Raw genomic sequence first — 140,015 nt, forward strand, 5'->3', positions numbered from 1 at the left:
TTTGTATTATTAATAACATTAATATCTAAATAGTATATAAGTTAAAAATGAAGGATTGTTTTAAACTTTTTTTCAAATGAAAAAAGTACAATTTAATGCTTTTGGGTAGAAATGAAACATAAAAACTCAAAATTGGGTACAAATGGTGTTTTTACAAGGTCAGGGTATAAACGAAAAAAAATGCAAGGTGGGAGTGTTTTAAAGAATTAGGCCTATAATTAACTTGATAACTAATCTTAATTAATTAATGGCTAAGCATAATCATACAAATTAGTGAGTATTGTGTAAGCTAAGCACACACATACACAAGCATATTATCTAATTGTCTTACATTAACACACCGGAGTATTCTGCTAAGGTTGTGCCTTTAATTTTTTACACAAGCGCTAAAAAAATTCCACTCTCAATGATAAAAGAATTTATCAAGATATTTAGACTTTTTGAAAAATAAATTAGTCGTTCAATTTCATAATAAAATACAAAAAAAAAAAATTGATTCTAATTTATGTTTGGCAAAATGAATTGATATATAAATATGCTGAAATTGATAAATATATTGAATAATTTATTTTTTTACAATTTAGGCCAACAATTATGTTATTTTAGTCAGTTATATCCAACAAATAAATAAAAAAATGTAATTATAATTAATAAAATTAAGATACAATTTAATATTTTAAATTATATTTATTATAAATTAATCCATATTTTAGAAAACTTGTAAAACTTTCTATAATAACAAAAAAAAATTCATTAACAAACAAAGTTTTCATAATGTTAGATAGATAATTTTGTAAATTTTTGTTATTTTTTTTTAATAATTATAGACTAATTTAAAATAAAAAATATGTTAACAAATTAAAATATAATTTCTATCATTAAAATTATTTATTATTTAAATATAACTGACACAAATTATAAAATTACTGAACTACACTGTTGACTTCTTATATTCAATATATATTTTACAAATTCACTATAATTTTAGATATATAAATTCATTTAGGCTGAATTAAGAGGACATAATAGACATCAACCAATCACCAATTATTTTTTATTGTCTTTTTAAATATTTCATATGGACGTTTTTTTTCCTTCTATTTTTCATTTCTTTTTTGTCCTCGCCTTCATTTGTGGTTCCTTTTTTTTCCCGCCCTTGTTGGTAATAAGAAACATATTAGCATATCGTAATATTCGGATGTTTATTGTTTGGTAGGTTGTGCATGGGTCGGTTCAATTTGGAATCGGCCGGACCGACCAATTGAACTATATAAAAATTTTAAGTCGAATCAGACCAAACTATATATTTGAATTTTACTAAACGAACCAAAAATTTCTTTTTGGTTCGATTGAAAAATCGTTTTTTTTTACTTTTTTCTTTTAAAACTAATTTATATATTAATTAATTAGTGTATAATATATTTTCATACATATTTATTAGTATATTTATATGTTGCATGAAATTCATTAACTTATGTATCAATTATTTTTTTAATTTTATTTATTCGGTTGTTTGGTTTTCAAATCGCCCAAATCTAATCAAAAACTACGCACCAAATTTTCATCTAATTTCAAACTGAACCAGACTATATTCACCAAATAATCAACCCAAACAATGAATTTTGGTTCAGTTCAATTTTTTAGTCTGATTTGGTTTTTGCTCAACCCTACTGTTTGGAGAGATTATGGCATGAAACGGCAGTAGAACCAGTAACTAACGGCCACAGTCCATATGGATACGGGTGCAAAAATCAAACTGAACCGAAAAATCCGAAATTATAATTATGATTTATAGTTTGGTTTGATTTTTAATTATGATCATCTAGCGGACATTAGTGGCGAAGACCGGATTGGGTACACTTCTCATGAGTATCCCCCTCATAGTCTTCTGCAGTGGATTCAACATGATTTAGCTAGTACTTCCTATGATAGGAATGTTAGGATGATGAATTAATCAGGCTTTAGCCTCTTCTCTTGTACCAAAAAAAAAAATATAAAAAGTTATTGTTCGGTTTTCAGTTTAATTTGGACATTTTAAAAATGGAAAAAACCAGAAAACTAAACAATAATAAAATATATATTTCGTATCACTATATATCATTTGTACATTTTGATCTTTATTCCTTAATTATAGTGGACACATAAGTTAATAATTTAATACAATATATAAATACACTAGTAAATATATTTAAAAATGATTAAATATTCATTTTTTAACAGTTAAATTATTTGTTAGATAAAAATTAAAAATATTTTTAACCGAACCGGATTTTTCAGTATGATTTGCTGTAATCTGAATTTAAGTCAGTTTCGGCCGGTTGCAAATATAACCGAACCAACTGACGCACAGTCCTATATATGGCTGACAGAACAAGGAATACATACATCAAAATAGAATAATAACCTAAAAAAATTATTGTCAATTTATACACAGAAAAAGCTGCAATAGACCATATCATATCTCTAACACAAAGAACTAAGTTAGCTAGTTCTATCTGTGAAAAGAAATAAAAAGAAAATATATGTACAAAAGTTTCGGAGACCAAATAATTAGACAACAGCTGAAACAATGACCGTAAAATAGACGTCCTTTTTACAATTATTGTACTGCCTGCCTGCTCCCACAAAGAAAATGCTTATGGCAGGCATGTGAGTGATGATGACACCATCGGTTAGGGTTTGAGATTGACTTTTTTTGAGTTCACATCTTAATCGTTGAATTCGAGAGATAATTTACAATTTTTAATTACACAACTGATTTTTCTTTTTTATATAATGATCAAGCATTGAGATTTAAAATGTTTCATATTTAACTTCAATTTTTCTATATACTTTAATTAAATTAGTTTTAGTATTATTCTAGCTAAATGAATTGCGCATATTCTTATTCACATATAACGTGAGGGATGATATAGAAATAATCTATACAAGGTGCTACTCATCTTTTCTCTCTACCACAATAATAACATTACAGCATTTAAATTTTACAACTGATTCAAAAACAAAAAATTCTATTATTATATAAGAAAAGTTTACAAGAAAGGCAAAAATAAACAAAAAAGAAGAATATGTACATTACCCACCTAAACAATTCGTCCCATCTTAAAAATACCTTTGTCTTTTTTTTTGTATCACTAAAAAAAATCACTGTCATTGTACCTTTTAACATATTTTTCTCTTTTTATCCTTTTTTTTATCTTAATAGTTAAATATATTTTATACGACAATTAGTAATATGTATAATTCTAAGTTGATGTGAATGAGCAAAAAAATTAATGATAAACAAATCATAGATCCAAATAAAAAAAAACAATTATATCAAAATAAAAAATATTACTCCATCCCTATCAATTATTGCATTGGAAATAGTGTCACCATAATTCCAAAACACAATTAATAAAGGCAAAATAAAAAAAAAGCCATGTCACAATATGTGTGTAAATTAATAAAAGGACTTCTAGATAAAAAGTATAAATTTAAAAAAGACTCATGTTATATTTTTAAGAAATACTCTCCAACAGTATAGCTGAGTACTATTTTTATTTTTTTTACTCAATACAACCATATACTCCCTCCGTCCCATTCTAATTGAACATATTTTCTATTTTGAGTGTCTCATTCTAATTGACAATAACTATTTATAGAGTACTTTTCACACTACCTTTCTCTTTTTACCATCTTCAATTAATGCATTTAGAAAGCATATTTTTAAAAAGTTGTGTATGCATTTAATGTAATATGAGGATATAAAAGTATTGTTATTAAAATTTCTTAAATAATGTGCAATTGAAATTTTCTCAATTAGAATGAGACGGAGGGAATAGCATATTAGCTATTGATGTTTTTATAGAAGAATCTTTCCCTAACAAATAGAAAGTTTTCATTGACATGTGTGCCTATCATTATCAGTTGCTTGCTTTCCAAATCATGATGATAGTACCATATCTTTACTAATCATGTACCGCCTGATATCTGAAGTCACTGTCCAGATTAATTCGGACTGAACCTGATAGAACCCGTTAAGGCTATAAAGCTCTTTTTTTGTAAGTTGCTCCATATTCAGGGCTCGAAACTAAGAACTCTTGCCACTCCATCCCAACCGTGTTTGTAGGGTATATCTATTTTAGATTTAACATGAACAAGCAGCAAAAAATGTAGGTTAATATCTATTACAGTCATGCTTCTGTTCTGTCCCAGCAAAACTAGCACAAACATGAAAATGATAGCTTCTGCGGTCTGAAGTGTACAGGCTTGAATAAGGAAATCTTATCTGATATAATTCAAAAGTCAAGAGTTGAAATGCTTATTCTTATCCATGTGAACTGAAAAATAGGCTAAATTAAGTTGGTTATTTCCATCTTCTGAATAACAGTTAGTAGATAAGATTTTATACTTTTAGGCTAATAATAGAAGGTTTAGCTAAATACTCAATTTTCTGACGGGGATCACTAAGAGCACAATTGCAAAATCCCTTCCAGTTATGCTAGAATAAAAACATGTAAAGCAATGTTTTAAAAAAGTCAAAATGGACCAACCGGTTAAGCTTGTCTGGATGAAAAATTGACATAATATCTCGGGTCTTAAACCAAGGAAAAACTATGTTTTCTACTAAAAAAATTAAAACATCTTTCTTACAAATCAATCAGACCAGCCAAAACGAACCAATCCGATTGGTCAAACTGCGAACCATGGGCAGAGTCCAATTCGGCCACCAGTTCCGCTTCTGAAACACTGATGTAAAGAGATCCAATTGCTAAGCGCATTCGGACAGTCGGTCCACACAACCATCCAATATAGAATCTTACTCCAATTCATTATGTTACTGGGTCAAAATTTACATATTAGACGTCCCTGAATTTGTGAATCAGGATGAATTAACTCACAGTTTACCACTTTTATCAATTAGGGACAATATTCTCTAATTTTAAGTCGATTAACCCCCCCAAATTAGGTCATCATGGTCTGTGAACGCGTTCATTTTACAGAATTTAGAGTTAATTGACCTAGAGAGTAACAGTTCCAATTGTTAAATATGAATTAATTGACCTGACACACAAGTTTAGGGACCGCAATGAACCTTTACTCATACTACATCTATAGACTAAGTAAGATTTTAATGTTTTCATTAGAGCTGTATTCACATGGAAAGAAACTACCGAGTCAAAAACTATTAGATTAATGTAACATCAACTTATCATAAGTAATTTCATCCCTGGTAAGGTCCTCAACCGTCTGACAGCAAAATCAACCCTCATTATCTAATCTTTCTTAAACTAACATAATTTGCTGACTGAGAAATTTCCACTGATAAATTTTTATTCCCTTGGTACCAATCAACATCCAATAGTTAGAATGCAATCTTTTTCCCCACAAAAGCAACCAACGTTATTGGGGGAGTCTCCAACTAATTATGTACCAATTAATTTGAGTATATAATCCACTCAAGAAAAAAAAATGTTGATCAAGAGATACGTGGCTGCTCCCTCACTACAAAGTCTAGCATTCTTTTGTTCTAAGATATAAAATAAATCAACTTTATTAAAAGTGTACCTTGATCAAATATAGAAACAACCCCACTAGGTAGTTTACTGCTTTTGCAGAAGCTGCTGGATGGGAAAATATAGAGATTCTAATTGGCACTGAAACAAAAACAACAATATGACAGACAATATATATAGAAAATCGACCAACGAAAATCAACGAAACAGGATGGAATTACCAACTGCATAAAGGCGAGTCGCTTTTGCAGCTGGTTGAATCTCTGGAGTCTTGAAACATCCCTACTAAAATAATCAAAGTGGGATTCTTTGTTAATATCATTTAATATTGCAAATTGCAATGCTACACCAACAAATAAAAATGAATATGTTGTGCTTTAAAAAAAAATTCTCACAGATTTACTTTGCAAAGATTTGTTTCCTCTAGTAGAAAGACGTCGCGTGTGGATTTGTCAGCTTTATCCAGCACTCCATTCCAATAAGAGAAAGTGGTGGACCTGAGGTAGAAAAAGATAACATCCTTGAATTTGACCTCCACTGCTTTTCAAAAAATAAAATAAAAAATACAACACAATAATACATCTTTACAAAACCTTCATCACCATGTTACCAGCTTAGGCTATTAAAGAAGTTAGAGATTGCTAGAATAATTCTGCTGCGGCCTATAAACTCCAATAGCAGTTACAGTGAGCCATCTTATATACAACAGCCACACATCACAAATTATAGTAACAGACAGCAACACAAAAATGTGATAAACTAAAAAGAACTAACCAACATACAAAAATGACCAAATATTTCAAATCTGAAACTTGTATCTCGTATAACAAAATCAAATATTCAACCAAACATACAGTCAAATGGATACAGCTACCTCATTGCTGTAAGTATGAGGATTGCTAAAACGAATGTGTTTGAGCGAAATTTATGAGGTACCAACAAATGTCTTTTAATTTACCAAATGCTAGATGAGAAATTAAAAAATAAGAGAGAGTTACCTGCTAAAACTGGAATCCACTGGAATCTCTAATGAGTGTCATTAACAGCAGATATGGATCTGAACCGAGCTTCAAATTTACAGACACCTTATTGTTAAAAGTTGGAATTTCCACTTTTGGTGAAGAATTTCAAAATAACTGGATATTTTAATGATTACTAAGAAAGCTACCAACTATCCTCTGTCACCCTGAGCAAATACGTGAGATGAAACAACGGCTCAAAAAAATAAAATAAAATATAAAAGAAGCTCATATAGAAACATAAATAAGCATGGGATTGACAAGATGTCAAATGTTGACTACTGTGCAGCTAGGATCTTTTGGTAAAAACAGATTCATTCAACATGTTGATTCCAGGAAATAGGGCTTTAGCTTAGAAGATTTATTTAGTGGTTTATGAGAAAGGATTCCCATAATGGACTGCCAGTACTCATGCGGCAATACTCAAGAAGCACAGAAACACAAATGTAACCAAGAAATGTATGCCGTAAAAGACAAGTTAAAAATAGATTCAGGATCTTATCTGCTAAAGGCACATGATAACAAATAGGGATCTTAGAGAACATTAAAGATTGTTTGTCTGAGGTGATCTTCTAACAGGCAAATCAAACATTAATTTACATGTGCAAGATATGTAGCAGCAGAAGGCACTACATTAATAGAGCAGCAATAGAACACCTTAAGAAAATTAGATACCTACATTCCCATGGTAATCAGTAAATAATCCTGCAGAAAATATCAAATTACAGTATAATATCTGTTTTGTGCTTTCAATGTTTAGATTAATTCCGTGTATAGCTCCCATACTAAATGAGAGAACTCGAGAGTAACAAAAGAGGATTCCATCTCTCTTTCTCTCTCTCTCTCTTATGGAAAGAGCTGTACAAAATGTAACCCTAGCCAAGTGATTAAATAAAGGAGGGGCTCCGGTATATAGAAAAGACCTCACCGTTTAAGAAGTAACCATACGACATAGTAGAAAATGAGCCAAGTAAACGCTAATTCCGATAATTCCACTCATCAATCTAACAATCAAATGGTAAACAAAAAAACAGATACAGGTTACATGGCCATCTCCAGCCAACCAAAATCAAATCAATGCTTTCCCATAATTTTTTCATAGGGAAGCACTGTTTGATTAAATACCTAGCAGAACAAATGAAAAAATAACAAAGGAGGCCATAAAGGATTGCAACATATGCTAATACATCAAATTTTCCCAAGAATAATTTATAGCTAACATAGAAATTATGAACAAAAAAATTCAAAAAACAATGTGGATTGAATACCACATGATAAGTCAATGGACTACATATCTTCCTGTTTGGAATAAAAATAATCTATCTATATGTGAAGGTCCAGGAAAGCAATGACTTATTTACTTTAGGGCTTATCAATTAGCAGAAGTAACGTTGGGTCTCGCAAATCTCACACAAGCAACAACTCCAACTGCAAGGACTGTGCATAAAAAAATAGGAGATCCAAATGTACTTTTCATCTTATTCTTCATGGAAACCTACAATACAAAATTAGAAAAAAAGAGATAAAAAATTAAAATAAAGTTACTAATGAAAAGTGAAGACTAAAAATGCAATAGCATGGTAAACGATCATATCACCTCGTGGTTGAGATTTAGTTAACAGTGGCCCACCTCTAACCAATATTTACGCTTATTTATGTATAAGAGAATTAACTTTTGAATTGCAAGCATACTGTGGGATGGATGTACATATTCAGACTTCGAGGCTAAAGACTTCAAGTTTGTTTTAAACTTTGCACAAATTAATTACGATGACAATATTTTATGTCAATCTGGCCATGCAACATCATCCTCAATCATTTAGTACACTATGTTTTGGGGCCAAATAACATATTTGTCAGTTGTCACAAACTAGAAAGAACATATTCCAGCTGTTAGCTGTATGAACTGTTTTATAGTAGAAATATGGTATGCAATAGTCAATAATTTTAAATGCAAAGCTGCCCATACATATGCCATATTATAAGATATATAGAGCACACCTCTGTCTTTGAAGGTGCAAGAGCGTCTCCAGCGCCTCCTGCTCCACCCATATCTCCTTGCTGTGCAGGAGGGTCTCCAGCACCTCCTGTTCCACCCATATCTCCTTGCTGAGCACGAGGGTCTCCAGCATCCCCTGTTCCACCCATATATCCTTGCTTATATGTTTCTTGGCTCGGATTATGTATCATATCGTGGAGCTTTGGCGCCTGATAACATATGGCCAACATATTAATTTCTATCAATGAATAACTTAACATACCAACAACAAAATCGAAATGCTAACTAAATTATTTAAATGTTGTTATTTCATATACCCTTAAGCTGGCATCCAAGGATTTGCGGTAGAGCTCGTTGTTCGGGTCCTACATTGACAAAAAATTGAACTCATAAGAATCTAAAAGTTGAACCAAAACACACAGATTCGAGTTCAAAACTCTATATAGAAAAGATCCATTAGAATCATTACCTCATCTACAGCTTGCTGAAAATATTCAGTTGCCTTATCAAAATAAGGCTTTGCTTTAACAATGTCGTCAGTTAAAAATCCAAAAGAGGCGTTTGCGCTCCCAAAGCACCATAATGTCTCAGCGTTTCTAGGATTTATAGCCAAAGCCTCTTCAAATTTTGAGACAGCCTCTATATGTTTTATCAAACAAATTAAACAAACATAAGAGATAGGGATGTAATTGAGTCAAAACACTGTCAAACCCGAGCTCGACTCAGACTCTAAAATCTAAAGCTCGAAACTCAACTCGAACTCGATCAAGTTTTAATACAAAAGCTCGAACTCAAACTCGAAATAATAGTTGAGACTGGAGCTCGGCTCAACTCAATTATCTATATAAATCTATATCTATATCTATAACATATATAAAAGTGTATTCGTGGGGGGCACTTCCAATTACGGACAAAAATACCCTCTCTCAATTTATAAACTTTAATTGTTAAAAATCTTTCATATAAAGTTTATAAATTGAGAGAGGGTATTTTTGTCTGTAATTGGAAGTGTTATATATGTTATAGACTAGTATTTAAAAAATTAAATTCTACTACAAAAATAAAGATATTGTTGTAAAAATATATAAGTATAGAAGGTAAAAAAGTTAATTAACTAAAGCTCAATTAGGCTCAAGAGCCAAGTATTTTGGGGCTCAAATTCGATCATTAACTCGAGTAATTCAAACTCGAACTCGATATGTCTGTTTCGAGTTTTTTCAAGTCATCCGGGTTACCTCGCAAGTTGGCTCGACTCAATTACACCCCTAGATACACATTAAATCAAAGCTAAAAGAAAGAAAAAAGCAATTTTAATTCCTATAATTTATTTTAAAAGATCAAAAGAAAATTCAAAAATAAGTTACCGTTTAACATCTTTTGTGCATCGTTAAGAGGCTGAAATTGCGACAATTCTATCAAAGCTCCACCCCACTTAATCAGATTCTGCATAAAATTAAATACGTAAGAAATTTGAACAAAACTTGTAATTAGCTACTTTTTTCATATATTGAGATACGCTTACGCACATCCACGTCGAGAGGATTAATGGCGTAAGCAGTTTCAGCCATACTTCGACCGTACTCTGCGTTAATCATGCAATCGGCGTCTTCTTGAGTGAATTCCATTGCCGATTTTCTGATACAGTTTTAGTTTTAGCTATAGGGTTTTGTTGATGGAGAGGGTTTAAGAAAAAAGTGGGAACTTTTGGTTTGCTTTGTGTATTTTTGATTTGAAGCTGACTTATAGGTTACGCAAGTTTTTTCTATGAGCAAAAATAGACTTGACATTTATTGTAACTTATAATTCTAGTAGTTTTTAAATGGCCTAATGTCTTAAAAAACTCCGACCTTTTAATCCATTTTCAATCATATCCTGACGTTGAAAATTTAGTCAATTTTACCCTATTTTGCATTTTTGTGTTTCAATTGTACCCTGAAAAATTAAATTAAAGTCTTTTGCGTTTGAAAATTTGTTTAAAACATTCTCCATATATCGCATATATTAATTGTATATTTTTAAAATTTATTTAAATTTAGTTAAATTAATTAAGAATTTAAATTAGTGTTAATTTGATTATGGTTTTTAGTTAGTTTTTAAAAATAAAGGACTTATTTGTATTTTTTTGAATAAAAAATAATTTAATTTCATGTTTATACTTAATTAATTGAATGATTTCATCATTTAAGTAAAAAAATTAACAAAAACTAAAATATTGGGGTACAATTGAAAACGGAAAATTCAAAAGTGGGTAAAATTGACAAATTTTCAACGTCGGGGTGGAATTGAAAAAAAGTTTAAAGGTGAGGGTTTTTGAGTGATTAGGCCTTTTTAAATTTGAAATCAAACAAATCCAATATTTTTATTTCTGTGAATTTAATTAAAATAATTAAAATTTAATTTAATTTTTAATATAAGTATGAATAGAGATTATATTTTTATGATATTTAATGATTTGATAAATTTTATCTATTTATCAATATTTTAATTTTTACGTTTAAAAATAAGAGAAATAAAAGAATTTAAAATAATATAACTTTTATTAGATATCGATTTTTATGTTGGTTTTACCAAGCTACTAGATCTCATAAAAATATGTCATTTATCTATACTAATTTAATATACATGTTACACGTGGTTTATAATTTTATTATTTATCATGATTTATATTTGAGATATTGAGTTTTTTTTTTAATTATATATGTATTGAAACTTTATATTTTGATTGTTACACGTGATTTTTTTTTATATTTATCGTCATTTGAATTTATACTATTTAAATATAGCATTTTAAAATTAAATTAAGAATATAAGTAAGCTAATAAATATAATCATAAAAATAAGACAAAACATAAAATTTATTAGTTGCGAAATATTTTTTAGATTTATTTCTTGCAACTCTCAAAATTTTACATAGATATATTCGTAAACCTGCCTGATATTATTTATTTAAAATTATATTCTTAACTTATCTAATTTTGTTTTAGATACGATATACGTGGTTAATTATCCAATTTATTATTTATAATAATAAATATAAATTTAATATGATAAATCATATATATATTATTAGGATACACACACATATTTATATTTGAAATTGTTAAACGTAATTTTATAATTTTTATATTTAAATTTGTATAAATAAGATAATACATGTAGAAAGGTTCGATATCATTCATAGATTACAATGTTGTGTATTTGATTAGGATTATGAAAGATTTTTAAGTGCTAGTTTAAGATTAGGGAAACTATTTAATAGTTAATGTAAAGAAGATGTGTAGAGAATTTTATCTCCATGTAAGTGTTAGTGATTGATTAGGATTATAAAATATTGAGAAAAAAACGAAAATATTCCAAAATAGACCAAATATTACTCAAATAGCCCAAATCTAAAATCTTTACATTCATAACCAAATCAGCTAAAAGTTTATATTTACTAGCCAACCACTAAATAATAGACACATGTCACACTTAAAGTGAAAAAAAGGTAAAAAAACGTGTTAACAGCTGTAAAAACGCGTGACAATGTGACAGTAACGCATCTGACACGCGTGTTAGAAAAGCGTGCCAGTCACGCATCAACGCGTGTCAGCGTGTCAGAATTATTTAAACAGGTATCATTTATGTATCGTTTATGTATAATTAATGTATCAAAACATATTTGCAACTCAATTCAGTTTTTATGATTTTATTTGGTTAATTAATCAACCAATTTCACTAATTAGGCAATCGTACTAAATTTTTATTATTGGCTGAATCTGTTTCAAGTTTTCAAGAACCCAGAAACTTGGATTAGTTAATAATGTAATTTTGTCGTAACGAGTTCTTTAAATAGGGATATTCGAATTACTTTTGTTCATTGAAAATAATGTATCGACGATGTATCTACAACGTATCAATCTCTCCAAACTTTATTCGTTGAAAATAATTATAATGAGTTGTAGACTGTCTAGAAGTTATGATAAATGATATGTCTATAATGTATTAGCGATGTATCAATGTTGTATATATAATATATCGTTGATGTATCTAATATATATACATAATAACATATACTTAAAAACTGAACCTACTTAAATTTTTGTTAGAAATAGCTAAAAGTTTATGGCAGATCAAGTAATATGTTGTTAATAAGAGCATATAATATTAAATTTTATAATCTATGGTGTATCTATAAAATTTATTTCGTTAAAATAATACAAAAAATAAAAATATGGATCTACGATGTATCAGCTGTGTATCTATAATGTATCGGCAATTTATCTACAATGTATCATTTATGTATCTTTTATGTATCCTTAATGTATCAAAACATATATGTAATTCAAGTCAGTTCTTATAGTTTTATTTGGTTAATTAATCAACCAATTTCACTAATTAAGCAATTGTACTAAATTTTTTAATATTGGATGAATTTGTTTCAGGTCTCTAAGAACCCAAAAACTTGAATTAGTTAAGGATGTAGTTTCGTCGTAATGTGTTCTTTAAATAGGGATATTTGAATTACTTTTGTTTATAGAAAATAATGCATCGGCGATGTATCTACAATGTATCATTTTTTCCAAAATTTTTTCGTTGAAAATAATTATTATGAATTGGAGACTGATTCTAGAAGATATACTAAATGATGTATTTATGATGTATCAACGATGTACCAATATTGTATGTATAGTGTATCGTTTCTGTATCTAATATGTATATATAATAACATGTACATAAAAACTGAAACAACTTTAGTTTTAGTTAGAGACAAATCAAACAATATGTTGTTAATAAGAGCATATGATTGTAAAAATTATAATCGATGGTGTATCTACAAAATTTATTTCGTTAAAATAATTAAAATATGATGTATCAGTAATTTATCTACAATGTATCAGTGATGTATATACGATGTATCATTGATATATCCAATATGTATATACATAATAAACTAGACAAATAACTATATAATGCCTTCATTAAATTTATCACCAGTTGAAGTTAATCAGGTCTATGTTCTTCCGCAAACATTCTAGGAACAAATTCTAACGCCACTTGAGTTAAACCATTTTGTGCATACTTAGAGATAGTAGTATTCTAACAAATCAAATCTCTCTGAGGCATTTTATCACACAACTTATATGCATCACCAATTACTCTACATTTAGAATATACATCTTCAACCTCACTCATAAAAAACAAATTCCAAGCAAACTCACTAATGATCAACTGTGAATCAATTATTATTCAATTCAACATGAAAATAAAAATAAAAAAATGAAATAATAAAATAATAAATTGAAAGAATGAAATCTATCTTCCAAATCAATAATAAATCAAAATTTATAAAAAAATTAAATCAAATAAATACATAAAATTATTCAATCCACATTAATCACGAGTTTGAGAACTGTCGTCATCATTTTCAAGAAATCCATCCTCTTGATCTTCATCTTGCAAAGCATAAACACATATTGATTTTATATTGTTGGCTTGATTCTTAACAATAGGACTGGAACGAGTGATAGCCATTGGAAGTGATTTATAAAAAAAATTAAAGGTTGAGAGAACAGTTAACATAGTGAGATTACGGCTAGATTTTCAAAGAAAATAGAAGAAGTTAACGAGTTGTGCTATTTGATTGAAAGGACGAAGAAGAAATTTAAAATTAACTGAGAGAAGAAGCCATTAATGTTGGGGGAGAAGAGAAGGTTGACTGTTTAAGAAACATGCCATTAACACCTATTTAATTAATCATCCTTTTAACCTAACACGTGTCCACCTAAACAACATTGGCTAGAAAAAGTAATAATTTGAAATAGTGAGTCATAAAGAGTAAAATTAAAATGGTTACAAAATGTAATAAAAATCGAGAATGGCTATTTGAGTAAAGAAGTCCCGTATAAATAATATTTCTGTAATTTTCTCTAAAATATTTTCAATAGTTAAATTTTTTAATTATAAAGAGGGTATTTTTGTCCATAAATGAAAATGTTTTTTTCGCTAATACACTTTTATATATGTTATAAATTTAAATTAAAAACCAAAATTTAATTAAAAATTTTCAAATTGGTTGACCGAAAAAACAAACAAAATGATCAAAATTTTGATTAAAAAAATTAAAAACCATATTGTTTAACTCTCAAATAAAACAAATGAAATTGTAATTTGTTTCATATGTAAGAGATGTTAAAATAATTTGTCCTTTTTTATATCATGACATGTTTAGAATTACTTTTGACTTTCAAATATAAATTATTATTTGTAGTCTTTGACAAAAAAAAATTATAGATTATTTTTAAAATTAGTTTAAACTAATTAAGAGATTATTTTTAAAATACCTCATTTTGAAACATATTTGTAATAAATTTGTCTATTTTTTCATAATTTCTCACTCGACACTAAAAACAAAGATAATTAAAAAAATACCTACTATATATAGAAGTCTAATCTCATTTTATATGAAAATTTTACACAGCCGCACTTTTTTTTTTCTCCTTTTCTCTTTTTTTTCTTTTTTTTTTAATTTTTCATTTGTCTCTGCCGGTTGCTTTTCCGCTCGTTCTTCCGTTCACTTTTCCATTCGCGCTCCCGTTCGTCTACTTCCGATGTATTTCTCGTCTCTTTCGGTTGCTTTTCCGTTTGTTTCTTCTGTTAGCGTTATGGATTTTCCGATATTGTTTTTATATTTTTTATAATTTATTAGATTTTTTGTGATGATTTAAATATTTTACAAATAAATAATTATAGATTTATGATTTTTTTGTTTATAAAATTGTTCTATTATTCATAAAATTATTTTTGTCTTTCTCTTAATCATAAATTTGTTTATTTATAATAATGTTATTGATTTTATAATAAACGAATTGATTTATGGTGTATTTGTAGTGTATTTGTAGTGTTCTTATAATGTATTTACGTTATGGTGTATTTGTAGCGTATTTCTTGTATTTTTCGGTGTATTTATGTTTTTTTTGGTGTATATCTGCCATTTTTTAGTATATCCGGGGCAGTGTTTATGGTATACACCATAAAAATACTATAAAAACACCATAAATACACTATTGTTAAACTATAAAAACAACACTCTTACACTATAAAAATACAGTATATGCACTATAATACACAATAGTTACACTAAAAACTAATAATAAAAAAACACTAGGAAAAATATATATATAAAAAAAAGAGAATAAATTATTAAAAGGTTAAAAAATGTATTTGTAAAATTAAAAAGAAAAATAAGATATTGTTCGTAAAAAAAAGGTGAAAAAAGTAAAGACAAAAAAAATAATATAAAGTTATAAATAAAATAGAAAATAGTATAGTGTAGACAATTTCTTCACTAATTAATTAATTTTAAATTTTATTTATTTATTGCTTTAGAGAATTGTATATTTATTCATTTATGTTTAAATAATATTTTTAAAACTTAATAAAATAATTCGTAAATTGTTTTCTTCAACCCTGATTGTTTGATTTGTTAAACCCTTATTTTTCTAATTTTCCAATTGTTGTTAGAACCGGCTCGGCCGAACGGTGCAATCGAAAACCCGAAAACTAATGTCTTATCCGGATTGGAATACCTGTTCGACCCAGCCGAAACATGCTTAATCCGAAAATCCCATTTTGAGTTAATGGATTCTACGAATTTTTCATTATTTGATTTAACTTAACTTCATTTTAAATCAAAATATTTTCTTATTTTAAATTTAATTACCAAATAACAAAATTTAAAAGACATATATGTCATATTTTTCAATCGAATTACTCAATTAGTTAAGATACATATTGTTTTATAAAGATTGTTTGAACTTTAAAGTATTGAACTGAATTCTTTTGATACAATTATACTTTTCAATAATTTTATTATATAAAACATTTATTTGTCATAAAATCACATACTTAACTATTAAAAATATTTTTATTTTAAATTTTCGGTTAAACTTCGATTCAACCCCGGTCATTTATTTAATCCTTTATTTCCCGTGTTTACCGGTTCAAATGACGGGATTGAGTTTGTCAACGTTGATTTTTTTTTTTCCGGAAAATTTTAATCTAGATCCGATTTATGAATTTTCCATACACCTACCCAAATGTAGGCTAGATAAATGCCACCTCTTAGGCGCGAAAACAACATGAACAAAATTTACCAGTCTCCAATTTCCCGCCTCCAAAGAAAAACCCTCACATATCAAAGTTTCGCGTTCTTGGCGTACATTCAATTCAAATCATAACAATGGCAGAAGAAGATAACACAGGAGCAACAGTCCGGCCCGAGTTCCCAACGGGTCGGATCAAGAAAATCATGAAACTCGACAAAGATATAAACAAAATCACATCAGATGCTCTGTTCATCGTAACGCAATCAACCGAATTATTTCTCCGATTTCTCGCCGAGAAATCGTCAGAAGTTGCGACGGAGAAGAAGCGCAAGAGTATAAAACCCGATCACATCCGGATCGCCGTGAAGAGGCATCAGCCGACCAGCGATTTTCTACTTGACTCACTTCCTCCGCCGACCGAGTCATCCGACAAATTGATGTCTGAGAAGAATCATCCTCGACACGTGGCTGATAAGCCTGCCCCGCCCGGTACTCGCCGGATCGATCAATTCTTTACTAAATCGACAAATGAAGCTCCGATTCAGATAAATGATAGCTAGATGTTAGTTATATTCTCTTGTTTTGTTGTTTAAATTTGATCGATAATGTTGTACTGGAAGATTTTTTTTTTAATATAACAAAGAATTAGTTATTTTGAGTTATTAGACTTTGAAATCGTTTAACCTGTTTCCAATAATATGCGAGTTTGATAAATGTTAATTTTGATGAAATGAAACCTAGTGAGTAATCAAGTGGAAATCATTGCTGAAATTTTCATAGGGTCAACCTGTTCTTAGTGAGCAAATTTTAGGGTTTGAATAGGTTTCCGATAAGTTCATATTTTGATGAATGTCTGTAATTAGTTAATAAAAGTAGAACACATAGATAATCTGTGGATATAAATTTATTATCGAACTATAACTTTTTACAACAGGAAGAAGAACAACAGTCTTAAATACACAAAAAATATTTTCACAAACTAAACTATTTTTATGATTCTTATGTGAATTCTATGATATTCTTTTGAAACTAATCTCGATGCTTGGGGGTTTTCCTTATGAATGCGAAGATAAATTAGCTGACTTGATATTTAGGGAGATATAGGGCCAGAAAATGTTGAGACCACCGAAGCTGTTTCATCTCGAAGATGAGAAGCAAGGCCCGGTGGTCGACCAAATGTTTTTTGTCCTTGCATTTTCCTTGCTTCTTTTATAAATGCTATGCCTTGAGTTGCAGAGTTGATGCTGTTGTTTCCAAATTGTTGGATGCCTAAAGAAATCCTTCTGTTTAAAGGTGTTGCGTTGTTTAAGCCGCCATTTATGCTTCTGTTTGAAACTCGTCGACTACTGGTGCCTGGCCTTGATCCGAATGCATTATCTGGCTCAACTACTACTTGGATTTGCACCTTCTTCATTTCCTGCAAGGCGACGGGCATGATGTCATTAAGAGGTAATAATTTAAATGTTATCTCTAAATGTGGATTGTTTCTGTTTTTTTTTTGTTAAGCTAACAAGCTGGTTATCTAAGAGATTAACATAACATAGAAGGAAACAAATGACATTGTTTCTGCATTCTTATGGTAAATAATAAATTTTTGCCAGCACAGTTTCAGATAATACGTACCCTTTGTCTTTGCTTCTCCTCCTCTATCTCCTGCCTTGACATGTTATATTCTTCCAACATTGCCATCAGGGGTACCTAGATAACCATTTAGGTAATTAGTAATTTAAATTGCAAAGAAATTTACAACACAGAGAGAAATATACTGTAAAATAATGCTTCTTTTTTGGAGTTTTCCTTTCTGGTCAGTGCAGTTTAGCATATACATGCAAAACAATTTAAATATTCTACTAATAAAAGCCCCAGCTAGAAAATAACTTACATCATCAAACAAGAACACTTGGTTTCTTTCCTCTTCCCAACTCTTAGTCTTAGCTATAAGTGAAGCCACCAAAGCTGCATCATTGATTGGTACATTATGTGTAAATATTTGGCCTGAATTTATGAGATTTACAATTTCGTATGTTATATAGCTGCAAGTTGGAATATTAAATTTAGAGGCCTTTACAAGTTCGCTTCTTCAATCCAGCTGCCTGATTTAGCGCAGTATGGTTAATTCTTCCACTCAATAATCTACTTGTTCAGTATCATATATACAGCTGCCTTAACTTTTGATATGATTAGCAGATTTCCTCTTTTTTTAAAACCTAATTCTTGTTCGAGAATCTCCCATTATTGGGGTGAAAAGTTTTATTTATTCTCTTCTTTTCTCTTTGATATGATAGGTGAGTGCAATTGGCTCTTATAGGGTATGTTTCTAACTTATCCACCTTACTTGGGATTTTGTTGACCATTATTCTGGCGCGTTCAGCACGTCTCAGGTTTCTGTGAGCACCTCGGCTTACTGTATAGCGATTCTCATCCTGAAGTAGTTTTACACAAGACATCATGTAGTTGAAGTCAATGTGATAAAAGCCAGTAAATCATGTAAATCAGTAAGAAACTTTACCATGCTATATTCTTCTAACCAGCGCTCCTCATCCCGTGCTAACATCCACTTCTCCACCTTTTCCATTATTTCCTTCCTGCTAGAGGCTTCTTCTTTTGCTTTTGTTATCTGTTCATCCAAGCTCATGAGGAGATCGGCATGGTCAATCTCCCCTTTTTCATGTGTCAGAGTGGGGATAACCATTGTTTTAAGTACGAATAACATAGAATAATGCTAATAACAAAATTAGCTTGCTGCTACCAGAATTTATGAGGTTGACTATATTATCCATCTCTGATCGTGAATGGATTTCCATGTGCGATTTATTGCATATGTCCTCTAGTTCATTCTGCTTCTTGAAGAAAAGCTCTTTCATCTTGCTTGCTTTCAACTGATCCAGTCTCTTAACTTCTGCTTCAGCCTTGCAACAGTTTTATACCACTATTATACAATAGTTATTGCCTTACAATTTTGTGTGGTTTCTTATATGCTTACCTTCTGGATTATATTTAAGGTAAGACTTCCAGCACTTGTTACTTCAGATGGGGAAAGGGACACCAAGCAAGCGATCTGAGAAAACTGCCGGCGATCTCCATATGGTGTACCCATTAGATTCCACAGGTTTGCTAATGACTTCCCTAGATTTTGAAGCTGCCACATTGACAACAATGTATCACTTTAACATGCGTGCAAAACATTTTCTTAACTAAATGGAAGGAAATACGGGCTTGTATTTTCTTTAACATGTAGGCTTGCATTTTAACAAATTTCATCGCCCAAACCATCGAAACCATGTGTTTCTATAGCTATTTTAATTACACTTTTTTACATGTGTCAAGTTACATATTAAAATTGCCACTTCTCTACACTAAGCGCCAATCACAGTATCTGTTTTCTAGTGCCATAGTTCAAGTACAAAATTCTCCCAAGAAGTCTACAAAATTGATAGCTAGCACAGAAGTAAGTTTCACCTTTTCAAGCCGCTCTTGTTTTTCTTCTTTGAGAGATTCCACAGTGCTGTTGAGTTTGGCCAAAATACCGTCACTTATGTTTTTGGATATTCCACATAATTCATTTAAAGTTGGATGAACTTTTGTTATGATCATGGATGATTCCATCCCTAATGTGGCAGACAATTTGTGGATTGTGTCTATATATGTCTCCACTTGCTGGAGTCTGTCACCCTATCAAGTCAGCAGAATAAAAACAGTAAGTTATCACACCTAATAGATTATTTCCTTAAAGCAATTTTTAATTACTTCTTTTACCTTCTCTTTGTGGAATCTTTGTAGCTCAATCTGGTATTCCTCTAGTTTCTTTAAGGATAGATCATTCTCATTTATTGTGACATTTGTTATTGAATCATCATACACTGATTGACCAGCAATCTCTGCAGTAATTTTTTGAATTTGCCCTTGCACAACACGAAACTGGTTCACTCTTTCTTCTTTTCTTAACCGCATCTCCCTCAAAGCTGGGGTGATTGCATCTAGCTGCTCCTTCAGTGTTCCGGACATCTTCTCTGGCTGTACAGGGAATTTGAATCAAAAGAAGTAGTTCAGGAAGAAATTGTTGTAGTAAGATGAATATATATTCAAACTTTTCTATCATACTAGCATTCATATGGTGTGACTTCTTAAAATATCTTAGAAGTGCAATGGTAAAAGTCACAAAGATGGATTTTTTTTAGCATTCATTTCATACTATATGGTTTTTAAATATGACTGCTGATAAGGTGCCTACTAGACAGTTATTCTTTCAAACCTGTTCAACATTATTACTAAGTTTGCTAACTGCTTGTGATACGCTTATCATCCTAGATTACATTTGAACTTTACCTTATAAATCCTGATTATTAAAGGCTTAAAGCTGCTAACAGGGGATGGTGAAATAAGATACCCGTCCAGGGAGAGATCGTTCGCCAAGTGACAGAAGGAGATGAGTAAATTCTGCTTCAGATTCTGCTAACTCTTGATGCAGACGAGCTCTTGAAATGTTTGCACTGTCGACTTTTTTCCTATATACTTCTAAACACTCCTGTTCTAAATCCAGGAGAACCTTCTCTCTGTCAAACTGATACTCGCCAACTTCATCCCAGATTATCTGTTTCACATTACGAAGAACAGAAATTTATAACATAAACACATATTTTACACACAACTTAAGATCATTACTTTGTAGTAAGCCTTGCCTGCAATTCCTGAAGTAGGTATCCACATGATGTTTCTAACAATGCAGAGCTTCGCAATCCCACAGGCGACTGGAGCGAACCCATCTGGTAAGTATAACTGCTTCAGTTTTGTCTGAATGTGTGAACTATATCAGATGCTTTATTTTCTGACAGCTTGTGGCATTGGATTGAGTTCTTTGCTAAGCAACTAAGTACTGACAGAGAGGAACAGAAAAAGGTGAAAGAGAGAATGATGGAGAACTTTGGTGTGAGTATTTGCTTAAAAGAAAAGGCTATAGAGTTTGGTAATGGTGAAGCTTTGGGTTCAAGGATCAGCTATTCCTACAAAGTATATCGACCCGCAGGTACAATTTTTCACTCTCCTATAACTTAAATTCTGAGACGTTAAACCTTTTCTTTTTATTTATTTTTTTGATTTAAAGTTAGGGTATCTTAGTCAGAGATGTATTGTTTATTTGGTAGCATAATAGTTTTCATTTATTTGTTTATCTATTACTTTTGCTAGTATTTGAGTGAAACTGAAACTTCAATTTTAAGCAATGCATGAACATATAGGGAAGTTTACTCATAAAATGGTAACATAAAGAGTTCTTACAATTAGGATATTTCTAGCTTTATACCTAGAATTCAAATCCTTTCTGATATTTGTTCACATGTGAAATAATTTATTATAGATAGAAATGACATCAGCTTTAAGTTGATTATAAAAAAGAATGACATGTATACATTCTTTTTAATATGCCCATTTTGATTTCTAAGTAAATCACCCTTTGTGGAGCTGTCGTAAGTTTTGTATGGTTAATAATCTTTGCTTTATTGGGTAGCATGAACTTAGTTATTTATCAGCCTTTCTGAGCCCTGCTTGTCTTAATTTTCTTTTGTTTATTTGATTGATTGGCTAATTATTTCCTTTCATTATTATTGTTTATGTTTTGAATTCTTGATTTCACCACATAAAAATTTACAGTACCTTTGTAGTTTTTGCCCCATTTTGACAGTCTGCGAGTAAATTCTGTTTTTCTTTGTCAAATAAGAAAATAAAAATAAAAGAAAAAGAAAATCTTAGTTATCAACACTTACATAATTTAATGTTCAGATTCATAGGTGTTTTTTTTTTCACTTTGATGGATTTACTTCTTTCATAATCAAGAAAGACTGGATTAGGATCTGCTTTATTACTATATGGGTTACTTTATTGCCTTTCTTAGTCCTTTTTGGATTAGAGACCTTCAAATTCATATACACCCTTCATATAAAATGAAGGGTGTAAATTAATATAGTTTAATCTATACACTTTTGATTTACACCATTCGTTTTTTCTATAAAGAGTGTAGATTAAATGAACCTTTCATGTTCATTAGAACTCGATATCTTTTAAGTGTACTCCTAATTATTATTATTTTCAAATATTACTATTTGTACCTTTTTTAAATTATTGGTATATTTTATATATGATGATGGGATGATTTACCAGGAACATACGTCTGCATTCACTGATCTAGACCCAAAACAAAATGGTTTATTTTGTTAATTTTCTTATATGCTAAACTTCAATGGAACTTTTATATCAAATCAAGTAATATGAGGATATTGAGTATGGTGATGAATCGTTGTCTATAGAACGCCCTCTCTACCTTGTTACCTTTTTCCAACACCATTTTCATAAAGAAATAGGAAAATAATAATAATAAGCAAATGTTTACAAGTGGTAAACAGTCCTTTTCTAGGCACATGGATGGAATGATAAATTAAGAAAAGGCTCAACAGTCTTTAGGTAAGAAGAGATGGAATGTAATAGAAGATAAGATACCTAGAGTGTGTCCAAGACCAAATCCATAGCATAACCTATCAATCAAGGAAGCCTGTATATTTTTTTAATAATAATAAGGGATAGAGAGAGCAGTGTCTTAAGAACCGGATTGATTCGTCTGGTTTGACCTCGAATGAAGATCTGTCCGGTTCACAAATTTTCTTAAAAATTAAAAATATGGCTCAATTTTTTTGAATGGAAATAACAGTATGAATAAGTAAACTGTTGAACCATAAAAACTGACTGATTTTCATAATTTTAATTATAATTTATCTATTTTTTCTTTTTTAAAACTACAAGACTCAATTTTTTATAGTTCTAAGAGAATTATATATATTACATATATAAATTTTAAAATTTTACAGATATATATTTATGAAATTATAAATATATATATCTTATTCAAGTGATTTAATTGGTTCGACTAGTTCGGTTTTTAACACATAGAGAGAGTACTTTTTCTGTAGAAATTAGACTTGTAAGATTGAGACATGTGGTCTTGAGTTCATTCAGCTACTTGGTATAGATTTCGGGCCTAAAAATAAATAATGGGCTACAAGTAAAAGATAGCCCACATTGGAGAAGCCTAATCTGAAATGGCAGTTTGAGCTAGACATAAAATCCCACATCGTTAGATTAAACGCTTTTGTAAGAGTTAATATACAGATGTGTCAACAGCTCTGTTCGTCCCTTCGGGGACATCCGATAAAATTGGAACGATACAGAGAAGATTAGCATGGCCCCTGCGCAAGGATGACACGCATAAATCGAGAAATGGTCCAAATTTTTTTATGAAAAAAATCTGTGTTTATTTCAGTTCATCTCAGCTGTTCCAAGTTCCTGATCTTTTGTCCTGTAATCTTTATTCAATTGAACTCTGCTGCTCCATGTTCTTGATTTTTTTCCCTTCAATCTTTGTTAAATTCAATTGATCTCTGCTGCTCCATATTCCTGGTCTGATACTTAGTTTATATCTATTTTCATGATATTTGATTTCTTGATCCATCTTTCATATATATTGAATCTTTTTTTTTTCTAGTTATACATCCAAAAGTCAGAGACATGATTTTAATTTCATATGTTAGATTAACACATAGGTGATTATTATTGCTTGAAATTTTGATGGTCTAAAATCATATGGAGACTGATACCATAAGTTAACTTATATATCTGATATAGTTACATTATTAGCATCACTAAAACAATGAAAAGCACACTTAAAAAATCACTGCTCAGTTTCGGAGTTGAATCAGTCGGCGAAGAGATATAGCTAAGAATAATATTGTCAATTACTGGGCCACATAAGACTCCATCACTTCTTTGTCCTTGATTCAGGCTAGTGAAGCTGATGAAACTTAAATTTGCATCTGCTTTAAAACTTAAGGATTGATTTTGAGCTGAACCAGTACCATTGCTTTGTAGGGTAAAATTCTGATTAGTTTTCCCTACCTGAGCTTGCAGTATGAGATCTCCGATACACGAGTCACCAGCGTCCCCCATTGTGAATTCTAAGCTGTAGTCGGTGCCCTTCGAGAGTTTTAGGATGGTTATTATACCGGAGGGTTCATTTGAGACTATCTCAATTGCTGCATTACCTTCTGGCACATAGTAGTTTTCTGAGTCTATGTACTTTACCGTACCTATGATTGACCATTGCTGTAGAGGAGATTCAGATTGATCTGGCTCTTCATCCAGTAAAACTCCCTCTTCGGAATTTTTGAGAAATGCTGGTCCCACCTCCAACCCGCCATTCACTAGCATGTTGCCTGCAATTTAATTATAAGTGAAATCTAATGCTTAATTTTGACATAAGAGGTGATTTAATAGTTCGGAACTAAGTCTGTTTTTGCATGATTAGGAAGAGGAGAGTGTTAGCTGATCCAAAGACCGGACCCAGAATTGACAGGCACGATAACTAAGGTTGATCGCCAATGCAATTTCTTAGATTTCATCATAGAACAAGCATTTTGAATAATTTCGTTTGAGTTTTTGATATTTGGGAGTTCTAGTATTATGATGGTGGAATGAATAAAAAATATGAGATGATTCTTACAGATGATGTGCACATGTATGAAATTAATTCATTGCAATTTCTACGTAGCACTGAGATGTTGAAATGGAAAACACCGAAATAATTTATTGTATAAGAGTAGGTTACAATTATAGAATTTCGGAGTTTCAGAATTATTTCCAGAAATGGAAATGAAACCTCAAAGCATAGGACTTCTTAAGTTTTCGTGCAACTTTATGTTACTTTTCTATAGTTTAGCAGTTAAGCACTGTTTGTATTCATTCATTACTTTTCTGACTTAAGTCTTAACACTATGTTAGGTAAGCTTACCTTTTTATCTTAAGACATTGTGTGATTGCTTGCCTATAAGGTCTCGTGCAATATATCATTTTTTTTAGAGAGTTAGAGATTTCTTACCACCATATACAATACTTGATCCAATTTTTTTGATGATAAAAGTGTCCACCACAGGTCTGCAAATGATATTCATCTCAGTCTGCAATGATACTCCTTGAATAACAAGGTTAATGAACCCATTCCCATCATCCCAGCTTTCAAAGTAAAAGGCGTGGCTCTCCCACATCTCATTTCCATAATGCCTTTCGAGGGTGAAGACCTTAGATCTTGCAGATGTCGATACATTTACAGCAACTGTATTATTAGAACATTCCTTGCTTTCTGGAGCAAGGGTGAATGTAAGCATATTGACGTAGTCGTTGTCGTCGACTTTAAACGTCTGGTTAATCTTTCCGTCTTGACCTAACTGAACTCCATGGCCGTTGCCTGGTAACGATATGTTGGGACCATCTGTTACATACCAAACCATACCACTGAATGACCATCCTGGGATTTTATTGATTCCGTTTTGGAGCAAGAGCGGATTGCTGTTGTTCGACGTTATATTGGTAGGGGGAGATTCAAAATCCGGATTCTGCAGTATAACTGTGATGCAATTTCTTTAGTGACAGATCGAAAATGTTACTGGAGTTGAAAAGGTTTGTTTTAGACATGCTTACCTGCAGTTGACATTGCCATGAAGAGGAATAAAAGGAGCATAAGCATTGATTTTGCCATGAGAGAATGGAGATGGAAATGAAGGGTTGACTTGTGAAGATTTTTAAGGTACTTTCTCAACTTTGACTTTTTAAATGGATAATGCATTGTGTTTGTGTGCAAGAAAAATAGCAATTTGCCATTATCCATTAATATTTAAGTGTAAGAATTCAACCTTTCCCCATGTTTATTACAACATGAAGAGGATTTGAGCATTATTAATCTTATGCTCTCCAAATGGATTGTTTCAATATTAGTTTTATCAGTTTGACTGATGAAAACCTTTAATAGGTCAACAAGAGATTGCTTCTAACTCTGGAAGGAGACATCAGCTTTTACTCTGCTACGCTACCAGATTTGTTATCACCACTTCAACCAAGGTTATGGCAACTATTTATTATTATTATTTGGCTCTTTTTTTTGAGAAAATTATTATTTGGCTTAATCACTTAAAATATCCAACTTTTTCAACATTTTTATTTATGGCATAACTTCTCAAAAATGTTAATTTTGGCCAGTACATTTTAGCCGATTAGACATATTAACAAAAGAAGAACAAGCCAAACTTTTGTTTATTTATGATCAGTTTTTTTATCAATTAAAAGATACTTATTAAAATTAGACTACAGTTGACGAAATATAAAGGTTAATCATAAATGAAAAAGGTTTAGCCCTTTTCAGAAAAATCTGAGTAATTAGTTACAATTGAAATTTACTTTCGAAATTAGAAAAAAAAAAGTTGAGTTTTGAAAGGTTGATATTTTTGAGTGATAAATCTTTATTATTATTATTATTATTAATGCTGTTGCTTAACTCATTCATATGATTTTTTGTTAAGAAATATGAATAACTCATTTTTTTGTTAATGTTGAGCTATTCATTTGGCTTGATTTACTTGTTGCCACCTTTTCTGTAGGAGTTAAACTTGTAAATTAAGGTCTAGACGGGTGGTTTTGGGTTCATTCAGCTACTAGGTATATATTTTGGGCCTAAAGGTAAATAATGAGCAACAAGTAAAAGATGGTCCGCATTGGAAAAGCCATCTAAGTTACACATAAAATCCCACATCGTCCAAATAAATGCTTTCATAAGACTTAATAAACAAATGAACCAACAGCTACATTCGTCCCTTCGGGGACATCCGATAAAATTGGAACGATACAGAGAAGATTAGCATGGCCCCTGCGCAAGGATGACACGCATAAATCGAGAAATGGTCCAAATTTTTTTATGAAAAAAATCTATGTTTATTTCAGTTCGTCTCTGCTGTTCCATGTTCCTGATCTATCTTTAAACTTTATACATTCAATTGAACTCTGCTGCTCTATGTTCTTGATTTTTTGCCCTTAATCTTTGTTAAATTCAATTGATCTCTGCCGCTTATGTTCTTGATTTTTTGTTTATGATGTGCATTAACGGCTTCTTTATAGCTTTTGTTAGTTCATATGTTCTTTCTTCTTAGATGTCAGCTTCAAGAAAGAGATATTTAGTTTATATTATTAATTTCTTGATCTATTTTTCAGATATATTGGATCAGTTTTTTGCCAATTATAAATCAAAAGTGAACAAAAATCTCTGCATAATTCAGTTCATTTCTACTGCTCCATCTTCCTGCTATGGTTTCTAAAAATCAGTGTCATATTCAGCTTTAACAGCTTCTTTATAGCTTTTGTTAGTTCATGATTTCTATTTTTTTAGGTGTCAGCTTCAAGAAAGAGATAGTTTTTATCTATAATTAATTTCTTGATCCATCTTTCAGACATATTGGATCAGTTCTTTCCCAAATTATAAATCCAAAAGTGAACTTCAGTACCTATTTGGATATTAGCCAGAGAAAGGATTGTAACTTCATATGTTAAATTAAAACATAGGTGATTATTATTGCTTGAAATTTAATGTGGAGCCTGGTAGCATAAGTTATATCTGATGCAGTTACATTATTAGCATCATTAAAACAATGAAAAACACACTTAAAAAATCACTGCTCAGTTTCGGATTTGAGTCAGTTGGCGAAGAGTTGGAGCTAAGAACGACATTGTCAATTACCGGGCCACATAAGACTCCGTCACTTCTTTGTCCTTGATTGAGGCCAGTGAAGCTGATGGAAATTAAATTTGCATCTGCTTTAAAATTTAAGGATTGATTTTGAGCTGAGCCAGTGCCTTTGTTTTGTAGGGTAAAATTCTGGTTAGTTTTCCCTACTTGAGCTTGCAGTATGAGATCCCCGATACAGAGTCATTAGCATCCCCCGTTATGAATTCTAAACTGTAGTCGGCCCCTTATGTCCTTAAATAGTTTTTATGTTCAATTTTGTTTTTTGGTTATCCCATCCGGTTTTCAGGGCTTCGCTCTGATTAATCCAGATACGGCATGTCGCGCACCTGACATGGTGGGTGAATCTACGAGTGGGGATTTTCTACATTCACAAGACTCGAACCTGAGACCTTGTTCATTTAAAAAAAAACATTATTATATAGTATATGAAAAGAATTAGGAAATAAATATTTTCTAGATTGAATTAGGAAAACGAGTTATACTAATAATATTAAGGGGCGTTAGTATATATACTCACCCGAACACTAATTAAAAGAAAAACGAAAACAACACAACACAACGACTGAGCTCTATAACTATGGGCAAAAGGAAGTCGGCGACGTACGGTTGTGACGATCGTGATTGCCGTCGCCGCCGCGGTCGAAGAGACCGGATTATTTCTCAAGAAGAAATTGACGAGTACGTGGCTGATAAAGCTCAACGGAAGGCACTGAGAGTCGCTAAAAAATTGAAGCTGGATTCTTCTGCTGTGTACTCCAGTAATTCAAATCTGTTTGGAGATTCGAATCTCAATGAAAAATTTGTATGGAGAAAAAAGATTGTACGCGATGTTGCTAATGGCGTCCCGCTTGAAAACTTGTCGATTAAAGACGAGAAGCTGAATCAGATTGAAAAAATGGCGGAGATTGAAAAGGTTAAAAAGAGAAGAGAAGAGAGAGCACTTGAGAAGGCACAACATGAGGAAGAAATGGCATTGCTTGCGAGAGAGCGTGCAAGAGCTGAGTTCCATGACTGGGAGAAAAAAGAAGACGAGTTCCATTTTGATCAAAGCAAAACAAGATCACAAATCAGATTGCACGAAGGCCGAACCAAGCCCATAGATATCCTATCAAACCACCTTAATGCATCAGATGATATGGACGTTGAGATAAATGAGCCCTTTGTAATTTTCAAGGGCTTGGCCGGAACGGAAATTGAAGAGCTTCGTGATGACATCAAAATGCATCTCGATATGGATAGGCAAACTCAAATGCATATTGAGTATTGGGAGGCGCTTCTAGTGGTCTGCAATCGGGAGCTGGCTGAAACCCAGAAGAAGGATGCACTGGATCGTGCTAGGGTGCGTGGGGAGGAGCCTCCTGCTGAGTTGCTTGTGGATGAGAGGGGTCTGCATTGTAGTATTGAATCAGATATTAGGAATCTCTTGGAAGATAAAACTTGTAGTGAACTTGAGAACATGCAGTCCCAGGTTGAATCACAAATGAGTTCTAGCACAGCCAAGGTAGTTGAGTACTGGGAGGCTATTTTCAAACGACTTCAGATATACAAAGCAAAGGCTTGCTTGAAGGAAATTCACTCTAAGATATTGCGCAAATATTTACGCAGTCTTGAGCCACATTTTGACATCCCCGGGAGTTCGAAACAAGATCATAGTTTAACGCATAGTCAGGAGGTGGAGGAGGATGAACATGGGAATAAGGATGCTGAAACATTCTTTCCAGAACCTGTGATGAACCATGATAATCAAGAGGCAGAAGAAGAAGAAGAAGGGTCCTTTTCACCTGAATTGCTACATGGTGATGAAAATGAAGAAGCCGTTGATCCTGAAGAAGACAGGGCTATATTAGAAAGAAAACGAATGGCTGTTTTAGAGGAACAGCAAAGAAGAATGCAAGAGGCCATGGCATCAAAGCCACCCCTACCAGAAGATAATCTTGAGATCAAAGCCATGAAAGCTATGGGAGCTATGGAGGAAGGTGATGCATCATTTGGATCTGGTGCGGAAGTGAATTTGGATTCGCAGGTTTACTGGTGGCATGATAAGTATCGACCAAGAAAACCCAAATATTTCAACCGTGTTTACACAGGATATGAGTGGAACAAGTATAATCAGACGCACTATGATCATGACAACCCACCCCCAAAGATCGTGCAAGGATATAAGTTCAATATCTTCTACCCAGACCTCGTTGACAAGATAAAGGCCCCGACTTATACCATTGAGAAAGAGGGGAACAGCGATGAGACTTGCATTATACGGTTTCATGTCGGACCACCTTACGAAGATATCGCATTCCGAATTGTCAACGAAGAATGGGAATACTCTCACAAGAAGGGTTTCAAGTGCACATTTGAACGAGGAATTTTACACGTTTACTTCAACTTCAAGCGCTACAGATACCGCAGATGATTCCTTTTAAAGTATCGGGCCATGGTATCGACTTAAAATTTTAATGCATTATACTATGTCGACATGCAGCCTGATCTTGTCGCGAAGATCACTGGAATGCTTCTGGAGATGGGCATGGACAATGCAGAACTGTTCCTATTATTGGAATCACCGGATTCATTAGCTGCAAAGGTGGAGGAAGCTGTGTAGGTGCTCAAGATTTCTAATAAACCCACGACCTATGTTTATTTCAGTTCATCTCTGCTGTTCCATGTTCCTGATCTTTTGTCCTATAAACTCATAAACTTTATTACATTCAATTGAATCTGCTGCTCCATGTTCTTGATTTTTTCCCCTTTAATTTTTGTTAAATTCAATTGATCTCTGGTGCTTCATGTTCTTGATTTTTTGTTTATGATGTGCATTGACAGCTTCTTTATAGCTTTTGTAAGTTCATGATGTTCTTTTTTCTTGGATGTCAGCTTCAAGAAAAAGATACTAAGTTTATATCTACAATTAATTTCTTGATCCATCTTTCATACATATTGGATCAGTTCTTTCCCAAATTATAAATCCAAAAGTGAACTTCATTACCAATTTGGATATTAGTCAGAGAAAGGATTATAACTTCATATGTTAAATTAAAACATAGGTGATTATTATTCTTTGAAATATTGATGATCTAAAATCATGTGGAGACTGATAGCATAAGTTGTATCTGATGTAGATACATTATTAGCATAGTAGCATCATTAAAACAATGAAAAACACACTTAAAAAATCACTGCTCAGTTTCGGATTTGAGTCAGTTGGCGAAGAGTTGGAGCTAAGAACGACATTGTCAATTACCGGGCCACATAAGACTCCATCACTTCTTTGTCCTTGATTGATGCTAGTGAAGCTGATGGAAATTAAATTTGCATCTGCTTTAAAATTTAAGGATTGATTTTGAGCTGAGCCAGTGCCTTTGCTTTGTAGGGTAAAATTCTGGTTAGTTTTCCCTACTTGAGCTTGCAGTATGAGATCCCCGACACACGAGTCATTAGCATCCCCCATTATGAATTCTAAAGTATAATCCGTGCCCTTTGAGAGTTTTCGAAGGGTTATAATGCCGGAGGGTTCATTTGAAACTATCTCAATTGCTGCATTACCTTCTGGCACATAGTAGTGTACCGAGTGTATGTACTTCACTGTGCCTATGATTGACCATTGCTGGAGTGGGGATTCAATTTGTTCTGGCTCTTCATCCAGTAAAATTCCCTCTTTGGAACTTTTGAGAAATGCCGGTCCCACCTCAAACCCGCCATTCACTAGCAAGTTGCCTGCAGTTTAAAAGCAATATCTATTGCTTAATTTTGAATTCAGAGCCAATTCAAAGATTGGACCCAGACTTAAACAGGCACAATAACTAAGGTTGATCGCCAAGTGCAATTTCTTTGCTTTTATCATAGAACAAGTATTTTGAAGAATTTCGTCGAGCTTTTGATACATACAAGTTTTAGTATTATGATTGTGGAATGTACATATGAAACGATTCTTAGTTTCTTACAGATGTTGTTCACATATATATATGATATTTATTCATTGCTATTTTTGTGTAGCACGGAAATGTTGAAATGAAAAAAATGGAATACGAAGAATTTTTTAAAAAAAGAATAGGTTACAATTATAGAGTTTCAGAGTTTAAAAATGTTTCCAGAAACGGAAACGAAACTCTGAAACCTAGGACTCGAGAAGTTTCGTGCAACATTATCTTACTTTTCTATAGATTCATTATTTTTCTGTCTTAATACTATGTTAGGTAGGCTTACCTTTTATCTAAGAACATAGTGCAATTGCCTGCTTATAAGATCTCATGCAATATCAGAATTTTGTAGGGAGTTAGAGATTCCTTACCACTATATAGTCTACTTGGTCCAATTTCCTTGATGATAAAAGTGTCCACCACGGGTCTGCAAATGATATTCGTCTCATTCTGCAGTGACACTCCTTGAATCTCAAGGTTAATGAACCCCTTCCCGTCATCCCAGCTTTCGAAGTAAAAGGCGTGACTCTCCCACATCTCCTTTCCATAATGCCTCTCCAAGGAGAAGACCTTAGATCTCGCAGATGTCGATACATTTACAGAAACTGTATTATTAGAGCATTCCTTGCTTTCTGAAGCAAGGGTGAAACTAAGCACATAGACGTAGTCATTGTCCCCGACTTTAAATGTCTGGTTGATCTTTCCGTCTTGACCTAACTGAACTCCATGACCGTTGCCTGGTAATGATATGTTGGGACCAGCGGTTATGTACCAAACCGTACCACTGAATGACCATCCTGGGATTTTATTGATTCCGTTTTGGAGCAGGAGTCGATTGGTGGTGTTCAACGTTATATTGGTCGGAGGAGATTCAAAATCCGGATTCTGCAGTATAACTGTGATGCATTCTTTAGTGACAAATCGAAAATGTTAGTTGAGTTGAAAAAGTTCGTTTTTATTTTTTAGACATGCTTACCTGCAGTTGACATTGCCATGAAGAGGAATAAGAGGAGCATAAGCATTGATATTGCCATTGAGAGAATGGAGATGGAAATGAAGGGGTGACTTGTAAAGATTTTTAAGGTACTTTCTCAATTTTGACTTTTTAAATATATAATATACATTGTGTTTGTGTGCAAGAAATGTAGTAATTTGCCATTATCCATTAATATTTAAGTATAAAAATTCAATTCTTCCCCATGTTTATTACAGCATGAAGAGGATTTAAGCATTATTTATCTTATGCTTTCCAAATGGATTCTTTTCAAAATTTAATTTTTGAGATTATATCAATTTGACTTATGAAAAATGTTTAATAGGTCAACAAGAGATTGCTTCTAACTCTGGAAGGCAACGTCGGCTTTTACTCCGTTACGCTACCAGATTTGCCGTCACCACTTCATCCAAGGTTATGGCAACTATTGTTTTTCATCATCGTCGTCGTCATTTTTCAGTAGGTCTCTAGTTTTATATACAAGTTTGCTTTGAATGAAAGTGGTCAGTCATTTGAAAATAGGAATCCATGAATTCACATCAATTAAAAATTGAAAAGTCCAAACCAGCATGGCTAAGCATCCAAAATATTGTATTCACCTAAAAAGAAAGATTGGTTGTACAAAATTTCAAGGTTACAGTAAATATCAGATAGTCAATTGATCCAAACTAAATTTATGGGGTATGTTTGGTTTACTTGCTTATTTGTCCCTTTGGCAATTGTAAAAAATATAGCAAAAGACAAAAATCAGCAACCTAACCAAACAAAACTTAAGCTTTTTAATTTCTAGAAAAGAAGGTTATAAGAAGGCATATCTTCAATCCTAAGTACATCATCCATCAGAAGTTCTCTTTCCACCTGAGCTCTTGTGCATTTCATAACATCCTGCATTGCATATTTCTCAGTTTATTACAACACATTTACATCAAATCCGGTTTTAAAAACTCGTAAGAAAATTATTATATAGGTGATTTTATGGTTACTTTTTTCTTACGAAGTAAACTTTACTTTATCCATTTATCACAATTGGATGAATGATCATCACTTTCATCTAATGATTAAATGAACAAAGTACATTAAAAATAAAGTAACGGTAAAATTCCGCTTATGTATAAACTGTTGTATAAAGGACCCTTACATTAAACTCCATGTATGTTGCATTCTTATCTAGCCATTGCTTGTCCATGATCACAAACGCCATGCAGTAGAGCAAATCAAATGCCCATTCGTTCTCTGAAAGCACAAGGCAGCCATGGAAATCAGTGCACATATATCTTTTCTATGTAGCACGGAAATAAACGACTAATAGAAAACACGAAAAATGGCAAACTGTACTTTTCACAAATATGGAGTTTTTGAGTTCAGAATTGTTTTTTGTAAAGAAACGAAAAACTGCAGAAGTTTCAGTGCACATACTATTGCAATTTACGGAGAGATGCTTATTGAATATTTCTTACCTGATAGCATCTGTAAGAAAACTGATCTTACAAATGTCCTATGTTTTGCTGCATACAAATGAGTCTGCTACATTAGCAAAGACAAGCATAGTTTAATTGATGGAAATCCTAAGCATGAGATAAGAGGAAATGCTCACATGATACTTACAGGCATCAAGATCGAGCATTTGCATGATCATGAAAGTAATATTTACTCCGGCAACCGCAAACGGATACTCCCAAGCCGATCTTTTTCCTCCTTGCTTCTTTAACAAAACTTGAAAAGATGTCTGCAACAAACAACATAGATGGAACAAAGCTAAGAACTAAATCCTTAATATTTATACGTTTTTCCAAACAATGTGTACGGAGAAATAGTAGAACTTTACCGAAAATGTTTTGGCAAAGAATAAAAGATTCTCCAAAGAAATGAAACCTGCTCCTCTGTTTATCAGGGCAAAGAACAAGTCCAACAGCATAAGTTGAAAATATCCGAATAAACTACGAGAAAAAAGATGAGCTTACGGAAACCGGACAATTTCAAAGTTATAATACTAAGTTTGGGAGTCTCGGGAGTATTTTTGGAACGAGAATGAAACGTGGAAACGTAAGATTCGAGATGAGAGGCAGTGCTATAACAAAACCTGAAATCAGTAGATGGATCTCTTCCTTGCCATCCCATTTCTTTCCACTGATCAGATACCAACCCATGAAGCTGCTGATCCGGAAATGTGGCTGACCATAGTGCTTTTAAAGCTTCCTGTAATGAAATTTATACAGTTATTTCAAGTATGCAAATTATATTAGCTATTTTTCAGATTATGGCCATTTTATTGAAAATTGAAGCTTACAAAAAAAAAAGATTCATATCAAACCACACACCTGGTGATCTAGCCTGGAAGCATCAAAACAAATCTTCATTCGGTGTCGCAATCTTTTCAATCTTTCTTCCTGCAAATGTAGATAATCTGTTTCATAATTTGTGTTCATTTGTACTTGCAAATGTAGGTGTGAATTATTCTACGTTTCGCTATTTATTTTTTTTCCATTTCCGCTTTTCAAACTCTGAAATTTTATATTATGACACAACCTTTACCAAAAAAAAAACACAATTTCGACGTTTTCTGTTTCAGCCTTGTCTATTTTAACATTTTTCCAGTGCAACATAGATTCAATATACCGTAACGTTGTCAATGAATCAATCATCGGTTGTATTCGCTTGAATTAATGACTAATATAATTCACAATTGACAATAAAGCTTAATTATCAAATTCCAGTGTACTTATTTTTATTACTTTGATATAAAAAATTGTTTTTATGATAAATGTACTTGCCTGATGAGGTGTTAAATTAATGCAAATCCGCTCATAAGCTCCCTTTCTCTTAAAGCAAACACAAGTCAGACCCTTCCCAATCCAAGTAGGCGTCCCACATGTTGCATCATCTGCATTTAAATGTTCTTATGCTCAATTGCAGAATTTCCAAAACATGAGGGTGAAAAATATAAAATAAAAGAACTTGAAGTTAAAAAAGAAAACTAAAAGGCTAATCTTTTTTAGCTACCTGGGTTGATTACCAAACTAAAGCATTTCTTATTGGCAAATAAGAAACGTTTCAAAATACTGTTAATTCTAAAATTCCCCATTAACAAGAGTAAAGAAATTCAAGTGGTCCTCAGTCTACTGAAGGTCTAGGTAGCATGGACACGGGCATAGAAAAATAGGACACTCGGACACGACGAAACGGTGTATTTTAAGATTTTCTGTGTAAAAAATGAAGTTCTGTATTTGAAAAGTGAAATATACTAAATGTTTTCGAAACGAGACACGCTGATTGAATGGATGAAGTATTCGCGCTACCTAACTAAGGTCAATCTAGTCCTTGGCCACTAGCTAGTACTAAAGGGGCATATATGTCATTCAATTGGTGGAGGTGGCCGGTAGAAGGAGGTGGCGGGAGTAGAGGGCCACCAGACAAAGCGGCTAGATATAAAGGTTACGTGCCTCACGAGGGAGGTTTCTTGTCGGAAGCTAAAAAAGATACAAATAACATAATTTTATAGTTGTACCCGACCCGACATAATTGAGAGTTAGGTATTTTGGCGTCTAGTGAAATATGATGTGGTGGTGTTTTTGTTATTCCAGACAATGATAAAGATAGGAGATTGAGGACACGCGCTTAGCTGGAAATTTGGGGACCACAATCCGACCACATGGGAGAACATTTGGCATCCATATCACCATGTGAGCACTGGATCCAATGTGGTCGGAAATCGTCTTACACGCTCTTATTAGGAGCGTCAGACTAGACATTGACGGTGGTGGCAGCGACTAACTTGAGAATCTCCGGTCAGTTCACTGTCGTTTTGCTTTCTTTGTCGCAAAAGATTAAAATAATCAACCGAAAGTTATTTTAATTCGGTTTGAGCGGAGCGAAGAATCAACCCGGTATCTGAACTTGTAATCTGAACTAAATGTATTAATTAATATTTTATTTTTGGATCAATTAAAACTAAAATTATATAACAGGAGCAAGTTTATGGAACATAATAACCCAATTTTATCTTTTATTTACCTTAAAAATAAGAAATAGTGTCTTTAGTTGATTTAAAATTTGCGAATATTGTGCTTCATTGCTCAAATGACATAAAGTGAGTTATTTGATCTCGAATAACAAATCTAGAAATCGAGTTGGCCCTTTTCTCGTTAGATATTCATAATTTTTTTTCTCAGTTTAATTCAATTGTAAAAAGAAATATTAGCAGTCAAAATTTTGATAAAAATCGAATAAAAATCAATAAAACACCTAGTTCAGTTAGATTTAATTTAAATTTTTATAGATTAAATTCGATTAAAATTTAAATAAACAAATTTTTTAATTTGATTTCATTTCGAACTAAATGCACATTTTTTTACTTGATGTTGAAAATGTAAACATAACAATTTACAAAACAGACATACAAATTTAGAATTAAACTGAAGTCAAATTAGAAACACAAATGGAAAGTCATTCAAATTGAGAATGTAAATTGATGGGATTATTGACTCAAATCCGACTATGCATGAATTAGAGGTGCTAATTTAGAAATAACGTACTATATTAGCTAATCTTGATTTGGTGCAGTTGGACCACCAGACCCTATCAAGGACACGCGACAGCGAACTATAGTAAAATAAAATTATGAAGGGACCCACTGGAAATGGACGGACGGTGATCGAGCAGAAGGATCTAGCGCACTTTGGTACTAAATAAATAAAAATCAATATTGATGAATTAGTGAATTAGCTTCAAATTAGTAAAAAAATTATTTATTATTATTAATAAAATATATTTGTAAAATTTGCATGATTGTGTTTTTCTAATCTTAAAATACAAAATGTATGAAGATAAATAAACGCTATAACTATGAAAAATTAATAGTAGTTTTAATTATGTATCCTAAAATATTTAAAAATATAATGTTGAAATTGAGAATATACAATTGTTTGTGAATATTAATGACTTCGACTTAGACTGAATATTTTGTGAAAAGGGAAATAATATCATCATAAATATAAGATATTTTAAATGCCAGACAATTAAAAATATTACTAATATTTTATATTTCATATTGCATAATTAACATGTAAATATTTTATATTGCATAATCAACATATACAAATTACTACTGGTAATTAACAATCTTTCTGTGTTAATATTAATGATCTTTCTATGTTTAAGACCCTAAAATATGTCACTCTTTAGGAACTAAAAATATTTTTTTCTCCATTTAAAAGACAAGTATTAAAAACAAATTAAAAAACCAAATATTCGGTTCATGTTCCTAAAAGGCAATTAAGTATTTTTATAATGCTAACAACATAATTATTATTAATTATAAGCAGCAATAATGAAATCTTTATCACAAACATTACTTTTATTTTCTTGTTGATTTGCTATTTACGGATTCAAGTCAAGTTTCTGAAGAAAACACGAGTGATTCTGATTATACTAAGAAAATAAAAAAGTAAATTAAAATTTTTATGATGATCAGTAGCAGAATTGAAAGCAAATTAAATCACATAAATGCATAATTAATTTACCTGAAGCAGAGGCGTGAGGGCATTTAGAAGAACTGAGAGCTGAAGTAGAAGAAATTGTACGGATGGTTATGCAATTCCGTTGAGTTCTAACTAAACTCATTTCTATTGAATTTACGGATTTAATTTTGCAGATTTATATTTATAGGCAAAAGGCAAAAGAAGATGAGAAAATAAACATAGAGAGAAGAACAGAGAGTGTGGAGTGATGAACAGATAGTTTAATTTTATTTTCTTGAAATAAGATAGTTTAATGACCAATATATCCCCCGAATATTTTGCCACGTTTGACTTTTTATAGGACATAGCATTATTTGTTTATTTTTGGCAAAAACCATTCCAGGTCCTTATACTTTATTATTTTTATTCAAAAAGTTCTTAACTTTCTCTTTTGGTTTCTACGATCCCTCTATTTACTACTAATATTTTATTTTAATATACAATATAAAATTTTTATTTTTATTGTCTAATTATGGTAAATAATTCTTGCCTTATTTTTCAGTTTTTTTCAGTTAATTCCATTGATTTTGCAGAAATTAATGGTGATTTAAAAATTCAGTCCTTCCGATATATAAATAATGATTGAAAGTATAAGATAAAAATAGAAAAATAGAAGTAGGAAACATATATTTTGAAAACAAACTACATTTTAATTCATGAATAGAATTTACAATTGCTCCATCAAAAATGAAATGCTTTTGAGGAAAGAAGGAAGGGTCCGGAATGGGCGACTCCTCCAAACATTTTATAATTATTTTTAGTTTTATATTAATAATAATTAAACATCTTTAACCAGAAAATTGATCTCCCAAGTCTTAATTCTTTTTCTTTTCAAAGATCTCCTAATTCTTTTGATAATTTTTTTATTTTGCTCATGAGCTTTTTTGTTACTATTTTTTATTTTTTTTCGTTTATGGCTATAACTTTTAAAATCTTCAATTTAGCCAATTTTTTATTTTTCAGTTTCAGTTATAACTATTTGTTTAAATTTGAATGAAAAAAATTCAATATGCGCTTCATATTACTTCATATTTGAAATTTTTTAGGGTAAAAAGATAAATTAGAATAATATAAAGCAATATTAAGAGTATATTTTAAACTTTTTTCTACTTTAATTTAAACAAAGCCTAATAGTAAAAAAAACCCAAACCTTTACGACTTGTTGCAATTATATGCAAACCTTTTAATTTTTGAAATAATATCCAAATTGTATTTTTTTGTTGCAATAATATCCAATTTGCATTTTTTGTAGCGATAATAGTCAAATTGATGGCTAAACTTGTTGTTTTCAATTAAGATATTAGGCTATTATTATGTTTTGATGTATAATAATATAGTGAAACTCCCAAAAATGGCAAAAAAACTCAAAAAAATTCTCATAAAAAGTGCAATTTGGATATTATTACAACAAAATAATGCAATTTGGATATTATTGCAAAAATTAAAAGGTTTGAATATAATTGCAACAAGTCGTAAAGGTTTGGATTTTTTTTTGCCATCAAGCCTTTAAACAAATGGTTATAATTGTAATTTAAAAAATAAAAAATTAAAAGAATTTTTCAGCATATTGATTAAGAGGCTAATGAGGTTATTTTTAGAGGATTCATTTCAATGGGTTTCTATTATAAATGTAATTACCCTTATTTTGTTTATTCGGGTTTAGATTTATATAGAAATCCGAATTGTATTTTACTTTCTTAGCTTGTATCCTCTTTTTTTCGGAGCCGTAATCTTGGCGTAAGTCCTTTGAGTAGTGGAGTTTTTTGCCACCTCTTGTAGCTTTTAATGAAAGTTTTTATTCATAAAAAATAGCTATTATTGAAAATTTTGATAGCTGTGGATGCAAAAAAATTAAAAAAATAAAGTATTTTTCAATGATTAAATTTTTAAATTTCTGTCCTTTATTTTACGGTTTCATATATGAAATAAATAGGAAATGGTTATATTAGGAAAATGGGAAAGAAACATGGGTAAAAATAGTGTTTGTTTGTAGTTTAGCCAGAGAAGCAGATATATCATATATATGTGATGGTTATTAGTGACAGGAAGTCAAACACAACAATAAGATTCCACATGGCAGGCCTTCTTCACTAATGTCCAAGAGAGTTCCTGATAATTTCACTCATCCGGACGTTTCACCTATTTTATACTGGATTAATTGCAAAATAAATTTTTAATTTTAGCATCTTTATTAATTACGACACGAACTTAAAATTTGGTAAGCCAATAATTAACTTTCACTTTTTAAAAAATCAAAACACCAATTTGTTTTCTGTCGAAAAAGTATTGATGTAACTATTAAAACAGTGTATATTACGATATACACGTTGGCGTTTTCTCACCAAAAATAGCCCGATGATCTTATTTACCAAAATATAAAAATTGATGATTGTTTTTGCCGATTTTTAAAATTTGTATTGTAACTATAAATCATATTAACATTCGTGATTTAATTTGGTCTTAACTCTTTTATAATTAGAAAATAAATAAAGGGTCAATTTACTCTCTTTACTTGACACCCAATATCAAAAACGTCATTTTAATAATAAAATTTTAAAAAATCATATTTTTGTCATTTCGATTTAAATTCCCCTCTTTCATATTTACTTTATATGTGCGATTGAAAACAAGTCGTAAGTTTATGTGCTTAACACGTGAATGATTGTACCCTTTTAAACTCCATTTATTTTATTTTTCTATATCTAAATTCGAAAAATGACACGTGCCATGTGGATAAAATTGTAAATTTGACAAAAAGAAATCGCTAAACTTATTTTGGTAACCTAATTCGTCACATAAAATTGTTACATATTCTTTTCTAATTTATTTAGATCAAATAATTAATTTTTGAAGTCAGTTGAAACTAAAATTTATGTTACTTATGGCCGGACCATGAAAAGAACATCAAACTTGAACTGCATGGTATATCTAAGGGCTTTTTATATAAAATACAGAAGGGTTTTTTACACAAATCCCCCAAAAGGTCTATAGTGTTGTATTTTTCCCTCAAGATTTTAATTTTGGCAGTAATCACTCAAAAAAGAAGAAATTTATTCACTAATCTCCCATAACCCAATGCAAGCTGATTTTATACGAAAATAAGACAATTATAACCCTACAAAGCAAAATCACTCACGACAGCTTACTTTTATCATAAAATATGACGATTTTAATCTTTTCACAGCTCCACTTTTCTATTCAGTCATCCGGCAACAGTCCGGAGAAGGTACGATGGCAGTTGGTCGGAGTTCCGGTGGCGTTACGGCAGAGGTCCGTTGGCATTACGGCTGAGGTCCGTTGGCATTACGGCGGAGGTTTGTTGGCGTTATAACGAAGGTCCGGTGGCGTTACGGTGGAGGTCAAGAGGAGGTATGGCTGAAAAATCAGAATCTGAACCAAAACGGGATAGATCTAGATCTAAATACTCTATCGATTGCTTCACGGAAGAGAAAGCCGTACAACTTAAAAAGGATCTCAGCAGCTCAAATTCATCGCGTCTCGCCTCTGATATTTTGGACTGATCTGCTTTGTAAATCGACGTGCAGTAAGTCTAAAAACGATTTGTTAAAATTTCATATGGTTACAGCGGTTGTGGTTTCTTTTGAAATAATTGGGTTTGCGTGCTGTTAAGAATATCTATTCTTAATGTATTATTCTTAACAGTGGACTATTAGATTTTTTATCAACATTTTTGTTTGATTTCTTAGTTTCTTTGTGAAAGTTCCATTGTTTGTGTTGATTTGTAATTAATCCACGTGTTCAGTTATGTGGTAGACAATTGTGTTTCTCTTTTAATTTTAATTAACTGTTAGTTTATTTTATATTGAATTTTAACTAAATTTAGTTGTTTAAATAGCAAATTCAATTAAAATATGTCAATTGTTAATTTCATATGGTTACAGCGGTTGTGGTTTTTTTGAGTTAGTTCAGTTGATATTTTAGAAAGATAAATTTTATATAAAAAAAATTAAGTTAGTTTAGTTGATATAGGTTCATATCAGGTTCACATCAGGTCAATTTTTAGTTGTATAGACTATCAAATACATTTTATTTAAAAAGAGATATTTTATTTGTATATTACATTAGATCTCAAAATTTTATCTATATAAAATGTCAGGTAAGATTGTAAAGAGTAATAAGACAAATTTTATAAATAAATAAATTAAAATAGTTCAGTTGAAATAGGTCCACATAAGGTTCACATCGGGTTGATTTTTGGTTTTATTAACTATCAAATACAGAATACTTAAAACAGATATTTAATTTGTATAAAATGTCAGTTAAGATTTTAAAGAGCAGTAAGACAAATTTTATTAAAAATTAAATTAAGTTAGTTCAGTTAAAATAGTTTCACATCAGGTTCACATAAGATTCACATCAGGTTGATTTTCGGTTTTATAATCTATCAAATACATTTCACTTAAAAGAGATGTTCAATTTGTATATTACACTAAATCTCAAAATTCTCTCAATATAAAATGTCAGTTAAAATTATAAAGAGAATTAAGAGAAATTTTATTAAAATTTAAATTAAGATAGTTCAGTTGATATAGGTTCACATCAGGTTGATTTTCGATTTTATAGTTTGTCAAGTACATTTCACTTAAAAAATAATATTCAAGTAGTATATTACACTAAATATTAAAATTAACTATATAAAATGTTATTTAAGATTTAAAAAAGCAGCAAGACAAATTTAATTAAAATTTGAATTAAAGCAGTTCAGTTAATATAGGTTCACATTAGGTTGATTTTCGGTTTTATAGTCTGTCAAACACATTTCACTTAAAAAAGATATTCAATTAATATATTACACTGAATATTAAAATTTTCTCTATATAAAATGTCACTTAAAATAGTAAAAAGCAATAAAATAAATTTGATTAAAAATTTAATTAAAGTAGTTAAGTTGATATAGGTTCACATCAGGTTCACATCAGGTTGATTTTTAGTTTTATAGACTGTCAAATATATTTCACTTGAAAGAAATATTAAATTACGCTAGATCTAAAAATTCTCTCAATATAAAATGTCAGTTAAAATTATAAAGAGCAAAAAAATTAATTTTATTAAAAACTGAATTAAGGTAGTTTAGTTTATATAAGTTCACATCAGATTCACATTAGGTTAATTTTCGATTTTATAAACTGTCCATTTCACTTAAAATATATATTCAAATTATACTTTATGCTAAATCTCAAAATAGAATCAAAATACAAATGAATAGAATAATATTGATGCATCATTCATTGTTTTAATATTTTAAAAATAGAACTAATAATCCATCACCAATTATTCCCAGGTCATGATGGTCAAGTAAGGTGACAGCTGGCAGTCATTATCATCTCTAATTAGAAGATGAATTTTATAGGAAAAAAAATTATTTAAAATGTTTTTCACACAGTAACGTTCATTTGTTGGAGTTTTATATCCTTCATATGCCCACCACAAGCTGTACATGTGATTTCCTTTTTCCCCATCTAGATCCGCCTTAATTCATTGTTGTGCCATTAAATCAAACAAAGTATTTACACACAGTAGATTAAAATTAACATTACACTTTAAAATTGACGTCATCAGAAAACTCCGGCAAGCTTTAGATGAAGATCCGGTCAAAACCAATTCCAAATTAAAAGGAATTTACTGCAGTAGAAAATTATCCGGTGGTCCGACCGCCGACGATTTCACCACCAACAATCCCGCCATTGAATCACGATCAAGACAAGCTTGCCAGAAAACATGTCATATGGTTTCAGACTTCATGACAATGAAGATGGAAGTGAAAAAGCAAAAGATGGGGAAAAACGATTGAGCGTGATACACAGACAATAATAAATGAGCGAGTGTAATCAGTTCAGGGTTAAAAATGGAATGCAAATATAATTTAGGTACACATGAAAACAACTTTTAAAAAAAGAGAGATTATTGCAAAAAATAAAATCTTGAGTCATTAACATAAAGTTTTCAATAATTGAGTGAAATGGTGTAATTTTCTCAATACAGAATTTGGGTAGACTTTACTTTTATACGGCCCAATCCATATCTTTACTTTTCACACCATCAATTTTATGAAACCTAATTTTTTGTTTGATTTCTTTTTTTTTTTACCGTCTTCTTATTTTCCTTCTCAATTTGCGGTTTCTTCATTCTTCTCCGCCATTTTCGCTTCTCTTCTCCACGATTTTGCTGTACGTTATCTCTATTACTGCACGACTCCTCTTACTTCACTCATTTTCATCTCTATTTCATCATTATCTCAACCGTTCTTACTTATATAACAGTAAATTATTTTGAGCTGTGAAAAAAAAAATCACGATTTCTACTCCTTTGCTTCCGCCGTTTCGCCTCCGCTGTCGCGCCTCCGCCGTTTCGCCTCCATCGTTCCGCCTTTATCTCGCCGCGCCATCTTTCTTTTATCTTTTTAATTTTAGATCTGAAATTTTTTGTTCTTTTTTTTATTTTCAGATCTGTAATTTGTTTATCTTTTACTGTTAATTCACCATTAAACATGTATAAAGAGTATCTTTAAAGAATTTAATACTTATTTCTTGTTATATAGAATAATTTTGTGATTTTATATAATAAAATTCTGTTATTTCTGCTTTTTTTTGTGTTTTGTTGTATTTCTGCGTTTTTTTATTCTGCAGAACGATTTATTGATGATGATTGATTGCTTAATTATTATAATGTTACAGTGTTGTTGATTTTATGTTGACTTTATGTTGATATTATGTTGATATCTACTGATTCTTTTTATTTTAACATTGACAAATAAGATAATATTGTCTGTGAAATAAACTTTCGTTAGATGAAATGAAACTGTATCATAACCGTCTTTGTCGAAATTTAGTTAGGTATGAGAGGTGGAACGCAAAACAATTATACAAGTGATTTTGAAGAAACCGTGCAGCTGCAAAGAGAATTGAGGAAAAAAAATATTTTCAAATAGATTTCTTTAATTTGTGAACTGTTGTGTTGGTGTATATTTAATATATTTTTATTTTTAAATGTAAAAATAATTTTATTTTTCATTTGAATTATTGTCGTTGTTATCAACATAATGTCAACATGATATCAACAATTAATGCTAATTTAGTCAAGATGTTTGTAAAATGAGAACATCGATTAATTTAAGTAAAAAACAATCAACATATCAAAAACATGCCAACAGCTCATCAATACAGCAATTTAACCCTAACTTTACTTTTCTTTTAATGATTGAAAAATCAACATGTTATCAACAATATATCAACAACATGTCAACATAAAATTGAAAATAAAAAAAGTTAAAATACTTATCAACATAATGTCAACAATAAATCAACAACGAATCAACAATTAATGCTAATTTAGTCAAAATGTTTGTAAAATGAGAACATTGATTGATTTAAGTCAGAAACAATCAACATATTATCAAAAACATATCAATAATTCATTAATACATTAATTTAAGACTAACTTTATTTTTCTTTCTATGGTTGAAAAATCAACATGTTATCAACAGTATATCAACAACATGTCAACATAAAATTGAAAATCAAAAAAAGTTGAAATACATATCAACATAATGTCAACAATAAATCAACAACGAATCAACATAAGGAATAAAATAGAACATAATTTTTTGAAAAATTGTGACAAACGATAAAATATCAACAAGAAATCAACAATATGTCAACATAATAATGCAAACATATAATTATCTAGTCTCGGTTAAATTTTATTTTATTTAGTTTATTTCGCTGACAAAGTTATCTAATTTGCCAATTAAAAAAAACAAATTTTTCCAATGTTAAAATCAAGAAAATACCAACTGATTATCAACACAAAATCAACAACAAATCAACAACATTGTAACATTATAATAATTCAACAATCAACCATAATCAAAAAATCGAGCTGCAGAATAAATGAACACAAAAATACAACCAAACACAAAAATAAAATGCAGAAATAACAAAAAATTATTTCATATAACCATAATTTTATATTACATAACATGAAATTAACATTATATTCTTGAAATATAATCTATATACATGTTTAATGGTGAAAAAACAGTAAAACAATTGTAGATCTGAAAATAAAAAAGAAGAAAAAGAAGAAGAATGAATAAATTATAGATTTGAAATCAAATAGATGACACGACGAGCAGAGGAGATGATGGCGTTGGCGAAGATGATAACGGAGACGGAGGAGCGGAGGAATAGAGGACGGCGAAGCGGAAGACGACAGAGAGGAAGAGAGAAGAAGATGAGCTGAGAGGAAGGGAGAGAAATATGAGTTGGGAGGAAGAGAGAATTAAATGATGAGGAGAGAGAAAATAAATAAAATTACGATGATTGTGCTATTAGGGTTGAATATATAAGATCCGTATAAAAGTTATAATCAGCTCCGTGTATGGTAGTTTAGTAAGTGAAAAATATGACATGTATAAAAGTAAACAATTAGCCAATATAGATTGTTTGTGTAAAAAGTCCTATATCTAAGTTAAAAAAAGCCCGGCCCACTAATGGGACAAAGCCCGTTGTTTGGTGTGCCTCACAATTCGGAGCCAAACCCAATGAATTAATTAAATCAAATTACAATTAATTAAGGCTTAATTCATCTATAAGTCCCTGTATTTTATACTTTTTCTCCGTAAGTCTTTATACTTTATTTTTATATTATCCAGTCTTTCTACTTACCTATTTTTGATTTTTAGGTTCTTTTTAGCTTTTTTCAGTTCCTGTATTTAGAATTTTTTTTTCTCCAATCCCTATACTTACAGTTTTTTTTTCCTTCAGTCACACAAAAGGACTGAAAAAAACTTAAAAAGGACCTGAAAATAAAAAAAATAGGTAAACAGAGAGACCAAATAATACAAAAATAAAATATAAGGACCTACGGAGAAAAATGTAAAATATAAGGACCTGTAAATGAGTTTGTCATTAATTAATTAATAATTGAGTCAATAAACAAAAGAAAATACTAAAATAAGATAAATTCAAATTATAAAGGAATTAATAAAAACTTATAATATAATATTTTTCCCCCAAAATATAGTAAAATTTTATAATTATAACTATAGATAGTTTATAATTAGATAATAGTTTGAATGTGTATCTAAAAGCCCAAGGTAGGTCTAATCATGCATAAAAGTCCAACGTAATTATCCACTCTTCTAGTTCTAGAAATAACAGTCAATAGACTCACAAAATTTCAAAGCCCACGCACGCATCAAATTAGTAGTCAAACCAGTGCAGCTCACTGAACTTCTACACTCTCCGTGTGGTAGTTTCTTCACAAAATTCAGCATCATCATCATTCTTCAATTCAATTTCTGCATTCTATTTCTTCAACAATAATAAAATATTAACTGAAAATGGCGTTTAAGCTCACCTCCGGCGATATTTCCGGATTCAAATTGCTCACATGTTTAGCGTTGATGTACGGTGTAATGTCGGCGATTGTTTACTGTACTATTCACATGAAATTTATCAAACCGCTCGGTATTGACGCTTCTGTCGATCGATTCTCCGAGGCTAGAGCTGTCGAACACGTTCGTGTTTTAGCAGAAGACGGTCGCCAGGTGCTCGATCTTTAATTCTTTATTTTTTTGTTGTTTTTCTGTGATTTTATTATTTTTTTAATGGTCGATTGTAGGAAGGGCGACAAGGATTAAAAGACGCTGCTGTTTATATTAAAACACAGTTGGAATTGATTAAGGATAGAGCTGGATCGGAATTCAGGTGTGTTTGATAATCGATTTTGATTTATTAATTTAATTAAGTTTAATTTATAATTTAATTATTTGTTTTTTTTGTTGCAGAATTGAGATTGAAGAGCAGGCTGTTCATGGTTCATTTAATATGATATTTTTAGGATACAGTATATCTTTGGCGTATAGAAATCATACTAATATAGTTATGAGGTACGTAAGCATTTCTAAATTTGTTAGTATTTCTTCTGATTTAAATGCTGCTGTTTGCAATTATGATTATTGTTGAGCATGTGGTATGCGTAAATCGGGACCACTTTTCGTTTTTAGCTTGTGGGATGGATTAAAGTACATGAATTTTTATTTGAAAATGGAAATTTAAGGAAGATAGTGACTAGGTCATACTCATAGTTGTGACTTTTTCAAGATATTTTGAATTTGACTTTGTTTAAGAGAAATTCTATTTATTGGCAGGATATCATCTGTAGATTCAAAAGATACTGATCCATCGGTTTTAATTAATGGACATTTTGATAGTCCACTTGGTTCACCGGGAGCTGGTGATTGTGCTTCATGTGTTGGTGAGAGCTTTAAATGTCTTAATTTACTTGATGAATGATGATGTGGCTTTGTTGCTTTTTTTAGTTGATCATTTATGTCTTTTGTTCTGCAGCCTCATTGCTGGAACTAGCAAGAGTTACCGTAGACTCCGGTTGGGTCCCCCCTCGGCCCCTCATTTTTCTCTTTAATGGTGCAGAAGAATTATTTATGTTGGTATGAAATCATAGCATTATTTGAATTCAAAACTGTTCAGTTATTTGTATTTGAATCTTCTACAAGATTTCAATTTTTTTTTTTTTGACAACAAATTGACAGAATAACCACTTGTGTACTATGAACTTTTCTTTTCTTTCCTTTTCATGATTGATCGTATACTGATCATTTAGAACAATTTACTTGCATGATTATCAAATTCGTGCTACTCACAATCTTTTGATTTTTTTTTTTCTTCTTTTTATGCTCTTTTGAACTTGCCCTTTGTTTAAGCTTGTTATTTGCAATGACGTGTCAGGGTGCACATGGCTTCATGAAGACATATAAATGGCGTGATTCAATAGGAGCTGCCATCAATGTAGAAGCATCTGGGACTGGAGGTCCTGGTATGGAATCATTTAACCCTTGAGTTTTCTCTTTGATGTTTTTAAAATTTTCTGTAAATAGTAACCCCATAATTTGAGAATATAGAACTGTATTTTGGGGCAGAAGTAGGTAGTATTATTCTATGCCAGTGATCTACAGATCTTACAACATTCTTGGGATTGGAAAAAAACTGTACTGCAAAATATTACATAGAATGTGATCTATCCTAAATTCCTAATGGTGTGACAATTTTTTTTTGCGAGGTCGATGAAACTAAAAGTGCTAGGAAGAGTAGTGGTTTTTTCTTTTTGTAATGGATGTTGTTTCATATTTTAAATTGCTTGTTGATTTAAATTGCACTTTATGCTGGTTCAGCTCTCTCTTTTTTTTTTTACAGATTTGGTATGCCAATCTGGGCCCAGTGCTTGGCCCTCTCTAGTTTATGCTCAATCTTCAATTTATCCAATGGCACATAGTGCTGCTCAGGTTGTTATTTTATATTCATTCTTTCCTGTAAGTGTATGTGTGTGTATGATATTCAATTTGAAATCAATATGGTGAGTGCTTATTTATAGGGTTATAATGAGAGAGGGGGGGAGTTTAGTTGACCCCTTCAATGTCATGACAAAACAGATTTTTTCGTCTTTATTGAATGGACATTCTCCATGGATTTTTGTTATCTGCCGACCTGTTATTCTGACTAGTATGGCCATTCTATCATACTTTATGCCTTTGCGCTTATGTTTGTTTGGCCCTTCTTGCCTTGCCCCGCTCGTTCTCCCAAGTTCCACCATACAGTTGTTTATGTTCCGGCATTTCAACTTTTATCAAGAAATAGCATTTTGATCAATGATTTTTCTATGTGTAGGATGTTTTCCCCGTTATTCCTGGAGACACGGATTACAGAATGTTTGCCCAAGATTTTGGGAACATTCCTGGCCTGGATATTATCTTTCTTCTTCGTGGTTATTACTACCATACCTCTTATGATACATTGGACAAATTATTGTATGCATTACATCTGCTATTTGGTATAGATATTCTTCAGTGGATTTTTCATATAGTTTCATTCTTCACCACCTTTCTGATGCATCAAATGTTCAAAAACTAGACCTGGAAGCATGCAAGCACGTGGAGACAATCTACTAAGTATACTTAAAGCCTTTACAAATTCTTCTAAACTGCAAACTGCACAGGAAAGAGAAACTCTTGGAGCTGCTTCCATTGACTACAAGGATGAACGGGCTATTTTCTTTGATTACTTACAATGGTTCATGGTATGCTGAAATATTCAATTACCTGCTCTTGTTATGATTACTTGTTCTGTCACTAAAATTTATCACAATACTGTTATAAGTGTAGCATACTGATAAAATTCTTGTTTTTCAATAATTAAAATATCTCAGATATTCTATTCAAGAAGGGTAGCTTTGGTACTTCATAGCATTCCTGTAGCAATCTTTCTTGTTATGCCATTCTTTTTGCGTTTTCTGGATTCAGGATTAAATTCTGCACTTGCCACCTTCTATGATTTTGTGAAAGGTGGAGTCTCTACTGTTTCATTTCTCATACTTTTCATTCTTGAAACACCTCTTTTTCAACAGATGCGCCTTCTCCCATGACCTCATATCATATATGTTGAATATTTTGATGACATTCTACGATTTTTTGTCCAGGAATACTGTTACATGCTGCTGGGATTCTGCTGGCAATTGCTTTGCCAGTTATATTTTCAGTTGTGAGATTGTTCTTCTCCAGTCATTCAATGAACTGGTGGGCTTATTCTCTGGTTGCTCTGCTGTATTATCCATAGGATTTTTTTTTTTCATATAATTTCAATGAGAGTGGGATCTTGTGAAATACAAATTATTGAATGATGATTCAGTAAAGAAATTCTATAAGTAATTGGTGACCTTGTACTGTTAAATTTCTGCCAATATTAACAGATCTATTGCTGAATTTCAACCTAATAAAGAGTATAAAGAAAAAGTTCATAAGGTTAATAGTGACATACTATATTCAAATGCAGGTTTGCTAATCCATATTTGGCTTTCGTGATGTTCATTCCCTGCTCACTTATTGGCTTGTTAGTTCCAAACACTCTTTGTATTTGCTTTCCTCTCTCCCAAGATGTTTCACTTCTCAAAAAATCAAAGGAGGTATGGTTTTAAGTATGTTTTTATCTTCTTAGTAACTGCCAACAAAGGCAAATTATGTTCTTTTAGTGTCATTAGTATGCTCATTATCCATAGCTCGTAGAAGCTTACTTTATTGTACTTGATATCAAATACTAGTCGCATAGCACATTTTTTTTTTTGGGGGGGGGATACAGTAGCACATCGGTTAAATGGCTGTGCAGGTTACGTTTACTTCACTGATTTTTCAATGTGTTAGAACGTAGAAGAAAGTATAAAATCAGCGCTTTCCAAGCAAATTCTATAATAGTATAAGAAGTCAAGATAAACCCAGCATTTTGGAATGTAATTCAACCATAGATTTGAATTTCCAGAGAATTTCTTGTTTTGTAGATGAAGTAATGTGTCCTCTATTTTCTGATAGGAGTAATCCTTCCGGAGTATATTTTTCAGTAGCAAACCATTGGCCAGTATGTATTCACTTTCACTTATTATACTGTTAGATGTGAATAGTACTAGATTAGGCCTCACAGGAACAGAAAAATTAGTGACTATTCACTATTGGAGTGGGACTAGGATGAGTGCATAACATGTTTTTTTTTTCTAAAAAATAAAGATATGGATGAAAATTGTTTCCTCACTTCCCCAAATGTTATTTGCAAGATACATTTTCTAAAGAGTATCCAGACCACTATGAAGATTCATTGATCTCTAGGACCCTAGTTAGTTGGTCAGAAGCACGTGATAAATGCTATTTCAAAAAGATGGTGTTTAGATGATTTTGTGTGCTAATCTTATAAGCTTGGCTGTACCATTGTCATTCCTAGAATATAGCAGATTATTGATGTAGCTTGGATATTGCAGGCATTATCTGATGAGGCTTGGTTTTGGGGAGCATTTGGATTTTATGCATGCTCAACTTTGGTACGTGCTCTAGTTAATTGTCAGAATTACTGCTTTTATGATAAAAAAAATTTATCTTTGCATTTGTATGTTTCATTAATTTCTCATGGCTAACTTTAGTAAAGTAGGCTTATCTTGTAGCTGGGCTAAATGGAGGATTCCTGACCTTTTTGGTGTCGGCTTCTATGCTTCCTGCATGGATCTGCTTTAACCTTTGTGTGAAATCTTATGGTCGTCTATCATTCAGGTCTGACTTCAAATGGTTTCGTTATCAATTCTTTTCCTGTGAGGATGTTGTTTTTTCTTATTATTTTCACTTTTCACCTGATTCTTTCTACTGTATTCTTTATTATCTTATAGCTGGTTGTGTGATTCATATGTCAAACTTCTAAAATTTTATTAATGAGAGATCATCTTGTGTGCTGTCCTTGTAAGAATTAGCAGAAAAATGCTTTAAAATTTCGTTAAATGGTGATTGATATCTGTTTATAAAATATCGTGGGCTTCATCTCTTCAGTTCTACACACATTGTTTCCACCTTCACCTATCTCTCCCCTTTTCTAATTGAAAAATAAATTAATGTTGCATTGTACTGATACTTTGCTTTCAGGTCTGCAATTATCTACATTATACCTATGATTCCATGTCTCTTGTATTCGGCGTATTTTGGTGGATTTCTTGCCCAGTTTTTGATTGAGAAGATGGGTATGATGGGTTCTGTTCCTCCACCATATGGTTAGTTTTCCTAAACATTTAGTTGCAATGATGAGATATTTCTAATTAGCCCATCCAGCATCAATTATGCATGGCCATTTTTCTCAAAGTTGAGTTATCCTTAGACGTGTTGTGAGAGAATCCATGTGTAAAAGATAATTATAAAACTTCTGCTCTGATAGTGATTGCAAATTAAATTTTGTCACCCGAAAATTATTGTTTCTTACTAAATATTTAAGTGGTGAAATCTTTGTCTCCAGTAAATAAAAATTGACCAAAACTGTTGTTTTCTTATTTTTTTTCTTGATAGGAGTTCAATCTTATTCTTTAAACTTTATAGCCCATTAAATCATTTCTTTGAATTACAATCATTAGTTCTTTGCTTGCAGGATATTATGTTACTGACATGATAGTGGCAGCAATAATCGGGGCTGTAACCGGTTGGTGCGTGGGCCCTCTAGTACCGATTTGCAGCCATTGGTTGGCCAGGTCCTCTATCATGCAGTTCTTGCTGCATATTAGCGTGCTTGCATTAGCGCTCTCATCACAGTTTTTTCCTTACAGCAACACTGCGCCTAAGAGGACTCTTTTACAGCATACATTTGTTACTGCAGGTATGAAGGAAAGACACAATGTGCTGTTTGCCACTGATTTTGTTATACTTGAAAACTTTTTGGTGCTATCGTGGTATTAGCATTTTACCTTGTCTGAATTTTCTACTAATGTCCTTAAACTTTTATTCCTGTGGATGTACAGATGCAAACAAGGTCTTGGACTGCAGTTATGATTTCTCTGTTGTGGATTCCAATTCTTTACTTTTTCTTTTTAAATATGCACCTGATGTAGCAGAGGATTTGCATATTAGTTCAAATTTTTCTTCTGAAACTGCAACATTATCTCACCCAGGGACTTGGCTGGTATGTCATTCTAACTTTACTATTACAGTTTAAGGCAAAATAAGTGCAACTTAGATTTTTATTACCAGTGGCATGAGATTCTTAGTTGCTTTCCCACAAATTTTGGTTACTCATAATAGCTTTTGAATCTCGAGATATGCATTAGTCCTCGGCCTGTCTCTTTTTCCACACACGGAAATGTAACGTTCTTGCTTCTGTTTCTATATGTTCTCGTCTATCTTTTACTTCATTATTATTGAAATTCACGTGCTGTATATATGTCTCTATATTAGTCGTTCCTACGCCTTACAACGAAGTATTTGTCACTAGAAATGATTACCGAGAAACAAATAAATAAAGAAATACGTGTATCAGGAAGCAGTATTATTTTATCACACTCACCAAAAATTCATTACAACTTACATCTCATTTGATATTTTTGTTCAATATTGATGTTTATATTATGATTATCATGTACTGAATAACATTCTTATCTATAAAATGTTTCTCAATTTTTTTGCTAGGCACTGTTTCCAGTATCTCTTTTGCTATCAAATAGGTTGAAGTTCCCCGCAAGGAGCAATGATATTTTGACGCATTATAGATCTTTTCCCTACTTGTCTAATTACAAACCTCATACTATCTCAAACGATGGATCTCGGAGAATTTACTTGGAACTTTCCTTAGGGTGAGTAGGTTGGGATGATCCGTATGGGGATTTCATTTTTGTTTTACTTCAAATTCGCAACACCCTTGCCAGTTTTATAAATCTCTAATCTGGTTAGTATCAGGTTGCACTTTGCACAGATGGCAATATTTCAATATTGGCGTCTTGTGAGAATTCATCGAATGATGTTTTTAATAAAATTCCACCAAATTTCTTCATGTGAGGATTTACTGAATGATGTATTGTTAACCAATACATTGCCTCATACACAGCTTCCATATTGTATAACACAATACACGATCGTTTTTTTAACCCCTTTTCTTTTTCTTTATTTAGTGTGCATTCTGTTTTTCTCTAAGCTTTATGCATATTATCCTTTCAGAGACTTAGAAGAGGTTTGGGTTGCTGTCCTTAACATTACTGGCCCCTTGTCGAGTTGGTCGCTTGCAGACAATAAACTTCCAGGTTTAGATCTTTGTCTGCTGTAGTTTGATTGCAACTGTATTTCTTAATGCATATTTAATGTTGTTGAACTTGTTTCAGCTCCTGAAGTGGTTGATGGTGGTCCACCATCATATATCTGTAGACTTAGCGGACCCAGTGATGCTAACTGGACATTCTGGTTAGAGGTAACCCTCTGTCCCTTGTAGAAATATATGCCTTCAAGTTGGAGCGTGCAAAAATCGTATCAAATCGAATAACTGAACCAAACCGACAAATTCAGTTCAGTTCAGTGTGACATTATTTAAAAAAAGGTTATTTGCACCTTTCACATTCTTAGCGATTGAAACACGACATTTGAAAGTTGGCACCCCACAGCTTCACCTTTTGGGGGCTTTCATTTTTTAGTATTTTACATTCCAACGCTGTTACCCGATGTAGTTTCATTCATTAAAAACTGCCAAAAGCGGCATCGTTTAGTGAAGAAAAAATGTTTTTGGGCCATAAATGCCGAAAAAATGAAAAATGAGGTTGTGGGTCGCCAACTTTTAGATGGTGTGCTTAGAGAGGTTGGGATTTTATTTACAAAATATCCCTAAAAAATTAGTTTTATGATTAGGTTTGGTTTTGAAAGTAAAATAATTTCAATTGACTTTTGATACAATCAAACCAAAAATGTCAACACGAACCAAAAAAAATTAGCAAGCCGGCTAGTTCGGTTCGAACCAAATGCACACTCTTAAGCTCAAGTTTTACTACCCAATTGCTGTTCTTGCATAACCTTCTACCATATGTCTTACTTTGATCTGCGTAAACTACATAATCATATGCCTGTTCGCTCTTAAAAAGCACTCGGGTCATCGATTTGCTCTTTAACCTTATATTAGTGACTCGTGAATTTGCTTGATCAACAGCGATAAAATTTCAGACTATTTCATTGTTATATAATCACTCATTCAACTGTTATGGGCTGTACAGGCAAGCAATTCTAACAATATAAGGGTGGAAGTTGCTGTGCTAGACCAAGTTTTGTCGGATGGAACTAAAAATTTGAAGGGACATTTCCCTGACTGGGTTGATGTCACTGCATATTCTAGTTTTTTGTCCAGTTATAGCTTTTAATCTTTATTATATCTATTAAAACATTCACTGCTGTGACAATGATTTAAATTCTAAGATAATCAATAAAGGGCGGCTTTATTTCCGGAGCAAAAAGAGCAAAAATTGTTGGGAACAGTGCTGGAAATAATTCAATATTGTATCATTATATATTTTATTAGTTTCATTTTATTAGTTTTAGTGGAATAATTATAAAGTTAGTACATAGGATTAAATGTCTAGCAGTAGCTGAGATTTTTAAGTTTCAATTTTATTATAAACATGTTGAAATGTTACCGTTCTAAAATGTTGAAAGGATATTCTTTTATTATAACAACTAGTTTGTTGTGCATGTGTGTTGTCCGTGGTTTATAATTTTTATATTTCTGATTTTATATTGAGATTGTTGAATGTGATTTTTTTAATTATATATGTATCGTGATTTATATTTGAAATTGTTGTATGGAATTTCTCTTTTATTTTAATTGTCATTTATATTTGAGATTGTTGCATGAGATTCATATTACTGGGTGAAGAATTTAATAACAAAAGCTTAGTTGGAAAGCTTCTAATAAACTTGCCTCGACAGATTAATTAATGCTCTTTATGCCGTGGAACAAAGAGATAGAAATCCGATAAAAAATTGAGAAACACATTAAAAGTTTTTATCCAGTCCAAAAAATGTTAATCTTGTCCCTAAACCCTAACAAAAAAATATTAATGCGTGATTAATAAAAAGATGATCATGAAGCGGAAAATTGTTAGCATAAATGAAAGCATCACTTCTTCTAGTGAAAAGAGTCTGAGCATATTCTAGAAAAAATTGCATAATGGACAATGAAGAACATGTTGATGCAGAAAACTAACTCGCTTTTTGAGTTTCGAGAAGCCAAATATTCCGATAAGTAACGAGTTTATGAGAAATGCATATTGTGTATTCAATGGAAATGCTTCAAAGATTTGTTAAACGTGTTGGAGATATGTGCTCCGAATTAAAAGAAATGTTAACATAATAATTTTATTTCTTAAACTTTTACGAGTTTAATTAAGAATTTTTTTGTCGATTGTTTTGGTTCTTTTTGAGTTTATTCTCTATGTTTTAGCTTTTTTTGCTTTGTCAATTTGCAATTGTTGTGGTAGCCAAAAGTCATGGTGGAAAATAAATTGGAATTTTTTTAGCAGTTTTTCGATTCATTAGAAATCCCGGTATTGTTTTTTTTTCTTTCTTAAAAGTAAGAAACTTCACTAATGAATTGATTAGCCAATGCATAAATTGTGATATTTGGATGGACATGGCTCATTCATCTAAGTACTATTTCTTCTTTCTAAAACCAAAAAAAAAACTTTATCTTTTTAAAGGGGAGAGAAAGTGAATTTTTTGGTTAATCGGAAAATCCTTTTTTTTCCGATGATAGTACTATTAATTGTAAATCTACTTTTCTTGGCTCCATAAGTCTTTTCTTAAGATGTTTGTTTGGATTTTATTTTGATTGAATAAACTTTTAAGATCTCTTCGCACCTCTTTTTGGATCGCTCAAAAGTCTTCAGTGTCCATTCAAGTTTTAGATCCATATTCGTATAGACTAAGGATTGAAAGATAAGCGGTTTCAAGATTGTAGTTTCAATTTGAACCATTTATGTATTTGGGTAACCTTTTAATGGTTGAAAAAAATCCTAATCGATAACTATATTAACACCTCTCATCATTATTTTAGAATATTTCTTTCAATTCGTTAAAAAATCATTCATCTATATAGTTGTCATTCTTATCAATGGAAGTTTTAGCCGTTGACCAAAAAAATAAAGAATTATATAAAATTATTAACTCTAAGAGAAGTTATAAATTGGGCTATCTCTAACCGCTAGCAAAAAGTGTTTCTGATGAAGAGTCGAGTATCCATATTGTTTTGCAATGCCGCTTCGCTTGGAATTTTTGGAACTCAATTCTGCATTTTTGCAACATTCAATGGGCTGCTCCGACCTCAATTCATCATTTTTTTGACTTTTGGGTTCTCTTTCAAGCAAGCGATATCGTTGTATCTGGCAATCTATATGGTTTTTCTGTATTTGGGAATTATATATGGAAAGCAAGAAACAGGAGGACGTTCAGACATGAAATTGTGGACATCAACTCTTTAGTGTACTCGTCGATTTGCAATGCAGTTATCTACTACAAGGATAACAATAGGGATTTTGATTATTCGGCTAATGATATTTTTAGAAACTTAAACTTTTTCTGTAATTTTTTGTAGTCTGTCTTTTTTCGAAAAGACGTTTGCCTTCCACTACTTTGTGGACGTGCTAATTCAATAATCATTTATCCAAAATAAAAAGTGTTACTGAAGGCGACACGCTCCGGGTATACAACATTATAAGTTTCTATTGCTACAATATTGCATTTTATCAGGATATTTGTGAAAGATATTTAGCATTCAAAAAACTCCATCTTTAACCTTGTTTTCCAATATATTCGAAGATCATAGAATTTGAAAGCTCATAGTTTGGTTCCTTTTTCTCTCAGATTTTGACCTTGCGTTAACGTTAAGGGTGTAAATGGGTCGAGTCGAGCCCGATTTAGGTCACACTCGAGTTCGAGCTCGAGTGTTTTATACAAGCACGAGCTCGAACACGCTTAATTTTTTAAGTTCAAGCTCGAGCTCGAAGAATATCCAAACTACTCGAGTTTGAGCTCAAACTCAACTCAAATTCAATATAAAATAAAAGTAATTATTAAACAATTATAATATTTGATGTATTTTAATTTTTTTGCTATAAAAGTATAATATTAACTAATGAAAATGATATACATTTAATTTTTAAGATATAAAAGCCAAAATAATAAAAAATATTATTTTATGTTATATACGAAACTCGTTTAGACTCGCGACCCAAACAAATCCTCTTAATTGATATTTGAGCTCGGCTCGAAAAATCGAGCCGATCTTCAATTTTTTTAATTCGATATCGAATAACTCATGAGTAGCACATCCCTAATGGACGTTTTGTATCTAATATAATCTATCTCTGTTAACAAAAAAAATAGTAATAAAAAGCGTATCTTCAGTTTATTGACAACAAGAAAAAAACAAATAACATTAATAATAATAATGTGGTTCTTATTCTCATTAGGGCTCTACACGAGAAACAGCTAAAGCCCAACAAGCCCTACCCACATTTTGCAACATTTTCACAAAGCCCAGCTCGTTTATGAAAGACGCATTGAAAGTACCCAACCAAGAATTAGGGTTTCTAAAACCTTTATAAGCCGAACACCTCACGCCTCCTCTTCTTCTCTCGTTAATACAAAGGGATACACAAGCTTCTAGTGAAGCTTAACCACCAATCAGCCGCCATGGTTCGTTCATTTCTCATACAATTTTTCATCTTCTTCATCACTTAATCCAACATTTTTACATTGTCTCACTAATTTTTCCCATTTAATTTGCGTTTTTTCAGGTGAAGTACTCGCGTGAGCCTGACAATCCGACTAAGTGTAAGCAGTTACCTTAAAAAACGTTTTCTAATGTATTTTTGACCTAATTTTGTTTATGTTAGCTGATTTTGTTTTGTTTTTGTTTTTAATTTTTGCAGCTTGCAAGGCTAGGGGGGCTGACCTAAGGGTTCACTTTAAGGTATTACTGAGATCTGATCTATAATTATGTTATTTGATTTGTAAGATATTTTGAGCTGTCTGTTTTTGTTAATTGATTTGTGAAAGTGTAACCTGATGATAAAAAGCAGGGGTCTGTTGTTGACTTATGTGAACTGGTCCCTCGTTAACGTCAGGGAAATTAGTAATTTCATTGTTATTGGGTGAACCTCTGTTTTTTTTCCTATGTGGATTAGTGGCTTAAGGTTCAGTAAATGATGGAACATTCTTTAGTAACTTGATTTGAATTCCTTGTTTTTATATTTGCTGTAAGATTGTTGTTTTGTATTAGATTGGTTTTCTAGGTTGCATCTTCATATGATTGTTCTGTATTACGGTTAGATTGTTTTGAAAATGGCTAGTTTTTTTGTTTATTGGTGTTAAAAATTATAGGAGAGTTTGTGCTGTACTGTGAATTAACTGAACCTAATAAGAAAGTTAGAACACTGGATTAATGTATTGTAATTGTAAACCCTGATGAAAAAAGTAGCGTCATGTTGTCTTAGTTAAACCGGGTTCTCATTAACTTCAGGGAAATGTTTTTTCATTGTTATTGGGTCTACCTATGTAGTTTCTACATGTTATATTAAGTGGTGCTGTCTTATGTAGTATGTCTTAGAATGTATGTTTTGCAGATGTAGTATGTCTTGGAATGTGTTTCGTTTTTGACTGGAATAGCATAACCTGATGTAAAAAAGCAGGGGTATGTTGTTGACTAATGTGAACTTGCCCCTCGTTAACGTCAGGGAAATTATTTATTTCATTGTTTTTGGGTGAGCCTCTGATTTTATTCCTTGGTGGTTTAGTAACTGAAGGTTCAGTAAATAATGACACATTAATGCCAAGTTCTGAACTTGCTTCTCCGTCCTTCACTAGGATTATGTTTTTAATCATTGTCTTCTGATCCTGAAGTAATATTGATGTTTGCTTTGATTTATTTTTGGGGTTCATTGACCTTATAAATTTGATACATTTTTAGGCATATATTTTGTGTTTGCATTCCACAAATTTTATTAGAAGCTCTGAGCCTCCATTCTATTGCTTTCAATGAATTTATCTATTTTGCCTGATAAAATGTAGTATCCTTGCTCCTATGTATATTTTTCTTTCTATTATATGATTAACATTATTTTATTCTGTATCTTCTGTAGAACACCCGAGAGACAGCGTTTTCATTGAAGAAGTTGCCTTTGGCAAAGGCTAAAAGGTACTTGGAAGATGTTATGGTACACAAGCAAGCTATACCTTTCAGACGTTTCTGCAGAGGTGTAGGACGTACTGCACAGGCTAAAAATAGGCATTCCAATGGTCAAGGAAGATGGCCTGTTAAATCTGCCAAGTTCATTCTTGATTTGTTAAAGAATGCTGAGAGTAATGCTGAGGTAAATTTATTTCACAATTTGATTCATAACTTGCATGTTATATTTCATTCTATGTACGCTATTCTTTATTTTGAAAGTTTAATTTCTTATTTTCTCCTTGTTCAGGTAAAGGGCTTGGATGTCGATTCCCTCTACATTTCTCACATTCAGGTGAATCAGGCACAGAGGCAGAGGCGTCGTACTTACCGTGCTCATGGAAGAATTAATCGTATGTTGTGATCTTGTTTTCGATGAGTTGTTTTACTAGAATATCTGTTTCTGTATTGATTAACATGAAACTGTTTTCTTTTTCAGCTTACATGTCCAGCCCTTGCCACATTGAGTTGGTTTTGTCTGAGAAAGAAGAAGCAGTGAAGAAGGAGGTGAGTCTTGTTTTACCTGGTTAATTATTTCAAGCGTTGTAGTGTGCAACGACCTATAAGTTTAACTGAGAAAATTCATTCTTGTTCAGCTTAATAAGATACATGAGTTTTTGTTTTCCAGTTTTGATTGATTTGGTCTTTTGAAATTAACAATTTCATGCAGCTTTATTTCAAACTTTACCAATCCAAATCCAGAAAACTAATAAAACTGATTATTTAGGATATGATTGCAAACCAACTTCTTATGTTTGTGGTGGTTTGACAAAGTTATATTTGTTATTTAGTTTTTGTTGTTTAAGCTGTATGCATTCTGTATTCGAGAGCATATGTTATGTAGTCATTTGTCCTTATATTACTGCTCTTTTTTTATTGCAGCCCGAGACACAGCTCACAACTAGCAAATCAAAGAAGTCTCAAGCTCTTCGATCTGGTGCTTCTTCATAAGTGGCTATACCAGTAGATGGAGCACTTTAGCTTTCTGTTTTTGTTATTCTCAAAGAATTTTGTTGCCTACTTAGATGAATTGAACAGATTGTTTGTTTATTGTGACCTATGTTTCCTTAAATTTTCTATGAGATTTCTGTTGAAGGATTTAAGTTAGAGCCTATTTCATTTGCAAATTCTAAATGATTTTTGTTTTCTGCTAAATAGACTTCAAATTTATTTATAGAATACAATTATTGAAGGAGGTTAGTATATCTCAAATTTATGTTAATGATATATTAGGGAAGGAGGTTCAATAGTATTGAATATTAAGCCATTGAATTGATAGGATGGCTGATAAATTTTTAAAAATGACTTGAAAGGGATTAAAATATGTTTTCTCAATTTTATTTGAAAAGTTCATTTCAGTTGCTAATACAGTATGTTTTCACATATTGGTATGCAGTTAGTTAGGATAAAACCTAATCATTTTTTAAACAATTTATTTTAAAAGTTGATTAATTAAGAAGTAATTTAGTTACTAGTTTGTTAAATATAATTATAGTTTTAAAAGATTTTAATTGTTGAATTTAGTTCAGTTTATATTTGAGTTACGGGTCAAAATCTTAAGAATTAAGAGAGATTTAGGAATTTACCTAAAATATAAAAATAATAGGACTTTATACCTCAATAAGGAAAAGTTAATACAAATACCTCACTATTTTAACTTTTTTGTGATTTTACTCTTCTTATTTAATTATTTATGATTTTACTCTGATACATATCACACATTGCACATGTTCTCTCTCTCTCTTTCTCTCTCGTGTGACATGACGTACCTTACTTATGCCCATTACAAATTATTCACAGGTTTAAGCTTCTTTTTGTTTATTTCTTTTTTGTTCTTCATTTTTATTTTTTTTATTTTTTCTTCATTGATTAAATTAATAAAATTGCAAATTACACATTATTAAATAAATTAAACATTTTCTTTTTATTTATTTCAGTATCAAATATTTTCTAATTTTAAAATATATGCTAATATTTAAATATTTTATTATATTAATAGCATATTCAAAAACTATATGAACTAAATAAAAAATCACAGTATCACATTATCATATGATTATCACAGCTTCACCTTAGCATGTAATTATCAGTTTGTGATATTGCATTGTCATCTTATTATTATGTCATTATCAAAATCGTATATAACTGATTATTATATGATAATGTGATGATACTGCTGCATAATGTAAGACAAAATCACATTATCACCTTATCATATAATCATTGTATCACGTTATCATATGATTATCACAGCTTCATCTTAGCATGTAATTATCATATTGCATTGGCATCTTATTATCATGTCATTATCAGTACAATATGTAGAAGATTATTATATGATAATGTGATGATACTGCTGGATAATATTAGACAAAATCACAGTATCATATTATCATATGATTATCAAAGAATTACATTATCATATGATTATCACAGTTTCACCTCATCATATAATTATCAATGTATCATATTGCATTGTCATCTTATTATCATGCCATTATTAGTATCGTATGTAGCAGATTATTATCATCTCGTAATCATAATTTTTCGTAATTGTTTTCATGCAGGTATCTATATTAACATACTATTATCATTTTATAATCAATAAGAACCTTATCATACTATTATCTTCACATTATCATCTCGTTATCATAATTGTTATGTATTTTTTTCTCATCATATTATCATACTATTATCATAATTGTATTATTCAATTATCATCTGGTTATCACTGATATCATGAATTTTTTTGTAATTACATTTTTACGTACGTTATCATCCAATTATCATAACATTATCATACTTCATTATCATCTAGTTATCATACTGCAGTGTTATTATAATAATGTTATGATAACGACATGATTATATAGTGATAGCCATATGATAATCAGACTTTTTTATAAAAAAAATTATTTTTCTCTTCAGTTTTATGATAATGATATGATAATGCGGTGATAATTATATGATAATCAGATGCTGCTTTTTTTGTGCAGAAATTTATCTTTTTCATCATAACATCGTTTCTTATGCAAATATTTAGATCTAAAGTTGATAAAATTCAAGAGTAATTTATGTAGATCTGAAAAATTAAAATAAATGGTATTTATTGCCACAAATTAAGGAAATAATCGCTAAAATCAAATATGAAAGGACGGGGAAACGATGGCGGGGCGATGGAGGAGTGATAGAGGAACGACGAAAAAAATTAGAGAAGAAAAGAAGAAAAAAAATTAAAAAAGAAGAAAAAAATGGCGAAGAAGAAAGAACCAGAGAAGAAGAAAGATAGGAGAAAGAGAGAAGAAACAAAGAAAGAGAGAAAAAAAAAAAAATGACAGTTGTCAATTATAATGAAATAAGTATGATTAGAGTAAAATAATAATTAGGAGTATATATAATTATAATATAAATATGTTTTAGAGTAAAAAAATAAATATATTAAAAGGGTGAGGTATTTTCTCTATCTTTTCCTTCATGAGGTAGGAAATCATATTATTTTTAAAATAAGAGTATTTTTCCTAATTTTCTCAAGAATTAATTACCTGTAACTTTTAAATTTAGCTGAGTATATATTAGAGTTACGTGTCATTTATGATTAATTACCAGTAATTCGATTAGTTTAGGTTTGAACTCTACTATTGTGGAAAAAAAAAACTCTACTATTTTGTCTCTCATTATTTAAAGTTGAAACATTGGATTAAGATTCACTCATGTTCATTTGAACATGAGAGGTCATGTTCATTAAATCTACACCATTCATTATAAAATGAATGGTGTAGATCAAAAAAGTCCAAATTTAGTTAAATTAATCTACACCATCCATTTTATAATGAATGGTGTAGATTAGTAAACATGACCTATCATGTTCAAATGAACATGAGGAAATCCCAATTTTAAAACATTAGAGATTTTTATTTTTTCTTAAAAAAATATATAATTAAGGAAGAGAATCAATAAATTTGTATAATAGCAAGTGGGATACACCAATTGACTTCTGATGTACATACTTGTACAATTAAGACCTTATAATAATGTCAACTAGTTGATTCTAAAAACCGACGCGTTTGACGCACTGATACGTCTAATGAAAGTTTTCAACTATGTTTTTAAAGTATTATTTTACTTTTAAATGAATTAAATGCGTTATGATATGCTTGTTTTTTTAGCTGAAAAATCTGCCAATTATTTAATTATCTACTTTTTTATTGTTAAGGAGACTTTTTAATATGAAAATTCAATCTAAAAGTTGAGTTTCAATGTGCTTTTAGCTTGCTATGTGGTTTTTTGATTACTTAATTATCTATTTGAAGCAAAGGGACATAGATTTTTATGTTTTATTAAACGGAGTTCTGTTCTATAATGTGGACTTTAATTGTTGGTTACTATAATTATGAGGCTGGGAAGAATATCTGCTGAAGGCCTGAAAGCTCTAAGCAATTATGCAAGTTGCAAACTGTTATGAAATCAGCTTTTGATCAATAAATTATGAAGAGAAAGGCCGAATCACTGTTATCATAATCGTACGATTCCCGATTCGAATCGCACGATTTGAATCGATTCACCTCTAGATCGATTCGAATCCTTGAGTGAATTGTGAACTAACCTTAATCGTTCTCAAATCTATCGATTCTGTAGTGAATCGGTGAATCACACGATTCACAACGATTCATAAAAAAATCATTTTTTTTTTAAAAGAAACAAGTTTAGAAAGAATTTTATGGACTTATCACTTACCTTGTTAAAATCTAATAATCCGTTCAAATCTTCAGAATTCAAAGATTGTAGTTTATTGTGACCTATGTTTCCTTAAATTTTCTATGAGATTTCTGTTGAAGGATTTAATTTATAGCCTATTTCATTTGCAAATTCTAAATGATTGTTGTTTTCTGCTAAGTAGACTTCATATTTATTTATAGAAGAATACAAATATTGAAGGAGGTTCCAGTAGTATTGGATGTTAAGCCATTAAATCGATAGGATTGCTGAGAAATTTATATAAATGACTTGAAAGGGATTAAATGTGTTTTCTCAATTTTATTTGAGAAGTACATTTCAGTTGCTAACACGATAAGTTTTGCTTACGGTAAGTCTCACATATTATATGGTATGCAAGTATTCAGGATGAAACCTGATTATTTTTTAAACAATTTATTTTAAAAGTTGTTTCATAAAGAAGTAATTTAGTTACTAGTTTGTTTAATATAATTATAGTTTTAAAAGATTTTATTGTTGAATTTAGACTATTTAGTTCAGTATATATTCGAGTTACGGGTCAAAATCTTAAGAATTAATTACCAGTAACTTTTAAATTTAGCTGAGTATATATTTACGGGCCATTCAGGATTAATTACCAGTAACTGATCGATTAGTTTAGGTTTGAACTACTATTTTTCCTCATTATTAAAAGATAAAACATTAGAGATTTTTTATTTTTCTTAAAAAAATATAGAATTAAGGAAGAGAAACAGTAAATTTTTACAATTCACAGGGGGGCAGTAATAGTTTAGATTTAAACTAATGAGAATAATAGTTATTAACTTAATTCTTAACACTATCAAGTATCAACGGGCAATCTCCTAATAATCAATAGACAATATTCTGGCAATGTATAAACAATTAGAAAGTTTTCAAGTATATTGTTTAGAAACTATTCAAATGCAGTAGATTTTTATATAAAGTTAAATGTGAATCATGAATACATTTTCATAGCAAAATGACTGTACATCTCTATATCTTGTTTTTTTTTTTATTCATATTAGACACTTAAATCTAGCATGAGTTTTAGTACTCATGTACTGGATGTCTGATTTCATATTTCCTGGATAATAGAGATCATACACTCGATAGGGAAAATTATTTATGCAATTGTTGCGCTATGTTATTCTTGCAAGAAACCAATTGCGCGTTACCCATGTGGAATTTTTAATGATTAAAAAAATAAGTAATAATTAAAAATTTGCTATCACAAATGCTTATTGGCTTGTTGTAAATATGACATGGCGAACGGTTGCATGTGATAAGCACTTGATATATAAACATCATACAATTTTAAAATGTTCAAATATTCATTACTTTTAGAAGAGTTAGGGAGTTAGTCTTTAATCGATATCTACCGTTAGATGAGTTAAACAATAAGCATTTAAATACTATCAAGAAGTGACTTGATTGATGTTTTATAAAAATTATAAATTTTTTGATTTTGAATTTTCACACTGCTATATTCATCTAGTTAAATTAAATTTACAATAAATGTACAAAATTGAGCTAAATTTATTCATATGGTCTAGCCTATTGATCCTCTAATATAGAAGTTGTAGAAATAGTAATTACTTTAATTAATTAAAAGCAATTTTCAGATGAATAAAAATTAAAACTATAAAGATCTATTGAATAAAAAATTTAATTCATTAATCCAAATCTACTTTATTATTTTCCAACACGGTAACGGTAATGAAAACACGCATAGTGATTCCGTTCAAAAAAGGACCTATTAAATTAAATCTGTTAACTATAGGGATCTAATGAATACAAAACTTTAGAAAAGGCTGGATGAATAAAAACATAAAAATACAAGGGCCTCAGGATTGATTTAGCCATTAAAAAAATTAAAAAAACTGTGGCTCCTACCTATTATTTACAATTTACATCACTCTCTCTTCGGCTAGATCCAAATTATTCAAGGTCAGATTTTCAATTCCTTCCTAATTTATAATAATCTCTTTACAATTTCATTCGATTTTTGAAATTAGGATCGTAAATTACTTTTTTCAGCCTCAATTTTAATCAATATAATTTTAGGGTTTTGAATTTTGTTTTTGTTTGTTCAGATGGATTGGCAAGGGCAGAAGCTTGCAGAGCAGCTAATGCAGATCATGCTGTTAGCATTCGCAGTGGTGGCTTTTGCTACAGGATACATAACGGCGTCGTTTCAAACTATGATTCAAATTTACGCAGCTGGTGTTGTTCTCACTACTTTAATTACTATCCCTAATTGGCCTTTTTTCAATCGTAATCCTCTGAAATGGCTCGATCCTAGTGAAGCCGATAAGCATCCGAAGCCTCAGGTTCAGCCTGTATCATCTTCCAAAAAGAAATCTGCTAAAAAATAGGCTTTAGCATTTGCTAAGGGTTTTATAATATTGAAATGAGGAATAGAATTGAATTTTATTGGGTTTAGTTTGATGTTACAGTGAAGTTTGTTCGTTACAAAACAATTTAAGATTTAGACAATGGCAAGTTATATCTGTTCTTGCTTGATTTGATTGTTTATGATCAGAAGAAAGTGCATTTATTTAGTGTTTTTGTGTTGCGATGATTTTTGGTGTTTTCTGTTTTAAAACATTGTTTGAAATGTTTGAAGATTTCAATTCTGTTTAGCTAATTTAATCTTTAGAAAGCTCATAGTTGCTAGATTTCCGTTCTTTTAACTTAGAAAATGAAACAGCGCATTATGGAATAAATGAAATTGGCTTTGCAAGAATTTCTGTCGGATTTAATTTTTGACATAATCGATCAGAATACAGGTGAAGTACGTTTGGTCGGATTTTTAGTATCCTAGCTATATATGTATGTGTTGCTTTGACTGTCATTTGCAAAAAGGATATTAATCTGCTGAGTAGCATGTCTTGTTTGCCATTGGCGCATTGCTTTAGGTTTGTAAAGAGTCCTTATGGAAAAACATTGAGAATATAGGTGCTGCCTATATTCTAGTTTTCCCAATGTTAAGCATGTGTGGATATTTATGCAAGCATGAAATTAATGCTTGACTGTGGCAGATGATAGATTAGCAAAGAGAAGCATATATAAACAGTCATTTGTTAATAACCTATATTCTTGGCGGAAAATCAGTCATGTGTTTTGACAGCATACTTGTTTCCGAAGTATGCTTTGTTGTGATATATTCCTTAGATAATTAAAATATATAGAATACTCGCAATGTATGGAGAGCAAGTTTATGTGCGTAATCACTCCCATGAATTATTTATTGCTTTGTAGTCCGCATTTGGGATGTCGAACTTTGTAATAGTTTTGAGCTGCTAAACTCATACATGCAGTTGTTTTTGTGGGGGTTTATCGACTCTTATAAGTTTGTTGCCCACTTTCATTTTGCTATCCTAGCAAACTCTGCTACCCGCCATTTTAGTGATTAACTTCTGCCTGCGTTTTCGGTGTCATATTACCGAAATTGCTATGGCAATACTATCTGAAAACTGAACGTGTGATTGAAGACTGGGATATAATGCATGTTTTGCTTTGAAGCAGAATTCACTCACTGTTGAAGTAATCTTTGAGGGTATTTCTGTGGTGAAAACATGTTGGACTTACCTTTAAAATCAAATTTCTGGTACACTGTTAGATGGATAGATGTAGTTGAAGTTTACCAATAAGCCGAATGATAATATATCGCTAACATGTATCATTCTTTGGATGTCCTATTTTCAATTAGACTCTACTTGGTAGACCACATTACTATTTTTTTTTTTATAACCGTTTCTAATGACCTGATACGGAGCAAGATGTAAAATTTTGATTTGCAGATCACCTTACAAAATAAATATAAAAATTGTATAATTGCTCTATCACAATAAAATTCAATTTTTCTCTGTTTAAAAGAAACTGGTCAATCCTTCATAAAAAGACAAACCTTTAATAGAAAAAGACAATCGTTGTAATAAAGATATCAAAAAAACTAATATAACTTATAAATAATTTCATCTTTAGTCTTAAAATGTCTTGATATCTGATTTTTGATTTACGTATATATTAAAGTGTGTCTAAACACATTAAATAGCAATTACTCTACAAATTAATACACAGAAGTCTGATTTAAGCAAAAAAAGTATCAGAGTCCTTTATTTTACAGGTTAACCTCAACTCCATCAATAACAGTTGGCAAAATCATATATACACCCCAAAAAAATATATTATAAAACACTTATGATGCACCCTAAAGATAGTTATAAAATACTCATACCATACAGTTAATTGCGCACCTGTCAGCATTAGCATACCACGTATAACCATTGTTGGCCAAAAGAAAATTCGGGAAAATTCCGACGGCCGGTCACTGGACTCCGGCGATGTATTTTTGATGTTTTCCTAATGTTATTTTTAATGCAATATTTTTATAAATAAAAACCTAATAAAAATAAAAATTAAGAGGTAAAGTATGAAATGTAATTTTAAAATTTTACAGTTTATTTTCTGTAAATAAATTTTAAAACATGATGAATGATGTAGTTTCCTCAATAGTAAATATGGAGAAAGTAATAAACATAAACATTGAAAAATCCATGTTTATGCACGAGACTTTGATTTGTACTCAAATGGTAAATATGGAGAAATAAAATATGGAAATGTACATATTTATGCATGAGACTTTTATTTGTGCTCAAATTGTAAAAATGGAGAAAACAAGTAAAACAAAATATGGAAATATCCATATTTATGCACGAGACTCTTATTTGTAGTACTTAAATAGTAAATATTAAGAAAATAAAAAAAATATGGAAATAAATTATATTTATGCATGACACTTTTATTTGTACCCAAATAGCACTCGATGTGAACAAACAAATAAATATAATTCTGAAGTCTTTTCTCAAAAGAAAAAACTATAGTAAATTCTTAATTCTTTATGAAACAAGCAAACCGCTATTTATTTTAGGGTTTTTGTTTACAGGGGAATTGAACACACAGAAAAGAAAAAGGTATGGTCTTTATCAATATCATCCGATCTTTTTTGTAGTTATATTTCTTGATATTTAAACGTTTAAAACGTTACAAACAAATTCAAACGTTTCACTTTTTAGCAATTTAAACCAAATGTTCAAAACGTTTAATTTAACAGATATTATTTTTTTGGTCGTAGAAGGCATCAACAATGGTTACGAAGAAGAGCAGAAAAGTAGGGAGAAGAAGCTTACACTGTGTTGGTGATGATCTTCTCTGCGAAATTCTCATACGAATTCCTTATAAATCTGCCTTCGCATGCAAGACAGTATGCAAGCGTTGGTTACTTCTGATATCCGATCCATATTTTATAACTCGCTCTGTCGCCTTCCACCATCTCCGTCGTCAAGAACAACAAGCTGAAGATAATCAGCCTGCATTATCCCTCGAGTTCTTGCCTCTTTATAGAATAAAAAAGGGTCCAATTAATGTTGTGGGTTCTTGCAATGGATTGTTCTTGTGCATATATGGTTTTAATTTTCACCGTGAATTCGGTTTCGCTTCCGCACCCTCCCGTTTCGCAAGCTTCGTTTGCAACCCTTTTACAAGGCAATGGGCTGCGATCCCCGGCCCTCCTCGTGTACCTGCGTGCATGGGTTTCATATGTGATCCTTACTACGAAATAAACGAACAAGTGTGCATCAACTCCGGTTGTAAATTCAAGGTGGTGGCTGTTCCGCGATTCAACGCTCAAACAGGTGCGTCAATTTTGTATTTGTCGAGGTTATTCGGCTGTTCTACTAACGGCCTTTTGTTCAACAGGTGATACGACTGAGTTTCACGTGGATGTGTTCTCATCGGAGACTGGAAAATGGGCTGAAGTGATTGCATCGTCAACTGAAAAAATTGTAAGATTGTCGTGGCATACCCGCCACAGGGTCTCCGTGTGTAGAAAAAAGATGTTTTGGCTCACCTGGACCAGAATTCTTGTGTATGATCCCTACAATAATAAGGTCAAATGCCTTAGCGGACCTCCTCCAGAACCAGACGCAGTCCTGAGGGGATCTCTAGGCGTTTCGCGTGACTCGTTATGGATGTTTCAGGCTATGGGTTCGAAAATAAAAATGTGGCAACTCGAAGACGAAAAGAGGTGGAGTTTGCAAGGATGTCTTGACTTAAAAGTGATGAGTATGCCTGATTGGACATGGAGATGGAGCACAAAAATTAAATGCGTCGATTTTGGTGTTCCGGATGTTATCTGGCTGATGGATATAACACGCATTTCTCTCAATTTTAGGACCAATACATGGAAAACGTTTGCCCGCGAGCATTGTAATAAGCTGTTTACTTACGCAGTACCAATTTGGCCAACTCCAATTCCTCAACTCCCATCTCATATTTCCTCTTCTAGCTCTAAAATTTAGTGTTTGATATAACAAGTCTATATTATTGTCGATTTGTTTCTAACAAGTTTATATTATTATTGATTTAGCCAGCGGTAAAGAAAGGAAACTACTCATTCCCATTAGATTTAACAAAACACCATGCTACGAGTCTCTGTGCCAGCAATAAAGCAAGACAATATTTATGCCCAGAGTCTCTGCTACCAAGCATAGCTGATAAGCCTCCGATTCTCATCTATACAAATTCGACTGTTTGATGGAAAAAGCAGTCGAAATAAACAACTATTTACAAGGTATTCGATAAAGTAGTTCAAGCGTTTCTACTGATTTTCATCCTTTAGTGCCCTTAAGACAGGATCATTTTCCTCATCTAGTAAGTTATCGTCATCATCAAGTTCATCCCACTCATCCAACAGAGATTGATTTATGCTTTTGCGAGATTGTCTTCTATGCTTCTTGGGTTCCAAGCGAGGCTCAGCTTGCTGGACTCCCATATCTCCAGCTTTATACCTGCAATTTGTACATTAAAATTACAAAATAATAGTGAGAAACATTTATTGGTCGATAATATCAGAATCCACTGAATCATCCTAGTAACCATAACATTTTGATAACAGGACTATCAAAAGTTGTAACTTATAAGATGACAAGTTACCCTACTATATGCATGAAATTAAAAGCTGTGCTAATCTAGGACAAAAAAGCGCCAAGTTTAACAAAAGATGATAAAAAAATAAAAAAATTATGATAGCAGAGACGCCAGATACTCTATTGCAAGCACGTATTCACAACAAAGCCTTTGTCAAACACTTGATGTTTACTTTTTTATTTTTTCAAACAGTCTGTAGCATACCTTACATCACTCTCCTTTTTGGTTCCATATGTTCTCAACTGAAATTCCTCCCTGATTCTGATCTCATCAAGAAGTTGAAAGTAGAAGGGATATCTTTCCCAATCGCTTTTCACAACGCACCCAGGCTCACCAAGATGTAAGCAGTCATTAAATGCACACTTAGCAGGAGCACAGGCGCTGAGTATTCTCCGTACCTGAAACAATATATAAGTTACGAAAAGGACGTTTGAACACAGCAAAATACATTTAAATCATTCACGTGAAGCATCTGAGCATAGGTCCGAAAAAAAACTCAAACCTCAGGGAATGTCTCTGCAAGAGATTGCTTTGTTACTTTTAGCAAACTAGGCTGGTTAAACCCAGGAGTATCAGCAAGATAACCACTGCCAGATAATGGAAGCAAAGAAACATTACGAGTAGTATGCTTCCCTCTACCACTTCTTGTTGAAACTTCGCCAACACGCTGATCCTCAAACCAATTACTATCTAATATCTGGTATAAACACATCAATGCAAGCAAACATAAAACAGAGCTCGACATAAACACGGAAAAACGTAAGGTAAAGATTAGAAAGATAGAACCCACATGGTCAAACAAATTTTCATTTTCTGATGCATCGCAAGCTCGGGGGTTATTTCTCAGAACATTGATTAGGCTGGATTTTCCAACTCCACTGGGACCCACAATTACAGTTGTCTGATCTCTCAACATAAATGCAAGGGTGTCAAGTCCCTGCTTGGATTGAACACTGCAAAACACTGGTTCATAACCCCAGCTATGCAGTTTCAATTTCCATGAAGTCAACGTCTGCATAAGCCAACCAAAACACGTACAATCAATGACACTAATTTACTGCTCCTTATATAGACACCTACAAGAAGCTAGCGAGTAGCGATGTTTGCAAGTAATAATGCGCATGCTAAGAGCAACTTCATAGAAAAACTTTTGAGGATCGACAACAAGAAAAATAACAAAGACAGTGAAAAACATAAGTAGTTAAATCAGTCCATAAAACAATGGGAATTAACTAGATTGCTACCAATGCAGCCAAGCTGCCTATGTGACGACAGACTAAGTAAAGATCAAGTTACAGCAGAGACCTTATTTATTGCTTCAAGCAACATGTATTTGGATTTTTCCATGGAACTATGTTGTTTACGCTCTCAAAGATACATTACCTTCAGAGTCACACAACTCACACCAAACTAAAGCAAGTATAAAGTAAATGTCCTGCCACATAACAGCAACCAGCAACCAGCAACCACAATATCACGAAACAATTTCATCTACAACACGATAGAAACCGAACATGCCCCTTCCAAACATGCCCACCGATTCACCTCAATTCTTACAGGTATGTCACTTATAGCACGCTACTCATATATTTCAAGCAAAATCTTCCAAATTTTCCAAAATTAAAAAACCACATCGATAGCAATTACCACCTTTCCATTTCCACAAATGAGAACTAGCTAAAACAGAACTCAATCAAATAAAATTCCGACATTTTTAGACTTGCCAAACACTATGTTTTCGACACACAGAGTACTAGAAAACACAAATAACATTACAACTATAAACACCACTACCACACCCACAGTATAGCAGCCCGGATTCAACTGACCCAAATTAACTTACACGTCTAATCCACTGGCCCAAAATGGTTAACCCAAATTAATTTAGCAGTTGAATCATAAGCATTGTTAATAATTTCTTGGTATTGAAGCTAATAGACACAAACTTAAAAAGATTATAAGAAAAATAAACAATACCTCATCATCAACAAGTTCAGCTTTATTAAGAGCAAGAGTTAACGGAATACGAGTTGACTCAGCTTCAATTAAAAACCTAGTAAGCAAAAAGGGTTCAATTTTGGGTTGCTCCATTGAAAAAAGAACCAACAAATGATCCACATTAGCAACCGGAGGATCCATTATCTCAGTATTCCTCTGAAACACATTCTCAATCATACCCCTACGATCAACCCAATCAATGGACCCTACCACCACTCTATCCCCAACCAAAACTCTGCGTTTTATCTTCTTTAACACCGCTCTCACCACACACAGTAACTCCACTCCGATTTTACTTTTACTGTCTCCATCTTCTTGATCGTCATTCTTCTGGAAGGTTGTAGAAGGAGGTAGCGTTTGGACAATAACGCGCATGAAGTTCGCCTGAGCGGCGGCGACGGTACCGATGGCTTGAGAATCGGAGAGATTCTGTGCTGTGTCCGGCGAGAGGATCGGCGATAGCGTGGTGTATTCTTTGGCTAAGGTTTGTTTGGCTTTGAGCATTTTTCTACTCGGCGGTTGTGATTTTCTTGATACATTTTGCTGCTGTTCTTGTTGTTTGGTTACAATGACAGGGAGGTGGCTGATGGCGGTGGTTATGCGGCGCAGGAGGTGGTGGTTGACGGTGGTCGGAATCCGGTAGCGTAAGAGAGAAAATGAAGCCATCGGCATGGGTAATTAGTAGCTATTAGTTGACTGTGGTGCGAGTTTTTAAGGGCTTTCAATTTGACGGTTACTTTTCAGATAAAGTTTCCGGTTTAGGTATGAAACGACAGGTGATTTGCAGTTATATAGGTACTGTGCATGGTCGTTTAGTACCTGGCAAGCTTGAGGGACTGTAGTTGTGTAGTGGATAAGAGTAAGAAAACATACCACTGATGGAATTTGACTAAAATCGGATTATTTTCTCTTTAAAACTAATTATCCATCTAAACAGCAGGGCCGGCCTTAGACAAGATGAGGCCCTAAACGATTTTTAGACTATTTATAAAAAAAATTATTTTTATCAAAGTATTTCAACTTGTTTTAATTTTTTCATAAAATTACGTTCATTTTCACTTTTATTTTTATAAAATATGTTTCTAGTAGATCATTGATAATTTTTTTAAAAGTACATTATAAATAAAAGAAGAAAAAAAACATTTTATAAAAAGTTAAAAAACATATTTATTTATGTTTTTTATTATATAGATAATACATATAGATTAAGCTCTAGACAATAAAAATATATAAATTAAATATTAATTTAGATGGTAATAGTCGGAATCTACATACGTATTATTAAGAAGTCTATTCAATTTTTTTAATTAAATTTACAACTCCAATTATTAAAATGCCCGATATATAAATATATTAAGAGGTTTATTTTTAAAAAAATTAAAATAAATATGGGACTCTTTGCAATTTAGAGCTTTACTTATTAAAATATCTAGTTAATCTATAAAATAAATTTTTTAATACATATCACTAAAAAATTTAATAAAACACATTTAGGATAATTAATAATTTTTTTATAAAATATTTTTTTTTTTGAAGGATCCCATATTCAAATGGGGCCCTTCAAAAGTGGAGGTCGTAGACATAGGCTTTAGTGGCCTATGCCTAAGGCCTGGCCTGCTAAACAAAAACTGATTTAACTGAATTTACTACTGTAATTTTAAAAATATAAAACCAAATATGTATTTTTGAAAGGTATAACATAAAAGTAATTATAACAAATTAGAATTTATCGACGAAGATCAAATTACAAATAAAAAAAACTATATAATAAAAAAATTATATAATCTTTAAAATTTTAAACTATCAAATAATAAGCAACAATTAAGGATACAAACAATTAAAATTAGTCGAAAACAAGAAAAATCTAAACAAATATTTCGATATATCTTTCTTTTAATTTGACGGACGATCCGTTAAAACCTAATATTTACGATAATCATATTGAATGAGATTCTAAAAAGTTAGATTTATAAATCTCCCGGGTTTTTAGATCTACAAAAACGTAATTTTAACGCCTGAATAAACACTAAAGATTCTTAGAAAATATATAAAATTGAACCATAAAAAATAAGATAAAAATCTAAACAGAAAGATAAACTTCCTATAGATTTAGAAAATCAAAAAACAAAAACTATAAAATAAGTAGTAATATGAGCGGAACGAAGATGATTTTCTGATTTAAAACAGAAAAAATCATTTTCTTCCAACTTTAAAAAGCTGAAAATGAAGAGAATTTTTTTTTGTAGAAAAAGAGAGTAATAAATTTTAATAATTTATTATTGACCTTACTTCTCCTAACTAGATATCTATTTGATTAATTCAATTCAATTAATAAAAAATAAAAGTATTTTAATTTTCAACTAATCAAATTTTTGATAAACTATTATTTGTGGGCGAGCTAAAATTATTTATTAAATGAATGGAATTAATAAATTATACTAATATTAAAGTAACTTGAATAAGAATAAATTTATTAAATCGAATTAATATAGTTTAATATAGTGTTTGCTCCTGTAAATATTAGAGACCATATGTATTTTGCTTTTTAGAGTCCATCATAAAGCAGTTAGGTCCATTCAACATTTCAAAATGCTCTATCCATGCGACATTTTAAAATGCTCTATGCATTCAACATTTTTTTTTAGCATAGGCTATAATTCAATAAATGAAGTGAAAGTATTTATATACAGAGATAACAACTCCTCATCATAATGAGAGAGTGATATCAAACTCAAATGATGATACTGTAAAACAGTCATCTAATAGGGCTTTTTGACTATAAAATGAGCCACCCAAATATATATATATATATATATATATATATATATATATATATATATATATATATATATATAAAGTGACCAGAAAATTAAACTGAAACTAATTATCACTTCAAATCCATGCACCAATAAAAAAAATGTGATTGTTCCTTTAAAGATGAGATGATATTATAGTAACAACTTTTCCATAGATGTCTAAAATTTCGATAATTTTGCCATAATTAAATCAGCCAAATATTAACCAATAAAATAAAATTAGCCATTAAATATAAGTTTATGGTTATTTTGTTCGTATAAAGTATTTTAATTTATTTATTTATGACTATTGGATGAATTTTACTAATTTTCTTTCAATAGAAAAATAAATAAAATAAATACAACAAAGTAACCATAGAAAAAGTCATCAAATATATGTTATTGCCATAAAGACCAATTCACGTATTGAATTATTCTACCATGATATATATACCATATTTATAAAATAGGCCCCTATTTCGATTTGTTATATTTGTGTTATTTTTGGTGTATATTTTATTTTTTGAAAGGATTTTGTGCATATTTAATTTTTTTTTTTTGATCTGATCATGAGGTGTCCTGAACGGGTTCCAACTATGAAACGACACCTTTAAACCTTCCACATTCAGACTAATCCCCATTCGAGCCGGGTAGGTCCCTTGCGGGAGGCAAAGCTCTGACCCCAAGTTTTAAACAGCTGCATACATGAGTACGGTTCAAACCCGCGACCTCACTTAAGCTAGAAGAGCGCCTTACCAACTCATCTACGCCTTAGGGTTGTGCATATTTAATATTAATGTAAGTTATTGGTTAATCAAATCAATTTTTGTGATTAAGTTCGCTTTATTAGTAAAAAAAATCAATTTAACCAGTCAATTAATAATAGAAAATGACTGTATCGCCAAATTGACTGTCTTCACCCCTATATTAGAGGTCCAAATGAATTATAAATTACAAAATATGAAGTGATTTATTTCTTACATTTATTATAAAAAAAGATATATTTAAATTAAAACATATGAATGAAATCATAAATTAAATTTAAATATCCACAAAATGGAAATATCAATCATGTTATTTTTTTTTAACTCGGATCATAACATTATAGTAGCAAAGTCAAAGCACCGAAGATTTTTTTTCTACAGATACATTGTATGCACACATTTTCATGTATAGCAATATGGTATGCATCACCTATGAATTTAAACCTTCACATATACATTGCATATTAGAAAATGAAAAAAAAAAAAACAGGTTTACAGTTTATTTAAGCTATATAACTTTTCCTTTTAGAAAGGCAAAATGATCAAAAAAAGGCTAAATTTTTCATGAAAGTTTCGCAAAAGTTCAAACCTTTCAATTTTATCCAATTTGTCCTGAATCACATGATTTTATTTCAATTTTGTCCAACTACATAATTTTGCTTATAAGGCACTAATTTGTAGCATTGCCACATCAGCACCACATGAGCAAAATTATATAATTGGATAAAATTGAAACAAAATCATACATTTCAGGACAAGTTGGATAAAATTAAAAGATTTGAACTTTTATAAAACTTTCATGAAAGATTTGGTATTTTTTTGATTATTTGACCTTTAAAAAATGCTACAATTTTCAAAATGAATCTGTACATTAACATAGAATTATATATTTAAGCAACCAATGAATTGGAAATCAAATGGTACAAGTAGTTTGATAATAATTTAGCTAGGGTCGTGGTTCTGTTTTTATTCTACAAGTACTCTTTCTTTTCCAATTATTAAAAATAAAATTAAGCAAAAATTAAAAGATTATTAATTTGTTAAAATTTTAACGCTTGTTGGAGAAGTTTTATTCACATGATCTTAATGGAATTATATCCATCGCCACATACTATTTGAACTACATAATATTGATTTTTTTAAAAATAATTTAAATCAAATAGTTTTAGAAAGTATGTTTGCACACTTTTTATTTAGGCAAAATATTTGTTTATAACTAGAATCTTAACCATTTTATTAAATATATTTTTAAAATAATAATTTAACATTTTATTTCGTTAATTTTGTGGACTATTGTATATATCCAACCTTCAATTTTAATTTATTGTCGGCATATAATTCTCATTTTAAACCCGAATAATTTTTTTTTAAAAACAAAACAAAAAATTAATTGCGTAATGAAATAAATATTTATAACATAAATCTCAAAACTAAATATAATATAAAATTTGAATATAAATATCAAATTTGTAAAATTGACGGACCAAAATATAAATTACTTTTTATGTTTATATTTGATAAACTAATAAAAGTCATAAAAATAAAAACATTATTTTATCTTTTAATTATATCAAATATATTTCTCAAATTATTATCCAACTTATATTTGTCTTATAAATATAGGTCAACTGCTTTTAAACTAAAATTATGGACATGTATATATTATTAAATTATTATGATTGATTCTTTAATTGGCTTACTATTTGAAATTTTCATATGAATATTTAAATTCAATTCAATCAAAATCACATAAACTATATAAAAATAATTACTTAAAGTTTTGACATTGTTTTTTTTTTTGACAAGACATAGTTATTTATTAACATTTAGAATTCAAAGTCTAAATCAGTTATAATAGTTTTATAGTACTAGTTAGAGAAATTCTTATATAGACTCGGTCTACCACGTTATCCGTAAACCGAGCCAATTATATCATGACACCTCATTAAAATGAGGGTATTCTTGTAATTTTATTTGTTATTTGCATACAATTTTGAATAATAATATTAAAAGAATATCTTCATTTTAATGAAGCGTTGTGATATGACTGGCTCGGTCTACAGATGACGTGATAGACCGAATCTATTTAAAAATTTCTCTACTAGTTAATTTAAGTGATTGGTTATGGTCGGTTTTTTAGTTAATTAAGGACCAAATATCAGGCAATTTCCCCCTATATTTAATAACAACAACACGGAACCACCCTCTTAGATGCCAAAGAGTCATTAATTCACGGCAAGGGTCAATATTTCAGATCCATTTACAGGCGGATTTATGCGTCCGTCTTAACTGGAAATGCTAAAACTTATACTCCCGTCCCACTCTAATTTCTAAAATAACTAAATTACAATTACTAATATAAATTAATAAATGACATAAAAAAATACTTGTATATCCTTTTATTGATAATAGAGCTAATTAATGATATTAGTATATTAGTCAAATTTTCATTAAATATTCACCATTTTCTCATAAAAGACATGACTTTAATTGAGGGTAAAAATGGAAAATTAAATAAAAAAATTATAATTATGTTAGTTTTGTCAATTAGAATGGAGCACCAAAAATTTCATATTTTATCAATTAGAATGGGACGGAGGGAGTAATTTTTATTAAAAATAATTTTAATTTTAAATTCCGTCCTAACTGTTATAAAAGAATTATCGATTAATTTTTTTTCTTACAATTCGTTATTTCTAATTAAATTTTTTAGCTACGCTATTGAAAATCCAGCCTTCCTACTAATAATGATGGAGTATTATTTTTTGACTGTATTATTATTATTATTCAACTATAATTTGATTTCCTTAAAAGAAACTAGGGTAAGAATTTTGCACAAATAGATAGCATGGAAAAAGAAAATGCCGGGAAAATACATATTGAAATGTCACAAGAGTTTGACTAATTAATTGCAAATCTTTAATTTCTTGGAATATTCCTCTGCCAAGATTAGGACGTAAACTCTTGTATTTGGATTTGATAAACAATACGGATACAACTCAAATGCACGTGGCATGGATTACAGTTTTCATGCTTTGTATGCATGGAAATTAAAAATTAATCGATTTAGATATATGTTTTTAATTTCAAAAGCTAATCTTTAATGATAAAAGTGGAATTTAATAGTAAAAGAATAAGTGACTACTCTATAAAACTAAACAAACTAATATAAAATTAAATAAGGGTTAATTACATATAAAATCACCACCTTTACACGAAATTGCAAAAATAACACGACCTTTAAAACGTGGCAATTCAGGGCACCACCTTTCATTTCTTTTCAAAAATAACACGGGCACATTTTTAGTGGCATTTTTGCTGACGTGGCGTGACACGTGGCACTCTCATCGGGTGTCCAAGTCAGCAAAATTTTATCAAAAAATGTGCCCATGTTGTTTTTGAAAAGAAATGAAAGGTGATGCCCTGAATTGACACGTTTTAAAGGTCGTGTTATTTTTGAAAATTCGTGTAAAGGTGGTGATTTTATATGTAATTAACCCATTAAATAATAATCGCTAAAACAGGCATTGAAAAAGAATGTTTTAGCCTAGGTAGCACGGACACGGATACGGGGAAACGGGACACTTGGACACGGCGAAACGGTATAATTTTAAAGTTTTCTATGTAAAAAATGAAATTTCGTGTCCGATACATCAAGTGTCCGAAACGTTTTCGAAACGGGAAACGTCGATTGAATGAAGTGTCCGTGCTACCTAGATTTTAGCTATCAAATGAACCATCCAATAATAATTTCATTTAAAAAGCTGAAATTTAATTTATATTTTTTTAAAAAAAATTATGAATATTCGTTCGAATCATTCCAGCATCTCTCTAATGCGTGGAAGAGTGCATTAACAACTTGACAATCACCTTCAAAAAATCAAACAACAATAATGTTTAAGCAACAATTTTTTGTTAACATCCGTTAATATGTATTGATGGTATTTTTATAAATGAAAAAATATGTTTTACAATTAAAATTATAAAATTGATTAAGTAGATTAATGATTTAATATGCTCAAAATTACTATAATTTTAATTGGACTGAGGATAAAGAATATGCTTTTCAGTACATTAAACTTGATTTCTTTTTGCAGCTTAGCAGTAATCATGACAATGAAACAAAACATAGAAATAAAATTTTATTGCGTTGCCTAATTGTATAAGGCTTAATACAAATCCAAATTGCAGATTGTGATAGATATGTAGTGATACTGATAAATGCCAGACAAGCTCCACGTCTTTCTGTAGTGGGCAGCTACTATAAGAAAATATTTGGCCGTTGATATATAAAAATGTCAACTTTTATAATAACAATAAAGTTTGGCAATGAAGTGGGTTTCAAAATGGTTATAAACCCTTTTAAATTTAAAGAATTTTTATTTTTCCTTTAATTTTTTTTGAAATCATTTTTTTCTTATATCTAAGTATTAAATAACTGATTTTTTTTATAATTTTTTATGTTTTCTGTATATTTTCCAAAAACATACAAAATAGACTCTATTAAACTCTTAATATATGATATATATATATATATAAAAAAAAATATACAAATATTTACAGATATTTATATAAAATTTATATGTCATTTTACGTTTTCCATGCTGTTTATGTTGAATACATCACATACAATTCCGTTATCATGACAACACAATGTTATAGTCGACGTTTCTGACACTTGTACTCTTTGCTTTACAAACTTCAAGCTGTCTTCATAATTAATTATTCATTATTCACTACTCACTTCGTTCTAATAGAGTTGTCCACTTTGAGAAATTTTTTTTGTCCCAAAACTCTTGTTCACTTTCAAAAAGTAACTAACTTTTACATCCAATTTTCCTATATTACCCCTATTTAAAATCCACTAAAGAGTAAATTGAAAGTAAATTGTAAGTGAATCGTATATTAAATAGGGGTATGACAAGAAAAGTAAGGAAAATTTTATAAAACCCATAAACAATAATTGCTTTTCTTAAACTGTGTTGATAAAGGCAAAGTTGACAACTCTATTGAGATGGAGGTAGTAACATTTTTTCCCTTTTGTGAATTCAATGTAAGACTGCTAGATGTCTAAAAGATATACAACTATTATTTCATTTTAAATTTCAACTAAAAACAATGCAATTTTTTTTAAAAAAAAAACTCTAATTTTATAATTTTATACTTATATATTAGAACTTAATTTTTAAAACTACTATATCCAACTAGTATCCTCAAAATTTAAGAACAAAAATAATTTTATTTGCACCTAATATATAGGCTCCTTTTATTGTAATGGCTAATCAGTTTAAAAATTATAAATTTTAACTAGTTTGTAAATTTAATATGAAATTTTAATTTTGACAGATTAATACATGAACTATAAACACAAAATAATTTTCCGTCAAAATAATGTTGATGTGTACATCAGAATAATCACTGTTCCGGCGTGCACATCAACAATTTTATGACAGAAAATCGTTTGATGCTAAAATTATAAAAATTTAAAAATTGGTGTTTAAATTTTTTTAAATTAAAAAAACGTCTTAAATTTATAAAATACGTTAAAATTCGTGATTTATTATGTTGTTAAGCCTTTTTTAAAAAAAATACATAGGCTCTTATTATATGGCTAATATCTAATAGTAGTACTTTATGATTAGAACTTCTAATTACTATTTTATTATATTTTAAAATTATCTCTAGTATTGACTAGATAATGTTATTCCATGGATGCGAGTGCGACAATTCAATTTATCGAAGTGTGTGCCATGGATTCCTGATGCTGTCTTATTCCTTTAAATATTAGGCTTAATCACAAAAAAAATGCCAAACCTATGCGTTTTATGTCAATTATAGCCAAACCTTTAAAAATCACCAGATTTAGCCAAACCTTATATGTTCTGTTTCTTTTTTAGCCATTTTTGAATCGAACCGGTTTTTCTGACACCGTATCGTCCACGTCACCGCCAACTAAGCAATTAGTTGGCATGTCAGCTGAAATATTTAAATAAGATTTGGCTATAATTGACAAAAAAAAAATAGGTTTGGTATTTTTTGGGTGAATAAACCTAATTTTAAATTCAAGCCAATTTTTAAATTTAATAATTAGTAAATTAATCATATCATTTATAAAATTTATATATATTTAAAAATAATTAATATTTCCTATTTAATATTAATTAAAATTAATTTTAATTTTTTATTAAACTTAATTAAATTTAATAAATTTATATTATAATATATTTTAATGAATATGTAATTTAAAAAATGAATTAATGTATTACTTAGAAATTAATGTTGAATTAAATTTGGTGAAAGGGTTTAATGTTCATGATGATTTTGAACTTGATTTATTATTTTTAATGTTGTTGAGATCTTGTTATAACTGAGTTTAGGTAATAAATAAAGTAGTTATGTGTAAATTAAGGTAAGTTTTTGGCTATGCCGAGTAAAATAACATATGCGTTTATGCTTATAAACATCATGATATATATTGATTACACCACAATGAGCTTCACTTTTTAAAGAAAAAAAATGAAAAAATAATTACACTCGTCCTTTAAATAAACAGTCTATTTAGTGATTATGTTTATGTTTATGTGTGTATAGTTGAATTATGAACATTGTTGTATGTTTATTGTGTATATTACTCCCCAGATTGCTCGTCGGAAGACGAACAATTGGGTCTCAAACGACGGCGGTGTCAAAGAACCGACGACTGCAATTTAAAAAAAAAATTAAGATAAATATGATATTTTTTGTTTTTAATAGAATTTAAATTAATTATATATCCATCAAATATGTAAAAAAAATTTATTAGAATTATTTAAATTTAGTAAAAAAAAATTAATGTTAGTTAGCGTTAAATAAAAATATTGTTTTTAAATATATATGAATTTTATTATAATATAATTAATCATTTAATTATTTAATTTTAAAATTAGTTTTATTCACCAAAAAATACCAAACCTATGCATTTTGTGTCAGTTATAGCCAAACCTTATTTAAATATTTCAGCTGCCATGCTAGCCATTTGCTTAGTTGGCGGTGACGTGGACGACACGGTGTCAGAAAAACCGGTTCGATTCAAAAATGGCTAAAAAAGAAACAGAACATATAAGGTTTGGCTAAATCTGGTGAATTTTAAAGGTTTGGCTATAATTGACACAAAACATATAGGTTTGACATTTTTTGGTGATTAAGCCTAAATATTACATCATACTTATCCGAGAAAAATAAAATAAAAAATTTATTATCTCAATAATAAATTCAAAATAATTAATTAAAATATGCTATTTTACTAAAAAGTAAAATATATAAATATAAAAGTACAACACAAATCAATAGATACAAAATATTTTAAAATTAAATTAAACCAAACAATTAATTTATTAAAACAACAAAATATTTTTTTTAAATAAATAAAACATATAAATTGGTGAATTAAAGTGTTAAGATTTTCTGTACACTTTTAAATTTTTATCTTCACCGTGCTCTATTCCAAACATAATTTAATAGTACGACATCAATTTCAATTGATTCAAAAAATTTAAAAATAAAAAATATGAATGAATGCTAAGTAGTATTAATCTGTAGTAAAGATAAATAATAGTTTATTTTTATTATTTTTTATAATTTTTTAAAAACAACTAAAACTTTTTTATGAAAATATAAAAATATTATTTTTTTAAAATTTATGAGGAAAATAATATTCAAACCAAATCCCATGAGAGTGAGTAATGAACCCTATAATTAAACAAGATCTTGAAATTAAAAAGATGTAGCTCAATTGGTCAACATATAGAAGCGGGGTTGTGGAGTTGGATCAAGTGGTGGTGGAGTCCGGTCGAAGTTGACGGCGGGTAGAAATCTTGATAATATATTTTAAGTGATATGATCAAAATTAATTAAATTTGCAACGTTAAAAAGAATATGCACCTCATTTAAGTTAACTCCAATTCCTAGATTTCAATTAGCAGTAATAATTAACTGTAACTTTTATAGAATTAATATAATAAATACAATTTATTATTTAAATCTAAAAAATTAAGTTTGATTATGGCTATATAAATTAACAAATTATACACATTTCTACAACCTAATTATATTTTAAATAATTATATACATCAATTACCCTTTTTTTTGACAAACTAACACACCAATTAAAAAATTTGGTGAAAAGTGCAAATGTGAAAATTAGAATTGGTCATGACATTCACATTATAGTGCATTTTAAAAATTATTTTTTATCGAATTTTTAATTGTTGTATCAATTTATCAGATATAAATAATTAGTATATATTTACTAAATTTTATCAAATGTGATTAAAGTATAATGTATGCATAATTTGTGAATTGATAGGACAAGAACCCATAAAATTATACTCCTATATGATAGTTTTACAAAATGCAAAACTATTTTTCACAACAAACAAATGGAAATGTCATCTTCAAACCTAAAAATCACAATTAAAAAGGAAGGTTGATTTGTATCAAAGGAAAAAAAGTTGTTATTTGTATATTTTTTTTGATGGAATCTAATTACGTTAATAGTTAGTTGTTATTAGTTATTTTTTAATTTTTTAAATTTGCCATAAACATATGGACCTCCATCCAAAAACTTATCAAAGGTCCGGCAGAGCAGGATTGATCCTTAACCGTAAACGTCAATATTGATGTTGAAGATGCAATACTATGGCTTCCACTGGTTATGAGGAATCTTTATGAATTGGACAGTTTTCTATAGAACCACATATTTTCTATATTATTAATGTGTTTATATCAAACATGATATTTTTTTTTGTTCAAATTGTGATTCTTTTTTTTTGTTTTCAATGGATTCTACTAGAATTATCTTTTTCAGAAGTTACAACCTAAGGTGTTCAATTATCCAAAAAAAGAAAAAAAAAAGTAAAAATGTATAAATATTAAACCACACCCAAAATTGAATTGTTAATCGGTTTAATTTGATAAGTATAGAAATGTCATCTAATTTTTATTTATTTTGCATGTCCATAAGACCTTAAGTTGAGGCCATGTCATATTTATTAGTGAATTGTTGCGTTTAAATATAAATTTTATTAATACTAAAATCATAATTGAGATTTGAAAAATATTAAATATTTAAGTGAAAATTAAAATAATTGTTAGTATCATTTTTATATTTTTTAATTAAAAATTATACCATGTTGAAATCTTGTGCCTGGAAAAAAAATGCCACATCAGATAGTTAATGAGAATGACTGGTTTCACTATACCGTGTGTGTTTCTCTAACGAAAAAATATGAGGGTCATAATTGAAATCGGAAAAATATAAAGAAAGCAAGTGAGATTTGAGGTAAATATTAGGGTTATTCGTGTACTTTTTTAGCATTATTGTTAGGTTGTTGTGCAACGGATTCAACATTTTTTTTCTTTTTAGTACTAATATAGGAATTTAAAAGATTGAATTGTATTGAGATGGTCTATTTGCCTATTGTCATTCAGAAAATGTTTGCCTGTATAAATTAGTGTTGCTAATCTCTTGGTTCATCGAACGGCCGTGGTAATGGTATCAAAACTTCTCCTCATGGCCATTCCAAATGTTAATTAAGTTGACTTTAAGATATGGATGATGAGATGTTTTATTAAATTATAAATAGTTAAATTAAAACAATACTAATATAATAAAAATACGTTATATCCAACCATTGAATTAAAAAAATGCAAATTAGGGTAAAATTGTCAAATAAAAAAATGTTAACTTTATGCTTTATGGTACAATTGAAATGAAAAAAATGCAAATTGGGGTAAAATTGACAATTTTTCAACGTTAGGGTAGGATTGAAAAGGGGATGAAAGATCGGGTTTTTTTAAGGCATTAAGCCTAATAAAAATACGTTATATCCAAACATTGAATTAAGAATAAATAGATGAGTTATAAAACATATAATATCATATTTGTTTTTTTGTTTTTAAATAAAAACTACAAATAGATAGTAGAAATCTAATTATTATGTGTAAGGTACTTGATACAGATAAGAATTATTATTCTAAAAATAGTTTTGGCTCATTTTTTCTATTGATAAAACATCAATTTCTCCACACGTTTTTAGTATTGCTGAAATATACATTATTTACACTATAATTAAGATATTCATAATAAGAAAAACATTATATAGAAAAAGTATAACATTAAAATTCTTATATAATTTAATCAATATAATTAATAATATTAGTTTATTACAATGGTTATATAATATATATATTAATTAATCTATTTTATATTTACTATTACATACAATTTTTAATAAAATAGTTATAAGAGAAAATGTTTAAACAACTGTCATTTTAATTAATTTGATCTTATTTTAAACCTTTCATGCATTATATAATTGAAAATAAGACTTTATTTTAAAAAGTTTAATTGTTAAAAAATATCCACATCTTTTATTTTATTCGTTTAAAACTAAAATTTTTAAAATCATCAATTTTGATCAATTTTTTTTTTTTAATTTTAATTTCAATTATAGATATTTGCTTAAATTGAAATAAACAAAATTTAAATATGTTCTTCGTATTTGAAATTTTTGATAGTAAAAGACAAACGAGAACAATATGAAGCAACGTAAAAGACATATTTAAACATTTTTCACTCCAATTAGAATAAACGACCAAAGTTAAAAACTAAAAATTAAAAACTATGCTAAAATTGACGATTTTAAAAATTTGAGTGATTAAAAAAATCGAAAAACTGAAGTATTTTTTGTTATTACGCCTTCAAAAAAAACCATGGTATAAAGAAATAGAGATATTAAAATAATAGAATTAATCCATTTTAAGGTCCCTATTCAATTGGACTCTAAACTCTTATTTGGTGTTATTTGGTCCTTTAACTTTATATTTTTTTGGTCCTTTAACTTTATATTTTTTTATTTATTTGATCACTAAACTTCCATTTGATATTATTTGTTCCTGAATTTTGATTTTTTGGCATTTTCAGATTCTAAAAAATATAAAGTTAAAGGATCAGATAAATAAAAAAAAACATAAATTTAAGAAATCAGCTAAAGAAAAAACGCAAAATTAAGGGACTAGATAAGTTAAATGAAAGTTTAAAAACCGGATAAATTTAAAACACAAAATTATGAGATTCAAATAGCTCAAATGAAAAATTCAGAAACGAGATAAACAAAATAATTAAAGTTGAGGGACCTTAAATGTGTTAATACAAAATAATATTACAAATAAAAAAAAATGAAAGCCAATGCTCCAAAGCCTGTATAAAAAACAGACAGCAAAACCAGCAAGAAGAACACAAGATTGGATTTATTTCCTAGAAAGCCGGATTTGCATAAGAAATCTGATCCTGACGTGGTCCTTCTCTATCAGTTTTATCCATAATCCCTCATTTTTCGTTTTCTCTTACACCAGGCCAATTTTTCTCCTTTAAAAACTTCAAACATTACCCTCTATTTTCCCATAATTTCATTTTCAGGTATTAACTTATCTCTTTTCTTTGAATTCTTTGATTTTGTTAATTATTTTCCAAGCTTGGATCTGTCAGCATTTTGTTGTTCTTTGTGAATTATATTCAATTTGTTTAACTTGATTCTGATACATTGTTTGTAAATCTTAGTTTTAGTTTTTGATTACTGGGTTAGTTTTGTTTTATGGGTATCTTTTTTTTAATCTGATAGTGTTTTAGTTTTATTGGACTTGCTATTTTTATTGCTGAAAATTGAAATGGATTATCTGTAATTTCGATTCTTGAAATATGTTATTTCTTAGCTTGTTTTGCTTATTTATATTGTTTTTTTGTAGCTTTAGAATCTCAATTATTTGATTGTTGAATTATAAGATCTAGTGCATCCAATTATAGTTTAGCATATGTTTCTTGGTTAGATCTGATTTCTTGTGTTTTTGCTGAATAATTTATTCAACACAGTGCCACGTTATTTGTGCAACAAAACCGTTGAGACGTTTGCTTTAAATATTCCAATATCGCTAATATTAATTGGCTTAATGTAAAAATTATGTGATCGTTGCGCAAAATAATCACTCGTTTTTGGTTTGTGGGGGTTATTTCAAGAATTTATCTTTTTGGCAAAAATTATGGTGTGTTCAAATTCATGTTTGTTGAGTACCCAATTGCTTTACTTGATTCTCTGTCTCTTTCTGTATTTGGTGGTTAAGTTAGGTGAAATAAAGATTCGTGCATTTTTGAAGTAAAGTGACAATAATAAATGATCATGGCATTAGGCAAAACTGATTTTAGTTTTTGCTTCTTTTGTATAATTGACATTCAATGAAGCCTCCACATGTTTCCAGGTTTAGCAAAACAAGTGGAGACTAGATGCCAAATATAAAAAATGATTTAGTGTCCAAAATTGCTAATATAATGATGTCAAGGTTATGTTATTTTCTTTTTACTCTAAAGTTTATGCTATATAGTTTTAAAACTAACCATCATTTCATGTGATTAGGCTGGTGAATATCATCCCATAAAGATGGAAGTTAGAGGGGGCTGAGGCTTAACAAGTTCTATGGCCTTGATTGGTATTTTTGTTTTTGATTGTGTGTTTGTTGATTTAATGGAATATTGTTGGTTATTTAGTGTTTGTATTGATAATTTTGTTGCTGTTATATGTAGATATATGGGCAATGTGTGGGGAACGAGACTATTTTAGAAGTTTGCAGTACATTTTGAATAAAACAAGCAAAAAGAGTTATTTTACTAGAACAATTTCGGGTATGGAATATGAATCGGATTGGACTAGACACAGAAAATCCTCAGCGTTTACTGCTCAAGCGATTCGATCAGCAACATCTTTTATGCCCTGGTCTTGTAAGATTCCTATAGGTGATAGTTATCACGAATTTCTTTAATTAAACATCTGTCTTTTGAACGTTCTTATTACTTTCTTGGGAGATACAGTAGATTGAGTACAAATATCAACTACATGTCTCTTGATTTCATGAAAATGCCGTGTTACGTGAGTGGAAAGAAAAGATTAACAGAGAGGGACACCTCTTTCTCTATTTCACCTGCCCAATCTAAGTCGACTTGTTTGAAAAGCAACCTTCAGTTAGTTTCTCGAGTTTCTGATGATATCGACAGTCCCATTTTACCGGGGCTTCCTGATGACGTTGCTAAGTATTGCCTCGCACTTGTTCCTCGCCCTCACTTTCCATCTATGGGAGCTGTTTGCAAGAAATGGAGATTATTTATAAAAAGCAAAGAATTTCTGGTTGTACGGAAACTAGCCGGGTTGCTTGAGGAATGGCTTTATGTCCTGACTGTGGACTCTGAAGGAAAGGAAAGCCAGTGGGAGGTTATGGATTGCTTAGGACAGAGACGTCAGCTTCTTCCGCCGATGCCTGGACATACTAAGGCCGGGTTTGGGGTAGCTGCTCTTAATGGGAAGCTTCTCGTCTTGGCTGGCTATTCTGTTATTGATGGGACTGGCTCTGCTTCAGCAGATGTTTATGAATATGAGTCTTGCCTTAAGAGGTTTGTTATCATTAATCTTCCTACCTTTTTTTAACTAAATTGATCAATTTTCCTTCTAGTAACCTTATGTAATTCATGGTGCAGTAGATATTTGGTTTGGTTACGTCGAGGGTGAAGGCTGGTGAAGCTGTCTAAATTATGATTTCTGTTTTTTATATCTTAAATTTATTGTTATTAATCTGAATATTCATGGCCATTTTTGAAACTATATGAACAAGCCTCCTCGCGAGTCACCTATAATTTGGTAGATTAATTGAAAAGTAGCCCAGACTCCAACCAAAACAGTTGCATTATAAACATTATTAGGGAACCAGCTTGTTGAGTGGTCAAGAATAAAATAGCCTCCCCTATGTTTTAATCGTCTCTGCTGGTACTAGTTTTAATTGTGAGGAAAATTGTTACGGTAAATGTCTGAGGTTGATTGCAGGGAGTTTTTGATATACATTTTAATGCTATGCAAATAACCTGATTTTCTTTCGGAGATCTAACTTGTTCATGTTCTCACTATTCTTTAGCGCCATTGTTTTTGTGATTGCAGTTGGAGCAAATTATCAAGCATGAACGTTGCACGCTACGATTTCGCGTGTGCAGAAGTTAACGGCAAAGTTTATGTTGTTGGAGGTTATGGAATAGACGGTGATAGTCTATCGAGTGCTGAGATGTATGATCCCGACACCGGAAAGTGGACCCTAATAGAGAGTCTACGTCGCTCGAGGTGGGGTTGTTTCGGTTGTAGCTTTGAGGGAAAGCTTTATGTCATGGGAGGCAGGTCAAGCTTCACCATAGGCAATTCAAAGAAGGTCGATGTGTACAATCCCGAGAGGCAGACATGGTGTGAAATGAAGAATGGTTGCGTCATGGTTACTGCTCATGCTGTGCTGGGAAAGAAGCTCTTCTGTATGGAGTGGAAGGATGAGCGTAAACTAGCTATATTTAACTCAGAAGATGATTCCTGGAAAATGGTTCCGGTTCCGATAGCCGGAAGCTCGACTATTGGTTTTCGGTTCGGAATACTTGATGGGAAACTTTTACTGTTCCCACAGGAGAAAGTACCAGGTTGCTATACTCTGCTGTATGATCCTAATGCTTCCCCAGGTTCCGAGTGGCGGATGTCGGAAATTAAGCCATCTGGACAGTGCTTGTGCTGTGTAACTGTCAAGGCTTGAAATGATATGCTGCACATTTAGTGATTTTCTCTGTAATAGTATGCGTTTGTACTTTTGATCGGATTATCCATTTGACGTTATCATTTAGATAGCTTCACTCCGTGCTTAATCATGGAAGCGAGCCTTCCTCGTTGGTGCAGTTTAAAATAGCTAGTGATTTTTTTGAACCTTGTGATGGAATCAGGATCACCATCTATTCCATAGCCTCCAACATGTGAATACTTTAGTCACCTCTAACATTCTGGCAGTTCGGATATAACTTTCTTCTAGCAGTGATTTCAATACAGTTTTTTTTACTCTCGAAAATTTTCGATGGCAGCCCGAACTGTAGCGTATTCAGGTCTAAGGGTAGTTCCGCGCCCCCAGCCTGCCATATTGCTTGTTTAAGATTTGTGTGCTGGTCATGCATATGCTAGTTTTTGCTGGATTATCTTCTCCAGAAACACCAAGGAAGAATGATTATACAGTTCCACAATGTTATATTAATATCTTTAAAGATATTAACTAAAATGTACTTTTGTAAATATGAAATATAAAAAATGAACAATTGTACTTATGTTCTACATTTGATTCTTTTTTTTATGTCAATCACTCATATTAAATTTATACGTATATGTTATAATTACCTCCATCCTAAAATATACTAATTCTATCCCATTTGATAAAATTGTCCTTTTAGATATTGTATTCCAAATTATAATATATTTTTAATTTCATAATTTTTTATCATTTTCAAAATTAATTTTATTTAATTTAAATTAGTGTTTTAGTTTTTATAAAATATATCAAAGAAATACTTTTAATCACCGGTGCTAGAAAGATAAAAGCAACTTTTATCTTTATTTAAAATAATAATGGCGTGTCCAAATGATATACTTACCTACATGGAATTAAAATAAAATAAAATCATCAAAACTTAAAATTTATTTGTGTGCTTTTTAGTATATTTTTTTTATATATAATTTGAGGAGGGGGAGCGCTTGTGGGAGAAATTTAGAACCTAATTTGCTAATTCAAGCATTTTAAAAAATATTATTCCACCGGAAGTTTTCATCTGTTTTTAAGTTGTGTGTGTAACTGTTTTACAAGTTTTTCACTTATGATGCACTAAACATATTAAAAACATAGTGACATTCTCACACTTTGAGCAGGAAAAGAGTGTGCTTGATCCTTGTGAGGATGAAAATGATGATATGGAAGAAGATGAAGTAAGCTTAGGAGCTGATTCTGTACAAAAATCAGACTCTTCTAATTCTGATATTGAGGTGAAGTTACATAATCTTCTAATCCCTAAAGTATTTAGCCGAGCTTGAAAATTAGGAGTCATGATGCTCAAAAGAGAGATTTAATTTAATTTGCTATAGTTTCAGGCTAATCAATGGCAAAAAATGAGCTCATAATTACACCAGTAGGTAAATACACTCCTGTCACCTTTTATACTCTGGTTACCTTGTTATATTGGTATTTGGAGAGTTTGAAGGTAGAAGTAATTAGTTCTTATCTTGAAAGGCAAGGCACACAATGGCATGGTTGGCCATGGTAACATTTCAAACTGAATATTACAATACGTGAACCTTTCATGAAATATCAGGGCTGGCTATATTGAGTTGACCTTTTGAAGGTTAAGAAATGTTAGCAGGCCAGGGGGAATTTTTGACTAATTAAATTAATGTGCGCGAAGATGACACTCAAGATCCAGAAGAGGATGAGCAACAAATGGCTAGGGTGAAGAATTGGATTGCTTACACTCTAAGTTTTAATGATATCCTCTCTATTTTCCCGGATATATCCGTGGTAACAATTCCTCCTTTTCCTTCTGTACAATATTAATTACTTTGAAACAAATTTTAAATTCAACCGGTGACTTTCTGGCTTATTAATGCAGGTCCTGACTGAAGGTAATCGGAACCGTTTATTCTTGTCAATGCTCAAACAGGAAATGCTAAAGCTGCAATAAATGTCTTAGTTCGTTCTTGCTGGATTTCAGAAATTATCGACAAGCTTGTAAACGAAGGTGTTATATTAAAGATTGGAACAGATCATAGATTCACCAAGAACAATCAAAAGGTTGTAATTCACTTCATTTCCTTATTATACATTTTCTTTTCATATATACTCACTGGTTTGTAATGGAACAGAAGAAATCGAACTTTGAGTTCACTCTGGTGAAAGAGGAAATGGATGGCCAAGCAATCCCAAATGGCAACAATCCTATACAGATAGATGGTCCCCCTACTTTGTATAGTCACTGGCCAGATTTTATAGGAGCATTGTATAGAGTAAGATTAATGCTCCTTATTACAGATAGATAGTATTGATCAAAGAGAAATAAATGATTTGATATTGTGAAAAATGATTTTATTCATTGACATGAAAAAGTATATATAAATAATACACCTATCAAACTGACTAATTAGGAAAATAGAATTTGTGGGTTGGGTCCATGGAATGTAAATAATATGGCTGAATACATAGTTTGACTCCTAAATTTGTACCTTATTACCCATCTAATTTCTAAATTTAACGTCTCACTTATCGAATCTCTGAACTTGTTAAATAATCTGATTTGACCCCTGAACTTGATGAATACGTAAATATTGAACCCTTCCGTACGCAATTTCTTCTAGAATATTTCAAGTGACAGGTGAACATGGAGGGGTTAAATATTTACATATTTATCATGTTTAGGAGTTAAATCGGATTATTTAACAACTTCAGAGGTTTGATAGATGAGACGTTAAGTTTAGATGTTAGATGGATAAATAATACAAGTTCAGGGGTCAAACTATATATTAAGCACAATAGCGAAAATTCAAAAAGCAGAAACATAAACCCCACTCTAAGCGGCCAAACATCAAACATTTGATCTGCAAAAAACACTACAAACCTTGATGAACTCCAACAACAAATAAATCAGCTTCACATTTTAAACCAACCAACCCTAAATGTTCGGTGCTCAGTCATCATCGCCGGCTTTCGGCACTCCGTCTTCAACTCCGTCATTATTCAGCACTCCATCTTCTACGCCGTCGTTTGGCAACACTTCCGCTCCTTCACTCTTCGGCACTCCGTCGTCTACTCCGGCGTTCGGTACTCCTTCCACTCCTTCTTTCTCCACCGGCGGCGGTTTTGGTTCTCTTTTCTCCACGCCGTTAACGCAGCAGCCGCAACAAACTCCGTCTGCTACCGGATTTGGATTCCAAACTCCTGCTAGTAATAATCAGATGATGACGCCGTTTCCTAACGCTCAGTTAACTACTCAAATGGCTCCGGTTGCTCCTCTCCCGTTCTCTCTCGCCGATCGTGATATTCAGGTTTGTTTTTATAATCTCCGTTAATTATAACGCCTCAGTTTTTTTAAATCGTAATTAGTTAATGTTATTAAATTATGCATTATTTAACAGGCGATTGTGGATGCTTATAAGGAGGTACCAGGAAACCCTAAATATGCGTTCAAGGTTTGTTTACTTTCTCAAGTTAGGGTTTAGAATTTACTATTTAGGTTTTGAAAGTTGAAATTGCAATGTGAGGGTTTTGTGTGGTTGACTAGGGTTTTGGATGTTGACTTTTGTTTTGCAGCATTTGTTGTTTAATGTGACTGATCCACAGTGTAAAGTGAAGCCGGCTGGGGTTTCAGATGTGAGTTTTTAATTTATTATTTCTCTGGTTTTTTTGGGTATGGAAATGGAATGATATTGTTGTGTTTGTGCTAATTTTGGTGAATAGTTTGCGTTATGCTAGATTATGTGGGCAGAGGCTATGGCAAAGCTAGAAGGTATGGAGAGTTCGGATCGAGAACGTCTTTGGCCTCAGCTTGTTCATGGTTTTAAAGATCTTTCTAATCGGCTCAAGGTATTTGTTTCTAAGCTGAGACATGAAATGCAATGTCTTCCTTTCCATTGTTGAGTTAGTTTAATGGTCATGATTATGTTCTCATTGCTATGTCAGATAGATTTCAGTTATTAAAGTTCAGGAATGTCAAATTTAGTGTAGAGTTTTGAAGGTTATTTCTTTTGGATGGCTCATTTATGTAGTCTGTTATTTTATTTGAAATGTGTGGCACTAAATTAGAGAACAAGAAAGTTTATTGTGCTTAAAATGGGACCTGCGTTGATAATACTTGATATCTAACCGTGGTCTATAGATAGATGATAGATCAGTTGAAAGAGTGGGTCAAGTAGAAAAATATCTGTTCTATTAGTGACCAGTGAACTGATGCTTTGAAGAAGTGTAAGGCCATGAGTTTAGTACACAGAGAAGGTGGAGTTATTTAGATGGAGAACATAAGTATTACGAATGTCAGGATTACCAGCTGCTGAAAAAGTGCTTCAAGCACATTCATGCTGACAAGGCGACCCTGTTTTTTTTTCTTTCATTGGCTTGCAAGTATAGAGTTACTGGGGATATAGTTTAGATTCCCTATACTTACTGTTATTCCTTATGTGCTCCTGTTGTCATCATGTTTGCTGGTTGACTGGTATATGAGCCTTTTGACATTGTAATACTCAAATGTTGCAGCTCCAAGATGAAGTTATTGTTTCAGATGCTGAGCGATTGCGCATGACCCAAAGCAATGTGAAGATGGTAACTTTCCATACTACTACCTTTATGCATCGTAAATTTCCGAACATGTTATTTATTATTTAATTGTTTGCAGCTTCAAAGGCATTTTCAAGCTGAGACACTTCCATGGATTGAAAGAATGAGGCAAAAGGAGCAGAGTCTTCAAAGGCGTCTGTTAAGGGTGAGAACAATATCCAATCATTTCATGGGAAACCATCGGCAAATTAACAGAATGATGCTATCCGCTGTATCGTAACATGTGTCTGAACTAGCAAGACCTGTTTTGTATTTTGCGAGCAGTATATATGCATTTAGTATCATCAAGATCTAATCCTTGTCTACTCTTGTTTGCTTGAAGGTAATGAGAATAATGGAGGCATTAGAGGGTAAGGGTTACAGAATGCCGTTAATGAAAGGGGAAGCTGAATTGGCCGAGAAACTGGCTGGTACAACCAGACAGGTGGGTTTTTTTTCTTCCTGGGGTACTGTACCTCTTAATGTTTCCTGACTTGGCTGTGATTCAGAGACAATGCTAACAAGCAGAAGCTTTGCAGCTCAAAGGATCTGGAGCTGAACTTTCTAGGAGAGTTCAAAACCTACTCAACGTAACACGTGTTCAAGCCAATGCACTTGGAGCTGGTGGATCTATTTATCTTCCTGGGTCAACCAAAATACATGAACAGAGTCTTGCTGATATGCAGGAGGTAAGTTTCAGATACACTTGAGGTCATGGCTTTTGGTATTATTGTCATTCGTAGGAATGTGCATTAGTCTGTTCGGTAGTAAAAATTTGAATAATTAATAGATATTAAATTTAGTAATAAAATCTAGCTACATTGCAATATATCGTACTTTTTAACCATTTAAACTCATATAAAATAATCTTATTCTTGAGAAAACAATATTACTTTAAAAATAAAATAAATTATGCAGATGGAGTTCAGCTTTTTTGGTTTTTCAAAATGGAAAAAACCAAATAAAACCAAATTTCTTAAAAACTTATATCAAAACAAACCAATTTTTTTAAAAAGTTATAACTTATAATAAAACCAAACCTACTAGTTTTGGTTTTGTTAGGTTTGGTTTTTTAGTCCAGTGCAATTTTTGCGCATCCCTAGTCATTTGTAATGTGGTTCTTTTATTTTCTAATGCTAAGGCCAATAATATCCAGATGGGAAAAAAATGACGGTTTTAGCACTAAATCACCAAATCATTAATTGTTACTCCATTTACCAAAAATTAAAGTTCTTATTGGTGTTCAATGTTACTGTATGGTTGATATGTTGTAAATGTGCTTGTCAAGGGATTGCATTTGGTAATTGACAAATGATTGGTTTGTTGAGTAGGTCTTACAACAGCAGACGGAAGCCATTGCAAGGCTTGGAAGTGTGTTGAAACGAGATATGAGGGATATGGAAATTATTATGGCGGAGGATACGGAAATGACACTAAATGTTAGCTAGAGAAAGGAGCAAGGAGTGCTTGATCCGTTTTTGTGAATTCGTTTTATGTTCTCGAATCTTACGACTAATCAGATTACTAAAACCTCTTATACCCATTTTTCGATGTCGTATTGTTTCAAGTTTATTAGAGCTTGTACATCTAAACCAGCAATGCCAACTCTTAAAAGATGCAATTTGTAGGGCAGTTTTCCTTAATTAACGGGATGTTGAGAATTGTGGCTTCTTTTGCTCACAAAATTGTAATGTACAAATGATTTTCCAAGTTCGTACATCCGCTATGGTTTCTTCAATTTTGCTTTATTCAAAACTGTTAGCAAACAATGGAACCAATTGTTAGCAAACAAAGGAACCAATTAAGACACAAAATCAAGCATGCATACAAGAAATTAGCATTAGTCTAGTTTCTTTTTGTTTTTGTTAGTATCACAAAATTGGGTGCCATAATCACACTATTAAATTAATACACCGAATATTTTGTTTATCGATAGCTCTGGATTTGAATGTCTATAATATAGAAATGATGTCAGTCTTTCGAATCTAAATTGTTAGTTCAGCTATAAGGCATAAGCTTCTGCCATAATTAGGAGAACAAGTGATGTCCATCCCGTAAACAGACGAGCACCCTTTCCCTTACCCTTCTTTTGATCATACTGTTCCCATAAAAATCCTGTTTGGTGATAATTCTGAACCACATTTCTGTTGAGGAACACAAAAATAGTTAAATCAATCAGCAGTAAAAAATCAAGCTTGGTTTAGTAAACACTTTACCCGATCAGATTGCTCCTTAGTTCGTCATAGATTTTCTTCGCCCTATCTCTGTATGGTCCATCTTCTGCAAGGGATCAACAAATGTAAAGATTAGCATAGGCATGAAAAACAAAGTATTTCTACTCTCTTTGTGGGTATTTTAAGGAATGTGAAGATGGATGAGTTGAAAGGAATGTGAAGATGGGTATTTTAAGGAATGTGAAGATGTATGGTCCATAATAAATAAAAAGGTTAATAATCTTCATCCCTTCCCGAGTTAGGTCCGAATTATTGTTTTCCTTATGATATTTGAAAAATCACTATTTCCAAAGACTTTAAGATTTAGATAATTAAAACCTCAAAGGGGTCTCAGTTAAAGGGAACGAGAAATAGTTATTTGTCAAAATTTAGAAGAAAAACTGTATTTTAGATCTAAACTCAGGAGCAAAAAATACACAAGTATTAAGAAATTTAGTAAATTAATATATAATGAGTAATTTTCTAAAAATATACACACTTGCCCTTATCTAATGTAGTATTGACTTTATCTCTTAGTGAGCTACCATTTAATCATTTAAGTAATAAATGAGTGCCTATAATTTGGGACAAAGAAATTTAAAATAGTGCCTATCAATACGGAGGGAATAATAACTTACTTAAATTCATGCTCTTTTTTAACCTATGCATAGAAAATAGAGAGTCCTATCACTCAGATAGATGGGACAAACTAATGAGTTCGGATATTAATGAATTCTACATGGGAGTTCTCAGAATAATATTCTCTATTGATCTGTTAATAACAAGCAGTTATAAGCAAGTTGCTTGATACCTTCTGAGTAGTGGTGGAGAGCTGAAAGAATCAAGTAATTCATGTTCATCCAAATTGGCCCTCGCCAATAAGGTGGGTCATGCTCTGTGTTGCGTTTCATGTATATGGAGCTGTGGCAATAAGGGTAAATCGCATAAATTCAGGGTCACATAATCCCTCGGTCAATGTCAAACACAAGCTCATGTGAAATCATAAGGCAAGGTAGATAGTAGAGTTTATCACCTTGTTTTGGCAAGAGATCGGAGTCCATAGTTGGTCCACAAGACACTCTGGTTTGAAATGAGGTCGAGTTGTTTTTCCAGAATCCATGAATCCTACATATTAAGTGGTTTGCATGAAAAATCTAAAACAAGCTTATTGATTTGAGACTGAACTGATAACGTGGAATTTCCACAGAAGATTCTCCATGCAACTCACAGACGGAATGATTCTCCTCATGAATGGGAAAAGACTGACATAACCAACATGAGGAACCAATCTCAACTTTGGTCTTTCTAATACTTCTCGAACAAGATCACGCTTTAGATAACCATTGCCCACAATTGTTTCTTTCCAACTTAACCGAACCTGGTAGATTCAGCAATTAGTAAATTTTAAAAGAAATGAAAAGGGGAAAGCTAACTAAATTTACAGTGTAAATATTTATAAACAAGAAAGAGGAATAAAGTCAACGCAGAGGCACAACAAGAATACAAAAGAGATCAGTAATTACAACCAATTTTGTAGTCCGAGACGTACAGAGACATCTTCATAGTGTACTAAAAGATAAATGTAGAACAATCTGACATAAACATCAACAAAAAAGCAAATACCTTTTCGGTATGATTTCCAAAATCGAAATATGCTCCATAAGCAGGATCGAGGTGCATCTGATAAAATATCAGATAGATTAATACATGAAAATGCACCATCAGAATAATGAAAAGCCTAACTGCAAGACATAGATGCATGTAAAACCAGACAGTCTAAGTATCATGTATCTGATATCTCTGGAAAAGACGAACTTTAAGCAAAGACAAACCTGATTCAGCAATTCAAAATCTGAAAGTAACTTGGCTGTTGAACTGTAATCCTGCATTGCGTCAAAATCTCAATTACGATATTTAAAGCATTAATTTATTTTTGTACCAATCTATAATCCAGATTTATGGTCTTTTTAGCATACCTTTCCAGACTTGTCTTCTTTCTCTACTAGCTGTTGGATGTAACGCATGCAATTTGCAGCAAGAAGCATCCAGCATCTAAGGTCCAAGTGACGTTCTTCATTACTAGGGTGGGAAGCCCGTGGATAATCATCTAACCCAGAGGATAATGACTGCTTGTGCCAGAAATATTGTCAAGCCCAGCAATGTGTCATTTGAACAGACAAACAGAAATATTGAATGTTATTATTGGCCTAAAATTTGAAAATTATCAATAATCACAAAAGGATCCACTCCAAAGGAAGTATGATGCTAAGGTCTTAGAAACTATAAGATGCTTTAAAGTTAGAACCTTAGGGTTTAGTTCACGAGTTGTTGAGTTGTCTCTCCCATGCCAAAAATAGCTACTGATCTCCTTCCCTGGATTACAGACGGAGAAAACAAAAATGCCATAACTAAGAATATAATTAAAAATGTCTGGTCCAAACATAGGCGGGTACACACATGCCCAGAACTGGGGAAGATAAGGACACTTTTATCTTTCCCCCAGCAGGAGAGAAATTCAAAGAATAGTTTCAAAGGCTTCAAGTTTGACAATGATGACTACTATTTTGAACACAATTTACAAAACAATCATTAATTAAGAAAAAAAGAATATTAATTTTACATTTTCGTAAAATCTGTGTAAAATACAATGATTTTTTTAGAATGGGACAAAGAGAGTAATTCATCTAAATTTAACAAAAGTTTGGTTTACTTATATAGTTAATAACTTACCGAGTTTCAAACAACTTTTAACTGTTATACTGAATTAGCAGTTTTGATAGTATGTATGTGCTAGACAGAAAATACAGGAAAACAAGTATCCAAGCAAAACTACGGGTATTCACTTCATGCACAAGCAAGCCCATAGTACGAAAAACCGAAAAGAAGAAGGTGATGAGAAGACTACCTGCCTGGGTAGTATTGAACCACTGAAACCAAGCTTCAAGACGAACAAAAGCCCTCTCTAAGAAATAAGTGATCTTACTGCTTTCAGCAGAAGTAAACTTATTTTCCTTTATGCCATCTATAAGATCTGGAAGAAGCAACCTCTGGCATTACACATATGATAGCTTTTACATTTTTTGGTTGCAACTTCAATTTAAGAAACATGCAAAATGAAAGATAATATGTATCATTTTAATTCATGGTAGTTTTTAAGATTTGGAGAACAGAAGAAACAGAGGAAGGGAATGAATCACAACAGAAGGCGCGGATAAGAAGAATGAAAACAAATTGTTAAGTTGATTTTTCGAATCCAAGGATGATCACCGCCTACACATGGTTCTTACGCTTTTCCTTGCCCAAAGGAATAAAATGAATACATACATGACAAGAAGGAAAAATATAAGAGTGCAAGTCATCATGCAACCCCAACAGACAAACTTTAAGATGTAGCTAGCTTCTACAGTAAAAAGATTCTTCTCATATTGAACCAGCTAATTCAGTAAACTTTTAAACATAAGAAACTAGCATAAGAAGCTAGCTATATTAGATAATAATATTTGAAATAACCTTTACGAGGAGCTAAAAGGAAATCTGCAAGATCAGTTATTTTAAAATGTAATAAAATTCTGAAAATGAAGGACTTGTGAGGACAAAAGATTTTTTCTTTACAACAAGGGAAAGAAATAGCAATTGATAATTTATTTACCACTATAAAATGTCATAATTATATTTTAGTGCTCGTCTGATGCTATAGTGAATCATGAAGCTGAAATTCTGTGTTAAATAAAAATTTCAATGAATAAGCTTACCACTTATAACCAAAAATAATGTTGGAGGATTTCCATTAGTAGGATACTGAACAACAAATTCCTCAGGCACCTTACTGCAATCACACAGAACAAAAAAACTTGCCATTTACTTCACTGCCGAAAGACATTCATAAAACTATTTTGTGACTGTATTTGAAGCTTTAAATACACTGATCCACTTGATAATTAGACCAATCAACAGTACCTTAGAGCTTCAGATCCAAGTATTTGCTCCCGTGGGATCCATCCATCAATGTTCATCAAATCTAACCAGTGGCCAAGAATATCCAAGCATATATTTATATCCCAACGCCTGCTCATAAACCACATAACTACAAGTCCCATTATTATTTGCTCAAAAAGTAACTGACATTTTGCATTGAGAGAAGAAATGAAAAAAAGGCGGCAACTGACCAGATTAACAGCTGATGAAAACCTTCATCCCATAAAAATCCCCTAGGAAAGAAGGGACGACTTGGAACCGCTGTGTAAAGCTCAGCTGGCCAATATGCAATAAAATCATTATGATCTTCATCCTGCAATGAAGCAATTCACACTATGTGACAGCAGGATGATCAAGATGATTAGAGCCATTGCAAATACAAAGATGGCAGTATAGTCAGCTAAACTTTGAAAAGGAAAGACATCAAAAACTTAAGGGTTTTGTTTAAATTTAATTTTTATTAAATCCAAACAACAGAATCAAGCAAATCATCTCAAAATAAAGAAGCACAGAAAATCTGCAGACAGTGACTTGGTTTACTAATCTCTTTCTCTCTCGCAACTTGTGACCATTTTATTTGTTTTCCTCGTCTTCTTTATAAAACAAAAACAACATTCTTCAATTTGCACGGTTACACAAAGTTCCATATAACCCTCCCTCAATGGTTTTACCCAGCTATAATTACATGCTTAGGAAAGAAAGGTTGATGAATGAATAGATAAGTCAGTCAATTAACTAAGACTCACAAGAAGCAAATGTACTGAACTTGGGAAACCACTTGCTTGCTTAACATGCGATTACACAGTATGAATTAAGACATAAAGAAAGATTACTGGTTATTTGTGCATATATCAATAACTCCATTATAAGATAATAGACTTCATAGTAGATAAACTTTGTTAGAAAAGGATGCAACTTACATTCGTACTTCTAGGGTAGAAGATTTTAGACTGGCCATAGAAGTATCCGATGCCTCCCAACATATTGGCGATGGCAGCCTTGCCCACAATTATGGATTCAGATTCAAGCTGAACAGATATTAACAGAATGTCAGTATCAACAATCTCTACACTTAGTCACATATGAATGTACAAGTCAAGATGCCACATGGATTTCCACAAAGTCCAAATAGAAGTCTTACACCTTTGTAGAGACAAGTGAGTGTGTGACACATACTCACTTTATTGTTCATCAACTCTTTAGGAAAATAAATTATCAACTAAGCACACATTAATTGAAAAATATGTATTAGCAGCATCAGTATAAGGACTTAAATTACACTTATCAGCAATTAAGAATCTTATTTTTAATCTTAATCCTTGTAATTTTTATCATATACAAACTACTATCTTCAATGTAGTTTATCACCAATTTTACACCGATCTTCAAGATACGCTAGGATTCTTGTTCTAAACAAATTCAATCTTATTAGATTAATTAATTACATACTTTGATTAATTAATTTGTTATATAATTTGATCAATCTCAATTGTATTGCGTGTGACGAATTAAGTTCATTTTTAATTACAACAAAAACATAATATAAATACTTGACATTACGAGAAACTCTTATGAGATTAAGGCTTACCACTATCTTCATTATTTTCAGATATTTCAATACCGAAACTCTCACAAATTCAAACATATCAGCTATCTTTCAGACATGTAGAAGCACCACATACAGACTAATAGTAAATTGGCTTTCGAATAGCAATACCTTGCCAGCTAAGTTAAACCGGTGCTCGAACTTGGAATCAAAGTCCGATTTCTTTTCTTGCAGTTGACTTGTTAATGAGGTACCTGAATATTACATAACAAACTAAGAATTCTGAGGAAGGGAAATACGAAATTCAGTTTTTGGATCCCATTTAAAAAGTTAAACATTCTCACAAGCAATGTAATTAGCAATAAGCAACATCATAAAATTGTGGGGTTCATCCACATATTTGGAGATTCAAATACAAGGCAACAAAATGCATAAGTACTTGCTGAATGCTGACAAGTAACAAGCATAAACATCACATTATGCCCACACATTTACACGACAAAAGCGTATAAAATGTCAAAAAGCAACACATGACACACCTCTTGAATGTGCACAAAACACACATAATATACAATCATATCCATAGGTACCTTGGTTATAAAATCTGTATGAATCATCTGTAATCTCTACTAGGTAGTTTATTCTTTGAAGTCACTATTTTGTGTTCCTCGCCTGTAATATTAAGTTCAAATTGCAAATAACCTCTAGCTGGGTTTGACAAGTGAATTTTAAAGATGCTAACAAATTAAAGTTTTTCCTTCTAATAGAAGTATCTAAGAAACTTAGTACTTAGATTTGATGACAAACAGTGTAATGATTTAACTATTTTATTCTACAGTTGGTTCTATGTTAAAAAGCTTCCCTCTCAGACTCCTATTTCCCCTCACTTGTCAACAAGCAAGTTGGGTGCTCTCCCTTAATGTGGTAGGACTTTGTTGCAGTCATAGTCAATTGAAAATTAAAATTTAAGCAATAACAGAGGAAGATAGCATTTATCATTGAGATGGAAGAAACCTGTCAGGCCGTTTACACGTGCTTTTACTTTTGAATTTTGTTCTCCTGTTCCAGACACAAAGGCAATATCTGCTTTGAACGGAATCCTAGCAGAGATCTGCATAAGATCAGAGATATCAAATAAGACAATATATTGAACATGATTATTATGGTAATGAATTAGAATGTGAAACATGGCTGATATTTTGCATAGATGGTGTAATGGTAGCATACCTGAAACACTAAGATATTTGAAGAATCTTCAGCTGTGTCCGGAAGTTGTATTTGGCCAACCCTTCTTACCTTGCAAGAAATACACATGCAACGCAAGCAAACGAACCAAGCAAATAATCAATTTAGAAACTTACAATATGCATCATTGATTTGCAATTACAGTTGAATAATAACTAGTATACCTGCGCCCCAATGTTTTGTAGGACAAGATCAGACAAATTGTGAATATGAGGTGTCCTGAAGCCAGAATAGTGCACCTCTGAAACATCCTAAAAAGCAAAATTCATTAGCTGGCCGAGGATCAACATCAACAGAGGGAATATTTAGTAAAATCACAGATTTAGGTATTGGTGTATTACCATCACTACATTACCTTTGAGTCTATATGTAGCTGCCAATCTCCAATATCTGAATGCAAACCTGATGCCAAAAGAGAGTTCTCATGAATATCATACATGTTATCCCTTCCCAGATTTAGAGCACTTCCATCTTCATTAGCCAAATAGAAAAACAAATGCCCATTTTGCAGCATTTCATTGTTCTGGTCAGACCTGCAAGGTTCCCATGAAGAACACTGATAAAGAACTGCATTTGGAATGACAAAAATGCAAATGCAGAATATTAAAATGAATCAAATAGATATAAATGGTGAATTCATTTACTTGTCATGCTGCACATCAATTCGAACCGCCCAATCTCCACCATAACCACTGCCTTCACTTTTAGATTTCAAAAAACTCGTTTCTAACTTCAATCCATGATCAACCAGCACTTGATGTCCAAAATCACGACCATTATGCTGTGTCCATCCATATTTGCTAAGATCATCAGAATCTTGACAAACATGTCTCATTAAATACCTCCCATCCTTTACTCCAATCCACATCAATCCGGCAACCAAAGACTTTGGAGTCCTGCCCTTAGTTAAAAAAATAAACTAAAAGACGTAAGCATATACTATCTTGTTTTTATTAAAATCATTTCTACGACAATTCAATTCTAGCAAAGTCATGTCACTTTGGTATCATTTCTCTCAAAATGCCAATATTTTAGGTGAAAGAATTGAATTCTAGCAACTGTAACCTTCCCAACTATAAGAATTGACTGGATAGCATCCAACTAAACTTACTCGAATTCAATTTTTCAAAGTTTGAATTATTTCAGTTCTAGCATCTACAATCTTTCCAAACATAAGAATTGACTAAATAATAAACACAATCAAATTGAACTCATTGAATTCTTATATCATTACATTTTTCAAATACTTCACCACATATATAATCCAAAAACTGAGCATAATAATTTGAACTAATATTGTTTTATGAACAAATAAAGAAAAGGAATCGCACCTGGCGCGAATTCCAAGATAAACATGAGGACGATATGTGCCCCAGTATAAGCTCTCTTTATGCTCTCCTTGAAACTGTTAAAACAAACAAGCATGAATTAACCAGTCAAAATCCAAGCATTGACTTAAAAAAACTGATCGAGTAGAGATCAAAATTACCTGAGGAAGGTCCATGAGTTTGGGCGCGGGAAACGGAGTGATAACCCTAGGTATTTCACGAGCTTCATCAACATGATTTACCAGAGTATAAATCATCGCAAAAATAATCAAGAACGATAACAAACCGATTCCGAGTATAATTTTGAGATTGACATTTGCAATATTAAGCAAATTTTGACGATCCTTGCTTCTTTTAAGCGATTTCAAGTTAGGTTTTCTGTTACCGCGGAGAGAAACGGCGTCGTTTTCATCGTCGGTAATGTGAGCGGTGGATTTGGTTCGGGTCCTTGCACTGCTCCTACTGCTTCCTGCCATTGCTTCTTTAAATTTTCAAGGATTTGATAAAATTCATTGAAGTATTTAAAATTTGATTGGAATTGATTTGATTGATAAATGAAACTTTTGAGCTATGGGAATGAAGATTTGGAGAAGACGATTGGTCAAGCATTCAATTTCCTCATTGTTCTCTCCAGTATTACAGAGTGACGAGTGTTCACTTCAACTATGCATTGAGATCAAACAATGGACTGGACTATTGCTTGACAATTAATGGGCCTATGAAAAACGGAACGAGTTTCGGCCCAAAAGGAATTCCACGTCAGAGGTTCTCAACTTGGAAACATTTTTAGTGTGAGATAATTACTAGTAGTATTTAGGAAAAGTTATAAAAATAGTTTAACGAGGGTAAAAAAAATTAAAGTATGTTTTTTTTAAAGTTTTTTCATTTTTAAATTGTATTTTTTTTGAGATATCTGATATCTATTTGCAATGTATTACAAACAAAAAAGTGTAAAGAGATAGCTTTTAAATAAAAATTAAACTTTTGAATTTAAAACATATTTTTTAAATTGATTTTTTCTAAAATGATTTTATGATTTTTCATACTGAGTTAAAATTATTATTTTTCTATGTTATAAAGCTTAAGACAACTCTAATAAAAATTGGTCCAGCATTCAGTACATTTAGTTCAAAAGAATATAACCGTGTTTAATTTACGACATGAATTTTTTTTTCTTCTAAAATTTACAGTATTTTAATTAAATAAATTATCAAATAAATTTATTTCTAATTCAGAATAAAATCAAAGAACAGTTCACTAATTTTCTTTTTTCGTATTTCTGAAATATGTTTTAAATATTTCTTTTGTAAATTTTAATGCCTTTTTGTTACTAAAAAGTAGTAGATGATAGAAGGATTAAAATAATAAAGTCAATACTTGGAAAGAGTTTATTTATGCAATTGACGTATTTTTATTTGAGTGTGATTATTTTACGCAACAATTGTATCATATTATTCATGTAACAAGTCAACAAGCTAAGAGTTGTGTCAAGTCACCTGCATTATTAAATATTCTAATATTATAAGCATCTTATTGACTATAATATGACATAACCATTACATTTTCCTTTTTTTTGGTTGTCCATCTGATTTTTAAAGTTTCTCCCTCACTAATCTGGATACGATCCGCGTCTCGCTCTTGGCATGGTGGGTGAGTCTGTCAGCGAAAATTTTCTGCATTCACAAGGCTCGAACCCGGAATCTTGTTTAAGTGATATCAAACCGCTAATTACCACTTGTACCAACTCCTGGTAGTTGCATTTTCCTGCTTTGAGTTGTCTATAAAGCTTGAAGATGCATGTTCATTATACAAGTAATTAAATAGAAACTCATATTTAAGCCAACAGGTATCATTATCATAGTCCAACATGTTGCCCACAACCTTAAAATCTTCCAAAAGAACCAACGAAATAGTCAACTCTTTGCTTGCTTAAATAGAAACAATAGCACAAAATTTGTCCCTAACTTAGCTTTTTGAACAAAAAATGGCTTGCAGGATCAGTATCACTCTACAGTTTCTTTATCTTGTTTTAATTCTAACTGAGTTAACAGTACTGGACGCTAAAAAGACCAACTCTAATTTTGCAAGATGTATTCCAATGGAGAAGGAAGCACTCCTCAAGTTTAAAGAAAGTCTGAAAGATCCTTCTGGCTGGCTTTCCTCTTGGATTGGTGAAGATTGCTGCAGCTGGATGGGCGTCAGCTGCAACAACCTTACAGGTACGACGGACCTACATAGATCATAATAAGGATTAGCGTAAATTAATGTACACCTTTATTTGCAGTGAATGGTGTAGATTTATCGAAATGCATATTTAAGTGAACTTTTCCAATCCAATGAATAATTGTCTGCTTATAAATTTAAATTTTTAAATAATATTAATGTAGCATTAAATAATTTAATTTGTTCACCTTAATATTTTTATTTTATCCAACTTTATGAAATCACAATAAAATATTTACAAATTAATTTTCAAAAAAAAAAATATTTACAAATTATTTTATAAATTCAAATATTTGCATTTATCAATTGTGATAATTTTTTTCAAAATTTTACAGTTATATCTCAACTAAAACAATTTGTTGCAGTTGAGTCCAAATCTTTGAGTTTCACTTTTAAAATTTAAATTTGTACGCCCTTTATCAATTATAACCAGATTTTTATGATGCAATTCGAATTTAGAAAAGGATTATTATGACGAAAATCTGACCATATTTATGGTTTTGTAGCAACTCATATAAAAACACAAAAATTTGAATGCAAAAGTTTGGACACGATTGCATATTTGCATTAAACCTTTTTCAAATTGGAACTAGTTGATAAATTACGCAAGTAATTGAATTTTAAAAATAGTTGCCCCTAAAAAATATTTTATTTGTTCTACAGGAAATGTTATCAGGCTAGACCTTCAAAGCTTAAGTGCTTGTTCTTTTGTCAATGTAAGCGATCCAACATCTACAAAGAAATGTCTAGGCGGTACATTAAATCCATCTCTACTTAACCTGACAAATTTAAATTACCTAGACCTGAGTCAAAACAATTTCCAAGGAACTTCAATTCCAGAGTTTTTAGGTTCCTTAAAAAACCTGACGCATCTCGACCTATCCGGAGCTTCATTTTCCGGCATGGTTCCGTCACATCTCGGAAATCTGTCAAATTTAATTCATCTAGATCTTACAAGTTTATCTTCTAGAACAAATCTCTGGGTTTCAGACATAACCTGGCTTTCTGGTCTCTCTTCTCTTCAGTATCTTGCTTTATCAGGTTTAAACCTTAGTAAAGCTTCAGCTAATTGGCTGCAAGCAGTTAACATGCTTCCTTCGTTGTCGGAACTGCATTTTTCCGATACTGAACTCGAATACATTCCGCAATATCTACAAACTGTGAATTTTTCGTCGCTTTTAGTCCTGAATCTTGCCGGCAATAATTTTAGCTCATCAGTATTACCTCAATGGTTGTTTAATATAAGCACACTTGAGAGAATTCAGCTTTCTGATTGCCAACTTACTGGAAAATTTCCTGAGACGTCGTCGGAAAGGAGAAGATTGTGCAACTTGAAATCTCTAGATTTATCGTCTAACTTTCTTGGCGGCGGAATAACAGAGTTCATTGATGATGTTTTCGCTGGATGTAGCGAAACGAAGCTAGAGATTTTAGATTTGGGTTCAAACAATTTTATAGGAGATTTGCCTGAATCCCTGTGGTTGCTTGAAAAGTTAGATACTCTTCAGCTTCATCATAATTCATTCTCAGGTTCACTTTCGAAATCTGTCGGAAATTTATCGAGTTTAAGTTTTCTGAACCTGTCATTCAACAAGATGAAAGGGACTATTCCAGAAACAATCGGGCAGCTTTCGAGGTTATTTCTGTTAGGACTTTACGGAAATTCATGGGAAGGAATTATGACCGAGGGTCATTTTCAGAATCTGACGAGCCTCGGATATTTTCAATTATCATCATCTGCTTCAGATTCTTTAATTTTCAATGTGAAATCTGAATGGAAGCCGCCTTTTAATCTAACAAACTTGGCAATTGATGATTGCCAAATTGGCCCAAAATTTCCTGTGTGGTTAAGAACTCAAAACCAAATTTCTAGAATTATACTATCAAATGTTGGAATTGCTGACAGAATTCCTGATTGGCTTTGGACATTATCACCAAGCATTGAGTGGTTGGATCTTTCCATAAACCAATTACAGGGGAAGCTTCCTAGCTTGACAAACATGGGCAGCATTTCAGAAGCATGGGTTGATCTGGGGTTTAACCGGTTGGAAGGTTCGATTCCACTTTGGCCAAATGTGACTGGTCTCTCTTTGAGGTATTCTTTAGCACATCTAATATTTATAAAATATAGGTCTAATTACTCAAAAATGTTCAACTTTTTTGCATTTATATTATAGGCTATAGCCTCTTAAAAAACTCAACTTTTAAGCAATGTCGATAAATTCATTTCAATTGTAGCCAATTTCTCAAAAACATACCATGCATTTTCAATTTTTTATGATAAAACTTTTTAATCCAATTGTATTTCTGCTGAGAAAAAAAGAGAGTCATAAATGAAAAAGTTTATGAAAATGTTTGGCTTTGAAAAACAAAAACATGTCTAGTTGACTACAATTGAAATGTAATTATTGAAATTATGCTAGAATAATTTTTTGAACTGTTGTGACATAAATGAAAAAAGTCGGTACGTTTAGTGAATATGTCGAAAATATAAAGAATATAATCAAGAAATAATTATTTGAGGTCAACCACCCAAATGAGTAGTTCTAGTCATTTCATCACCTACTAATCAATCAATATTTCTACCAGGTATAATTTGTTGTCAGGTCCAATCCCCTCAAACATTGGAGAACTCATGCCAGAGTTACAAAACCTGGATCTTTCAAATAATTTCTTGAATGGTAGCATCCCAGATTCCATAAATGACATACAGAATCTAAATTTTCTTGATTTATCAAGAAATCAGCTTTCAGGAAACATCCCATCGAATCCGAAAGGTCTGCAATGGTTAATGGTCTTAGATTTGTCGAGTAACAATCTATTCGCTGAAATTGAGTAGGAATAATCTTTTCGGAGAGATTTCTGATAACCTGAAGAATTGCACAAAAAGCTTGTTATATCTTGATCTTGGATATAATAAATTCACCGGAACTATATCTGATTGGATTTCAGATAATTTACCGCCATTAGCATATATAGGTCTAAGAGACAATATTCTGACAGGAAATATTCCTGAAAAACTCTGTCATTTTCAGAATCTTCATATCTTGGACCTTGCAAATAATAACTTATCAGGCTCCATTCCTGAATGTTTAGGCAATTTGCCAGATCTGAAAAGTTTATCCACCAGGCGTTTCAACTCATATCCATCAATTCAGCATATTGAATTTTCGTCACGCCTTGAATTGGTAGTCAAGGGTCGAAAAAACGAATACACCAAAATTATTCCTCTTGTTAACGTTTTAGACTTATCCCACAACAGTTTTTCAGGAAAAATACCTGAAGAAATAACAAATCTTTCAGCCTTGGGAACATTGAACTTATCCTGGAATCACTTGACAGGAAAAATACCCGACAATATTGGAAAAATGCGATGGCTCGAAAGTCTCGACCTATCATATAACAATCTTTCAGGACCTATTCCTATGAGTATGTCTTCATTGACTTCATTGAGCTATCTGAACTTGTCACACAATAACTTGTCGGGTCGAATTCCAACAGCTAATCAGTTCTTAACTTTCGACGATCGTTCAATTTACGAGGGTAATAAAGAATTATGTGGGCCACCATTGACAGCCAGTTGCTCAAGAGGAAGTGAGGAAAATGAGAGTGGTGATAATGATGAAAATGAAGATGAACATGAAATTTTATGGTTCTATGTAAGTATGGGGCTAGGGTTTATCTTTGGATTTTGGGCAGTTTGTGGTACATTAGTCATTAAAAAGTCTTGGAGACAAGTGTATTTTGAATTCATAGATGAAAGGAAAAAGAAACTATTTTTTATTATTTCTGTGAATGTTGAACAATTTCAAAGGCTATTTAAGAGGAGAAATTGAGATTGTATTTCATAAAAGGAATTAAATCATTATTACTTTTTTCTTCCCTTTGGATTTTTTTCAAATCACTTTTTAATTATACTTTAACCGTAATATCTTTAATCTTGCGTTTTGACATTTCATTTATATTTTCGGAAATTTTTTTGAAACTCGAAACTCTATCTTTATAAAATATGCGTATTTCGCCATTTTCCCCGCGTTAGTATTTTCCATTTCAGCTTTTCCATACATCCTTAGTCAATTTGTAGTGTGTGAATTGGGATTTATGAGCGACTATTACAATTAAGTTGCAAATTTTAGAGTGAAAAAATGTTTTATTTCTTCATATTTATAATATTTATCGCATCTGATTTTTTTTGGGTCTACAATATTTGTCACTTTAGAGTTTTAAAAAAGCATTAATTGTTATTTTTTTAAATTTATCCCTTGCAATAATTAACTTTAGTAAGTTTTAAAAACTAGTCAAACATACAAATAATTGTAATTAATATGAATAATTTAGTAAAAATATATACAAATCAAGACATATTCATTATTTTTTTAATCTATGTGAAATGGTCAAATGCAACAGATATTATGGAACGGAAAAAGTAATATTATAATGGAACTGACGCGTCGGAAGAATATGACAGTTTTTAATCTTTTAATTTTTTTTAATAAAGTTTAAAATATTAATAACAATATTTTATTAAAAAAAATTCAATTTAATTTAATTAATTCAGATTTTAAATTAATTCAGATTTTAAAATTAAATTTTAAAAATAAATGATTTATTTGAATTTTTTCAAGTGGAAAAGAATATAATTCTAACGTGTGATTTAATGGTTTGAATGATTTTATTCTTGGATTAAAATAATTGTCCAAAATTAAAAACAACTGAGAGTGCAATTGAAATTTAAAGGTGCATATTATAGTACAATTAGTGATTTTACAACATCTAGATAAAATTAGAAAAGGATAAAAGATAGCCATAAACTTTGTGTTTGTGGATGGAACCCCCCAAGAAGGGTTAGAATGGTAGTTCCTGCTCCTTGAGAGGTACCAAATAAATGATTACCTAAATCGGGATTTTTTTTTGGGATATTAGACTATATAGATAAAGGATTGAAATAATAAAGTCAATACTTAGAGAGTGTTTATCCACACAACGGAAGTATCACGTCATTTTTGCAATAAACCAATAAAAATTTGCGATAGAGAATCTTTTTTTTTTTATTATTAAACATTTGCACATGGCTGACGCCTCATTAATTTGTTGCATAAATGACATGACGCGACCGTTATATTGTATAATTATTCATATTTAGAAATCATTTGAAGATTTCTCACCTTGAATTAGAGTTGTTCATTTAGCTTGAACATGTATGTTCATCAAATAATTTTACAGCACAACGATTGTGCTAAGTCTTTTGGATAATAAACCAATGAGACTTTAGCCGTGGACTAACATTTAATTATAAAAATAAATAAAAATTAAAAAAAATTATTATAAATATTTATTGATTTATTATAAAAATAATGTGACACAACCGCATGCATGAAATTCATTATGCTAAGTAATAAAATAGAGACTCGTATTTAAGTCAACAGCTAGCATAGTCCAACATGTTGCACACAACCTTAAAATCTTCAAAAACCTACGAAATAGTCAACTCTTTGCTTGCTTAAATAGAAATAGTAGCGCAAAATTAAACTTGTTCATAGTGTTGGATATCTAGATCCACCTTTTCAGGGTCTGACTTGGACACTAAATTTTTGTTCAAAACTCGGTTTGAGTCCAAATTCGAAAAAAAAATCGGTATTTTATGGGCGGGTTCGAATTTCTATTTTTTAGTAATTTTTCATATAAGTCTGAAGAACCCAGACCGAGCTCGTGTTAATAGTGTGTAAGGGCCGAATTTAAATAGCAAATATGAACCTCGAACCAAGCTCGGGCCAGACTTGAGCTTACCAAAATATTAGTAAAGCCCGTTAAGCCCGGTCCATGAATAGTTGTATGCAAAATTGACTTTAATATACATGTACAATATGTAAACCAAGAGTGCAACTAGAAGGGGGGGGGTTGAATAGTTGCTAATTAAAAATATTACGGATTAAAACGATTGGCAACTATGTTTAGAGAAGGGTAGAGAAGTAGACACAAGATTTTATAGTGGTTCGGTGATTAACACATTCACCTACATCCACTTCCCTCAAACTAGAGGTTTCCACTAAACTTGGAGTTTTGGCAAGTTCACTCCCAACTTAGGTTTTCCAAGGCTAAACCCAAACCAATACAAATGCTTAGTTTTTCACAAAGGGCAAAACTAACAAAACCAACAACAACTCTAGATTTTCACTAAGGCAAATCTAGAAACCAAACAAACTACAACAATTGAGTTTCATGGACTAACTCACAACCAACAAGTTTTGAAAGGTTTTTCACACAAGTAGTTGAAGTTCGTTTTGAGGGCTTGAATGCTTAAGTTGTTAACCTTCATACATACATAGAGGTATGATATTTATAGTCCTCAAAACAATCTTCCCGTTACTCCTTTTGTGTGACCCAAGGAGCAACAAAAGCAGCATTTCCAATAAAGTGAAATACTGAAGAGTTCGCGGTCGCCAACTATAGTTGGCACCCGCGAACTATGATTTTGGAAATGGCCCCAACGGCACTTTTTGCTTAGGTGTCATCTCTTTATTGGTACAAGATATGACCGTTATTCTTGTCTTGTTGTCATTCATACTTCGCACTCGCGAACTCCATGCTTCGCGCTCGCGAGTCGGTTCGCTCCTTCCATTATAAAGGTTGGCATCCGCGAGGCATCCCAGTGAGTTTTGCTGTCTGGAAAAGTTGGCACCCGCGAACTAAAGTTAGCGGTCGCCAACTATAGTTCGCACCCGCGAACATAAGTTGGCACCCGCCAACTTTGTCTGGAAGTCTAAAATTCCAAAACTTGACCTTTTGCTAGAGGGGTGCTATAATCATTCCAAGTGTTCTATAATGTCTCTACACACTTAATAAAAAGGTTAGAACACTTTGTGTTGATTGTCATTATCAAAATCAAGGAGATATTGAATTGGATAAAGGCCAACATTCTCCCCCTTTTTGATTTTGACAATCAACTAAAATAAATGGCCAAGTGTATAGTGAGAGTTCAAATTGACTTTGGCTCCCCCTCAACCTAAGCACATAATTGAATTAACTTGAAAAGTAAACAAGTTGAGCACTTAGTCATTTTAGCACAAAAATAGAGAAATATGAAGAAAAAAACATTTTAGAACATTCATATGATGTTATCATATGATTTCTCTCCCCCTTTGTCAAAAGCAAAAAGTAGAACAAGAATATATGACTAGTTTAAAATAATTGCAAGAGAGAAAAAAAAGTTGAAAAAAAAAATAATCAATCTTGCAAAACACTTTAGACAAGATAATAATGAGTGTGACACAAAAGAACAATTATGAATCAAGGGAGATAAAATTGAATTGCAGTTCATAAAGTCCAAACATTTAACATGCATAAACACTCAATACAAGAGCTAAAACTTTAACAAAAAAAAAAATCAAATCGATTGAGATCATTTTGCAAAACAATTACTCAATCACTCAAAAAATGAGAGCCTCTCAATTGATCATTGGCTCGATTTGAGATAGGTAAGCAAAATTATTAACGGCTTTAGATCTAGTAAATATACCTTGTTGTAATCCGCCAATTACTTGCTCCTTCGGGTGGTTCTTTGATGTCCTTGAGACTTTTGGTAGATCCACACCTTGAGACATTTCTTGATCCATTTGAACATCATTTTTAATATTTGGCTCATTTAGAGGAACCGCCTCTTCATTGATGTCACATAAATCAAAATGATCTACAAAATAATAAATACCTTTCCCATCAAGTGGATCATATTCATCAAAGACCACATATTTGGATTCTTCAACAATCAAGGATGATTTGTTAAAGACTCTATAAGCCCTCTTTCTTGTAGAATAGCCTAAAAATATACCTTCATTTGAATTTGAGGCAATTTTATTTAGATTATTCTTTATATTCAATATGAAGCACTTACACCCAAAGACTCTAAAATAAGAGATATTAAGTACACTTCCCATCCAAAGTTCATAAGGAGTTTTATTCAAACAAGGTCTTTTCAAAATACGGTTTTGAATATAGCATGAAGTATTAATGGCTTCCGCCCAAAAATATTTTGGCAAATTATATCCACTCAAAAGAATTCTTGCCATTTCCACGAGTGATTCATTCTTCCTTTCAACTATCCCATCAAATTGGGAAGCTTTAGGAGAAGAGAGCTCAAAGGAAATGTCAAGATTTTTGCAAAACTCTTCAAAGAGTGGATTTATAAAATTTCCAACATTATTACTTCTTATGCTAACAATGAAATAACCCATTTCATTTTGAACAAATTTTGAAAAACTTTTAAAAGCTTTAAAAGCATCTTCCTTACGAACTAAGAATATTACCCAACAAAATCTAGAGTAATCATCAATTAAGACAAAGGTAAAGTGCTTACCACTCATACTTCCTATGGAAGATGGTCCAAAAACGTCCATATGAATTAATTGAAGGGGAATAGATGAGTTTACACCTTTCTTTTCCTTGAAGGATGATTTGTGTTGCTTCCTACTTTGACATGAAGAACAAACTTTGTCCTTTTCAAGGGACATATCCGGAATTCCTTTCACTAACTCTTCATCCTTCAAGTTTTCAATCAACTCCATGTTTGCATGAGCAAGCCTTCTATGCCATATCCATGGCTCATTCTTGATAGTCATAAGACACTTGAAAGTATGGTTAGAAATTGAGTTTAAATCAATTATGTAGATGTTGTCATTTCTTTCTCCCCTAAGGATTGTCTTGTTATCACTCACTTGAATGAGGTAACAACCCTTAGAGTCAAAAGTGACCCTTAACCCATTGTCACACAATTGACTTACACTTAACAAGTTGTGCTTCAATCCATCAATTAAAAGAATATTTTTAATACAAGAGGATGAACTAGAAGACTTACCAACATTACCTATACCCATAATTTTGCTTTGAGCATTGTCTCCAAAGATCACATGGCCACCATTCTTTGCTTGAAGTGTTGTGAATAGTCTTGAATTTCCGGTCATATGCCTTGAGCATCCACTATCCACACACCATGATTGATTTCCGTTGATGGCCTTGCCTTTTCCCTATAACATAAGTTCAAGCAATTTTAGGTACCCAAATGTACTTGGGTCCTTGTGGGTTAGTCTTAGTGCCATTCAAATGAACCATGTTCAAATGAATTTTTCTAATATAGCATCTACCATTTGTGTGCCCAACTTCCATACAATAAAAGCATTGAATAGATGACTTAGCCTTCTTAGGCTTGAATCTCAAGGCTTTAGGAGATGGTTGATTACCATGGTCACAAGAGCAACATTTATGATGTTGTCTTGTGTAGGTGTAAGCATTTCTAACCTTAGATTTTTGTCCCTTAAGGTTAGAGTCTCTAGGCTTAGCATTCTTGAGAATGCTTGGTCTAGTAGCTTTGGCCTTTGCACTTGTAGAAATGCTTGGCTTTGGAGCTTGAGGCTTGTCATCCTTAGATGCATTAGCCTTAGCCTTGGAAGTGCTATCATCCTTCTTAGTCATTGAGGGGCTAAAGGATGTACACTCCTTAAGAGGATCCATATCAATATAATAAGATTGAGTGGTCCTTGCCCTCTTAAGTGAGATCTTAGGAGGAGGATATGATGAAGAGCTAGCTAAATTTCCCAAATCTTCTTTTGAAAGAATAGTTGATTTTTGAAGCTTGGATAAAGAAGATTTGTACTCATTTACTTCATTCTTTAACTTCTCATTTTCCTTTTTTAAAGTCTCATGGGAAGTAAAGTTTGAAGCATTGATTTGAAGTAAAGATTCTTGTAAAGCTTTATTTTGTAAATTCAAAGAAAAAATTTGTTTTTGAAAATCATTAAGCTTGGCATCAAGAATAGAAAATTCTTCTTTAGATTTTGAAATCTTTCTTTTATAATCATTTACTTTCCTAGCCATAGTCTTCATCATTTCAACCTTCTCATCATCACTATCACTAACATAATCCGAAATGAGAGGAGCATCACTTACCTTGGAGGTGGATTCTTCAAATGCCATGAAGCATTGAGTGTCCTCTCCTTCATCACTTTTAGGATCATCCTTACTTGAGTCATCATCCCAAGTCTTGTGGATTTTTGTTTTGTTCCATCTTGTAGAACTTCTTTTTGAATTAGGACATTCATTTCTCATATGTCCTTTTACTCCACAATGAAAGCACTTCATGTCTTCCTTTTTGAAGGCTCTTTTATGGAACACCTTCTCCTTTCCATTATCAAGCTTTCTTTTTATGAAGATGTTGTATCTCTTGATGAAAGATTCCATCTCTTGATCACTTACATTCTCCCAATCATCATAGAGTGGACTTCTTGGAATGTAGCTTGAATCCTCCATTGCACTTGGATCTTTGAACTCTTGCAATTAAGCAATACTAGAGTACTAAGCTTTGATACCAATTGTAAACCAAGAGTGCAACTAGAAGGGGGGGGGGGTTGAATAGTTGCTAATTAAAAATATTACGGATTAAAACGATTGGCAACTATGTTTAGAGAAGGGTAGAGAAGTAGACACAAGATTTTATAGTGGTTCGGTGATTAACACATTCACCTACATCCACTTCCCTCAAACTAGAGGTTTCCACTAAACTTGGAGTTTTGGCAAGTTCACTCCCAACTTAGGTTTTCCAAGGCTAAACCCAAACCAATACAAATGCTTAGTTTTTCACAAAGGGCAAAACTAACAAAACCAACAACAACTCTAGATTTTCACTAAGGCAAATCTAGAAACCAAACAAACTACAACAATTGAGTTTCATGGGCTAACTCACAACCAACAAGTTTTGAAAGGTTTTTCACACAAGTAGTTGAAGTTCGTTTTGAGGGCTTGAATGCTTAAGTTGTTAACCTTCATACATACATAGAGGTATGATATTTATAGTCCTCAAAACAATCTTCCCGTTACTCCTTTTGTGTGACCCAAGGAGCAACAAAAGCAGCATTTCCAATAAAGTGAAATACTGAAGAGTTCGCGGTCGCCAACTATAGTTGGCACCCGCGAACTATGATTTTGGAAATGGCCCCAACGGCACTTTTTGCTTAGGTGTCATCTCTTTATTGGTACAAGATATGACCGTTATTCTTGTCTTGTTGTCATTCATACTTCGCACTCGCGAACTCCATGCTTCGCGCTCGCGAGTCGGTTCGCTCCTTCCATTATAAAGGTTGGCATCCGCGAGGCATCCCAGTGAGTTTTGCTGTCTGGAAAAGTTGGCACCCGCGAACTAAAGTTAGCGGTCACCAACTATAGTTCGCACCCGCGAACATAAGTTGGCACCCGCCAACTTTGTCTGGAAGTCTAAAATTCCAAAACTTGACCTTTTGCTAGAGGGGTGCTATAATCATTCCAAGTGTTCTATAATGTCTCTACACACTTAATAAAAAGGTTAGAACACTTTGTGTTGATTGTCATTATCAAAATCAAGGAGATATTGAATTGGATAACGGCCAACACAATAATGTAAAGAATTTGTTAGAATAATAAATGCCGAATTGATATTTTACTAAGTAAAGTGTTAATGAGAGAAACAGTCGGCTTTCTTTATCAAATGTGGGCTCAGAGGAGTGCATGAAACTTATCTGTGAGTACAAATAGCTGGAGGTATGGGTATAAATGTGGCAGGCCGAGTCCAAGTTCGTTGACGTTCGAGCTCGAACTCAAACTCGAGCCTGTATAACAATATTCAAACTACTTAAACTTGATTTTAAGCTCGATTTGGGTTCAATAAAAATAAAATCATTATATTTGATGTATTTAATTTTTCATTTCAAAATATGTAATTTAATCAATTAATATAATACACACCTAAATTCAAAGATAAAACAACTGATATAATAAAAAAAAATTATTATTTTATTTTTATAAGAGACCCGTTCGGACTCGCGAGTCATACGAGCCTAGTACCTAATATTCAAGTTCGGTCCGAAATGAAACCTGAAGAAAATGGAGAGATAAAATGACCGGGATAAGCTTCTCCCCGAAGCTAATTTATTAGATCAAATTCACAATTATTCATCGGCACAATTAAATTAAAAAACATCCATCAAGAACCAAACCCATAATCAATTCAAAATTGCAGCTCACAATCAATAGCACCATTACTTTTTAGAATGATGATCTTTGACAATGGTGACAGGGCAAGAAGCATGAGTCATCACATATGTGCTCACAGTACCCAGCAAAACCCTGTTTTATCAGAATTCAAACATCAACGAACAAAATTCAGTTGCGGAAAGTTTAAATATGTCGTCTTATAACTAAAAAATAAAAAATTCAATTTGGCAAAATTTAATATATTATTATATGTAGATTTCAATATATATACATACCTTTGAACAATACCCAATCCTCTGCTGCCCATAACTAAACAATCAAGGTTTAGATCTTCAACTGCATATACAAGCTTCTCTCTTGAATCTCCTCCCCGATACAGTTGTAATACAACAGTCACCTAAAATTAATATCATATTAAAGTTTTATATCATATTATTAGATAATAAAAAAAATACGAGAGAAATTGAACCTATAACTACAACTTTAGCATAATGCTGCCTAACACTTATACTATTTGAATTATAACTCGTTACTTACAAAAAAAAAATATGAATACATACATCTTTCTGTGCGTGAATGGTGTCGAGCATATCAAGAACTTCGATATCAATCTTCAAATCATAACTTTTCAAAATCTCTGGCTCTCTAAACTGAGCCAACGGAATTAAATCTGTTGAAAGTCAAAAAAAAAAAACAAAAATCAGATCGGATCGGATCAAAAAGTGACGTAAAAATGAGGTATCAATTGAAAGAAACTGAACCAGATTTAGCCCCGAGTCTGTTGTCATCGAGCGACTCGGGATTGACATGGACGATATACAGAGTGTGTCCGCTACCAGCTAAGTTATCGATAGCCCATTTAAGAGCATTTTTGCTGCTACCTGAGAAGTCCATAGCCACACCAATGCGTCTATCTCCTGCCATTTTTTGATTCTGTTTGTGTTGAATGGGGGCTTTTAATTGCTTAATTAAAGAAGAAAATGAACAAGATTGAAAATATTGCCTACACTTGGCTGCGTTCCCGTTTTAAACGGGAGCCAAATTCTTACACAAAGATGGAAAAATGTAGTATCGATCTATTATTAATCAATCATATCATAAAATTACAGATTTACTATATTTGATAATTATAATTTTATGAACAAATTACGCTGAGATACCTGTATATCATAATTAACAATTTGTTTCAAAAGTCTATTTAATGATCCTTTAGTTTTAATTCCGTTAATTAAAATAATTCTGTTAATTTGGAGAGACCAAATCGTTTAACGAAATTGAAACTAAGGTACCAAATCATTTAGCAAAATTAAAAGTGAGGGACCAAATCATTCACGAAATTAAAGGTGGAGTATGAAATCAAAAATGATAGCTTATTCAAGATTACTTCCAAATTGTCTGTTACTTGTTTGTCAAGAAAGATGATAGCTTATATTCAAGATTCCTAGTATCCCTTAATCTTTGTCAAATTTCTGATGTAAAATATATATTTGGTTTGATAGCATATTTTAATGGAATATATATATCATTTTTGTCAATCATAAGAAACAAGACATTTATATGTAACACCCACTTCATGATACTCCCCATTAAATACAATTAAAAACAAGTAAAGCTGATCATATTTTTGGGTTATATTTTTTTACGATTACTGAACTATAGTTATTTTATTAAAGGATCACTATCAAATTTGTTACGTTTTAATTACTGAATTTTCAATTTTTCATTCAAGGGGAGATGACTACAGCAATTCCAGCAAAAATTTGCTTATGTATCAACAATTTTTTAGTGATTATCCAATGTGTTCGCTGCCACATAAGCAATTCTTGACTTAAGTTGCTATAATAATCTCTCGTTGATGTAAAATTGAAAATTTGGTAATCAAAATATAAGAAATCTGTAAAAGGCGTATATCTCGGTAACCATAATTTTTTTAACCCGAGTATTTTCTTATTGGCCGCGACCGCCATTATGAGCCGAGCTCAACCTCTTTTTCCTTTCGCAAAAGCTGAAACTTCTAGCAAAATTAGGTAAGCAGCACTGAGCATCAGAATCTGCTGTTTTTATTGCCTTTTCACTTCTGAAATTTCCATTTGAAATTCTTTCACTACTGCAAATCGATCCGTTTCTTGATTCATACGCATTCGGATTCATACATTTCGAAGACGAAACGTAGAATGTGATGTTGGCTTCTGTCTTGTCTTGTAAATCTCCATTGTCGTTACCAACAACCTCACTATTGAAGCTTTCTTGAAAGTAATCGATCAGTTGCTTCACTTTAGCCGGAGAGGCTTCGGGTTTTGAATTTACAGGAAGGCTAATCTGAGGAGATAATTCATCAAATTGAGGAGTTTTGATAAAGTTGATATGGTGAATTGGAGTGTTTCCATCCAGTGGAGTGAAATCTGAGATAAAAAAAAAAAGTTTTACTAATATTTATTCCATGCTGATTAATAAAAGCTGATAACCAAAAAAAAATCAAAATTTTTTGATGAGTAATTGATTCCGAAGATTACTAGATTTTAATTTTTTTCATTTCAGTTATTAAACTATTCTTTTTTTTATCACTCTATTTTCATTTTTTTTTTCATTTTGATATTTTTCGGCCAAAAATGCTTGGGCGGCATCCGGAATTTATTTATTTTTTATTGCCATTTGTGATAAATTTTCAAAGTTAAACTAATAAAATTCGGTTGCCACGTGTCAACTTTCAGCTGCCATTTAAGTATTTTTGACCCGAAAATACCATAATAAAAAAAATGAAAGTTGACTTGAATGATTAGAAAAAAAAGTTTAATAACTGAAATGAAAAAATTTAAAAGTTCAATTATAGTTAGAATTGATAAAAAAAAGGAAATAAATAGAAGAAGAGTTTAAAATAAGAATTAAAAATTTTGTAATTTTATTATAAGGTATGCACAGAGAATTTTGAAAATCCTACCGCCATTGACACTGAGGAAATCTTCAATGTCAGAATCCATCCATGGCTGCGAATCGAAAAACATTTCCTCTCGATTACCTGCACAATATAATTCCTTTAAAAAATCTTTAACAAGTTCGGACAGTATCAAAAGAAACTCATAATTTGCCATATATTAATTTAGTTCTTCGGAATCATAGAAAAACATCATGATCATTAGTGCTAAAGTTTTAGAATTTTAGAAGCGTTTTTAAAAATGAAAAGGCAGTCACATATTGTTCCATGTCCAAGATATGGAACAAACAAGTGTTTCAACGACTCTACCACCCAGTCATATATATATATATATATAAATTTCCGTTCAACATAGATGATCGAACAAAAAACAAATGTACATTAAACAAAAGAAATTCATAGATCATACTCAAGCAATAAGGTGTTGGAGATGAAGACTGAAGCTTGGAACTAAGTTCTGACATGGAAAAATCATCATTGACTTTATTATTATCCTTGATGGGTAATTCAATCTTGAAACTATTTTCTTGAGAATTGATGGATCTTTTGAGTTTCATAGAAGTTTCAGTAGTGTTTCTGGCAGGAATACAATTACAATTACCCATCTCTATAAAAAATGGTTTAATATTTCATTAAAGAAGTTGAAGTTTAGTGAAAGAGAAGGAATGAGAAGTGAGCTGCTTGAAGAAGATAAAAGTTGGTCGTTGATCCAACTACAATCTGGAGAGGAAGTTGATTGGTCTTGAAAGCAAAGTAATGACACTTACAGAGGTAGGTCCATACTCTTTTCTTTGTACATGTATCACTCGATGTCCGGAATTAATTTATCGGTTAATTTGGATCGAGCGGAGTAGGATCCGTCAAAATGATAAAACTCTTTTAGAGGAGGTTTTTAAAATGACGGTTTGAACTCTCTGTTTTTTTTTTTAAAAAAAAAAGTTAGCCCTTACCATTTCATGGTTGTACATCAGTCGGTTCGGTTTGAATCCACTAAAACCGTCCAGCCAAAGTTAACAACAATCAAACCGAGCCCAACTTTTAATTTGGATTACTCCAAACCAGACCCGTTAGTTTAGTTTGGTATTGGTCCAGTTTGATTAAAAAACTGAAATTTCACTCTTTTTAAGTTTTATTTTAAGATTAATTTACACATTAAATAATTAGTGTCTAATGAAAAAAAATTATATATTTATTAGCATATGTCTGTTGTATGAAATTTATTAATTTATATATCAATTATAGTTAAGGAATAAAGACTAAATGTAAATATTTATTTTTATATTATTTTTAAAAAATCTTTATTTTTTTTATTTTTTATTCGGTTTTCGTTTTTTAAAACTGCTCAAACCGAACCGAAAATAAACACCAAATTTTTACCTAATTATAAACCGAACCGTATTCGACAAATAACTGAACTATAGTTGCAATTTTAGTTCGGTCTGATTCAATTTTTGCACACCACCCTAATTTCATCTCAACTCCCGCAAGTAATAGGTCCACACTTTTACATTATTATTTATTGAAGTTTTCTTTTTTCTTCATTTTAGACCAAAAGTATACTTTTTGGACCTTTTTCATCCTTTTCTTTATACCAAATTGGCCTGAAAATCAAGTGGATCCAGGAATGGGGTGCCTCAATCAATCATGTGATATTTGAATCCAAAAGAAAAGGCACTTGAACATCCCAAGATCTCTTGATTTCACATTATGTGATAATAATTGCAATAAATTAAGCTAAATAATGTCATATAGATGAGTTCTCACCCCTTCAACTTGGCACAAGAAATCAAATGTGTTCAAGTTTGTAGTTTTGAGCAAATAAACCCTCGATCTGATAAAATTGAATAATTTTACTCCTTATTTGTAAATTCACACGCTATTATTTATCAATATGGTAAAACGACATAACTTTACCAAGCTTTATCTTTATTTATTCAACACTACCAACTTGGACATTGCTGATTTTTATGTTAAGTTGGAGGGGTGAAATGAACTTTTATTGGTGATTATTTATTATCTCTTCAAATTTGGTCAAAACTATTATTTGTTCCTTGAATTTTAATTAATTTGCCATTTTTATTCCTTATTTTCAGGGTTTAGAACACTGAAATCCCTTTTTGAAGGAGCTTCAATGAAATAGAACTTAAATATTATAAAAACCAATAACTTTTAAAGTTTAGGAGAAAAAAAACAATAATCTTAACCTAATCTTAAAAATGATAATTATTATTTCTAAATATAATTGGAGTCTAACTTATTTTTAATTGTAAATAACGAGATTTTATTCGGTCTACTACATTATTTTAAAAAAAATTCACTCGCTACACGAAATAAATAAGTACACATTAATGTATATGTTTGGTGTGAAGGGATCATAGGAAGCAATGCATAATGTTAGGAGTAACTTGTTACAGTTGCTAAAAACATAATTGTCAGATATGGTAGGAGAAATAGTGCTTCCACTTAATGAAGATAATTTTTTTTTTTTTTTGTGTTTCTTCAATATGCGAGCTCCAATTTCTCTATTAGTTCTATTACAACACCTAACTAATCTGGTGACCAATTAATGGGCAAGGGGTCCCCATGTCAAGTGTTACACATCTTGTAGCAGTCAAATGTCCGAAATTTAAAGCTTTGGTTAGAACTTAGAACTATAAAAAAGCCGAAAAAGTTTAGATTTTACAATTCAGAAGGTGAATAGTGGATGTGGGTGCAGGGGTGGAACTACTCTAAAGATAGAGTAGGGTCCAGCTTCGGCTATGACCGATTTTTTAAAAAAATAGAGGTAAAATTTATAAAATAGAGGTAAATTTATAGTAAATTTAGGACTAGACGGATGTTAAGTCCGGACTCCGGAAATTACAGGTGAATTTAAAAACAGCCCAAACTGGGAAAAAATTCATAGTTTCGCCACTGTATGGGTGAGCGGGTCTTTCTCTTCTTTTACTAGTATAATTCTTTTCCATAAACAGATATGCATATTATGCACAACTACCTACCAACTGTTGGGTGAGCAAACTATAGCAGCAACATAATTAGCAGTTAGTTAACGAGATCACTATTGCTAATACTAGTAATTAGAAATATAACCATATTCCTCGGCTTGAGCACCAGCTTCTATATTACACGGAAATGAAAACATCAAAACGGGAAAATAGTAGAACGATATCTTATATAAGAATATATTATAAATATACAATTTCAAAAATAATAAATGGAAGGCTGTGTACTCCTTGTTCTAAACTGTAAAAGCATTAGAGAACAAAACAAAAACAAGAAATTTTATGATTTGGATTCATTCTGTTTTTAGTGTGCAACAACTTTTGGACTAGCAGTTGTCAAATTTGAAGTGAAGCAACCCAAGTAATAATGTCTTTACTAAAGTTTTCTGGTGAAGAAAAATGTAACATTGATCCTAAGTATGACATGAAAGTGACGTTAGCTATTTTTTCTCTTATTTTTTGTGAAATATACAGAAGCTTTCTAACTTCTTATCATTACCATATTGAACATCTAATATATGTTTCATATGATATTTGAGTTCACAGAAAAAAATCACCTCCTATTTGCCTTCATTGCCAGAAAAAAACATAGCCGGATCTCCAAAACAAAGTGCTTTAATGTGTGAATCGGGGTCAACTCCAACTTTCACATCATCAATTTTTACTGAATTTCCAATCAATGTACAGGTTTCTCAAAGAAACAGTAACTGGTGTATATATTTAAAATGTGATTAAATTGTAAAAAAACATGTGTAATTCGTAAATTTATATTTAAATAACCCTAAAATTAAACAATATATGAAGCAAATACTTAGAAACATGGCATAAGGTTTATTGCAAGTTTACAACTGTCTATACACATGAGATGATAATTTCAATGACACAAGCAAAAACCATTAGAAATTGTAACCGTAGAATATGCTACCTAAGTCAATTTCTATACAAGACTTGTTGGTTGGATTAAAACAAGAATGATCCACTCGTCATTGGTCTGGTGAGGAGAAACTTAGGAGCATATTCAATAGATATGGCTGTCACTACAGACACATAATGGGACACATAAGATGTTGCTAGCATATTGCAACATACACGAGCATCATCGACGATGCCAACAAGTAGAAACAATGAAATGAAAAACGCCTGAAACAAAAAATGAGCGAAACAATATTTTTTATAAGAATAGATATAAAGTTTTAAAGTTTTATAAGTGTTTTCGGAAACAAAAACAATATTCTAGAACGTAAAACAAGTTTACGTGCAACATAGATGAAAATCTACCGATCAAACAATGAAGAAAAGACGCCATGTAACCATCAATTGAGCATCACCCACCAGAGCATATACCATACAGTTCTATATATACTATTCAAAAGAATCTCATTCAGATGGAACATAAGAAAAGCCAAATACTAGGGTTTACCTTCACTTTCAATAATAAATTAACTATTCTTCGCTTTCTCCAAAGTTTATTCTGTCCTCCATCTATATCTCATCCCACCCTCTATTCATTTGCGTTCCTTTTCTTCTCCTGTTACCTTTACGTAACTCTATATAAGCCATCTTTATAAGACAACAGTTAGTAGTTACTCTTTGAGTATGGATCAAAAAAACGGGAAAGCAAATGGAATGAGGACAAGGAGCTTCCGCTATGAAGACTACAATAACAGAAGGGTGTTTCTGCAAAGCTATCCCCTTCAATGGGAAGGAGAAGATGACAGGGCAAATGTAGGGATGAGTAAGATCGCCGGAAAGGACTCTGAGAAGAAACCAATCAAAAAGATAGCCGTGTCAATAATTCAATGGGGTGAAGGGAAAGTTGTGGTTTTAAAGAGATTCAAGCATAATCTCACAGTTTATGTCATAGCTTGCATCCCCACGAACCGCCCAGCTCTAATTTCAGCTTGAGCTCTAGCCTTTTCTAAACCTCTTATTACTAAACCTCATTGCTAAAGCTGATATCAAGCCCCAATTTATATATCAGTGACAAACATCAATACGCCATTTAAATCTATTTATTGTCAAAGTGGCTCTTAATTTCTCTTCAGACCTCTCTCTCTCTCATCTATGTGAGACCTCTAGTGTATTTAACCTTGTGCAATGCAATAACACAATTCATAAAATTATGATTTTCTACCCTAAATAAAATAAATCTCAGAGATTTTAACATAAACTTATGCAAAGCCCAACAATGTCATAAAAAAATGTTTTAGATGACAGCAATCCCCTGTTCGCCGTAAAAGCAAATAGAATAAAAGAAAAAAGCTCAAACTTTACATATCATAGATTGGCACTTAAGCAACAATTTTTTTTACCAGCATAAGACTCTAGAAAAAAGGAATCTAATGGTTGTGTGGTTGTATGATATGGGAAACTCAGATATACAAAGAATGACCCAAAGAATGTCCACACAATGGTCATCAATCTCCATTGTTAATACACTACTAATCAGGAAGTACAAAGGTTGATGACACCAAAACCTGAAGAGTCCTATAATTAGCCATAAAAGTACAAAAAATGAGCTTACTTCCTAATGCACAGACAGGAAGCTCTGTTCGTCAAAAAAATATTATTGACACGCCCATCGTGAAGCATCCTACAGCCACCCAGGGGCTCAACCGCTCACCTATTTAAGCAATTACACAAGTTGTCAGTATGTAATTAAGCAATTACACATACAGTGAAATTCACATAAATAAAATTACATAAATATTCTAGCACGATACTCTTTTGAGTTCTAATATTCTTTCACATTACTTCAAATGACAGGAAAGTTGGGTTTTATATGTTTAGGACTAAAAAGAACCTAATGGAGGATTTTAATCTGATATATACTGAACCTTTAACATCGACTAGACTGTATGTAAATCTTAATAGTATCCCATATATTCAGAAGCCAGTATTCGAGATGGTAAGATCACTTTGACCATTCATATAAGGGTGGAAACCAAGGAAACCAATGCTCTAAAGGAATTAGTTTATACTTCTAGTTCTTGAATTAACCGAAAAGAATTCAGATAAGAAAGCTTACTACCTATTCTGGCTGCCTTCCAGAAAAACCCACGAAACCTGTAGAGAAATTCCATTAGTCATTAGTTCCATAACCACTACCCCAACCAGATTCACCATACTGATCAAAAATCACATCACTATGGATATTAAGCAACATTATTGACTTTTGGTGAGTATAAAAAGAGGAAAAAAATATATTTAATTGCCAAATGTTGACCCAAGTAAATCAAGTGTTTATTATGCTAAAAAGTGTTTTATTATGTTAAAGAGTGTAGACAAATAGAAGTAGAAACTTTACTTAGCTAGCCATTTTAAAATTCTGTCTCAGGCCATTACAACCCACTTCATTTCCCAAGGGATGGACTAAGGAGCAGGAATGGCCATGGAAAGGAGATGATTAGTTGCACAGGATAAGCACTGGGATTATTCAATTCATTGGCCAACAAGGGAAAATCTCCATTCCCACCCCATTTCTCACAATAGTTTCTCATACTTTACTATATTTTGATGAAAATACATGAACATTTGCAGGTATCAAATTTCAGAGTTGGCTCGGAAACACTCATGGTGCGAATTACTCCCAAGAAAAGAGCATTTTAACAGCTCACCAAGAGGAAATGAGCAAACTTATGAAGGACAAAGTAGGCGTAATGCTTTCAAGTAAGAAAAAGGAAAACTTATCGATTTGCCAAAGAGGTTGAAGTACCCGTGTCACTGAGCTTAACTAAATAAAATTTAACAAACAACCTACAAATGATTGAAGTTCTACTTAAGCTATAGCATTAGCAATTACTACTGTGTTTCCATGGCGCAAATCATAATGTAAACAAAGCTAACCATAACTCAGCAATTGTACCTTTGAGAAACTTTTGTAAAATGTATCACCATTCATGTTTACAGTAAATTTCAAATAGAAAAAAAAAGATCATCAGCGAAAAATGTCAGCAATGTTGTATAAGTGTCGCGTAATTCCTAGAATTCAATCCTCACAACTAATCTCAAAACAAAAAATAAATCACAATAACAAAATCCAAGTAAATGCACTCTTTCAAACACAGTCCCTACTTACAGTTTCACGAAAAAAAATAAGCACATTCCGATCAGACCCGCACGATAAGAAAAACTTCACATATGAACAATTTTTTTAAAGAAATACATACCCAGTTCTCTGTTCCAAAATCGCCGGGAAGTGCATCTTAACATAAGTGCAAGTACAAATTCCCAACAGCACAACCGTCAAAAAAGAATGAAAATTGAACAGTGCAGACTGAAAAAAGAACATCAAATAAAATCCAATTCAATAAAATTCACTTAATTATCATAAATACAATTTTTCAAAATTCAAATAATACTATAAAATTACTTTACCATGTCGTGATCCTCCTTAAACAGTCAAATGTTCTTGTCTCCAAATCTGCAAGTTAAACAAGTTAATTAAGAATAATTACATGAAGTAGAAAACATGAGCTCATTATTGATTTAATTAATTGAATTCAAGCTAATAGATAACGCAGCTAATTATTTTAATCAAATGGAAAAATGAATCCTTTTTATTCAAATTAGGGTTTAGTGGAAGAGAAATGAGGGATAGAATGGTAAATAAGAGAAACTTACCGCGAAAATTTGTTTAAGAGCTTGGATCCAGACTGAAGCTTACAGAGGAGAAAGAAAGGAACCGACTTCCGAAAAAAAATATTTACTTTTTATTTTATTATAGTATTTCTTATTAGTTTAAAATTTTCAATTTAAATAATACTTTAATTAAAATTTTATAATATTATTAATAGTTAGTTTTTAAAATATGTTTAGTAACATGTTTTATAGATTTGCATCTTGTAATTTTTAAATTTATATAAACTATTTATTTATTTATTTCAATCTTTTAATAAAAATATTATTGATAAATAATACTTACTAATTTTTAATTAATATAAATTATTTTTAAAATTTGTTTATTTTATTTAAAATAATTATTAATATTTTTAATGGATTATTTTTTTATTATAAAAGTTTTCATTTCATTTGCATACATTTCTAACTAGTATGGGGATTAGATGATTTTTTTAAAAAAAATAACTTTGAAAAGTGATATTTTGGCCATCAATTTGATTCCCTTTTTACCAATTTTGAATGTTGCGAATATATAGTTTTAATTTACTCACTTATAAAATGTAGATTCACTATAAATTGACCTTTTAGCAAAATGAGTCCGCTAAATATGATAAATAATCACGTCGGTTTTTTAACATTTCCAACTGTTACACTCTTAATTTCAAGTAGCGATGATAAAGGATAAAAAAAAAATCGTCCACAAAATAAAAACAAGAAAGAAAAACGCATATAGATATTGCTATTTCAAGCACAAACAAATTATAAGCTAGCGAAATACACATCAAAGCGTAAATTATTATAAATATTAAAAAACACATTTGAGACTTAAACATGAAAACAATTTGTTCTCTTGCTCATTCTACTCAAAACCAAACTTCTTTTTCGCCATCAAAACAAAATCATAGACCTCCTTTTGATCTGGGAGCGACTTTGATACAGACTCTTTCTTGAGGCACCTTCGAGCCCACTCGATAAGCTTCGGACACTCGGCCTCTACGTTGAAGTTGGCGCAAATTTCATAGGCGTAAAACCAAGAATAAAATGGTATAAACGCTACATCTACATATCCAAAACGCTCGCCACCAAAATAAAACTTGTCTCCAAGTTCTCCTTCCAAAAGCTTAAGTGCATTAATGAAATCTTTCTTTGCGATTTCTTGTTCTTCTCCCTTTGTAATCCACATTAGCCTCCCATTCGGATAAATCTGCACATCATAAATAGCGAAATAGAAAACATCGTATATCGATAAGAAACGTTTGAAAGAAAAATATGGATTTTGTTATATGTAACGGTAACGCAAGTCATTTAATATAAAATTCGTATGTTCTATGTCACAATCTATGCATCATATGGAAGTAAAAATGTTCAAATGTTAAATATCCAAATACAAAATGTGAAAACACTATTAATTTTTTAAAGTGTGTTCTGAATATATAATTTCAGATACCATCATAACTTTAGTATCTCAATTCTTTTTCTGAAAATGAAATGTTGAATGTGGAATTTGAGAACTTTTGTGCACCATAAGTCACTAAGCTATTTCGGACATTACATTTACTTTGTATTTGGTTCAATTCTACTAGTATTAGTGTGACATGAAAGTGATTAATTTTCTAAAACTTAATATCTAGAACCGATAAATATCATTTTCAAAAGCAGAAGGCTTTTTTTTTTTAATTTTTGAATAGCGTTGATTTTTAGTGTGATTCTAAAGGTTTCATTTTGAAATTCTTAAATTTTGGTTCAGTTATTTATCAGTTTCCAGACTTTCCCAAATTGTGCACAGCCCTAATATATATGTACACTTGTGTGTTTTTGTTTGAAACTTGAAAGAGAAATATAGTTCTTGGAAAATAAGTTAGGCCTAATAATTAAAAAATATCTCTCTTTCTGACTTTATTCGTCAATATTAATTTAAACTGTTACAACTATCAACAATATCCTAGTTTCAATTTTTTTCTGAAAAATTAAGACTATATGTTAAATATGAAATATATATCTGGATTCTTTTTTTTATATATAAAGTCTCAAATTTAAAAAGATGAGTATTTATCTCATGCATTTGTTAGCAGATGTTATATTCATAACAACCAATGAGTATTTATTTGCTATAGAAAATCTAATAATTATTACTTAATTTTTTATCATTAACTTTTCCACATAGCTAACACACTATTGGTTTGTTGTACGGATAATACGGCGCAACAGATGCATGCAATAATTTTTCTAAGACCTTGCTTGGTTGGGGGTAAATAGACTAGGGAAGTTGTACTTCCCGGAAAATAGCAAATGTTTTTTGCTTGGTTCAATTTTTATATTTTACTTTCCGGGAAATTGGATGTTTGACTTCCCTAGTCAAAGGGAAGTAACTTCCCTACTAAAATCCAAGGAAGTAGAACTTCCCTAGCATTTTTGTTGGTTTTTCCTAATTTAACCTTAATTTTTTTCTTTTTTTCTTTTAAAATTCATATAAAAATATTTTTATTTATTTCAAAAAATATACTTATATTATTTTATAATTGTTATTTATAATAAGTAAATATTTTTATTAAATATTTTATAATATGTAAAATTCAAATAAAAAAATATAATAAGCAAAAATTATTTATTGCTCGATTTTTTAAAAAATTATTTGTTTAACAATATAAAAATTATCAAAGGACATTTATGTCTTTTAGTTAAAAATATAGTATATTATATTAAAATTAATATTGTACTTCCCGGGAAGTAAAAATTGAAACAAGTAACATTTATCAAACTTCCTGGAAAATTAACTTCTCAGGAACTACATTTCCCGGGAAGTTACTTCCCTTGAATTGTTATAAAACGAACCAAGCGAGGCCTAAAAAGACAGATACAATTGGAACCAAAAATTGACAAATGATAAAATTGATGATTTTTAGAGTTATAAACAAAAAAAAATAGAGTATTTCTGAATAATAGAACATAAAACTATTTGCTTCTTTAATATAATTTTCGGATTCGTAATTGACGGTCCAACTTGATAAATTTTTTAAAAATATTTTTATCAATTTTATCATACTTGCGGATATATTAATTCATTTTACCTAAAACAAAAGAAGAAAACCATTACCTTCTTGTCAACAAAATCAGCCCAAAATCTAGCTTGAGCTCTAGAATAAGGATTAGTAGAAAAAAGAGGAGATTTATGAGGCCAAACTTCATCAACATATTGAACACCAATAAGTGATTCACAAATGGGAATTCCATTGTGAATAAGAACCGGAATTTTTTTATGAACCGGGTTCATTTTCAATAGAAAAAGGCTTTTATTTTTCAAATCCTCTTCAATGTGCTCCTCATATTTTACTCCTTTTTCTGCCAATGCTATTTTCAATCTCATTCCAAATGGACTTGGCCAGAAATCCAAAAGAATCACTTCATCAGCCATTTTTTTGATTTGATTTTGAAGTTGAGTGGGTAGTTAATTGTTGCTGATGAAATTTTGTTGTATATATAGCTGATTTTTATGGGAGTGTTTGGTTTAGTTTGGTCGGATTCGGTTTAAGGACCGGCGGTTTTGATTTATGTATTTTTGGTAATTAATCTAATATATATGGTAGGATATATAAAAAGACTATAATTTTGGTAATTTATCTTGCATATATGGTAGATACACTAAAAAGAAAAGATAAAATTATGGTTCATATATATAAATATTTTGATAATTTATATATATGTATGGTATTAGGTTTGGAATCGAAACCGCCAGTTCAAAACCGAAATCAGCGATTATTATAGACATAGAATCGGAGTATATATTTCATTTTCAATGCAATGTATTTTATGGTAGTATACACTATATATATTTCATCTCCAATGCAATATATTTTGATACTTTTGATTTTTTAAGAAATATTTATGAATATTTATGAAGTGGGTTTGATCAAAATTTAACATTACGTTTTTTAGTTTAACTGTAGTTTGATACATTGTTTCATTTTTCATTTCAATAAGATTTTTTTGTTTACTAAACACATACAAATCGAGTTAATTCTTGCCCCATTATATGTTTGCATGATTTATATTCTCCCCATCTCATTAGAGTTTTTGAATTTATTTGTATTTAGAAATATAGATTGCCACATACGTATACTTTGGTCGATCGAAAATCATTTAAAAAAAATCTGGATGTCAATTAAATGGAAATTCAATTGCCATATTATTGAATAATTATAGTAGAATAGTTAAAATGAAATAAACGCAATGTTTGCACAATTTGAGAGAAAAATGAGCATATAAAAAATGATGAGATTGAACCAACACCAAATATTTTTCTGCTCTCTGCAGAATAGTTTTTTCCTCTCGAGGAAAGCTTCAGTAACATGGATATTGCTACCCTTTGTGAATCTCTATCATTATCTGATGATGATGACATAGTAGAGTGTGACTTGGGAGAGAATGCTAGAAACGTGGGTGCTACGAAGATAGCTCACTCTTTAGTGGGAAAAGTTTTATCAACGAAGAAAGTAAACAGAGAAGGATTCATTTCAACGGTGAATTTTCTCTGGAGAACAAAGAAGTCTATGATGGTCGAGGTGGTGGGAGACAACATGTTTGTTATCCATTTCGAAGACCAGGAAGATCGAAGGAGAGTGTTGAATGGAGGTCCATGGAAATTTCAAGAGTATGCCATCGCTCTTGAAGCCCCTACTGGAATAGGTAATTATGAGGAGATGAAGTTTAATATGATGGTGTTTTGGGTCCAGATCCATAACTTACCGTTGATGTGCCAAACGAAAGAAGCTGGCACTTCTTTAGGAGCTCAGATTGGAGAAGTGATTGCAATTGACCCAGGAGCCACAGGGGATTGTTTGGGCAAATATATCAGGGTTAGAGTGAAGATAAATATCACTAAACCGCTAAAGAGGGGTCTAAGAGTGCGTGTAGATGACAAAGGAGCGACGGTTGTGGCTATGCTCCGATATGAAAGATTACCGGAATTTTGTTCAAGGTGTGGTGTTATTGGACATCCGGTGCTGGAATGTGAAATGGCAGAGAATGAAGGCAATTCCTACAAATTCAATGATATTTTAAGGGCAGGTCCTGTCCAACAATTATTGAATAGGGGAAAGAGACTTAAGCCTGACAGTAAAGGTTGGAACGGTGGTGATGGAGGATTCCGGCAGAGAGGCAGTCAGGAGATCCAAGAAAGGAAGATGCAGGCAGGTGAACAAAATATCGTGATTAGTGGAGAGATTTCAGGAGCTGCAGGAAAATCTCCATTAATGAAGGAAAGTAACAACGGAAAATCTCCAAATGATTTTCAAATTCAAAAAATGGATGGAAGTGGAAAAAAGATTGCAGATATGGAATTAGTTGAAATTATGGTAAATCAGGATCCTATATTTAAAGGCGAGGATTCAGTGGCGCGCAAGAAGATTTTTTCAAAAAATGGACCTGATGGCTCATTTGGGCTGAAATTAAAGGCTGTCTCAAAAAAGCCCATAACAAAGCCTGGATCAGCAAAGAAAACCCAAAAGAAGAGTTTGGGGAAAATGTTACCGTTACTTGACATCTCAAATTTACTTGAGAGTGGAGAAACAGAGAAAGGGAGTGACGAAGGAAGTACAAGCAAAGCTCCAATAACATTATCTTGTGTTGAAGACTATGTTACTGGAAAGGAGAACACAAATGATTTATCGGCGAAGTCTGCGGAGCAGGCTCGCCGGGAGCAATGATTTATTTCAGTTGGAATGTTCAAGGTCTGGGTCCCTTTAGAACATTCCAAAATCTCAAAACCCATGTGAGAAATCTAAAACCAAGTTTAGTTTTTTTGATGGAGACCAGAATGCAGAAGAGAGGGATGGAGGAAAAAGCAAATGAGTTGGAGATGGACAATTGCTTCGTGGTTGACTGTGTGGGAAAAAGTGGGGGCTTAGCTCTTCTGTGGAACAGCTCCCTTTCAGTCTCTATAATGAGTTCCTCTACTCATTATATAGATTGTGCTGTTATTGAAGAGATGGGGAATACTATTCGTTTTACAGGATTTTATGGAGATCCAGTTAAAAGTTGCAGAGTTCATTCCTGGACCTTGCTAGAGAGATTAAGTAGGGTGTTTACAGGTCCTTGGATCTGTGGTGGTGATTTCAATGAGATCTTGTCGGAGGATGAAAAAGAGGGAGGAGGTGTTAGACCTCAGTATTTGATTAACAATTTTCGAATGGCTTTGAATAATTGTAAGCTGTTTGATGCAGGAAGTAATGATAACCAATTTACCTGGTGGGGAAATAGAGGTAATATGATTGTGAAAGAGAGACTTGATAGATTCTTGATCAATGCTGAATTTCAAAGTTTAGTTCCTGGCTACATGATCCAAACTTTGGAGCATTGGGGTTCTGACCACAGACCTGTGGTGTTTTGGAGTAACAGCAGAGATAATTCCTATGGTAATACCAGTAGAAGAAAGAAGAAGAACAGGTTCCTGTTCGAAGAAGCTTGGACGTTAGAGGAAAATTTTAAAGAAGAGGTGAAAACTGCCTGGGAGGAGAGTAGATCAATCCAGGAAGTAGAAGATTTACCTCACAAACTTAATCAATGTGCATGAGCTTTTAACAGGTGGGGAAAGCTGTCTATGGGAAAACTGAAGAAAGAGATTGAGAATAAGCAGAAGGAGTTACTCTTACTTCTCAACTCAGCTGACTCTGCCAGTTCTGTAGATAGCATCAGAAGAATTGAAATTAGTCTGGAAAAACTTCAGCTAAAAGAAGAAGTAGCTTGGAAGCAAAGATCCAGAAGTGACTGGCTGGCCTATGGGGACAAAAATACCAGATTTTTTCATTTAAAAGCTTCTAAAAGGAGAGCACGGAATAGTATTAAAGGGTTGTATAGTGATACTGGTTTGTGGAAGGAAAAACCAGAGGAAATGGCAGGTATTATCCAAAGCTATTTTACTGATCTTTTTGCCTCCTCAAATCCTACTGAAGCAGATATTGCAGAGGTTTTGGAGTATGTTAAACCAGGCATAGATGATAACATGAATAGAATGCTTAGTAGGAGTTTCACTGCAGAAGAGGTCACTAAAGCTCTAAATGAAATGCCCCCTACAAAAGCTCCAGGAAAGGATGGTTTTCCTGCAGTTTTCTTTCAAAAATACTGGAGCATCATTGGTAAGGAGGTAATTGATGTCTGTTTGAAAATTTTGAATAATGATAGAGATGTTAAATGTGTTAATGAGACTGTGC

At 31.6% G+C, this 140,015-nt stretch overlaps 18 protein-coding genes, 4 non-coding genes and 1 pseudogene across 29 annotated transcripts; 13 read left to right on the forward strand and 10 right to left on the reverse strand.

The window, feature by feature from the left end:
- Positions 1–5,518: 5,518 nt before the first annotated feature.
- Positions 5,519–10,241, reverse strand: LOC126654533 (mitochondrial import receptor subunit TOM20-like). 5 transcript variants are annotated; one of them, XM_056103861.1, is made up of 9 exons: positions 10,043–10,241; positions 9,881–9,959; positions 8,986–9,155; positions 8,834–8,881; positions 8,519–8,725; positions 6,497–8,012; positions 5,902–5,995; positions 5,720–5,783; positions 5,519–5,639 (listed from the first exon to the last, which is right to left on the reverse strand). In XM_056103861.1, exons 1-6 carry the CDS (start codon positions 10,139–10,141, stop codon positions 7,890–7,892), a joined length of 726 nt encoding a protein of 241 aa, XP_055959836.1. In that variant the 5' UTR covers positions 10,142–10,241; the 3' UTR covers positions 5,519–5,639; positions 5,720–5,783; positions 5,902–5,995; positions 6,497–7,889. The 5 variants fall into 5 exon arrangements, with proteins under 5 accessions (XP_055959836.1, XP_055959834.1, XP_055959835.1 ...); XM_056103859.1 differs by having other exon boundaries at positions 5,894–5,995; XM_056103860.1 differs by having other exon boundaries at positions 5,519–5,783.
- A 6,396-nt stretch (positions 10,242–16,637) lies between these two features.
- On the forward strand, positions 16,638–17,265 carry LOC126656284 (DNA polymerase II subunit B3-1). The gene has a single exon (XM_050350817.2). It carries the CDS (start codon positions 16,738–16,740, stop codon positions 17,161–17,163), a length of 426 nt encoding a protein of 141 aa, XP_050206774.1. The 5' UTR covers positions 16,638–16,737; the 3' UTR covers positions 17,164–17,265.
- Positions 17,266–17,485: 220 nt separating this feature from the next.
- On the reverse strand, positions 17,486–21,371 carry LOC126654998 (65-kDa microtubule-associated protein 8). Of its 2 annotated transcripts, XM_050349001.2 has the most exons (11): positions 21,283–21,371; positions 20,991–21,194; positions 20,360–20,617; positions 20,063–20,275; positions 19,587–19,742; positions 19,353–19,512; positions 19,113–19,264; positions 18,939–19,026; positions 18,486–18,559; positions 18,227–18,301; positions 17,486–18,020 (listed from the first exon to the last, which is right to left on the reverse strand). In XM_050349001.2, the coding sequence occupies exons 1-11, from the start codon at positions 21,364–21,366 to the stop codon at positions 17,694–17,696; spliced, it is 1,791 nt and encodes a 596-aa protein (XP_050204958.1). In that variant the 5' UTR covers positions 21,367–21,371; the 3' UTR covers positions 17,486–17,693. The 2 variants fall into 2 exon arrangements, with proteins under 2 accessions (XP_050204958.1, XP_050204959.1); XM_050349002.2 differs by lacking the exons at positions 17,486–18,020; positions 18,227–18,301; positions 18,486–18,559 and adding an exon at positions 18,562–18,636.
- Positions 21,372–23,778: 2,407 nt separating this feature from the next.
- Positions 23,779–23,881, forward strand: LOC126658890 (U6 spliceosomal RNA). The gene has a single exon (XR_007634457.1). It is a non-coding gene; the product is annotated as a U6 spliceosomal RNA (small nuclear RNA).
- A 359-nt stretch (positions 23,882–24,240) lies between these two features.
- Positions 24,241–26,477, reverse strand: LOC126654999 (protein DUF642 L-GALACTONO-1,4-LACTONE-RESPONSIVE GENE 2-like). Its single transcript, XM_050349003.2, has 3 exons — positions 26,120–26,477; positions 25,521–26,045; positions 24,241–24,858 (listed from the first exon to the last, which is right to left on the reverse strand). Exons 1-3 carry the CDS (start codon positions 26,304–26,306, stop codon positions 24,272–24,274), a joined length of 1,299 nt encoding a protein of 432 aa, XP_050204960.1. The 5' UTR covers positions 26,307–26,477; the 3' UTR covers positions 24,241–24,271.
- Positions 26,136–30,946, forward strand: LOC126654997 (splicing factor Cactin-like). Its single transcript, XM_050349000.2, has 2 exons — positions 26,136–26,225; positions 26,448–30,946. The coding sequence occupies exon 2, from the start codon at positions 28,789–28,791 to the stop codon at positions 30,619–30,621; it is 1,833 nt and encodes a 610-aa protein (XP_050204957.1). The 5' UTR covers positions 26,136–26,225; positions 26,448–28,788; the 3' UTR covers positions 30,622–30,946.
- Positions 27,282–27,384, forward strand: LOC126658891 (U6 spliceosomal RNA). Its single transcript, XR_007634458.1, has one exon. It is a non-coding gene; the product is annotated as a U6 spliceosomal RNA (small nuclear RNA).
- Positions 30,947–31,236: 290 nt separating the features above from the next.
- LOC130014698 (protein DUF642 L-GALACTONO-1,4-LACTONE-RESPONSIVE GENE 2-like) lies at positions 31,237–33,597 on the reverse strand. Its single transcript, XM_056103857.1, has 3 exons — positions 33,102–33,597; positions 32,497–33,021; positions 31,237–31,922 (listed from the first exon to the last, which is right to left on the reverse strand). The coding sequence occupies exons 1-3, from the start codon at positions 33,157–33,159 to the stop codon at positions 31,336–31,338; spliced, it is 1,170 nt and encodes a 389-aa protein (XP_055959832.1). The 5' UTR covers positions 33,160–33,597; the 3' UTR covers positions 31,237–31,335.
- A 92-nt stretch (positions 33,598–33,689) lies between these two features.
- Positions 33,690–38,847, reverse strand: LOC126655000 (uncharacterized). 2 transcript variants are annotated; one of them, XM_050349005.2, is made up of 9 exons: positions 38,639–38,847; positions 35,891–36,000; positions 35,438–35,506; positions 35,200–35,315; positions 34,945–34,999; positions 34,725–34,845; positions 34,577–34,624; positions 34,258–34,352; positions 33,690–34,004 (listed from the first exon to the last, which is right to left on the reverse strand). In XM_050349005.2, the coding sequence occupies exons 1-9, from the start codon at positions 38,736–38,738 to the stop codon at positions 33,906–33,908; spliced, it is 813 nt and encodes a 270-aa protein (XP_050204962.1). In that variant the 5' UTR covers positions 38,739–38,847; the 3' UTR covers positions 33,690–33,905. The 2 variants fall into 2 exon arrangements, with proteins under 2 accessions (XP_050204962.1, XP_050204963.1); XM_050349006.2 differs by lacking the exon at positions 38,639–38,847 and adding an exon at positions 36,120–36,558.
- An 8,988-nt stretch (positions 38,848–47,835) lies between these two features.
- LOC126656209 (uncharacterized) lies at positions 47,836–56,530 on the forward strand. Its single transcript, XM_050350725.2, has 21 exons — positions 47,836–48,206; positions 48,281–48,366; positions 48,447–48,548; positions 48,810–48,916; positions 49,009–49,109; positions 49,408–49,495; positions 49,873–49,961; positions 50,344–50,483; positions 50,587–50,752; positions 50,882–51,017; positions 51,152–51,248; positions 51,505–51,634; positions 52,475–52,534; positions 52,642–52,760; positions 53,124–53,248; positions 53,617–53,841; positions 53,984–54,144; positions 54,648–54,811; positions 55,173–55,255; positions 55,334–55,419; positions 56,210–56,530. The coding sequence occupies exons 1-21, from the start codon at positions 48,000–48,002 to the stop codon at positions 56,351–56,353; spliced, it is 2,616 nt and encodes an 871-aa protein (XP_050206682.1). The 5' UTR covers positions 47,836–47,999; the 3' UTR covers positions 56,354–56,530.
- A 3,031-nt stretch (positions 56,531–59,561) lies between these two features.
- LOC126656367 (60S ribosomal protein L17-2) lies at positions 59,562–62,318 on the forward strand. Its single transcript, XM_050350921.2, has 7 exons — positions 59,562–59,684; positions 59,786–59,822; positions 59,921–59,961; positions 61,130–61,360; positions 61,466–61,568; positions 61,655–61,722; positions 62,098–62,318. The coding sequence occupies exons 1-7, from the start codon at positions 59,682–59,684 to the stop codon at positions 62,164–62,166; spliced, it is 552 nt and encodes a 183-aa protein (XP_050206878.1). The 5' UTR covers positions 59,562–59,681; the 3' UTR covers positions 62,167–62,318.
- On the forward strand, positions 60,061–60,207 carry LOC126658981 (small nucleolar RNA snoR74). The gene has a single exon (XR_007634544.1). It is a non-coding gene; the product is annotated as a small nucleolar RNA snoR74 (small nucleolar RNA).
- On the forward strand, positions 60,670–60,816 carry LOC126658982 (small nucleolar RNA snoR74). Its single transcript, XR_007634545.1, has one exon. It is a non-coding gene; the product is annotated as a small nucleolar RNA snoR74 (small nucleolar RNA).
- Positions 62,319–67,795: 5,477 nt separating the features above from the next.
- On the forward strand, positions 67,796–68,510 carry LOC126654810 (signal peptidase complex subunit 1-like). Its single transcript, XM_050348804.1, has 2 exons — positions 67,796–67,896; positions 68,043–68,510. Exon 2 carries the CDS (start codon positions 68,043–68,045, stop codon positions 68,322–68,324), a length of 282 nt encoding a protein of 93 aa, XP_050204761.1. The 5' UTR covers positions 67,796–67,896; the 3' UTR covers positions 68,325–68,510.
- A 2,206-nt stretch (positions 68,511–70,716) lies between these two features.
- Positions 70,717–72,382, forward strand: LOC126656129 (putative F-box protein At3g16210). Its single transcript, XM_056103615.1, has 2 exons — positions 70,717–71,645; positions 71,710–72,382. Exons 1-2 carry the CDS (start codon positions 71,099–71,101, stop codon positions 72,309–72,311), a joined length of 1,149 nt encoding a protein of 382 aa, XP_055959590.1. The 5' UTR covers positions 70,717–71,098; the 3' UTR covers positions 72,312–72,382.
- A 4-nt stretch (positions 72,383–72,386) lies between these two features.
- On the reverse strand, positions 72,387–75,824 carry LOC126656127 (small ribosomal subunit biogenesis GTPase RsgA 1, mitochondrial). The gene is made up of 5 exons (XM_050350611.2): positions 74,917–75,824; positions 73,730–73,951; positions 73,442–73,636; positions 73,144–73,337; positions 72,387–72,800 (listed from the first exon to the last, which is right to left on the reverse strand). Exons 1-5 carry the CDS (start codon positions 75,607–75,609, stop codon positions 72,611–72,613), a joined length of 1,494 nt encoding a protein of 497 aa, XP_050206568.1. The 5' UTR covers positions 75,610–75,824; the 3' UTR covers positions 72,387–72,610.
- A 13,894-nt stretch (positions 75,825–89,718) lies between these two features.
- LOC126655819 (F-box/kelch-repeat protein At1g67480) lies at positions 89,719–93,303 on the forward strand. 2 transcript variants are annotated; one of them, XM_050350127.2, is made up of 4 exons: positions 89,719–89,954; positions 90,943–91,015; positions 91,110–91,970; positions 92,509–93,303. In XM_050350127.2, the coding sequence occupies exons 3-4, from the start codon at positions 91,420–91,422 to the stop codon at positions 93,134–93,136; spliced, it is 1,179 nt and encodes a 392-aa protein (XP_050206084.1). In that variant the 5' UTR covers positions 89,719–89,954; positions 90,943–91,015; positions 91,110–91,419; the 3' UTR covers positions 93,137–93,303. The 2 variants fall into 2 exon arrangements, with proteins under 2 accessions (XP_050206084.1, XP_050206085.1); XM_050350128.2 differs by lacking the exon at positions 89,719–89,954 and adding an exon at positions 90,727–90,868.
- A 2,631-nt stretch (positions 93,304–95,934) lies between these two features.
- Positions 95,935–99,452, forward strand: LOC126655237 (nuclear pore complex protein NUP54). Its single transcript, XM_050349311.2, has 9 exons — positions 95,935–96,450; positions 96,541–96,594; positions 96,716–96,775; positions 96,878–96,988; positions 97,655–97,720; positions 97,794–97,880; positions 98,058–98,159; positions 98,254–98,403; positions 99,046–99,452. Exons 1-9 carry the CDS (start codon positions 96,082–96,084, stop codon positions 99,160–99,162), a joined length of 1,116 nt encoding a protein of 371 aa, XP_050205268.1. The 5' UTR covers positions 95,935–96,081; the 3' UTR covers positions 99,163–99,452.
- A 63-nt stretch (positions 99,453–99,515) lies between these two features.
- LOC126655236 (mannosyl-oligosaccharide glucosidase GCS1-like) lies at positions 99,516–108,665 on the reverse strand. The gene is made up of 22 exons (XM_050349310.2): positions 108,183–108,665; positions 108,025–108,098; positions 107,338–107,589; positions 107,049–107,226; positions 106,858–106,944; positions 106,676–106,744; positions 106,463–106,559; positions 105,620–105,702; positions 104,823–104,930; positions 104,094–104,215; positions 103,885–103,992; positions 103,680–103,753; positions 102,833–102,958; positions 102,233–102,300; positions 101,904–102,053; positions 101,760–101,810; positions 101,551–101,607; positions 101,156–101,305; positions 100,961–101,052; positions 100,739–100,848; positions 99,931–99,994; positions 99,516–99,858 (listed from the first exon to the last, which is right to left on the reverse strand). Exons 1-22 carry the CDS (start codon positions 108,495–108,497, stop codon positions 99,717–99,719), a joined length of 2,577 nt encoding a protein of 858 aa, XP_050205267.1. The 5' UTR covers positions 108,498–108,665; the 3' UTR covers positions 99,516–99,716.
- Positions 108,666–110,005: 1,340 nt separating this feature from the next.
- LOC126656482 (receptor-like protein EIX2) lies at positions 110,006–114,080 on the forward strand (annotated as a pseudogene).
- Positions 114,081–122,152: 8,072 nt separating this feature from the next.
- LOC126654634 (universal stress protein PHOS32-like) lies at positions 122,153–123,311 on the reverse strand. The gene is made up of 4 exons (XM_050348564.2): positions 123,018–123,311; positions 122,817–122,926; positions 122,532–122,653; positions 122,153–122,388 (listed from the first exon to the last, which is right to left on the reverse strand). Exons 1-4 carry the CDS (start codon positions 123,178–123,180, stop codon positions 122,301–122,303), a joined length of 483 nt encoding a protein of 160 aa, XP_050204521.1. The 5' UTR covers positions 123,181–123,311; the 3' UTR covers positions 122,153–122,300.
- A 446-nt stretch (positions 123,312–123,757) lies between these two features.
- Positions 123,758–125,927, reverse strand: LOC126654633 (uncharacterized protein At3g27210-like). Its single transcript, XM_050348563.2, has 3 exons — positions 125,598–125,927; positions 125,195–125,272; positions 123,758–124,658 (listed from the first exon to the last, which is right to left on the reverse strand). The coding sequence occupies exons 1-3, from the start codon at positions 125,791–125,793 to the stop codon at positions 124,204–124,206; spliced, it is 729 nt and encodes a 242-aa protein (XP_050204520.1). The 5' UTR covers positions 125,794–125,927; the 3' UTR covers positions 123,758–124,203.
- Positions 125,928–133,585: 7,658 nt separating this feature from the next.
- Positions 133,586–136,438, reverse strand: LOC126657769 (probable glutathione S-transferase). The gene is made up of 2 exons (XM_050352538.2): positions 135,905–136,438; positions 133,586–134,014 (listed from the first exon to the last, which is right to left on the reverse strand). The coding sequence occupies exons 1-2, from the start codon at positions 136,220–136,222 to the stop codon at positions 133,670–133,672; spliced, it is 663 nt and encodes a 220-aa protein (XP_050208495.1). The 5' UTR covers positions 136,223–136,438; the 3' UTR covers positions 133,586–133,669.
- Between the last annotated feature and the right edge of the window lie 3,577 nt (positions 136,439–140,015).

The sequence above is a fragment of the Mercurialis annua genome, linkage group LG7 (assembly GCF_937616625.2).
Source record: "Mercurialis annua linkage group LG7, ddMerAnnu1.2, whole genome shotgun sequence".
In the NCBI taxonomy this organism is placed as follows: domain Eukaryota; kingdom Viridiplantae; phylum Streptophyta; class Magnoliopsida; order Malpighiales; family Euphorbiaceae; genus Mercurialis; species Mercurialis annua.

Excerpts from the sequence above, each read along its gene's own strand:
- LOC126654533 (XM_056103861.1), bottom strand. The coding sequence starts at position 10,141 with ATGGAATTCACTCAAGAAGACGCCGATTGCATGATTAACGCAGAGTAC. Across the intron at positions 9,960-10,042 it reads TTAATCCTCTCGACGTGGAT|AATCTGATTAAGTGGGGTGG; the intron begins GTGCGTAAGCGT and ends AATTTTATGCAG. Across the intron at positions 9,156-9,880 it reads TGCACAAAAGATGTTAAACG|AGGCTGTCTCAAAATTTGAA; the intron begins GTAACTTATTTT and ends TAAAACATATAG.
- LOC126656284 (XM_050350817.2), top strand. The coding sequence starts at position 16,738 with ATGGCAGAAGAAGATAACACAGGAGCAACAGTCCGGCCCGAGTTCCCA.
- LOC126654998 (XM_050349001.2), bottom strand. The coding sequence starts at position 21,366 with ATGGGTTCGCTCCAGTCGCCTGTGGGATTGCGAAGCTCTGCATTGTTA. Across the intron at positions 20,618-20,990 it reads AACGATCTCTCCCTGGACGG|CCAGAGAAGATGTCCGGAAC; the intron begins GTATCTTATTTC and ends TTCCCTGTACAG. Across the intron at positions 20,276-20,359 it reads AAAGATTCCACAAAGAGAAG|GGTGACAGACTCCAGCAAGT; the intron begins GTAAAAGAAGTA and ends CTGACTTGATAG.
- LOC126654999 (XM_050349003.2), bottom strand. The coding sequence starts at position 26,306 with ATGGATAATGGCAAATTGCTATTTTTCTTGCACACAAACACAATGCAT. Across the intron at positions 26,046-26,119 it reads CATGGCAATGTCAACTGCAG|TTATACTGCAGAATCCGGAT; the intron begins GTAAGCATGTCT and ends ATTGCATCACAG. Across the intron at positions 24,859-25,520 it reads ATCAAGTATTGTATATGGTG|GCAACATGCTAGTGAATGGC; the intron begins GTAAGAAATCTC and ends ATTAAATTGCAG.
- LOC126654997 (XM_050349000.2), top strand. The coding sequence starts at position 28,789 with ATGGGCAAAAGGAAGTCGGCGACGTACGGTTGTGACGATCGTGATTGC.
- LOC130014698 (XM_056103857.1), bottom strand. The coding sequence starts at position 33,159 with ATGGCAATATCAATGCTTATGCTCCTCTTATTCCTCTTCATGGCAATG. Across the intron at positions 33,022-33,101 it reads CATGGCAATGTCAACTGCAG|TTATACTGCAGAATCCGGAT; the intron begins GTAAGCATGTCT and ends AATGCATCACAG. Across the intron at positions 31,923-32,496 it reads ACCAAGTAGACTATATAGTG|GCAACTTGCTAGTGAATGGC; the intron begins GTAAGGAATCTC and ends TTTAAACTGCAG.
- LOC126655000 (XM_050349005.2), bottom strand. The coding sequence starts at position 38,738 with ATGAGTTTAGTTAGAACTCAACGGAATTGCATAACCATCCGTACAATT. Across the intron at positions 35,316-35,437 it reads CTTCCAGGCTAGATCACCAG|GAAGCTTTAAAAGCACTATG; the intron begins GTGTGTGGTTTG and ends ATTTCATTACAG. Across the intron at positions 34,846-34,944 it reads TCTTTGCCAAAACATTTTCG|ACATCTTTTCAAGTTTTGTT; the intron begins GTAAAGTTCTAC and ends TGTTTGTTGCAG.
- LOC126656209 (XM_050350725.2), top strand. The coding sequence starts at position 48,000 with ATGGCGTTTAAGCTCACCTCCGGCGATATTTCCGGATTCAAATTGCTC. Across the intron at positions 48,207-48,280 it reads TAGCAGAAGACGGTCGCCAG|GAAGGGCGACAAGGATTAAA; the intron begins GTGCTCGATCTT and ends GGTCGATTGTAG. Across the intron at positions 53,249-53,616 it reads TTCTGTTCCTCCACCATATG|GATATTATGTTACTGACATG; the intron begins GTTAGTTTTCCT and ends CTTTGCTTGCAG.
- LOC126656367 (XM_050350921.2), top strand. Across the intron at positions 59,962-61,129 it reads ACCTAAGGGTTCACTTTAAG|AACACCCGAGAGACAGCGTT; the intron begins GTATTACTGAGA and ends TATCTTCTGTAG. Across the intron at positions 61,569-61,654 it reads TGCTCATGGAAGAATTAATC|CTTACATGTCCAGCCCTTGC; the intron begins GTATGTTGTGAT and ends TTTCTTTTTCAG.
- LOC126654810 (XM_050348804.1), top strand. The coding sequence starts at position 68,043 with ATGGATTGGCAAGGGCAGAAGCTTGCAGAGCAGCTAATGCAGATCATG.
- LOC126656129 (XM_056103615.1), top strand. The coding sequence starts at position 71,099 with ATGGTTACGAAGAAGAGCAGAAAAGTAGGGAGAAGAAGCTTACACTGT. Across the intron at positions 71,646-71,709 it reads GCGATTCAACGCTCAAACAG|GTGATACGACTGAGTTTCAC; the intron begins GTGCGTCAATTT and ends TTTGTTCAACAG.
- LOC126656127 (XM_050350611.2), bottom strand. The coding sequence starts at position 75,609 with ATGCCGATGGCTTCATTTTCTCTCTTACGCTACCGGATTCCGACCACC. Across the intron at positions 73,952-74,916 it reads CTGAACTTGTTGATGATGAG|ACGTTGACTTCATGGAAATT; the intron begins GTATTGTTTATT and ends TGGCTTATGCAG. Across the intron at positions 73,637-73,729 it reads ATGAAAATTTGTTTGACCAT|ATATTAGATAGTAATTGGTT; the intron begins GTGGGTTCTATC and ends TGTTTATACCAG.
- LOC126655819 (XM_050350127.2), top strand. The coding sequence starts at position 91,420 with ATGTCTCTTGATTTCATGAAAATGCCGTGTTACGTGAGTGGAAAGAAA. Across the intron at positions 91,971-92,508 it reads TATGAGTCTTGCCTTAAGAG|TTGGAGCAAATTATCAAGCA; the intron begins GTTTGTTATCAT and ends TTGTGATTGCAG.
- LOC126655237 (XM_050349311.2), top strand. The coding sequence starts at position 96,082 with ATGTTCGGTGCTCAGTCATCATCGCCGGCTTTCGGCACTCCGTCTTCA. Across the intron at positions 96,595-96,715 it reads ACCCTAAATATGCGTTCAAG|CATTTGTTGTTTAATGTGAC; the intron begins GTTTGTTTACTT and ends TTTGTTTTGCAG. Across the intron at positions 97,721-97,793 it reads CCCAAAGCAATGTGAAGATG|CTTCAAAGGCATTTTCAAGC; the intron begins GTAACTTTCCAT and ends AATTGTTTGCAG.
- LOC126655236 (XM_050349310.2), bottom strand. The coding sequence starts at position 108,497 with ATGGCAGGAAGCAGTAGGAGCAGTGCAAGGACCCGAACCAAATCCACC. Across the intron at positions 107,590-108,024 it reads TATCTTGGAATTCGCGCCAG|GACTCCAAAGTCTTTGGTTG; the intron begins GTGCGATTCCTT and ends AACTAAGGGCAG. Across the intron at positions 107,227-107,337 it reads ATTGATGTGCAGCATGACAA|GTCTGACCAGAACAATGAAA; the intron begins GTAAATGAATTC and ends GGAACCTTGCAG.
- LOC126654634 (XM_050348564.2), bottom strand. The coding sequence starts at position 123,180 with ATGGCAGGAGATAGACGCATTGGTGTGGCTATGGACTTCTCAGGTAGC. Across the intron at positions 122,927-123,017 it reads CAGACTCGGGGCTAAATCTG|ATTTAATTCCGTTGGCTCAG; the intron begins GTTCAGTTTCTT and ends GACTTTCAACAG. Across the intron at positions 122,654-122,816 it reads CCATTCACGCACAGAAAGAT|GTGACTGTTGTATTACAACT; the intron begins GTATGTATTCAT and ends TATTAATTTTAG.
- LOC126654633 (XM_050348563.2), bottom strand. The coding sequence starts at position 125,793 with ATGGGTAATTGTAATTGTATTCCTGCCAGAAACACTACTGAAACTTCT. Across the intron at positions 125,273-125,597 it reads TCCAACACCTTATTGCTTGA|GTAATCGAGAGGAAATGTTT; the intron begins GTATGATCTATG and ends TATATTGTGCAG. Across the intron at positions 124,659-125,194 it reads TTTCCTCAGTGTCAATGGCG|ATTTCACTCCACTGGATGGA; the intron begins GTAGGATTTTCA and ends TTTTTATCTCAG.
- LOC126657769 (XM_050352538.2), bottom strand. The coding sequence starts at position 136,222 with ATGGCTGATGAAGTGATTCTTTTGGATTTCTGGCCAAGTCCATTTGGA. Across the intron at positions 134,015-135,904 it reads CTGATTTTGTTGACAAGAAG|ATTTATCCGAATGGGAGGCT; the intron begins GTAATGGTTTTC and ends TATGATGTGCAG.